General features: G+C 37.9%; 3 protein-coding genes across 4 annotated transcripts; 1 reads left to right on the top strand and 2 right to left on the bottom strand.

The window, feature by feature from the left end:
- Positions 1–13,808: 13,808 nt before the first annotated feature.
- CDC42SE2 (CDC42 small effector 2) lies at positions 13,809–82,077 on the bottom strand. Its single transcript, XM_032213955.1, has 5 exons — positions 81,422–82,077; positions 36,429–36,742; positions 19,519–19,620; positions 17,767–17,881; positions 13,809–15,924 (listed from the first exon to the last, which is right to left on the bottom strand). The coding sequence occupies exons 2-4, from the start codon at positions 36,480–36,482 to the stop codon at positions 17,783–17,785; spliced, it is 255 nt and encodes an 84-aa protein (XP_032069846.1). The 5' UTR covers positions 36,483–36,742; positions 81,422–82,077; the 3' UTR covers positions 13,809–15,924; positions 17,767–17,782.
- Positions 82,078–112,439: 30,362 nt separating this feature from the next.
- Positions 112,440–126,748, bottom strand: LYRM7 (LYR motif containing 7). Of its 2 annotated transcripts, none has more exons than XM_032214361.1 (5): positions 126,650–126,748; positions 121,973–122,045; positions 119,148–119,218; positions 114,191–114,272; positions 112,440–112,673 (listed from the first exon to the last, which is right to left on the bottom strand). In XM_032214361.1, exons 1-5 carry the CDS (start codon positions 126,662–126,664, stop codon positions 112,603–112,605), a joined length of 312 nt encoding a protein of 103 aa, XP_032070252.1. In that variant the 5' UTR covers positions 126,665–126,748; the 3' UTR covers positions 112,440–112,602. The 2 variants fall into 2 exon arrangements, with proteins under 2 accessions (XP_032070252.1, XP_032070251.1); XM_032214360.1 differs by lacking the exon at positions 126,650–126,748 and adding an exon at positions 126,296–126,366.
- Positions 126,749–127,671: 923 nt separating this feature from the next.
- HINT1 (histidine triad nucleotide binding protein 1) lies at positions 127,672–131,797 on the top strand. The gene is made up of 3 exons (XM_032214677.1): positions 127,672–127,822; positions 129,056–129,160; positions 131,486–131,797. Exons 1-3 carry the CDS (start codon positions 127,712–127,714, stop codon positions 131,648–131,650), a joined length of 381 nt encoding a protein of 126 aa, XP_032070568.1. The 5' UTR covers positions 127,672–127,711; the 3' UTR covers positions 131,651–131,797.
- The last annotated feature ends 12,382 nt before the right edge of the window (positions 131,798–144,179 follow it).

Genomic DNA, 144,179 nt, shown 5'->3' on the forward strand with positions numbered 1-144,179 from the left:
GTATTTATTGCTACTATCACCTATTTTCCAAAGGGCTATTTCATCTGGTGTACTTCCTCTAATCCCAGGATGTGAAAGAGATAAGAATTATACAATCTATCTTGCTTTTTTGGCAAATTAAAAAGAAAAAATGAGAGAAAAAATTAAATGAAATTCTGTAGTATGACCATCGAAGTGCAGCTATGGGAGGATGATTTCTTCCTTTCTCCTTTTGAGAACTTCACAACAGATAAACAAAACAAAACTTTATTAAAAGTAAGTAGAAAGAAAGATCAGGTGTAAAAGCTGCATTTGTTTTTAAAAATCAAAATGCAGGTGCTTGTTCAAAAGAAAACTGCCTAATTCATGAAATGGCAGCAACTGATAAGCTTATTAAAAAGAATAAAGGAAAAGTAAAGTGCAGTGTAATGAACCACTTAAATCACTAGATAGTGCTATTCCACTATCATTTGCTTGTTTGACTGATCTTTGCATACTTTAGATTTATAGAGCTTCAGCTTATCAAGGAAAAAATGATGTCTTAACACCTGTATAGCCAAATTCATAAACACAATTGAAAATATGTAACTCTGGAAATTATGTGCTACTCAACAGTTTTATCCAGAGTCATGATATAACTAGCGTACAAACATATCAAAATATATTTTTAAAAAACCTTAATTGTAGATATTAGCTAAATGGTTCATCATTAGATATAAACACAGTTCTTGAAGTGGTATTTCCCTGCTTCCCCTTTCCTGAGAAATTCTAATCCATCAACTCTAAGGTTGTGAAGAAATGCTAAATCTAACATTTTGCCACCGTCAACCCAGTAGCTTCCTTCTTTGTTTGAAAGAAGTTCCAAAGCCATGTTTAGCAAAAAAAGGAAGCAGCTAAAAAATGACACAAAGCATGAAAAGGTTCGTTGAGGTGAGTAAATCAATACTGTTTGCGTTCTGCCTAGCATGAATTTAGCAGTTTGGAGTACAGTGAATACAGGTTGACTTCACAACAGGAAATAGTGGATGTTGCAGGTTTATGAACATATATAAACTTGCTATTTGGATCAGAGATCCATTAACTAATTCAATAACCTGTTTCCAAGATTGGTCATCATTAGGTTTCCTAGTTATTTAGCTTATCACTCCTCTGAATTTATTCAGTTATTCTCTATACATTTGCACAATCTCATTTTAAATCCATCTAAATGACAGATATTACTATTGGGAGAAGAATTGGTTTAATTTTTCCATTTTGAATTCCCCTGTAATGGTTTGCTGGGAAATCCCACATTTACTACATTTGCCATATAAAATATCTATCCATGTTTTACAATATTTATAGGTTTATAACACTCCTGGCTCATCTACTTTCTCATCAAAAATGCCCACAGCAAATGTATAACCCACAGGAAAAAGAATTCAACTCCTGTTCTCATTTTATTTAATTTTTTTCCTGTGAATCAACTATGCCAGATCCAGTTATGTACAGTATTTATATACAAATGTGCAATGTATTCCATCTGTAGCATTGTAGGTTACCAGCAGAGGGAGATCTAAAGACATTAAGACATTCTGAATGAGAATTTTCTTTTTAAACATTTTTACAAGATAAGTGCAAATAAGATTTTGATTGACACTAGTTAGTTTTGCTAAATGATAACCACTGTTAATTCAATGCAATGCATTCTCCTTTTCTCCAAAAGGAGTTTAATAGTTTTCACTTGGTTTGTTCATTGATGAGCTATGCCACAATAGTACAATTTCAAGAAAAGCCTTGCCCTGTTGTATGATACCGTGTTTTCCCCAAAATAAGACAGGTTTTATTTTATTTTGACCTCCAAAATAAGCACTTGGCCTTATTTTCAGGGAGATCTTATTATTTTTGAGGTGCAGGAAGTGGGGAGTGTGGTCACCTCCTGGCTGCTGCTGTGTTGCATTATTTTCTGGGAGGGCTTATTTTCAGGGGAGGCCTTATTTTAGTGCATGCTCTCAAAAGCCTGATTGGGCTTATTATCCAGGGAGGTCTTATTTTCAAGGAAGCAGGGTAGTAATGTGGCAGTGACCCATAAGTCCGTCAACTACGGTTACTTTGCTGCAAAAATAAGATTGACCACAAGATAATATGAATCAAATTAGCAAGTGTTTTCCACCACATGTGGGAATATAATGCCTATTACTGGTATTATCATTCTTAAAATTTACAAATCTGCATCAAATATAGTAATATTACTTTGGAGCTAGAAATCCCCCGGAGATTTAAACTCTATTTAAAACATGGATGTGTAAGGCCAGGCTTTTGATCTATTTATACATTGAAGAGAAGGTGAATATTTGTGACCCAAATGAGTAGCTTCACAAGATAACTCACAAGCTATTTCTAGAGAAAGATTTTGTTATCTGATCTACACTACCCTCTATCTGCAAGTGTTGGTCAGAAACTTAACAGATAATTTGTGACTGGCCAAACTTTACAGCACTGCTATCACACGGATTTGCATTTGGAAGCCAGAAGTATTCAGAGGTCAGAAAGTCAAAATGACTTATGGAAACATAACTGAATTGTTTCAGATCTTCTGTCACCAGATCACAGGAAGTGTTTTGCTTTTAGAAGTTTATTATCTCTCTGACTGTAAAAAACAAACAAACAAACAAAAAAACTAGGGTCCTGGGGGCTGAAAACAATTTCATTTGAAATTAGTAGCATCCTGATGTTTTGGTGTCTCCTCTTGTTTTCTCTCAACCCCTCTTTGGCATTTATAAGATTCTTTCTTTTAGAATTATGTTTCATTCTCTTTTTAAAATCATCCTAAATACATTCACTAGGCATCCAAGAGGTTCACGATAGGGCCTCAGAATAGATGTGAAACTGCAAGAGCTATAATATGTGCAAGATTTACATGGCTCGTCATCCAACAAGGTTAAGTCAACTACACCATAACAATAATAAAAAGGGAGATCTTTGTTTTGTGGGAACCTAGAAAAAGTTGGGCAGCTGAAGGGAAAAACATTTTTTAAAAAAAAAATCTATTTTATTGCATATTTATTAAATCTGCATTTACGCAGAGAGTCCAACCTATGTACAAGGGAACCCCCTTGCACTAAACATTAATAAAATTTAGATATTTTGAATATTTTCTGAATATTGATAGGCTTCCTAACAAAAACAACAGTTTAGCACCCTAGTTTTTTACAATGCAAAGAAATAGTTATGGGTTGAGTTTAATTATCATTGACTATATTGCCAGATAAAGGTATTGGATTCCTCACTGCCCACTACAGAAATTTTAACATCTCAGGGCTTGGATATGAAATAGTGCTGGATATCACTATCTCACTACATTACAGTATAACCAAATCTGTAATACTGTATTACATTATATGTAACATTCTGCACAGGTCTTGGTTTCAGTAGCTTTATTTTTGTATTTGAACATGTGGTATTTTGTTATTGTTACAGGGCTAGCTTGAGAGGGTTCCCTCTGATCAGATCAGATCTGATCTGATAGAAAGCTTCAGGCAGCACAAAACAGAGTTTTAAATGAATAAGGAGTCACTGGCTTCCCATTTCCTGTGCCAAATTCCATACTAACTTCTGCTCCTCAGGCTAACTTGCCTCTCAAAGCTTCTGCCAGAATTGTATGTGTCTTGCAGGTTAAAAGATAAGGGAGAGGAAGGAAGAAGTGTACTATATATGTGTGTGTACGTATATGTGAAGGTGCAAAGCGTTATAAACATCTCTTTTACTGATCTCAAGCACCTGATTTTCTGGAAAGAGTCCTGCCTTCCTCAAGTAGTTCTAGTTTTATTATGTAGTCAATATCACTATATCTATTAACAAAGCTTTATTTTGTATTTATTTTGAAAGTTAACAAAAGGAGGCAAACATATTTCCTTTGTTTCCTCTTCCAACACGGCAAAACTTTCCTACCCTTAAGCCATATATATCTGATTGCATTATATTATGGCTTTATCCACTGACAAGCTCTCTGGATGGATTTTAAAGCTATTTAAATTATAAAAATAGCGAGAATAAAATGTAACAATAAGAAGCAGAACAGAAAAGCCACATTTCAATATACATATAAAGCTGAGCTTTCAAGAAAATCAAACTACAAAGCTGGCTTGCTATAGAGTTGTGAAGTAAAAATTCAATAGTTCATTTATTATTTGATTAAAACCACTTTCACCAAATCTGATGTTCTCTAATGTCATTTGACTTCAGCTTCCAGAACCTTTTTTCAAAATCTTTCTGGATTAATTTGGGAATGCTGACTAAGTTTACTGGAGCCCAATTGGAAGAATACCAAGTTAAAGAAATTACGTTTGTGTGACTTGCTATTTATTGTATTGTTGGTTCTAGATTTGTTTGTAAAATCTAATACAAACATAACTGAATCATAATTGAAATTCACTGAAGTTTTTTTATATTACAAGCATAAATAATATTTTTGGAACAAATTTTATTCTTTGAACATGTATATCCTACATTCGTTAGGACATCACTATGCTGCCTCAGGGAAAAAAATGTACAGTGGTACCTCAGTACTTATCATTAATTGGTTCCAGGAGGTAAGATGAGTACCAAAAACAATGAGTTACCAACATTTTCCCATAAGGAACAATGTAGTAAGTCACAAAGTAGCCAAAACTGACACATTTTAGCTTGTGCATTGAGCACAAAACAAACAATGAATACTGGGATAAAATTCGACTTGTTTCAAATGTTGAGTACATTACATCTAATAAAAAGGTATGGAGGAGCTGTTTTCTTTCTATAGCAAAGTATGATACAAATCAAAATACAACCCAAAGGAACTAAAATTCCCAGAAATTGGTTTACCTCATATTTTATCATTTCCAGAAGAAATGAAGCTTCTTCACGCATATACACCGAATCATCCTTATCTTTTTAAGTGTGACTAGCAAACATTTGGCCTAAGAAAGTTTATATCTAAAGGGCCAGCTGCTGCTATTAAATGTAGTAGTAGAATTTATTTTAAATTTATTGAAAATTATTCAACTTCTGGTTTAATCTCCCCAAAAGATGTATGGGAACAAATAATTAATAAAAATCATATGTATTCAAAAGTCAAAGTAATATTTGCATGTAATATGATAGAATGTATTTTAATCATGTTTTGATGACAAAACAATGTTAGCCTTGCAAAAAAGATTGATCGTAGCTTGTTCAGCCACTTTCTGGTTAATTTTGCTTTAATTTCTTCTACCAGTACTCCAATGTAGAATATTCAAAATATTCTGTGATAGAACATTCCAGTATTGGAACAGCCTGTTCTGGAACTGGTACACTACCAGCCATGCTGGAGCTCTCAGGCCATTTAGAAATTTAAATGCTTTCAAAACTCCCAAACCAATTGAAATGTGTTAACCTTTTTGTGGATCAAGGAATGGGATGAGTGCCTGATACTTTCTGAATGTCTTACTGCATTTCTTATAAAAAGAATACCCCCCAAGCTGTGGAATAGTGCCAGAAAACCCTGACAAACAATCTTGGGAGAATTTAGCAAAAAGCAAGCTCTGCATAAGTTCATCAGTCTATATACCCGAGACAAAGAAAGCAAGAAACTAAATACCAATTAAGGCAAAGACTATGCAATTAACATTCTTTCTAATGCTATAATTGTAGGAAGCATGGTAAAAAGTGAAATAAAAAGGTAGGATGGAACAGATGTAAGGAATGAAAATCCTCCTCTGAAAAATAAAATATTTTGCTAGCAAAATTTGTCTCCTGAGGTCATCCCCCAGGAACACAAACATCCACAGGATCTTTGTTGCTTTTGCCAAATGCCAAAAGCAGAATCAACTGCAAGCTCTGCTGCTTTATTGCATGCAATGTCATAACACACATATAAAAATTGTCGCTTGTGTTGCAATACTGCTTTTGTAATTCTGTCCCTTTTCACCGCCACCCCTGCCCCCGCTGCAGATGCTACTGGGTTTGCCTTATGTGCCTTTTGTTTAGTAGGCAATTAATTGTGCACAATGGAACAGGCTGAACAATGGCAAAGGCATAACTGATAAGATCTTGCTACAAAAATAACCAAATGGTTGATGGAAATAATGGTTATGCATAGCTGTGAACTTTACGGTAGTGCAAGTGGGTATCTAATGAAACATTTCCTGTGATTTGGGTTTACTGACATCTGACTGGGTAATTGACATCCAGATCCCTCAATAATCCACTGCAGATGTGTGCTGACCAGTTCAACAATAAGTTGGTTATTATAAAACAGATTCAGATAGGGTTCAATACACCCTCTGGCCTTTTGAATAGGATCTGAATATAGACAATATCTGAAGCATTAAGGGGCAAGGCTAACTATGTGCTCTTTTGAACCTCTCTCCAATTAGAAATAGCCCAAAGGGCTGACCCAATTGTGTGGATGTATCAGTGTGTGAAGTGGCAATACCTTAGTATCTTAAAAGGAAGCCGGGCAAATTATCTGAAAGTAACATTTGAGAAAGATATCAGAAAGGATCACAGCAGAGATTCTTGGAGAAAAGGAATTAATTAATTAAGCCTATTTTAGAACAAACATGTCTTTGGAGCTGACTCAGCCTTGATTGTACTGATGGATGAGGTAGGCTGCTGCCTTTACAGGAGTTACAGAAGTCTGTTTAGTGACACTGTGTTATAACTTTAGGAATAGGACTGAATCTTTTTGTCCTTTTTTCATGAGATTTACAGATTATGCTGGCAGGAAATGTCGCAAGTGAAAAAACTAGTATACATAATTCTCAACTTCTGACCACAATTTAGCCCAAAATTTCGATTGGTAACACAGTTTTGACCCATTTTACGACCTTTCTTTCCACAGTTGTCAAATGAATCATTGCAGTTGTTAAGTTAGTAACATGGTTAAGTGAACGTGGCTTCCTCATTAACTTTGCTTGTCAGAAAAGGTAATCACATGACCCCATAACCCGGTAACAGTCATAAATACATGACGGTTGCCAGGCATCTGAATTTTGGTCACCTGACCACAGGGACGCTGCAATGGTCATAAGTGCGGAAAACGGTCACTTTTTTCAGTGCCATTGTAACTTCAGTCCCTAAACACATGGTTGTAAGTTGAAGACTATCTGTGCATGGCCTAAGTATTCTTTCAGTGAAGACCCTTGGATGTACATAAAATACTAAAAATAGTATTGTTCTATTATTCAGCCTGGGAGACAGATCCCGACATCACAGAACAGACCTAGTGCAATGTAATGATCATATTTGTAATAATTTTTGTGTGAAAGCTTCCCCAGATATGGGCTGCAACATGTATTATGTTCTTTGGATGTCTTCTTTCTATTGCATATAGCAGGGGTGTCAAACTCACAGCGTCACGTTTTCTACATGTGATGTATCACATTTTTTCCCCCTTCGTTAAAACGGGGGTGGGAATGGCCAGTGCTGTGAGTTTGACACCGCTGGCATAGTGATTTACCAACACTAACTGCCATCAGGAGTTTTCAAGTTTAGTCCAAATTGAGTATGGAGTGGAAAAAACTACTGTAGATCAAGTTTAATTTGTCTCTACTACTTATAAAGTGAAAATGAATAATAATTTGTCAAATAGCTTTAGCATGAAACAATTAATAGTGTAAATCACTCACTAAGTTTAAACAAGTAGATCACTATAGGACTAAACATATAAATTCAGTTACATTGTAATTCCACTGTCTTAATAAAATGAGATGTGATAAAAAAATAGGAATTAAAGGATAGTTGTCTGAGGTAAAATTTCTTGAGCTTTTATTGAATACTATGGTTTCCAAATCAGAACTGTTCTATTGTATATTATATTTAGTTATAATGTATTTCATTAAAGACCTGAATTCTGAAATGCATTTATTCAGGCACAAATTCAGTCGAACTATAAATTCAATACATTTAATTTAGCAAAACAGTACTAGAGTGAAGGATTGTTTTACCAGAAGTGCTTAAAATAAATCTCTCTCTCTCTCAACAAACTTGACTTGATAGAATGAATTAATGAAGAGCAAACCTGAGTCCTAACTGGAAAAAAATGTACATTTTTTACTGTTAGGCTTTACTTCTCCCACATTCTTTATAGCTAAGCTCATTTGCATTAAAAGGGATCCTGGTATTTTAAGTTCATTAGTTCCCACTGCTTATTCTGTATAATCCCTTGCGGATAGTATGCTGATGCCATTCAGCTTGAAAGGATTAGAGTAACCTCAGGTGGAAAATACATTGGCATTGAACTTTTGAGAAAAATCTCCCTCCCTGTTGCTTTTCAAGCTCAAAGCCTTCACAAGGGATTAAAATAAAAAGGAGGGAGTGGGGTTGTTAGAAACAGATAAAACAGCATGTCAGCAGAAATTAGTGTGATTTTTTTTTAAAAGAAATTTTCCCATTAAAACAAGAAAAAGGCAGTTGTGAAATGCAGATTCGCAGTAAAGAATCAATGCTTTCATAAAGCCTGTGCTTTATTGTGGCTCCTGTCAATCCTGGTTATATATATATATAAGATTTTTTTACAACCCCGGTAAGCCCCAATTATGGGAGGAAGCTAACTGCTTCCATCATCTGTCTATCGGCTCGTCACAAGAGTCCATCACGACAGAAACCCAATATTTTTACTGTTGCCTTTGTTATATGGGAGGAAGCTAACTGCTTCCATCATCTGTCTATCGGCTCGTCACAAGAGTCCATCACGACAGAAACCCAATATTTTTACTGTTGCCTTTGTTATATTTGTGTTTTTTTTTATTTGTGCTGATAAATAAATAAAGGGAGACTAGTATAGATCTATTTCAAGCTATTTAGCTCTCATCAGCTAGCCATACCCTTACTGAGATTTGAAAAAAAAACACAAATATAACAAAGGCAACAGTAAAAATATTGGGTTTCTGTCGTGATGGACTCTTGTGACGAGCCGATAGACAGATGATGGAAGCAGTTAGCTTCCTCCCATAATTGGGGCTTACCAGGGGTTGTAAAAAAAATCTAATAGATACCTTTCACCCTGGCTTCGCTGATAATGGATAAGAGCCTGTGGCCTAATGGCTAAGAAGTTTGCCTAGGATGTAATATAGCCCAGGTTCAAATCTCAGTAAGGGTATGGCTAGCTGATGAGAGCTAAATAGCTTGAAATAGATCTATACTAGTCTCCCTTTATTTATTTATCAGCACAAATAAAAAAAACATATATATATTTTAAGTTATATATATACAGGTTTCCTGTATTTTCTTCCTCATCTCCCTAGAACAGTGTTTCTCAACCTTAGCAACTTTCTGGCTGGGGAATTCTGGGAGTTGAAGTCCAGACATCTTCAAGTTGCCAAGGTTGAGAAACACTGCCCTAGAAATTTATTGTTCTGCTGGGAGCACTGCCTCTCCCAAGCACTGTTATTGGCTCAGAGTTAAAAATGTCAAGAGCTCCTCACAACTTTACTGCAAGTTGCTCACTCAGTATTTGAAACCTGTAAATCTTTATAAACAAATCCAGGTAAATACACTTTTGTTAAAAATATTGATGAGCGACTCATGTTGGAATGCTGATTTCTACCTCGTATCACTTCTAATTCTCCTGCTGATGTTTATCATCACTGCATGAAAATCCAGCTGGGTGGGACTTTGGCCCATTGGACTCTTTCAGTCCAATTCATCTCACAGGATTGTTTGGATGGAGAAAATAGCAGGATAATATATTGATATAGTTGCTGCTTTGAATAATATATGAAAAAAAAGCAGAGTAAAAATCTTTTTTTTCTTTTTTTAAAAAAGGACTCCTTACTTAAATAATTTCAGGACAAGCTTAGATAGTTGGCCTGTGATTTTTTTACCGCTGAGAGCATCTCAATTCAATTCCTTAAGTGCCCTACCAGAGGTATCCTTGCCCCGGGCCAGATAACGGCACTTCTGTTCTATCCTTAGGCAAAGCTTCCCGAACACGTTCATATTCCTCTTAATTAATTTGGATGAGTGATTCCTTAATTATCACTGCATATTCAAAAGCAACTTGAAGCTTGGCTATTTCCCAGAGACACCTGATTGCAGCAGCTTCTGAATGCCACGTCCATCTGGGAATTAAAAAAATAAAATGATCTGGCCAGGATTGCTCATTCATTTATTCATTCATTCCCAGAGAGGCCAGAGCAGCCTTGCGCTCCTTCAACAATTCCCTCCTCCCCACCACCTTTCCTCTTTTGCTGTCTGCACGCCTTCCCGCCATTCTTTGGTTCTCCCCCGGCTCCTTTCTGTCGCTAACCGTTTCCTTTTCCCCATCCCTGCTTTCCCCTTTTTTTACTTTCTAGGCTCCTCTGCTGGTGATTCCCTTCCTCCGCAGTCCGATTCTCTGCCTCTGCCCATTGCTCTCCCTCAATGCCAGCCCCCTTTGTTCCTCCCATCGATCAACCACCCTCAACTCATTCTGCTATACAAGTTTCTCTGGGGTGGATGGAAAGAGAGAGAATAAATGGTGTGAGCAAGTGAGTGAGTGGGTGTTAATATCCGCTCTCATAGAAAAGGTGGGATGTAAATGCAACTATGACTTATTAGCCCCCATTTATATAGCTTATATAGGAAGATGGAGAATACTGGCTTAGATCCTCGGGGACCAAAGCATTATCCTCACTTTCTAAGAGGTTAAAAGAATTGCCCAAGGCATCTCTGGACTACAAAAGTAAACTATGTTGTCTCTCTGGCGGTACTTTATAGGAGTTGTCACAAGTAGGTCAAAATTCATGAAAAGTAGGCCAGAAATATGCCTGTGTTTGCTATGAACTCAAGCAGAGGAGCTCCTAATGTTACACTGGAATGAAACAGCACAATTTTCTGTTTTGCACTAAACAGCTGTTATCAGCACATATAAAATTCTCCTAATCAGTACATCTTTAAAAAGAGACTGCCAAATATATGGTAGTAACATTTCTGTGTTATGTTTTGTGATAAGGTATCTTTTGGAACATCTGCTCTAATTATAAGTACTGGTGTATGTTATTTCTAATTCATAAGTCCTTGCAATATAATTTTCATTTCTCTATCATAGAAGCCACTGTGATATTATGCATTTTTCTTAGCTTGTACAGTATATTTCCCCCATTCTAAGGTTGCAGCTTTTATTCATTGACCTTAAAAGTACTTCCTACTATAGAGCGTTTTAAATTCTGAGTATAGGTATATAATATGTATACTCTACAAAACCAATGGTAAAATTAAACTTGATCAGTTACTTGATTAGCTCTTTTGAAGCATACTTAAAACTCAGTACTTCAAGATACCAACACAGTGAGAAGTCCCATGCTGGCATCAGTCTAGCAGGGTGTAATTGGAGGCTTTTGTTTCCAAAGTCCAAGATCTTGGGAAAACGTTTGTATGTCTAAGCTAGACTGAATGTATAGATGTGTCTTTATTGCAATTGTTTTTTTTTCTGAACATGGTGCTTTTGTGAAGTGAAACACAAGGACCACATCCAGGGGCTAGATTTTTTACTGAAATTTCCATTTTCACATTATGATTTTACACACAGACACCACAAAGTCACATTTTAAGGATGGTTGAGGAATAAGCCATAGATGCTAAACCACCGCAATAGTCTACCAGCCATCATGTTTGGATTCACATGCAACCTAATCCAAACTAAGCACATTGTGATTTATAGTGAGTTATGAATCTCATCACTGAGCTTAATAAGATCTGAGTACAGTTATTTATTGAACATCCAGTTTGTGACTTTTCATAGCATGTGGAAGACCAATGAGTAAAAAATAGCAGATTTTAGAGGCTGCCTTCATGGTTCCATTCATCTTTGTAAGTAATAGTTTTTATTCCCAGGATTGGTGATAATGCTAACAAATTCTTTATTTTAAAGAATCACAAACTCTAAATATTTTCCAAAAAATTAGTCACTGATTCTGAAAAAAAAGTAATCTAACAATTGGGGTGGGGGTGGGAAGGTTCACCTAGATATACTAAGGTTAAGAATCAGTTTTCTGATTTGTGTGTGTGTGTGTGTGTAACATACATAATCCAAGTCTGTTTAAAGATATGATTGAAAACAAGATATTCTATTGAACTGAAATCCTCCTGTGCTGACACTGACAGCTTTCAGTTGTTTTAATACTGGTAAAGCAGCATTATCAGCTCTTTGTGAACTAACCACCACTTTCCAAAAAGCAATTAGGCAAACCCTTGAATAGAAGGATTTTGCTTTTTCCCCTCATTATCGTTTGCTTTAGTTAACAGTGATTAAAAACCAACATTTGTTTTATTAGAAACTATTAGGGGATTTCAAGAATTAAGGTTTATTCAATTTCTATGCCGCCCTATTCCCGAGAGACTCAGGGCGGCTTGAGATAATTGAATTTTTTGTGAATAATACATAACAATAATAATATTTGTGGAGGAATAGATTTTGTGAAGTCAACCTATTCAAATAATTTAATGTATTTAATATAATATCTAATACTATATAGTTCATTTGTATCATAGCTATGCAACAAGTCTGCATTCCAATTTAAAGCAAGTCTTTACACAGTTGGAGAAAAGGCAGAGGAAACTGAATATAATGTAAGAAGCTTGCACAGTGTATTATTATTTTTTTTTTACAAATTTCTGGAAATCGATTGGAGTCATTTCCAAGTAATTAAAAGATTGCGATCTTGAAAAATATGGTATTTTATCATGTTTATAATAGATCGTCAACTTATTTTCTTTGGAAACAAAAATCCTTCAGATATTAACTGTAAGATCACTTCCAGTGATAGGCAAATTCTACTATTTCCTGCATAGTCTGAAAAGATATAGGGCTTTTAAGGAAACTTGGTCCTCAAACGTCTCTTATTTAATGAGGTAATTTTAATATGTTAATTTTGTTTCTATTTCTGTCAAACGCTTTGATATTTTTATAGAAAGAAGCAGCATATATAGGTAGTCCTCGACTTACGAACACAATTGAGCCCAAAATTGCTAAGTGAGAAATTTGTTAAGTGAGTCTTAACCCCATTTTACGACCTTTCTTGCCACATTTGTTAAGTGAATCACTGCAGTTGTTAAATTAGTCACACAGTTAAGTGAATCTGGTTGCCCCATTGACTTTGCTCGTCAGATCATCGTAAAAGATGATCACATGACCTCAGGACACTGCAATCGTCATAAATGTGAGTCAGTTTTCAAGCATCTGAATGTAAATAATATGACCATGGGAATGCTGCAATGGCATGTGTGAAAAATGGTTGTAAGTCATTTTTTCAGTGTTGTTGTATGGTCACTAAGCAAACTGTTGTAAGTCGAGGACTAACTGTAAATATTCACCGGATTTGATAGATATAGAAAAGGCAGACTGAGAATTTATGTACAAGAAACTGACTTACTGAACTTCCTTCCTTTTAAGGGTCACTTAAAATGTGTTCGGTGTGCGGATATGTGAAAAGAGAACAGCTAATACAGTTCTCTCACCTTTACCATACCATCAGTTGAGGAAAATCTGAAACAACGACATTGTTTTTCAGATCTCTTTGTCCAAGCAAATAGGTACTGATTATGGTAAAGAAATAGGAAAACCAGTAACTGAAAGAAAACATTTATTGAATCAAAGGTCAATATTTTCCTTTTAATATCTACAAGACAACATTGAACTTACATTATTTAAGAATGAACATAATGTACAAAAATGTATGTTTGTTATAAAAATATGTCTCTCTTTTCTGGCGACTGAGCTGAAGATGATAACTTTTTTTTTTGATCAAAAATTCTTCCCAGAATTCTTTTCTATCAGTTCAGAATAAAGTGAAATTTAGTCTGAAACCCCAGGACAGTCTTCCCCAACCTGATGCTCTCTTTTGAACTACAGTTCCCTTGACTGGTAGATAATGTTTCTGATTTCAGGGATAATGTGCAGTCCAATATATTTAGACAGCTATCATATGGAAAGATATCATAGAGTACTTTGAAGAGCACTTTTGACAATGTATGCATTTGACATCCTGATCTTGGCAACTACTAAGCTGCCTGTGTATTTGGCCCCAACAGTAAAAGGCATCTCCCTGGACTCCCTGAAATGAAAATTTCCCCAACAAAATTATAGTTTCATCCATATTATTTGGCTGCCTGTACCAGGAATGTCTTCTGGACCCAGCCCATAAATATGGATTTTTGTGCAGCAGCAGTTTTCATATATTTGTTCAACTACTGCTGTGACTAAGAGATATTTACATAGATTACTTCCTCAGTGGGTATGGGCTCAAAAGTGGTTCTAGATAAAGATATTCTTCCATTTCCATTGAACAATTGTTAATGATTTCAAAACTGTTAGGGATTTTTTTAAAAAAAATAAAGCTGTAAGTATGATATTCCCTCATTCTCTAGTCTCTCCTTACAAATTATAAATGGCAGTGGAGAAAGTAGCAATAAGCATTAACTACAAAGCAATGCTACTATATTCTCTTTTGTTTTGGGGGCAACTGCATGAAGTTCTTGCATGGCATTTTTCCCCCAAATATGCAGCAAATACTTGTAACATTAAGAATTTCTCCAATTAGGCTCAGTTACTCTATTTGCCAGTTAAGATATTAAAAAATGATGCATGAGGAAGATTCTAAATGTGTCTTAAAATTATGTTGTTAATACTCAATCAACTGTTTTAATTTAATACGACAAAGGAGGCATGAGTATGGGGAAGACAAAAATAGACCACTTAACAAAATATAAAATAACATAAAAAAACAGTGCAATATTAAAACACAGTTTTCACACTTTGTGAAAGAAACATGCTTTGGAACCTGAGCAAAAGGCTTCTTCACCAATATAGCAAAAAGCCACCCTGTATGTTGTTTTCACTGATATCCATTCCTGCTAGGTTACTATGTTGCTCTTAGCAACTTACATGGGCCCCTAAATATTTAGTATGTGGAAACTGCCAACTATTTAGAGAGTTCAACTAAATTCCAGCTATAATATTGCAGGCAGTTCATCATGCTGCTACTGGTAATGCTGGAACAGCCTAAAATTAAGCACTGGAAAAGAAGAAAGAAAAAGCAGCCAACATAACAATGCCTCTTAACTAGACAAAAGCGCCACCACAATATTTACTTTGTACGTTACCACACTGGTTTACAATCTTGAGGTCAGCTCTTCCAAAATAAATATATTGAACATTTACAACAAAATGTCTTCTGAATGCAGACTCTCTCTTTATTATTTCAAGATGAATTGGATTAAAAATCTAAGACATATTTCCAAAGCAGCTAAGAGTTACAAGTCCATTTTTCCCTAGAGAGATTGGCATAATCTGGTACCACTGCATTTTTTCCACCAACTTTAGCATCCTCCATCTCCAAGAACAAGCATTAAAAATAAAAATAATGTTTTTGGCATCCAATAGGCCACCATACCAAGCAAATTCACATAGCATGCGGTCATACACTCATATACTCCTGATTTCTGACTGTGTGAAATGTTTGTTGTGCTTGCAGGTCCCAGACCTTTAAAAAAAATAGATCTATATCAACAATGACAGACTCAAGATATTAACAGAAACTTGCTTGTTTCTAATTAAAAGAAAGAAGTAATAACAACAATGAAAGGATGAGAATGCTATAATAAAGGGTTTGCAGAGGAAGTACAAAACGAGGGTCAACCCAACACCAAACCTGTTTGTTCAGAATTTAGATTGCTCAAAACATTGTTTCAAAATACTGAGAGTAAAAGTTTTAGAAGCTCAAAAAAACAAGTCAACCAGTACAATGTCCACAGATGTTTTGGTAGTGAAATGTAAGCTTGCCACTTTAAAGGCACAACCAGTCTGATTAATGTCAGCCTCACAGCAGAACAGGAATGTCTGAATGGCATAATAATCATGAAGGGTGGATGATGGGCCATCAACTTCTCTTATCATGAGCACAGGAAGCAGTCACCAAGGCATAAAGGAGAGGGACACAGGAACAAAGTATAGAAACTTGCAGGTACCTGTGAAAAATAGAACAAGAAATGAATAAAACAATTTTAAGTAGGGCAGAACTATAATAGCTGTTTTGTCACTAAGTCATGCCCAATCCTTCATGACTCCATCGTCCACAACACAACAGGCTCCACTGTTCTCCACTGTCTCCTGGAGTCTGCCCAAACTCATGTTCATTGCACCAATGACATTATCTAACAGTCCGCAAGTTCATCAAGGATAGCTTGTGTTTTCCCCTCTTCGTACCATTTCTGACCTATCCCACTTTGCAACGATATTGCAATTTCTATTTCCCCACTCTAAGTAGGTAACTCAGCAATATATATTGAGGATGGGTTGGGCAGATGGTTTGCTAAAATGGTTATGATAGCATTCAGAGAGAGCATCAGCGGCCAAGTACTAGCAGCAGACGGAGCTCAAGTCCAATATCACTTTGGTTTTCTATGTTACAGACACAGTTCAAAAATATTGCTGGATATATATTTATATGTGCAGAAAATGGTAGTCCCTTTCTCCAAACAGAAATGTACATACAGGGATGTACATATAGAATCAATTAAAGACCGAGGAAGACAAGGTGAGGACCTGATCCTTCTTCTTTGTATGCATGTAGAAACAGTCCTTTTCTCTATTCACAGAGAAGAAATGCAACAGACTTTTCTGAAAAGGGGAGTTGGAGAAACCTGCATCTTGGCTTAATTGAACTCGATAGGAGTAATCTATAGACCACACATCTTCCATCCCCAATATAAAGGAAAAAGTGTATAGCATATTGTCATGGTACATGATCATGTGGCTCTATTATCTGAAAGTATAAATACCTTTGCATTCTCTTTATGCTACCAAGTAAGGGACAGCAGTGGATAGTACAGATAGTCCTCGACTTACAACCACAATTGAGCCCAAAATTTCTGTTGTTAAGTAAGAGATTTGTTAAGTGACTTGTGCCCCCTTTTACAACCTATCTTGCCACAGTTGATAAGTGAATCACAGCAGTTGTTAAGTTAGTAGCACTGTTGTTAAATGAATCTGGCTTCCCCATTGACTTTGCTTGTCAGAAGGTTGCAAAAAGGATCATATGACCCTGTGACTGTCATAAATAGGTGTCAGTCGCTAAGCGTCTTGAATGTTGATCACATGATCATGGGACTGCTGCAATGGTCGTAAATATGAAAAATGATCATATCACTTTTTTCAGTGATGTTGTAACTCCGAATGGTCACTAAATGAACTGTTGTAAGTCAAGGACTATCTGTATTGAGTGGTTAGGGACTACACTATCATCTCCTGATTTTCTGGAGACTGCACAAATCCATCTGGTAATAATATGTCATTACTGGAAACAGCAGCGGTGAATTTTTGAGTCTTCTTTGCTGCATTTGGAGAAGGGCGGGGGGAAATAAGGTAGAATGGGAAGAGGAGCAAGGAACTTCTAGGAAGCAACTGTTCCCATCCACAGCCTTAAGCACTTCACTGCAAGCCAACACCAAAACAAGTAACTGAAAGGTTGCTACTATGATGTGGAAAGTGATGGAGGTCTGCAACATGCTACTGTTTTACTGCAATGCCCTCCTCCAACTTCCTCCATTGTTAATTCTGATCGTGTGATTTTGGTATGAGAGAAATATTGAAGAAGAAATAATTAATTAGTGAAATGATAATTAAGAGGCTCCAATAGCTAAGGCCGGTTTTTGATCAATGTATGTGTGAAATCAGTATGAAATAACCAGAATGTACATTGCATATAGTTTTGAGGTAGCAATTATGAATGACTTTGCTGCCCTATACATTTATGTCTCTGGAAGTTGGAAGAGAAAGATGTTACAATGTGGAAAGTGTGTAATGCTTACTGGAAAGATGCCCTCGTTATCCTGCCTTTGTATCCACGAGCTGCATTTGAACATTTGCATTCATGCCTCCTCCATAGCCTCCTTTGGACTGCATTTGGTTTTGAATTGAGCTCACCTAAAGAAACAAAACCATGTTGGTCAACTAGAATGTGATATTTCTTGAATTCTTTCTTTTTTCTTTTTTTTTGAATTCTATATTAGAGGTGGTGACCCTTTGAGAGCAGAATGCAACAAAATTTCATTTTAATGTAGTGTACATTCAAAGTGACAATAAAGTTATTATTCTATTCTATTCTATTCTCAGTGCAAAATTTGGACAAAGTCGACCATATTACTCATTAATATATACAGCCAAACATGTAAGAAAAGGATACTGTAGAATTCTATGCTTTTCTTTTTCATGTAATATTCAACTTAATATTTTTGCTGTCCCAAAATTTAATTAGTTCCAAAGGAATCTCTTACTATTTCAATTTCTCTCCAACTTCACCAAACAGATGCATGTAGATTATTTTATGACTAAAGCTCATTTGCATGCTATTTGTATGATTGTTTTATTGAGAGTCAAGGGACAGACTGGTGGCTAAACATGCAAGATCATGTGGGTTTTCCTTGTTTCCTTTCTTAAATGTCTATATGTGTACTATAGTATGTGTGTACTATAGTATGTGTGTACTATATGTAAACAAACACACACACACACACACACACACACACTCACTCACTCACTATTATTGGATGTGACCTATCAACAAAACGAATAACATTCACTGATAATGAAACTGGATAAATAACAAATATAGCGCTGTAAAACAATTTCTCTGTTATATTAGACAGATAGCATTCTATAGATTTTAAGTATTTCTTGAATCCTAGAATGTTTAGTGCATTGTCCAAACACTAAACTATGATTAATGTAATGATATTTTGCTTAAATATGCTGGGCTCCCAACTACATGTCTTTTACTTTACTTTATAAATCCCAAATGACATTAATCATACTTTTAAAAAACAGCGCTAACAAAAAAATGAAACATTTTTAGGCAAGCAAGCAGGTAACTTTTCAATTTCCTCCTTGTGGCAATATTACATGAAAGAAGGTACTCACTTGCTGTGGCTTGTTTTCAACATGCTTATAAGGCCATTAAAATGATGATTGAAATTTAGATTTTTAAGACTGCTGTATGTGAAAGCTACACTATATAGTACCCTAATTTTGACATACATATTTATTATCAGATCTTTTTACAACAATTTTAATACACTACACACAGATGCAGGATTCCTTGGGGTAAGCTACACTGAACTCAACGATGTCTATAGAGTAAACAAAAGGGAAAAACTGAAATGTAATTACATCATGGATATATTTTTAGTTGCCTCTAGAGAAGCATTTCTTGATTAGAAACATATTATCCCTTAGTAAATGGATTCCTATGATGTGCTGAAAATTTCTCTCTCCTTTTCTTTACTAATAATTCCTGTCCCATTTGCAAATGACTTCATTTTTTCTTTTAGATATAGTTATAAATCTAAAAGGTATAGTACTCTAAAACATCCTTTTCCATCATGAAACCATCTGGATGTAGGAATTTAATATTGATGATTTCCAAAAGTATGACCAAAGCTATCTGAAAATTACAGAGATTGAAATCCAACATATCTGCATGACAGCAGGACAGAAATATTTCAAAATATAATGTTCAAGAATAAGGTCTCCAACCCTGTTGGAGTCCTGGCAAATGCACTTACCGAATTCATTCCACTAAAGAGATCTCCTGAACCAACATGAGCAGTATGAACGAAGTTTGTTGGCTCACCAATCATACTCCGATCGATCCGCCGCCGCCTTTTCTGAAGAGGGAGCAAAACACAACTCATTGTGTGCCAGTCAGAAGGAAACAACATTTAAACTTATGTAGGGATGTTTCCATTAGAGGTTTTGGGTTTGTTATATGTAATTTTTATTAAAAGAACATTTTAGATAAGATTGAAAAAACTACAGACAAACAAAAAGTATGTCTGTAGACCAATATTAAAGACCAATATTAAAAAATAAAAGAAAAAGTGAAAGACAACAAAAGGAAAGGAAAAAGAAAGAAGCAAACTCTGATCTTCTTTTGCAGCAGTTATAAACATTTCCACCCTCCCAAATTACATATCATGGTTCTTTTCTTCCCATAAACAACCTTTTTAAATTAACGAATCCCAAAAGCATAAATTCATTTCAATCCATTTTCGGCAAAAAGTCTGCAAATGGTTTCCAGTCTTCTATATCTTAATTGTTGTTCCTTCTTTAATCAAACATGCCATTGCACCATTTCTGCAAGCTCTAATATTTGTATGATCCATTCTTCCATTATGGGTATCTGTGTACTTCTAGCTTTCTGAATATCATAGCCTCATTGCAGTTGCCATATATGAAATCTATCATCCACCAGTCTTTTTAAATTGACTATCCATAAGTTTTAGAAAAAAAAAATCAGGTTTCAAGGCTTTGGGGTTTTTTGTTTTTTTTTGCAGCATTACTATATTCTTTGTTTCTCTACCGATGTAATTCTTAAGCAGTCAAGCTATTCTCCCCCCCCCCCCCCCCAGTTTGGTTCTCATATATAGGAAGGGAATCCAGTTGGGAATGTCAGCTAGGGAGATTTCAAAAGGATATACTATTTCATTTTTCTAAGATAAAGCTGATACTAATCCCACAAGATCAACTTCCTTGAACAGAAACCAGCTTTCTGATTTAAAAGATAGAAGAGAACTAGACTTTTTTTTTTTAAAAAAAGATTCTCTTCTTCATAATTTTGCTCCCCCAAGAAGTAATTGGTCCCCTAAGAATTTTTCCTAATATCTAATAAAAGTTTTTCCCTGACCTGTCAATGAAGCAGAAATTGTAGTCGTAAATAACAGAATGGTGTTTTAAAAAGTGATTACTAAAAGGACTTTAAATGTTATTCCATTACTCTGAAAAGGGTTCTTGACCCCATCAGTACTATCCCTATAAGCATTTTCTCCATCACATATTTTAAGGAATCAGCATCCTCCTACATATGGTATGCGAGAAGATGGTAAGACCACCTAGAGTTTTGGGTGGAAGTTTACTCATCTCATCAGCAGGATTTCTGCTGTCCAAACACTGCCCTAGTTGAGTCACTGCAAATCAAAGCTACAGCTGAGAATACATCATGGTCTATAGCCCATAAAAGCAAGATCTGTTTAGAATGATCTCAAGCCCACAACAGACATGCCCAGGCTATAGACTCCCCACTTTCTCTGAATAACAAACACACCAGGACAGTTGAACCTTTTTCACAAATAGTAAGCATCTTAAAAAATATGCCAAATCTGCAGAAGAAAGTGCTTACCACAAAATTCTAAACAAATGTATGTGCATTCCATTGATTCCAACAAAATGCAATTCTTACATACTTAAAGGTACCTAGCCAATACTGTGAACCATTTTGGACTTTGTAATAAAATGTTATCAAGAAATTGCTGTTATCTATGAATGATCAACTCTGGTTCCCTACCAATCAAGTGTGTATATATTAGACCCTTAAACCCAATGTACTGAGTTTAATTGAAAAAGACAAACATAAATAAGCTGACTGATGAGATTTTTCAGACATCTTTGCTTGCTTCAAATATGTATCTATCAACATCATAATATCAGATGTTGAAAATAAATACAAAAGCTATATTATGCAAAATGATCATGTATTTTGTATGAACTGCCTGATTGGGGTTTATAAATGATAATTATGGTTTAGTATCATGTGTGTTCCAGACTCGCCTGCAACCACAACTGAGCCTCAATCTTGTTAAGTGAGTTTTGCCACATTTTCTTGCCAATTGTTTAGTTAATCACTGCAATTGTTAAGTTAATAACATTGGTTTTGCTTATCAGAAGGTTACAAGATTCTGGGTTACTGCAGCTGTCATAAATACATGTCAGTTGCCAAGCATCTGAATTTTAATTGCATGACCACCAAGATGCTGCAATGATTGTGTGAAAAATGATCATGTCACTTTTTTCAGTGCCATTGTAACTTAGCACTAGACCTTACCAAGAAGTAAACAATACCTTAATCAAGTAGCTACGACAGGCATTTTCTCAAAGCTCCCATTTATTAGAGTAGGTATATAGGCACATCTAGGAAAACCCCTAACCTGAGATTTCCGGGCTTCCCCTCAGTTAAGTCAAAGGTCCAAAGCCATCCCCTGCACCCATCAGTCCATCACCTCATCCAATCTCAACCCTTCTCAACTCTGAGACATCACTCCAAACACTCCTCCAGGTGCAGGAATACCATGACCTTGACCGAAAAGAAGAATGCTATTATGTTTAACTACATTCCCTCTACTAAATTCCCCCCTCCTATTTTCCCAAGCACAAGGCAGCATGGAAGCTTCCGGTATTAATATGGTTTTCAAAGCTGACACAAAACTTGCTCCTTGTCTCTCAGTTTTCTGCATTGAATATTAAAATTTTAAAGTATTTTCAACTTTTGTTTGTTTGAAAATAAATGGAAATGTCTATTCAATGGGGGTATAGTGGTATTTTCTGATGTGAAGGTCTTCTTGCCTGATTTTTATATTTCTTCCTTCCTTTCTCAGGCTTACTAGTAGTAGCCAATGCCAGCAGTCTTCCAATCCTCAGAGAAGATGCGAGAACAGAGAGTTAGATTCATCCAGCAGTCTTCGCTATTGTACTTCATTGAATCTGGCAATTATGACTAATATATTCCAATTAAAAAAAAAGAAAGATACAGTATTTTTTATCATATTTCCGGTGCAAAATTTTAATGTGTTTAAAACATAAATAGTCTGAACATGTTTACTACAAACTAGACTAAATTTCTTTTCAGTTTCTTGCTTTGGCAATGTTGGTTCATAATTTCAGTCACAGTACATCTGATAGGGAACAATTGAAAAATGTTGCCATATTCAATAACCATTTTGGTTTCATTTTTTGTGAACAAACTGGAAACTTATTTAGGAAGATTCTGGTGATAACTTTGAAAAATGCCTTTGGTCCACCTGGAACAATTTTGTAGAGACACCAGCCAGTTTTGGTTTCCTTTTAACTCTTGCCCTCCGAAGGCACCTGGAGGATTAATTAGGTGAATTATATGGGACAAAAAATGAAAAATAACTAAGTCTTTCACTTTGATTTTTAAAAAATTCTCCATGTTTACAATTTCCCTTAAACAGTAAAATAAATTGAACCTTTGAAACTGGGTGCTCTAGTTTCTATGACAACAGAAAAATTAGCAGAAGTTTCAACACTGCTAAGTACAAAACTTTACACCCACACAGAGCATTGCCAGAATATGTACAGGCCCCTCATTCAGTTTGATGTTTCCAAGTATTTGTATCCTCTTCTGCTCCCACACATTTCCCCTTCTTTTCCATGTCACATAAAGATTTTTCAATCCTTTAAAAATTATTTGTTCCTATTTTATAATTTCTCTAAAATCTATGTCCATATTCCTAAATAAGGTTAGATTATTTTTCCTCTACAACAGTTCACTTATGATGTTCAATATCACAACTGCGCTGAAGTGATTTATGACCATTTCCCACACTTACGACCTTTGTAGCAGCCCCATGATCATGCGATCAAAATTCAGATACTTGACAACTGATTCATACTTATAACCGTTGCTGTATCTCAAGGTCATGTGATCACCTTTTGCAACCTTTCTGACAAGCAAAGTCAATGGGAAAGCCCATATTCACTTAAGACCAGAGTTACTAGCTTATCAACTGCAGTGATTCACTTAACAACTGTGTCAAGAAAAGTTTTAAATGGGGAAAAACTCACTTCACAAATGTCTCACTTAACAACAGAAATGTTGGCCTCAGTTGTGGTTATAAGTCGGGGACTACCTGTATAGATGTTTTCACATGACCTTATCACCACTTTTTCCACCTTAGATCTGTGAATCCATTCTCTATTTTTCAATTAAACCTTCAACTTTCTTCAGTGACCTTTCGTAGTATTCTGTCATTACTTTTCCAGTACAAAAGCAGGATACAGCATTAACTCCATCCACAAGAATTGCTTACCAATGACACACCCTCACTGGAATATTTACATTTGGTGGAAATGTGTCGCACAGAAATCCTCTTTTCTGCCTTAGGTGTACGATGTATCTCAAGGAGACTTTCCCTTTTTTTTTGTCCTGAAACACTCAGTGATAGTAAATATAGGAAGAATATTCATTACAAATCTATTTTGAGTTACATCACACTGACCTTGGTAAGTGATTCTGAACCGGACCTCAGAAATGGATATTGTTTATCTAAACCACACAATTTCTTTCTTTTCAGCTAGCTCAGCAGACCATCATCTTAGCACTCTTTTAAAGTAAATAATGCAATCTGTAAACTATGTTTCTAATGTACCATTACATGGTACGATATGATATGACATATATGTCATTTTACTCATCACATAATACTGCCAACAATTTCAAGCCAAAATATGGTAGAGTTTTTGATTACTGTAAAATCTATGCTATGAGGCACCAGTAGGTAGCCTGGTGGTTTACAGATATTTTGGACTGTAATTCATGTAAACTGTGACAACTATCCATGTTGGTTGGTGTTCTTGGAAGCGTAATTTAAATCTGAAGTACACTATCCATGCTATAGCAAACCTTCCCACCAGTGGTGGGATTCAAATTTTTTTTTACTGCTGGTTCTTTGGGCGTGGCTTGGTGGACGTGGCAGGGGAAGGATACTGTGAAATCTCCATTTCCATTCCACTCCAGAGGAATGTTACTGCAAAATCCCATTCCCTCCCTATCAGCTGGAACTCGGGAGGCAGAGAATAGATAGGGCGGGGCCAGTCAAGGTGGTATTTACTGGTTTTCCAAACTACTCAAAATTTCTGCTATCAGTTCTCCAGAACTGGTCAGAACCTGCTGAATACCACCTCTGTTTCCCACCCAAATTGATGTTTGTAAAACAGGGGTCCCCAACCCCTGGGCCGTGGCCCATTACTGGGCCTTGAGCCATTTAGAACCGGGCTGCAAAAGAAGTGAGTGAGTGTGAACTCAAATCCCCAGAGCAGCGACTTAGCGTGTGTGCATGTGCTCCATTTGTGCAATTAGCAGGTATGGATGCCTGCAACTCATGCAAATGGAACTGTGCACACACAGAATCATCCCCCCCCCCCCCGCTGGTCCACAAAGTCGGAAAGCTTGGGGGATTCTGTTGTAAAAGATACAGATTGGGAACTGCTTAGCCTGGAATTATAGTCATTTCTCAGCCATCTAGGCTGCTTGTTACAAAATACTTAAGTGTTTGCATGTGTTATTCTTCAAAATGATATAAAAAAAATAGAACTGAGGCGACCCAATGTTTAAGGATAGAATTTTAAACACTGCAACTCAAGTTGTTTGAGAGCAGTCTCTGGGACCAAATGAGAAATGCTCTAATGTTAGAAAAACAGTCTTAAGTGTCTAAAATGATTAGAAATATTACCTTTAAGTAAAATATGGTAATTTATAAGTAATTTCAGCTGTTGTTCAATGGCTGCTGTCTCTAAACATGATATAGGTACAGGAGAGATAGCAAGCCCTGTTTTTCACTTGCTGTCTTTCTTGGAAGTAACACAGGAAATATTTGGAGAGAGGTCAACTAACATGATGAAATGTTACAACTTCATGACAGGATATGTGTCGGTACTTACAATGTGAAGCCTTTCCTATTCAGCTAAATAAATGTCACTTCCAATTACGAAGAGGAAAAAGAAGCAAAGAGCTGGCCTTGCATTCACAGGAAACGTATGGCTAAAATTTAATCTAACCCAGAAACTGCCTCTCCATGCTTCTTCTCCATGTATGCAATAAGCTTTTAAAGGGAATCACTTAGCTGATTGTAAAAGTACTTCTACATGCACAAATAGAGCTGTGGAATGTTACTCCTTGCCCACCTTGTATTGCCCACAAACAATCTTGCTGAGACACGTTATTTATGATCTACACAATTCAAACAGATATAGCATATCAGGAACTTCTATCAGTGTTCACATTTAGGATTTGAAAGCATAATGTGGCTACGTTCACAAAATGGATATTATACTGGATATATCCCAAGGTAACCTGGGATACTATCAGCCAATATTTGACCAGTTTGCCTTCAAATGTTTAGAGATGCATTAGAGTATCAGATTCAGAAAGCCTCACTTAATTCCCTTTGCTTTGAACTTCTTTAAATAACGGATCAGTGTAATCTTCTCACTTGATAACATAATAGTACTGTGTTTCCCCGAAAATAAGACAGGGTCTTATTTTCTTTTGACCCCCGAAATGAGCACTTGGCCTTATTTTCGGGGAGGTCTTATTAATTTTGAGGTACAGGAGGTGGTGAGTGTGGTCACCTAATGGCTGCTGCTGTGTTGCAATATTTTTAGGAAGGCCTTATTTTCAGGGGAGGGCTTATTTTAGCACATGAGTTCAAAAGCCTGATTGGGCTTATTATCCGGGGAGGTCTTATTTTCAGGGAAACAGGGTAGTATTGCACAGTAGTCACGTTTAACAGGTAAAACACCAAGTAACATTTATTAGAGAATACCCAGATGCCTAATAGGCTTAAATAATACCTATAAAACTCGGATGTTCTCAATGATGAGGAGAGGGAGGTGCTACCAGTAGGCTAACATCAATCCTTATTGGTCCATAGACTGAGAGAAAATTGTTGCAGCCACGCCTCTACTCCTTCTGCCCAGTTTCCTCTCAGTCTATGGTCAAAATAGACTGGTAGTTTCTTAGCTGTTGCTAGTTAGTCATCAAAACTAAATTGAAAGTTCATTTTGGCTAATCCGGTCTTCTTCTAAATTCATTTAAATTTGGCTGTGAGTATTGCTGTCAGCAAAGGGGGCATCGGGGTTCGTTGCTGTCTCGCGGGGACCGCTGGATAGTGATCGGCCTGATCCAGAGGGCCTACAGTCGAAGTCTCCACTGAAGACATTGAGGTGAGGGTGACTGCCTTGTTAATCATCGCTGGGCTTGCGTACGGCTGTGACCCCAGGGTACGGGAAAAGTCACGGCTCGTTTAAAATTGATTCTCCTGACAGCCCTCTCCTTCCCTTACAGCGAGCCGGCAGTCACCTTCAAATCACCTTCTCGGGACATGGAAGATCGCGGCAGCGCAGATCTTCCTAGGGAGCTCCCGGCAATAACTTGGGCAGCCCCAGCGCTCAAGCGCTAACATTCTCGGCCACGCCGTCCACCATTCTAACGAGGCAGATGTCTGTTTTTATAGCCGGTGGCCATTTTGGAGCCTTTTCAAAGTCTGGTGGCCATTTTAGAGCGACCACGAGGCGGTTGCATTTCTTTGACATTGCCAAGGCATTATACGACCGTTATTGTAACTGGGCAGAAGGAGTAGAGGCGTGGCTGCAACAATTTTCTCTCAGTCTATGGACCAATAAGGATTGATGATAGCCCACCGGTAGCACCTCCCTCTCTCATCATTAGAATCGACGTTCAGATAAGTACCAATGATCGTTCTCTACAATCATCAAAATACATTATTTTCAGACAGGCAATCATAATCCTGTCAATTTTGATTGCAAACTAAGATTTTACAAATTACTAAGACCAGAATAAGAAACTCTCTAGAGTTATTTCATTTGACAAAAGCAATGAGAGGAAAAAAACACTTCATTGTGCTGAAGGTTGAAAATTAGCTTTCTGTATGCGATGCTAGTCACACTAGAACTAATTACAAACTGCTATAAGGACTATATACAGGTAGTCTTTGTTTAGTGACTGTCTTGGACAGTGACCATTTGCAATTATGACGATGATAAAAAAAAGTAAGCTTGTGATCAATGGTCACATTCATGACTTTTGCATCTTTCTCTCAGTCACATATTCACCATTATAATCAGTAAGTATACACTGCTCTGTGCTATCAGATTCCCATCCTCTCGCCCTCCCCCACCACCAGTGGAGACATTACTTTAATTACAGGCTCTCTTTCTGAACTGCTTTTCACTGCAGTTCAAAGCCTAAAAAGTGCTAAAAATGTCTGTTGAATGAACAACAGACAAGTGAAGCTGGGCAAAGCAAAGTCTTCAGGTGGCCAGCTATCACAGCCAGACCCATGAACCCATTAGCAATAGGATGGGTCACTGAAATTTGGCAATGGTTTTTTTTTTGTATTTAAAATATTTATTCTTCAGGAACAATGCTTTGAAATGGTGGTGTTAAGTTGTAATATAGTTAAAAGTGTTTTTGTTTCTTATATGTTAATGTTTTGTTTTTACATAAGGCTTTTTCATTTACTTAGATGTCAACCAATAAAGGTAGACCTCATGTAATGTCTATTTATTCGGCGAATGTTCAAAGTTGTGATGGTGCTGAATGAGGAGTACTTATGATGGATCCTTGTATCTGCAGTTGTCGCAATGTTCCCACAGTCACCATTGTGATTTGGATGCTCATTGACTACTCACAATTACGTCACAGCATCCTGGGGTCACATGATCACATTTGTGATCTTCACTGCTGGCTTTGACAAGCAAAGTCAACGGGGAAGACAACAGGCGGTCACAAATACTGATCATATAACTGTGGGCTGCAGCTATGGGATTTGCCAGCAACAGCAAGGTGGATGACAGAACTGCAAGTTGATAGGGTCATGTGGGATGCTACACTTTGCGACTGTGTTGCTTAGCGCTGGAGTTCCCAGTCCCAATTACATTGATACTAGACTACCTGCATCTGGTAATACTGTATACATATGCTTCATTAAGGAACTATTTCCATAAAAGTTATGCATAGAAGGTGGTAATTTTGAGCCTCAGCATATGTTAAGATCCTTTCTGAATATTATTTCAGTTGCCTACTTTTATATAAGGAAAAAAATTTTTTAAATGGTTTCAAATGAAACTTGAATAAAAATGCATTTAATTTTCAACAGTTCTCTAAAAGATTTTAAATTAAGATGTTTTCTTCTATATAAAGAAAAAAAGAAAAAGTCATGGACTTCTGAAGGAAGGATCATAAATGTGTGCCAAGTAGCCATCTTATTATTGCAATTAAGTATATTTATGACTATCAAATAACATGGACATTTACTTGCCATTTATGAGTAAATACTGTTTTGCTTCATAAATGTCATCCTTGAACTAGTAAAGTTCTGGGCACTGACCCACAGCCTAGTACACTAATTCTCTATTTGACTGTGGCTCATCTTCACATATATGTTCCTCATGTGTACAAAGAGCCAAACAGAAATCCATTAATTGCATAGGTTAACCTTCTCCCATTTTTGAGTAGATATAATTATACAGTACAAAATAAGCATAATGGCTACTGCATTGGCAGATGTTTTAGGTTATGGTTTTTAGATAGTACAAATATTATATTTAGCTGCAAAACAAAATTTTCAATGTTAGAGCAGCAGACTCGCTAGGAAAACACAAAGCTTTATGTAATTATTTAAAATAAAATTGTCTATGTGATTTAATTACTTATTACAATTTTCCAATCTTAATCTCAGTCAGATTGTAGATGCAAAACTGTTAAAAGTTATAGACAGGATAAAGGGAAATTAGGAGCCCCAGATCTGGACTGCACAGTCCAGATTACCATAAAATAGCAGCAAAGGCATATGGGGCACTCACCGTCTTTGCAACGATTTTGTGGTAATCCAGTTTTTTGCAGCCATAGAGTAAATTATGACAGAGATAGCAGCGTCTCTTTCATTTTTATCAGCCTGACTTTTCCATGTATAGTCCTCTGAATTTCAGATTCTGTTTGTAAGAGTTTCCTACATATAATAGACCACAGGTCTTCTCTCCTTATGCTCAATTTGTCCAAGTAAGAAATCTTAACAGAGCCCGCACTGTTTCCATAAATGGTTAAACATTTGATTTCTTTAACTCCTGTTCTAATAGAAGATAACTAATATCTAACATTTCATGAATCTGAAATGCTTTTCCTATAAGGGTCAGCAATTATAGGAACTGGAAACTGTAGTTAATCTATTTTTTAGCCCTTAAATCTTCAGATGCAGTTGCTTTTTCAGATTTTCAGCTCATAGAAAAATAAATTTCAGTCTAGTGGAAAAAAATTAAGTTTGGGACAAAATGTGTCTATTGCTTGAGTAATAACACTTGCTGAAACACTTTTCCCTCTCTGCTGATAAATTTACCATACAAACTGTTGTGGTTTGGTTAGCATGTTTCTCACACAACTTCCTAAGGTTCCTAGCACAATATTGCTACTCTGCCAAACTGATCTATAATTCAATTATAAACAGAACTTTATTCTTTATTCTTACTTTATTTCAGATGAAGTTCCCCAACAATTCAATTCAGCCAAGCACAAAAGAGATGAACTAATACAATATATCAATAATTACTGATATATAATGAATATTTAATACTTATTCTGTCCCATAATTGGTTTCAAAAGATGAATACAACTCAAGAACTGCATCATATCTAGACCATTTTCAAACATTCTTTGCTCTGGAGGGAATTAATGTTTCAATTATCCGCTTGACAGAGAAGGAATTCAATTGGTTTAATTCATCAACTAGAAAAGAAGTGCAACAGAGTAAGATATGCTCAAAGTGATTAGATAGATGGTATAGATATATAATTTTAACAGGACAGCAGGGAGATAAAGAAGGAGTTGTTATCTGTCTAAAAATCACCCCATCCACCTACACTGGCTATGGAACATCTGTAATGTAATCTGGACAGTTCAGTTTCCTAAGAAATAAGTATAATACCTACACAATAACTGCATCTGCTCAGACATATTATTTTTGGCCCCTGTGCTAATGATATTAGTTTGTTTGGATTTTCATTTTGAACTCGTAGGACAAAACTCATGTAGATGATGAACTGCATAGATTGTACCACAATAGGGAAGTCCTTTGACCTTTTTAGTCATTTGACGAAAGCTGAGATATGACTGGGATTAATAAGAAAAATATGTCACGTACCAAATAATGGGAAATGCCCATACATTTTTACAGCGATTCTTCTGGAGAGAGAGTTAAGCCGAGAGTTAATTGGCTCAACTTCTACAAATCAACAAAAGTCCTATGACAACATGAAGATATAAGGAGGCAATACCGATAGATTGCCTTAGTTTCTAGCCTGCAACATGTTGTTTGCTGTTGTGTTTTTTTAAAAACTTCTTCATGATGTCATGACCGAGCTACAATACTCAGTGGATTCTAATTAACACAAAGGAAAATAATAATGATAATAAAAGAATAAAAAAGAATATAAACATTGTTACCAAAAATGCTTATCAAGAACAATTGTAAATTTACTACCTAGGAAGATGTGGTATTTTCCACAAACTCTTCCAGAAGCTTTTTAAATAAAACACCAGGAGAAAGTTGGTTTTTTTTCTAACCCATTGCAATTATGCTTTCTATAGAATATAAAAGAAGCAAAATATCACATTTCTAGGCTTTTCTATGCTGGGTAATATTTGCCCTCTCCTGTTATCCAGGTTATTTTCCTAAGATTTCTCGAAGATAATGAAAAGATATTAGTCAAATCTATCATCATGTTCTCTCAGTACCCTAAAATGCAACTGGAGCTGCCATTAGAGACTTATTCACTCATTCAAAATACATTAGTATTTCTTAACCATGTATCCATCAGTCTCAAGTTTCAATTTGGCCTCTTTTTTATGTTTCTCACAATTGCATGATGAAAGGTATAGACTCAAGAGTAATTCTGTCTTTGTTCCCTTTTAGAATTTGGAATCTTCACTTAGCAGATAACCATACTATTTTCCTTTCAATTTTTACGTAGTTGAAAAATACTGTACCTTAAAATCTTGTCTTTATTGCCCTTGCATTCTTCATCAAACTCAGTTCATTTTGAGGTTTAATCTTATTATAATCTCAACAACTCCAGACTGTCCTTTTGTATTCTTCCATAGTGATTTTCTCTCTCTCTTACTTCCTTTATTTTCAGATCTTCACTAAACATGCAGTAAACACATTGGTTTCTCCTGCTGTTTTTTCTTTTTTTTCTTTATTGCAATTATTTGCAACTATGCTATTATTTCTTTTTTCAAGAACTCACCTATCTTGAGCTTCTTCTCTTATTACCATCTCCTTGCATGGACTTAGTTGTTTTCAGTTTATTCTATCTAGGTTTTTCAAGCTCCAATATAAGTGTACAATGAGGTTTTTCCTTGTCCAGTTGTATCTGACAACTGGGGAAGTGCTTCATCTTTATTCTTAGTGGAGAGAGCCAGTGTTGTTTGAAGACCCTTCCCTGATTCTGTAGATAGCCTGACTACACGCCAAGGCACAAAGAATGCTGTACTTTCACATCAAAGTAGGTTCTTATTTATCTACTCAATAGGAAATAGAAGTGGCTAAAATATTGAAAGAAATTGACTATTTAATTAACATTTCTTGATTTAGGGGGAAATGAGTTTTAATTTTTCCTAAAATCAAGAAATAATAATTACATGGTCAAGTTCTCTCAATATTTCAGTTCTATTTCTTTCCCTCAGTTAACAATTGCTCTTGTTACAGCTAGCCTCAGTTAACAATTACTCTTTGATGAATTGTTCAAAGTTATGAAAGTGCTTAATAAGTGTACTTACAACAACAGTCCTCGAAGTTACAGCTGTGCATTATAGATGGTCCGTTGAGTTATAACCAAATAGAGCATGCTTATTATGGTTGTAAATTGTAACATTCATAAGATGAATCAGTTAAAAAGAGATGTGACTGCATACACAAGTTCTAATCCCTTGATTATAACTTTCCTCTGATCTGAAGAAAATTGTTAAATAAACAACCCACATCCTTCTTTTACAGTGTAATTTTAGCATGCATATTTACAAGGACTTTGTGAAATGAGCCAGGCTCAAATGTTTTAAATATAATGAGAATAAAACAAACGAAAACAAAATCTAAGAGGTTTGGAAATTAAAAAAAATATGTTTGCAGTTTGCATGCATTGCTTGAATTGATGCTAAAAAAAATTAGCATTACCAATGGAAGCTTTTCTCCAATGCTCTCACTGAGGCCATAGAGAAAAATATTATTCAATGTTGTGTCATTTTTAAAAAAAATCTGCAACAATCAATTTCTTTTACTCCTGGGAATATTATGTAAAAACTTGTAAACTTTAGGGGAAAACACTAGGATCATAGAATTGTCCTTTCTATTTATGTGAATTGGAAAAATATTTCATTTGAGGATTCTACATAATTTAGTGGTTTATCAGGATACAAGAATAATCACAGGGTTATATTTTTTTTAAAAAAACTAGCATCTAATGTAATGTATATTTATCTAAAGATTACTTAGAATACTAAACAATAAAACATTGTACAAATATGTGACTTTACTAGCCTTATTAAATATATACATATCATCATTTAATTAAGTTATGTTTTTCCAAAATGCTATATTTAAAGTTAGGGAGAAAAAAACAGTCTTAGTTCATTCTCTCTAATCTAATATGTATTGTATGCATTAAATGTTATACAAGTGCTAAATTATAAACCAAAAGAATTTTTAATGAACACTTCCAAAATTTAATTTTTTTAATCTTAAAATCTCATATGTGTCTGAGGCATGGAAAGAGACAGTTTAAAATGTAGTTTTATGAGTTTCTTGCTATCCCAAAATTACTTCTAGTTATTTATTATCATTCTCTATTATTACATTTGGGTTACAAACTTTTGCCTCATATGCTCAACCTTTACATTCTAACTTGTTTGGATAGATCTTGATAAGTCTGCATGAATTACATAGAATTTGGAAACCTTTTGGGCTTTTGCTAGCTAATGGTGTAAAATAAACTTTTTGCTAATTTCTTGTTGGTGTTCATATTACAGTTTAGTATTATGGTTTTGTCTCAGAGTTAACTAGGCTGTTTAGACGCATTTGGACATTTTTATTATTTTAAAGTACACATTGCTTAATTTGCTTTGAAGAACTTGTGGCACAAAACATGTCTTCATGACCAAATGACTTTTAATTTTATAATTTAACACATTTGTAAACTTTGTAATTTTACAAATTGACCATTTGTTAAGAATTCTTTACGCACACTCCTTTAAATAATTGAACATGCTGAACTACAAAACCTGAACTTTAGAAGAATTTACACACAACACACGAGGACACTCAACTTAACACTTGTCTGCTACTTTCAAACTAAAAAGTGAATGTGGGACATTTCCAGTGGATTTTATTTAATATTGCAAAAGTTATGTTGTGCATGTCTCTATCTAATTCTCAACCTGCAATATGAAGCAACACAGTTCTAAGAAGATTGCACATATTTTTTTTTGTATATAGATCAGCCTAACATTTTCAAAACTTTCACTTGACTTTTTTAAGAGGGCATTTACTCCCTAGTCAGGCATCCAAAATATGAAATCCTCCCAAAGTTTGCTTATTAAAGTGAGCATCTGGTCATATTTTCAGTTTAAAGTGGAGGAGTAGCGGGTCCGGTAATTAATAAAAAGTATTCACATTTTTAGAATTACGTTGGCATCCCTAAACTTATTTTCTTTGCCAATCACAGCAGTGCATCTAAACTTTAATTTCCACAAATATTTGATAAATTATTAATGCAAAGCTATTTTTCATAGATATTTACTGTATGATTATTTATCTTCTAGATCAATTAGCTTACCAGATTTCATTTCATCTTCACCAGATCCATCCCACCTTCAGCAGTAGAAATATGCTATTCAAACTTTCAGTGAACCTATTTAATATATCCTCCAATAATCTGTTTTCATCTGACATAAGCCAAATACTCTGACCCAGCTCAGGTTTTCTTTAGATCAGAGGTTATGTAGGTTGGGAAATGCTTTTGCAGAGGTTGCCATTAACTATTTCCTGCTTCTATCTGACACCATGCAAGTGCCTTTTTATGGAAATAGATGAATGTTTACTGCTTCAGATATTTTTGCTTTCATTCTATCATATTCAACAACAAAATATCACTAACTTTTACTACCCATGGAATTGCCAACTGTGTTGGCTTGACTGAACAGATAACATCATCACTATCACCTACTTTTACTAATACAAATATTTACTGAGATTTTCAAAATAAAATTATTACTTCCTTCTTGGGAATGGTGGATTTAATCTTATATATATTGCAGTTTATAATTAAGTATTATTTCAACTTTGATTACAAGTTCAAGCAGTCACAGGATTTAGTTCCTCTCTCTATTCAGCTTGAAAGTTGAATATCTTTCAAACTTTCAAAGCTTGAATTTTGTGGAAATTTTCATAGAATATGGGAGCATCTGTTTTACTATCCTTACAAAAATGGGTTTGTAACTGGGTGACAGGCATTATTTTGACATTTTCACTCATGAAATGAGAAAAGCTTAATTTCAAAATGCTTGGGGGGGGGTCCTTATAATACTCTGACCTTAAAAGTAGCTTTACAGTTTATGTGTAACTCAAAACTTAGTCTGATTACTTCAGACTTTTTTGCCTGTTTATTCAACTTAAGTGCTTCTCATCTTTGCTCTTGATAAAGTTCAATCCTTTCAATCACATTAAAAAGATTATTTCAAGGATTATTATCAGGAGACAATAATCGCTTGATTATTTAATCTGAACCTTCCAGAATGAATAACAGAATACAGAATTGGAGGGGACCTTGGAGATCTTCTAATCCACCCCCCCTGCTCCAGCAGGAAACCCTACACCATTTCAGACAAATGGTTGTCCAATCTCTTCTTTAAAATTTCTAGTGTTGGGTCACCTACAACTTCTGGAGGCAAGTCCTGCCACTGACTAATTGTTCTAACTGTTAGGAAATTTCTTCTTAGTTCTAAGCTGTTCTCTCCTTGATCGTTTTCCATCAGTGCTTTTTGTTCTGCCTTTAGGTGCTTTGGAGAATAGGTCAACCCCTCTTCTTTGTGACAGTCCCTTAGATACTGGAACACTGCTAGTCCTTCTTTTCATTAAACTAGGCATACCAATCTCTTGCAACCATTCATATTTTTGGCCTCCAGTCCTCTAATCTAGTGAAAGACAGCATTCACCAGTGTTTCACTAGATTTGAGATCTGTTCTTCAAATGTGCTGAGAGATTTCCCTTCAAACACCATCATTCTCATAATTGTTCTCCCAGTGGGGTAAGGCGAGGGCTTGGGCCCTCCAAGTATAGTGGAAGCCCCATGTACTCTGTCTCACCATGCCCAAGAGGCCTGAGCTCTCTCCCGGGTGTTCCGCTCAGGAAATTGTTTAATGACTGTGATTGGGTGAGCCAGGATTGTGATTATTGAATGAGGTGGTCACATAGCATCTTGCTTAATGGCTGCTTCATTCAATGACCAATATTCCAGGCTTAATTGTGATTCTAAGAGAACACCTCTAACCACATTTACTACTTTTTCCAATTTTTTAAAAAAAAACCATAGATAGAAAATGATCTTATGAGGTGAAGTGTCAATTGCTGTTCCCTTCATAAGATTTAGCAGAATTTAGAAATGGTCAATCAAAGGCATATACCACAAATTGGCTTCAAACTAATTGCTCTTATAACTCAATAGGAATATTTTGATCATTAATATGATTAAATACAAAGAAAAGAAATAAAATTAAATAAATTGTAAGGAACATTGTTCAACCATGAAAAAATAATCTAAAATCCATACTTACAGGCTGAGGCTGTTCTGCAATACAGCAGTTGAAACACAACCAGAACTCACTCATTTTTTTTTAACAGTTCAAAGTGCAAATCTTAGAAGTTAGGAGCAAGACACGACACTTCAAATCTGAAAGGTATCTTGCCCTAATAATCAGTGTGCATGAGGTCCCACAGTAGCTAAATAAAATTCGTCCTTTTGAGCTTTTTTGTCTACAAAATGAACCAAGTTGGCATTCACGTAGCTTTCTTCTTTATCTCTCAAGGTATTGATTGCAGCATCACCAAACCAATAGTTTCCTTCATTTATTAGCGTTTTAGTAAAATCCTGGAAGAAAAACAGAAAAGAGAAAATTAAAGAAATGTGATATATTGCTTGTTACACCATGAGGTTTTAATTGCCAAACATTCCATAGTCTACAAAGTTATATGCTATACGGAACTGAATATAAAATTGCTTTTTCTACAATAAGATCTATAAGGAATAAATCTCAAATATGTAGAGATTCAGAGCATGTACTTCCATACTTCTCAAAGAACACCAAAAAAGGCCACATTAAATATTCCATGCATTTTCTGCATGTAATGAAATGACACAGTAATAGTCCTCCTGATTCTTTAACAGCAACCTTATTTATTATTGCAATTACGGTAAGTTTCTGTTAGATTATCCTCTGTCTCTGCAGTATTTGTTTATGTCACCAGCCTGCTAAATAATCTCAGTTCATTTAAATGTGTTTAAGCAACCTGGTTGTGTTCTTGCTGACATGCTATCAGACGAACATAAATTGTCTACTGCTACCCGACTGCTGAAAGAAAGGGAGTTTTCAAAATATAGACTATTTTTGAACTGCTACCTTAAAAGGTGATAAGCTCCTATAGTGGAAAAATTGAAACACACAAGATTCCATCCGTACTTTTGTGAGACTGAAGGGGTAGTTAATCTCTGACCTAGGTTTCTTTTTGAAAAGTTAATGAGGCATTCTACTACTTTTATTTAGTTGTTTGACATATTCTCCCATATTCTTTTTACTATGGCAAAAATATATTATCAAAGCTACGTGGTATCAGAATGTATGATTAAAAGCCCTTAAACTGTTGTGCATGGCCAATTTACAATCTCTTGAGCAGTGGTGGGTTCCATATCCCGTCACAACTGGTACGCTGTGATTGAGCCAGACATCCACGTTGAGCACGGGCACTGTGTACACATGCACACACGACTGCCCTGTGATGCCCCAGCTGCCCGGTGAGGTCGCACAGGCCATATGCTGTGCGAGCATGTGCAATTGGCTCATTTCCCTCAAAAGACGTAAGGAATGCGGGCAGGCGGGTCCACTGAAACACCATCCCAGGATGGTGGCCGCTGCTCCCAGTTGCCACTGCTACGCTCGTACCAGGCCGTACCGTCCGGAACCCACCACTGCTCTTGAGATTTAAATTAGGACAGTTTACACGCATCGTAATGATATGCAGGAACCTAGAAAAGACCTAGTTATTCTTTTGGGGAAAGTGAAGAGTGATAGCCTTTTGGATGAAGGCTTTGGGCTGGGTTGTGTATACAGTATGTGGGTTGCTTACACTGTGTGCTGTTTCAGGGCATTCGTTATTTCTTTTTGTCATTTCCATTTTTTTCAATATTTAAGCTGCCCAAAGTTGTTTAAGGTTAGGTAGCCTAAAATTGTAGAAATGAAAATAATAATTAAACCCCCACTACTGTTTTCTAGAAAAGATATGGATTATGCAATTAAAACAAATCTTTCTATATACATTCTGAATGTTAGTGTGGTTTTTGTTTAAAAAAAGACATCCTATATTTACTGATAATTCCCTTTTCTTTCATTTTGAAAAAATATCTCTTCATTTTCATAGCCCTTCCTTTCCCCTAATATATTTTGAGTGAAGGTGGCTAAGAATCTGGAATATTAATACCATATATTAAGAATGGGAAGTTGTCTGTCTGTCTGTAATAAATACAGAATCCTCTGGAATTTTCAAACCTAAAGGATATATTTTTAAAGTTATCTTCTTCCTTCTCTTACCTCCAAGCTAGTGATACAGAAGCCATACAGGTAAACTTGAAAATTAGAATATCGTGCAAAAGTTCATTTATTTCAGTAATGCAACTTAAAAGGTGAAACTAACATATGAGATAAGGCTCATTACATGCAAAGCAAGATAGTTCAAGCCTGGAGAGAGATGTATTCAGCAGGTTCTGACCAGTTCTGGAGAACCGGTAGTGGAAATTTTGAGTAGTTCCGAGAACCGATAAATACCACCTCTGACTGGTCCTGCCCCCATTTATTCTCTGTCTCCCGAGTCCAGTTGATCAGGAGGAAATGGGGATTTTGGAGTAACTTTCCCCTGGAGTGGGGAGGCAATTGAGATTTACAGTATCCTTCCCCTGCCACACCTATCAAGCCACACCCACAGATCTGATAGTAAAACTTTTTGAATCCCACCACTGCATCTGGAAGTAGCCACCCCCACAGCCCCACTGCACTTGTTCCTTAAGGGCCACCTACACACTCTCCCCCAACCAGGAGCAGCTACTCTTAATGCTAATGTGCCTGCTGGCCATCTGTACACCCTTCCCGGCCTAGTAGCAGCCTCTTAACTGCCTGCCAGCCTGCTTCCAAGCCATCCAGGTCTCACATAACAAACTGCAATCCACACTAACCACAACGAAGGGAGTGCTAGGATTGCATTGCTGAGCAATGCAGTCATGTGACATTGCACTATATAAGTAAGGTGACCAGATTTTCAGATTGGTAAAGAGGGACACCTTTTACTGGGGGGGGGGGGTGATTAAAATTTTTATGCGGAGCAACAAAAATTTTCATACAACACAAAAATAATATTGTAATATTTTTTTTAATTTCAACATAACTACAATTTACAAATATAAATTGTAACTGTTGCCAAACATCACGTGACCATGAGGATGCTGCAATGGTCGCTAAGTGTGAAAATGGTCGCTAAGTGTGAAAAATGGTCATCAGTCACTTTTTTCAATGCCATTGTAACTTTGGTCACTATACCACCTTTCTTGCCACAGTTCTTAAGTGAATAACTGCAGCTGATAAGTTAGTAACATAAGTGAATCTGGTTTCCCCATTTGACTTTGTCAAAAGGTGATTATATGACCCCAGGACACTGAAACCATCATAAATACGAATCTGTTGCCAAACATCAAAATTTTGATCATGTGACCATGAGGATGCTGCAACAGTCGCTAAGTGTGAAAATGGTCGCTAAGTGTGAAAAATGGTCATCAGTCACTTTTTTCAATGCCATTGTAACTTTGGTCACTATACCACCTTTCTGGCCACATTTCTTAAGTGAATAACTGCAGCTGGTATTTTGTATTTTGGATAGAATCTTTTTTTAAATAGCCTAAGACAATTTAAAAAAAGAATCCACACAGAATAAATTGAAGTAAAACATTTCAAACTATTCTTTCTATGCACAATATATTCAAAGTATTGTGCAAAAATTTTTAAAGGGCATTTCTCTCTTATGTACACTTCAATTTATTTTGTATAGAATCTTTTTTTAAATAGTCTAAGACAATTTAAAAAAAGAATCCACACAGAATTTTAAAAAATCCTATGCACAATAAATAAATATTATTTTAAAATACATTAAAAAAATAAAAGAAAAAAACCCAGCTCACTTACCAGCAGGCACAAGTGAGCATTCCAAGTCAACCCAGAATGATGTAGATGTTAATACAAAGAACTGAGCAAACTGAAATGGTGAAATTAATCAGGGAAATATTTTTCAAAGAAACTTTCTACACGAGCAGACCTCCAACCTCCATGCCCCTCCACCCTGGAAAATCCAGGAAGTAACACTTGCGACCTCTCTAGCCAAGTGTTTCCTGCAGCTCTATGGTACTTGGTCATTTTTTCTTATAAAATGAGGTAAAAGGGGCGCGGGGGGTTCCATTTTGTTGCTTTAACATTTTAATATCTTCAATGAAAGTACTGAGACAGAGAGAGAGAAGTTAGACAGGGTGTCTTTTGTCTTGCCCGGTTAGGATTTCTTAAGCAAATCCACTGGGCTTTCAACATGAAGCCAGAAAATCGGGACTTTTAAAAAACGGCCCGGGACACGGGACAAATTGTTATAAAGCGTGATTGTCCCGCTGAAATCGGGACGTCTGATCACCTTATATATAACCACACTGCTTAAGAGACAGAAATTCCAATCTCAATTACCAAGGAATACCTATAAGAGCAACCATTGAGCGACCATAATTAAGACAAAAAACTTGGTTAAGTTAAGCAATCACTAAGTGAAACCTTGACTAGGTTTATGAGCTAACTTCATCTTTCCTTTGCTTCACAGACCTGAGACAGTCATAAATGTGAGAATTGGTCAAAAAGGTACTGTTTCATCACTGTCGTAAATGTGAATGATTGTTAAATGAAGTAGTCGCTGAATGAGGGCTAAGGGTAACTGGAAACATCTTATTATTTAACAAAACTAAAATTGGCAACTTAACAGTTTTGAAATGATATTTTTAACATTATCAGCAACTGTAGGCTTGAGGATGGTAGAGACTGTAGCTCAAAGAAGCTAGGGAATTCCTGAGTTAAGGAAGTCTGTCTGATGTTTAAATCATTTGAAATCTTTAATTCAGATGATCCATTTGGTGCACATATTTCTCTTTCACTAATTAAATTTGTAAACTGGTTGAGGGTTTTTTTCCACAGAAAATATGGCATGCAGGTTCTTGGAGGGGTATTCTTATACAAGGATTTAATGGTGCCTTGAGATGATATCATTATCTATACTTCCAATGCTATCAACAGATGTTGCACTGCTAAAAATTTTTGAAGCACTCAACTCTTCCCTAAGAAGTTTTGATTGGGCTTGAAAATCTCTTTGTGACTAACATTCTAACTTACTATAATTTTGCTGTTTCCTGTCCTATTTAGGTATTTGCTTTAATACATTTTATAATAAAATTAATTACATGTAAATGCACACATACAATATTGTCTTGGGTTATCATGCGCGAGAGCTTGAAAACTCTCTATCCTGTAGTCCATATTTTCAAAAGATAAAGTGGGAAACTGAGTATGTGAATATGAACATGTGTTTTAACTTCTTGTATTTCTTATTTAAAAAGTATATAGGATCTGAAAATGATCAATGTTTTAAGAAATTTTACCATCCTAATGTCTTGATCATGTTATGTATGTTATGAGTTTTTACCATAAACATTCAATATTGATAATTTCTTATATGTTCTATATAGGAAATCTACTTTCTGATTGATATATAACAACTGCATTGAAGTCATGTAAAACCAGCATTATCTGAGGACGGTACTGCTTTAGCGGCAAGAGGCTAGTAAGAACAGATAGTAGATAACTTAGTTTATTTGTTCTGTTGAGGTTCTGGCACATAACAAAAATTAGGATTTCCCATTGTAATATCAAGCAGTATTTTTCCCCTGGAGTCACATGGAACTAGTGTTAATGGGTCATATAAATTATTTTAACTTTCATAGATGAATTGCCCCTATGTAAACCTTTCCCTCTTTCCACTCCTGCTCTCTATTGGGATCACATAACCTAATTTGATATTCATTAAATACTTGGCATAACCGATGCATCAGACAGCAAGTTTTTGCTCTATGGATAAACATGCTGCTAAATAAACCACTACAAAATGCGGCATTCTTGAGCTGCTGTATCACATAAAACTAGCTATAATAGATCTATGTCCCACTACAGTATAAGATAAGGTTGACTCTGTGATTTTCATTATTACTAGATAAGGCTCCTCCTTATGCATAATAAATGCAATTCTTCCCATTAAAATCATTTAGCAGTTAATACATTTTAAAGTTACAAATTAAAGATCTCTCTCCTTCAGAAAACACATCACGCTCAGTTACTCCCACGCAATTTCCTTTACAGCTAACAAACCTATGACTATTAAGGCCTTGTAAGGCATGTGGTTATTTTTGGATTTCTGCTGCTTTGTGAACATTTTCAGCTTTCAGACTGACTATAAAGAGATTTTGATATGCACAAAATAAAAAGATGGGTTTCCCCTCTCTTTATCTCTGTTTTAGAGTGATGCAAACTGTTTGGGCCCGAATAGTTTATGATACCGATCCAGTAATTAAATAAAAATGTTTAACAGATAAACATTCCAAATTAGATCAATGCTTATAAGATCAAAGGATTTATTTCGGAGTTGGATTTTAACCCCCAACTATTATACCATATTAAAATATTTCCCCTTACTTCTTATTGTACATAATTTATTTATTTGGATTGGAAAAAATATGAAACATAGGGGTGTTACCAATAATGCATGAAAAAGCAGGGGTCGGAAATCTATGATCCTCAGATGTTATTACCAAACTAAAAGACCCAATATCCTTCACTATTCACATCTGAACTGGGACTTGCAGTTCAGTACCTCCAGGTTCCAGATCTTAGAAGATAGTACACTCACTAGTCAGACATTGAAAGTAAGATTATGTTCATCGTATGAAAAACATTGGAGACACTTCAAATACAGTTTACCTTGTGCATTTTACATGCACTTCTGTATTTTATTTGAACATCTCTATGCGTAAGTGTTCTTTATAGTTCTACTGTCCCACACAGAATACCCCTTCTAATTTAGCAAATATTTCCACAAGTGATCTACAAAATATCTGCGTACATGAAATTAACATTGGGATAAGAAGAGAATATATTCAATTAAAGGGACAAAGTTATAATAAAACTAAAATGAACAGCAGGAGAAAATATTACTTCCAATTTAATTTATTGAGATACACTTAACTTCAAGTGTAGGTAGTCTTCGACTTACAACAGTTCATTCAGTGACCGTTAAAAGTGACTTATGACCATTTTTCACAATTACAACCTTTGCACCATGATCATATCGAGATCAAAATTCCCATTATCATTTCAAGATTAAATTCAGCATCTTCATATATGTCTTAAGGTCATATGGTCCCCTTTTGCAACCTTCTGACAAACAGATTTGCTTTACAACCAGGTTATTAACTTAACAACTATGGTGATTCACTTAACAACTATGGCAAGAAAGGTTGTAAAATAAGGCAAAACTCACTTAACAAATGTCTCACTTAACAACAGAAATTTTGGGCTCAATTGTGGTTTTAAGTCAAGGACTACCTGTACAGATATTGTCTTTTTACTGCTAATTTAGCACAAGGGAGAAGTTCACTCTCCATTGCATATTAAGTATTACTTTAATCAAAATAAAACAGTCTATACACAGTCCAGTTGCCACCTGAAAAAGCACCTTTGGCACAACCATGACCTACTGAGAATCTGTACTGACACAGGGATACAGTCTATACACAGGGAAAACTCAATTTTTGCTGCTGGAGGTATCCATTGCTCTTTTATTGTGTTACAGCAATGAAAAAAAATCCAAAAATATTGGTTCCTGATTATCTTGGAAAACAAGGGTTTTAAAAAATATTTTTTTATTTTCTATCAGTGCAAATGCGGTTCATTTTATCCCATTTGCTTCCATGCTTATTCCTATTTCTGGGCTACGTAAAGGAAATGCAAATGGACTGGCCATACAAACTCTCCCACACTTCCCCATAGGTAGAGATAGTTTCCTACAGCTCAGTAATGGATGCAGCTTCATCAGCAAGGGATTATGCTGTTATGCTGACCAAGTCTGTTTTTAGTCATTTCTGTGTTTAAATACTGTATGGTTTTAAATAATGATAGGCACAGTGCTAGTGAAGTATAGTGCAGACTTTCTGTAGGATGGCTAATTGTAGGTAGCTTTACAGTATTATAAGAGAAACAACACAATAATTAAAAGTAGCCTTATTATGAGAGAAAGAAGCAGCCGACAAAAGCATTTTACTGACTTACAGGAATCTGTCATTTAAACTCTGTAATTACAAGCATGTTTGACTTCATGAAGTGCTTGGACCAAGAGACTGAGAAGAAACTGGGAGCCAATAGGGAAGGAAGGATACTTTAAGAAAATTCCCTCAGTCTCTGGACCAATCAGGCTGTGACTAAACCCAGCTGTAGCCCCTCCCGCTGTAGCTACAGGAAAACAAACTAGTTTTGTCTAAAATTACAGACCTCACTGCCACCAGTAATTGTAATTGCCTCAGTTTTTTTCCTTTGTATCACAACTAATTCTAAACTTCTGTGTCTGTCAAGAACTAATATATTATAGAATCATCCATAATGCTACTCACCAGTTCCTGAAAATGATACAAATTTTACTGTTTACTGTTTGACCTCACTGTCCGGCCCCGACTAGAATGAATTTATGAGGGATGTCTGTTGTTTTAAATTGTATTGTTTTTATGTTTTTTATATTTTCTTTGTAAGCCGCCTGGAGTCCTTTGGGATTGGACGACATATAAAAGTTTTAAATAAATAAATAAATAAATTTACAGTGTTATTTAGAATACATTAACTATGAATCTATAGCCCATTTTAATGGAAATTATTCCAATTTTAGGCTGAAGTACACAAATGTACAAAAGAAGCTGCCATATTTGGTAAAAAGTATGTATCATAAATCTTATTAATGATTTTACTAAAAAGATACTGGCAGCTAAACAATCTAATCCAATATGCTCTGAATTCCCAAATTTTAGAACCTGATCTAAGGCCATAGCTAAGACTAATGTTCTAACTACATTTGGCAGGGATGTATGTGCCCGCCTCATTAAAATGAAATGTTTTAATAATAGTCAAATAAGATTAAGGCAGTGTACAATTTACAGTAATGATTTATACAAGCTCTGTGCTTGCCAATGAACATGAACCACACAAGCCAAATGTTCACATGGCACTCAATACCCCCAAAATTATAGAAACGCCTCTCAATTTTTCTAGTTCCAAAGGTCTTGGAAAAGGCTCCTATTGCTGCCTTTTGTGCCAATATTCACAGCATTAAGCATAAGAAATTTTTACCATCAAGAGGAAGAATGTGAATATTAATGGCAGTTGTTGATCAATACTGTGTTGTTTTGGGTAGATCCTGTGAAAAATAACCCAAGAATAATGATCATTTATCTAAGATCCAAAGAACTATTTCACAAAGTTTAGGTTTATATTTAGATGATAGTGTACAGCCAATGATCCCAGGCTTGTACACAATTTTCAGCTTAATTTAAAAAATCCTCTGGCAAAGATAATTGGTTCTAGGAATAGAAAGAATGGTGATTCCATCCTCCATTTTCCTCAGGCCTATCCACTATTAGGATGTGACTAGAATCTTCCACAGATGCTTTATGTGGTCTTTGATGGAGTTTGGTTATCTATTATAATCACAATTTCCTGCCTGTTAGAAGAAAGGACAGTATAAGGAATTATTTTTGGGACATATCACATACTACTTCATATAGATTACTCCCTTCCCACCAATCATCCAAAAATCTACCTGTGTCAAAAAATTACACAAATTACTAAATATGTAACTCTGGCTAAGGAAAAAACCTGTGTTCTTATTCACTCTCCTCTCCCCTCCCCCCGCAAGACTATGGTGGAACTAGTTGAATCACTCCAAACAGCTGGGTGATTAATGGTCTATTGTATTCACATCAGCACCATTATTCTGATAAATCAGAGCTTATGCAAACAGCAAATCACATGGGTGAGGACACATCTTATTCCCACTGAAATATTTGTAGTCAATTTCTTCAAATGACTATGGTTCTAAATGCTGCTGAAAACTTAAAAGCAAAAAGCAAAACAAAATGCCTGAAATCAACCAAGGGTTTTCCAACTTTATAGGAGTATAAATTCAATTGCTGCTGTTGCAAACTCCCCAGGCTCCGTTTCAGTCTTACAAGTTGATAAATATTTTTAAAGGCACTAGTAGTAGCTGTCATCAGAAATGGTTTCATTTGTCTAAAACAGATTTTGTAAAATCCCAATATCTAGCCTCTTCAGAAGATGGTGGTCTTGCTTATCTATAAAGCTTAACATCTCAAATTGTGACCACATTGTCTGCCTAGCACTTTGGAAGACTGCTCTGATTCTTTTCTGCTAGGCCTGGTTGCTAAGGTGCCAGCTGCTCAGCCAATTCCAGCTGAAACACAGATCTTTCAAGGGGGTACAAAGGGCTTCATTATCTTTTCTCAGAGCACTCACATGGAGAGAATGAAGCTCTTGCTGGCCCCCTCTCTTGAATAATTCCAACCTCTCAATCATGCCCATTTACATATGAAGCGCAATGGAAGGGAAAGAATCCAACCTGTGAAAGTTTCAAAAGTTATACCGTGTGTCTCTGCTAGAAATTGTTCTCAGAAACTGAAGCACTCTTCAGGTCCATGCATTCAGAACCAATAACTTTAACATTCTCAACCTTGACATATAATTAAATAATTTCTAAAAAATATGCCATTGTCAATACTCCTACAGCCAGACACATAAAATGGCACTTATATACTTTGCAGAAATATTGAAAACAATTTACCTGGCAAACCCACACATTAATTTTTTAAAAAAATCTGAAGAATAATAGAGAAATTAGTGACAAAAATAAACTTTTACAGAATGTTAATTGGTTTCAAAGAGGACTATAGAAAAAAGTGTGTTAAAAAATAAAAAAATAAAGTAACAGAGATAACAGTATCAGAGATATTAACCACTTACAATACCAGCTAATTTTCAATTGTACAGTGGTAAGGACCATTTTTCAAGAGAGAAAGAATAGAAAGTTTGTAATTTTGTGAAAAACTAATAAAAATTAGGACCACTGAAATAGAAATTATACACTGACATAGCTGATTGTAAACTGAAATCTTAACAACTTAGAATTATCATCAATAATACTGTAATTTGTTTCAATAATTGGTTCAAAGCAAATTTTAGTATGAGGCAGATTTAAAATGTATTTTTAAAACACTAGTTCAGTTATCTTAATCATAATTTAGGAAGACTACCTGAGATCCTTTTAAACTATTAAAATATTTGGGTTGTTTTGTCTATGGATATTCTCAGTCATTCAGGTAATGGTTGTCTCAAAGATACTTTTTTTTCTTTTCAAAAGACAACTTTCCTTGAAGAAGTTTTTGAGAAGCAAAATGTCTTCAAGGAAAAAACAAGTTGCCTTTTGAGAAAAAAAGTTTCTATGGGACCACGGGTGTATTATTCTGACATTAATACTAAAATTCTGAAATCATAAAAAATGATGTTAAACAGAAACATTAGTTTCTATTACAACGTATGTATTTTTCATTTTCGCAAGGGTTTTTCATTTCTTATTTGTCACCATTTTAAAAACAGTAAAATAATAAATTAAAACACACACACCACAAATTAATGCCTATCAGATTAGCAAATGTCTAAATTAATATTAAGTTAAATGCCATGAAAGTCCTGATTTGGACAGCACAGGACAACTACGGAGAATCTTCTTAGTTATTTGCCTTTGATCAGGAATTTAGAAAGTCTTATCTCAGCCTTTCCAAAATCCACATGGGTTGTAAAACTCTTGAAGCCTGGTTTTTCCTTATCTCTATTCAGTAATATCAAAATTAACAAATATTATTAGGTTCCAGGGGTATTTAAACCACTAACAAAACTAAACTTTAGTTGAAACAATTGCTTAAGAGGCTATTGAAAAATATATGGCACTCCATCAAGCTCTGAATATATCTGAGAAATTGTTTATTATGTAATTCACAAATGGACAAGCTTGATTGGATCCCACCTCATGACAGGAATTATACTTTTTATAATTTAAGTGAAGTTTCAAAGGTTTCTATTAATGGTAGCAGAATATGTTTTCATCTGAATTTGGGAGTCTTTCTTCCCACACTAAAATTCATCCAGGGAAAGAAATATAAGTGAGTTTGCTTCTACTAAAAACCACTATCATGTGTCTAAATCTCTATCTGATCCAATTTCTAATCACAGATCTGCAGTTTGTAATAATTCACCAAATTATGTGTTAAAATCTAATCACTTTTACAGCCAATGATTTTATCATTCATATTTTTAATTTTAACATTTAATGATGTACATATCTGTAGGTAATATATTGGATTTATAAATAACTAATAGTTGATTGATAGATGCAACAGTCGTGTTAAAACACAAGTGCAGATTGGTGTGAACATCCCTGCAGATTATGTTGTTACAGATGGTTGTATCTTATTAGCACTCTAATGGACCTCTAACAACAACAACAAAAATCTATTAAGCAGACTTTAAATAAATGACCATTTTATTCTCCACAATATATTTGCATTTATTGCATCTCTAATTAATTATTTTCCTTAAACATTTTCTCTCAAGAGTTTTTAATTTTGCTATCACCTTGAGAATTATATCGCATGAATTGTTTTGTGATAAAATCGAACAGATGTTTGAATTCAGAGCTTCTTTAAATTCATCCTATGTCCATTGCACATTACATCCAAGCTGTAACCAAGAATAATTTAAATGGTTATAGTTCTGGGCTACATATTGTGATTACTGCATATATACTTTCCTATTAAACAAATGTACAGACATCTAGGAATTTGGACTAAGCTCCTTTTCTGGACATAGAAAATCTTAAAGATTTGTACACAATGAATTTTATTTCATTATTTTGGAGGTAGCCCTATCTGCATTCTATGTATGATGGTTTCTTAGTAAAATAAGGCCAATTAGTGTAAAACAGAACTTAAGCGTCTCTTCACAATCAATGGCCAATATCATCTCATCAAAGGACACTATCACTGATAAGTAGAGATGCCCTCCCCATATGATCACTTGTGGTTTCCTCCTCAGAGCAGCAAATGTGATTAAATTCCAGCTCTGCTAAAGTACAAAAAATCGCTACAAATATAAATTTGCAATTGAACATTGCAAGTAGCAGGTTCCTATTGAAAAGAAATTCTGTTTCATTTCATCAGTTACCTCCTGATTTCTTATGGGTTTTTTAATTAGTTGCTAAGACACTGTTTTCTCTTTGTGCCTTCTTTTAACACTGAGCAGCTAAAGGGTTTGTACCTCAGCCTTAAGAACTAGTTTTTTTTTTAAAAAAAAAATAATTTTGCCAAAATTAAATTAAATTTTAAATTGGCCAAGAAGAAAAGTGACACAAATTAAGGATGAGGATCTGAAACTGTTGGGATGCTCAGATTTTTGGGAGGGAACATATAACGCCTCCTCTTTAATTGTGTAACTAGTGAAAAGGCTGGCCTGCTCATCCAGTATTCTCGGTGTTTCCTTAATAGGGGCAATGAGGACAACTGTTAGTCATTTCAAAAGTTATTATGAGAGTAGGGGAAGTAAAAAGAAAAATGGAAGTTCATCAGTGTAATTGGAAGATGTGCCACAGTTTGCAAATGTACAGATGCTTTAGATGTAAAATGAGAATATGATAGATGACTGAATTTTTGCAAAAAAAATTCATTTCTTTTAGAATATTATTTATGCTCACAGTGACATTGTGACAACAAAAATTCATTTCTTTTACAATATTATTTATGCTCACAGAACATTGTGATGCACATAGTGCATATTTATTTCTATACATTTGAAATATAATTTGCAAATATTAGAGGTTTTTTAGCACCAGAATTTTATGAAAAAACAATATTGAATAAATAATCATAGATAAAGAAAAAGCTGTTATTCTTTATAGTTAGCATTTAGGCTAAAGTTATACATCAGGAAAAGTGTGCATTGTTAATCGATCTGCCTATTCATAACTGAAACGCAAGATTGTCCATGAAGTACGTTCAAATAACCGATTCTAAAGTCAACTTGCAAACACATCAGAGCAAGATGCCAGAATAATTTCGAGGATGGTTTGGAAGCCTCATTTCAGTTATGACTGCCAGTTCTGATCTCATGATTTCCTAGTTTTCTCCAACTCTGTCAAATTAACAGAGTATTACTGGTTTTGTCTAAGACAGTCATTTATGTACTGATTAGGACAATGACTTCATTTAGTAGCTGCATATTAAGGCAGGAGACCTACTTTTATTCAATATTTTGACAAAATAGTTCTTTTCTCTCTTATTTTCTAAATTATGAAGGCAGAAATAAGGAAAAAAAAAAAACTTAGATGTGAGGCCAATTTTATAAAAAATAAAGTTATTAATTATCAGGTCAAAATAACATTTTATATTAAATGTAATAATTCTTTAGTCTCTTCCTTATTTCTGATATTAATTACATTTGTTGCAACATAAAATAAGTTATTCACGGAAGAGTTCCTCTTTAAAGAAATTTGAGATATGTGATGAGCTGCAGTCTTCTATAGACAATTGAATTGCCTCTCATTTCAAAAAACAGCACACAACCTAAAATTATATGTTTCTACATTTTAGGGCATGATACTATAAATAATGCTAGTGGGGAAACAGAAGAATTAATTACTGTCAAAGTAATTCATTGAATTAACTGAAGGTCATGAAGTACCTAACCTTCTGTCAATTTGGTTGTATTTATATGAATATTAATGAAGATGTTCTTATTGTAGAAACAGAAGATATTTGCATATCATAATTCCACATACTGCTTTGAGAGGTTCATTACCTAAGGGATATTTGAAGCACTATTTAGAAATTCATGAAAGAATGTCATGGAACCAAATCCATCTAGTTAAAGTTAAATTCCTGGCATTGCCTTGATGAGCACAGTACCATGATAAATGTATTTTCCCATCTGTTCTTGCTATTTAATTTAATAATTTGCAGCATTAAAAGCAAATAGTTCTTCCTCAATCAACCAATGCATACAGCAAAGTTAGTAATAATCAGACCCTTTTCCCTTTGATTAAAAAGTCTACACTGAGGAAAACACTGCAGGAAAAAAATTGTATTAACATCAATGTACAAAGTACTGCTTTGAAAAGCTACAAAAATGTGTGAATTGTATTGTGTGAAAAAAATGGAAGAAAAGCTAGAGAAAAAAATAATCCCATTTGCGTGAAGTCTATCAAGTTTCAGGCAATAACATCACTTAGATAGATGATGAAGTTTGTCTGGGAACATGAATTCAAGATTTAAATGATTTCAATCCTACATATTCATATTCCACCAGTTAATCCTTGCAAATCAAAGGTGCAAGTGAACTTAATTAGACCCAAGCAGCTTTCTAGGAAATGCTTCAATATTTTATGAGAAACAACATTATAATATTTTACAGACAAAAGAAACTTCAAAACAAAGGATTTTCCAGCTAATTTTAAAGTGGAGCATTACCATAAAAGCTATTACTATTACATTCAAAGGGTATACAGTGATTATGTATTATTTATAATATATTCTACACAAGTTATCAAGGTCTCTCATATAAAAGGTGGATTCTGAGATGGGCTGTCATACAGTCTTTTAAAATAATAAAATATGCCCCCCCCCCCCATTCCACCACCACCAACCATCATCACCACCCCACCAATAATATAATAATCTACTTTCTCTTCAGGTACTTTAAGCTCAATTGATTCCTGCTTAGGTACATGTCACATTGTCTTCTGAACAGATCTTTATAATTTAGTCTCTCCAGATTAAAAACTACATAGCCTAGATTCTCCATTTTTTATTCATTTATCAAACTAAAATGCTCATGTTATTTATAATATAGTAAAATAGATTTATATTCTAAAATGTTTTATTTAAAATTATGTTTTAAAATCTACACATATATTTGTGAACAAATACTGATTATATTTAAATATCATGAAAATGGGAAAGTGAAAAAGAATGGATTAGCCAAATATACATAAAAGAATAAAGCACTTAAAGTAGCTGTAAAGTACATTCACTGTGGGAAAGAAGCAAGCTGTATTTAAGTAACATGATGTATAAGCTCTGTTACCTTCCCAGCTGTTGGCATAATCACATTGCTCTTTATAGGTAGAAGACCAAACGGTTTGTTCTCTTTAAATCTCTTTCTCCTCAATCTCTCTGCTCTGTTGGTGGGGGAAAAGGTTAGGCAAAGGAGAGATGCCTACAGAAATTGCTTGCTTTCCCCCCACCCCCCAGAGGGGAGAGATTGAAGAGAATAAGATTTCAAGAGAATACTGTTAGCTGTTTGTGTAGCATGCCTGTGGTTCTCAATCCCTGGCTGCCCCAGGTTGTCAACATGATCTCACTTCTTTCAAGAATAGCAAATAGTTTACTATCTTGCAATTCCTCTCTTCAATATCTTTACTCTGCAAGAAGGAAAAAAAATATCACAGGTCAGGCACAGGAGGTGTACTGACTATAATGACAATCACATGACTGAGGAATGCTGCAAATATTGTTAATTGATTATAAAAGGGCCATAATGTTATTTTTAAGCATTGTAATAACTTTGAAGGGTTGCTAATGAATGGTCAGTAAGTGAAGACTGCCTGCCATAACTTCAGAACAAGCAACATTGAACATGCCTCTTAGAAAGGACAGGAATTGGACTTCCTGGGAGGAGCCTGCTGGTGGTGGCAGCAAAAAAATCAGCTGCCTCCGAATTCCTGGCTACGTACCTGTTTAGAGGATCTTCCATCTGACGTCTTATCAGGTTTCTTATCCTTCAGGCAAGAAGGAAGAAAGAAATTGTTTTGCTGGCAAATGCTCTTCGATTTTTGCAGCTTTTGTGCTTGCAGGGAAGGGGGGCTAGCCCAGGCAGAACAGCTGTCCGTGCTGGGAATTTCAAACTGCCTTGTGCAGGACAAAGTAGGTCTCCCCCACTCAGTTCAAAGTTTTGTTTGATTTAATCTTATCACGAGCTGAATCCATTTCCGTGCACAATAATTGTTTATCAACATTTTAGCTTCTTTTCTTTTTCTCCTCCGAAAAATTATTTACTTAGAGGCTTTTAAAATGGCGCCGAGCAGGCTGGTTTCTCCGGTAATAATGAACACTTTTTATTAATCCTCACAAGAATTCACAAGAATTCAAAACAAAAGAGATTGCTTATCATATGTTTTGGTTTCACAATAGGTCAGCAGAAGCTTTTTAATTAGTTTTATTCCTACAAGAATTTTACTCCTTCATTAACTTTGCTTATCTGGAAGTTAAATGGTGAGGAATCTGCTGACGGTCTTGTTACAATGTTTACTCACTGAAAGTTTTGCCAAGCCTTAACTTCAAAATAAAAGGGAACTCAGCCTCTTTACTTAAAGCTGCATATTCAGGCAATAGAGTTTTATTAACTGCAGGCAGATAAATTTTGAAATGGCTTCAAAACCAAATATTAACTTGAGTTGGTAAATTTTTTCTTATTACTATTCAAAATACCAGCTTCAATTTTGTAAAAGGCTTTCTTATCCAGCTGCGTTACAAGATGGCGATTTTATAGCTTCTGCGTTTGATATATGATACACTCAATCAGCTCTATTCTCCTGAAGACTTCTCCTTATTAACTGTTAAAAGTCTATAAATAGTATCCCATTTAAAACCGAGGGGAGCAGAGACTTTGTTTGTTTGTGCATTTTTTATAATGGCTCCCAAATCGAAGCAGTCTAAGCGTTTCCTTAATAATACATCTCAAGAAATTGTTACACATCGCTGCCCTTGCCTCCCACGCCCTCTACTGGAGATCTCTTAATGCAAGAATTTCTTTTTGAAACCCTTAAAGAGTTCAGACAGGAAATTAAACAACTTTTATCGGACTTATATGATAAACTGGACGCTAAGATTGCTCAAACAAGGGAAGATACGATCAGAGTTATGACTGTTATGACAATGTTCTGAAATGGAGGACAAATTGGAACTTTTGGAAAAAACTAATTCTAATTTGACATCTAAAATTCAAACGTTACAACAGGAAGTTGAAAATGCTCAAAACAACTCGTTATGATAATTACAATAAGACTGCGTTTGCAATAAGAGTCAGAGGATTGCGTGAAAAGGAACAGGAGAATTTGAAACAGACCTTTTTGAAGCTTTCAGACGTTCGGTGGGAAGTCCGGATTTACTTGATTGGCAGATTCAAAAAATTTATCGCCAGAACTCGTGTGTAGCAAAACAACGACAGCTTCCGAGGGACATAATTATATATTTCACCCACAAGAGAATCCAGAAATGCGATAATACAGAAGTTCTACAATAACAGGCTGCGAATCGATGGACAGGACTTGATTGTTTTAAAGAAATACCATCTCAAATATTAAGAGCAAGGAGAGACTACACTTTCTTAACTGAAAACTCAGAGATTCTCAGATACAATATAAATGGGAAGTGCCATCTGGTATCACAGTCACATTTGAGAACCAAAAATATCGTCTCAATTCTGTTTGCGAAGCCCGAGATTTTTACTACAAAACTCTGAAGGCGGGACTTCCTGATTCACCCCGGACTTGGAGAAAGACAAGGAGAAGGAGAAGATAAGCAGCGGGACACGTGGCTACAAGGCGGAGGGTGTTGCTTTCCCTTTCCGGAAGGGCAGAAGAGTAAAGAATAAGATCCAGCTATGCCTTTAAAATACTTCTTAAATTTTTAATTTGAATAAAATTCAGGACTCCTGTCTGGTATAAAATGACAAAGCTGTATACCGATGAAGAGATATTGAGACTGAAAGAAGCGGTGCTGAATTTGGACATATATTGTATGGGACTTATATAAGACTTGTTTGAATTTTAATTTAAACTGCGCATGATCTATTCTTTGGGGCGAGGAGAGCGGAGATCATAGTTTTCTTGGATTGTGGTTTGGGATGAATGGAGTCGGGTGCGTGGGGTAGATGGAAGGGTAGTGAAAGTTCAATTAGATTACCTTGATCCAGAATGTAAGCTGATTTTTGTATAAATTGTTATTTGAATACAAGGTTAAGAAAGATTATCTGGAGAGTCTACACGAGGGTGGAGTAAATATGAGAGGAGCAATGGATGAGGATAAAATATATATGCGGACACGGGTAAAGGCAGGATGGGAGGTATAGAATTTATATGCGGAAGCAGGTAAAGACATTGTTTAAGATTTTAAAAATAATGAGAAGCTGAGTTTAATGTTCGAGAGTATATTGACTTTCTTTCTTGGGGGGGGTTTCCCCCCCCTTTTTTCTTTTTTCTTTTTATTATTCTTTTCTTTTTTGTTCTTTATTTTTTATTATTTTTTATTATTTTGTAACTTCTAATCTATGTGGTTTCAATATACTCCAGACTTTGCTTGATAAAGAACGATGCCGGGAATGGGACCTGGGAAGTCGGAAGGGGGTCAGGGAGGGGGGTTCAGGGTGGTGGGTGGGGGGAGGGTGGAAATATAGACTCAATTTTCAGAACAATGAATGCACTTGGATACTGTTGCTTTTTTTTTTCTTTTTTCTTTTCTTCTTTCTTTTCCTTTTATTTTTCTTTTGTTTTAGTACAAACAAATAGACCAATGAATACTAGAAATACACCGAAGCGAGGTGTAGAGGGAAAGAAGAGGGGGAATTAAGAGGGAGTGAGAAGGGAATGTAAGGAGGGTGAGATGGTGGGAAGGGGAGAAAGGAATGGTTGAGGGGGAGGGGAAGTAGAAGAGGGGATTGTTGGAAGGGAGAAATGAAAGTTGGAGGGGTAGAAGGAAGGGTGTATGTAGGATAGAAGTGTTATGAGTTGTTTATTGCTTCTTTTTTTTTTAACTGCACAGTATTTAAGTGATTGTATAAAGGAAAATGAAAATGTAATAAAAGAATCTTTGATCAGAAAGGACAGGAATATAAAACACTTAGTAATATCGAAAGAAGCACCTCAGGAAGCTACTAAGGGACGTTGAGAGTGACAGATTTGCCTAATAAGTTAGATTCGGGATCAAACAGGAAAATATCAAGCACAGATGGCAAACTGCTATCCTCCTTAGAACTGCCGAAGAGGCAATTAATGTGCTAATGGTTGTACATCAACAAAGATGCAGCAAGACTGTGATTGGAGAATATGGATGAATAAATATGCATTAAAAAGAGAATGTGAAAATACTTAACCTAATGCCTTACCTAAAGTTATGTTTAATATGCTACTAAGAAGAATGAGACCATATTTGGGGAGACAAATGCCAAATGTACAGACAGATGTCAAAATACCGGTAGTCAAGGAAAACTTGAAATAATGTCAACTAGCATGTTTAGTGAATTTATATGGAAAACAAAAAACTGAAGGAAGGTTATAATTTTATCTTCTTAGATTCAAACAGGTAATGAGAATAATTAGATGTTTTGTTAAAAGATGACTAACATCACAACAAGCCACTGAATAAATACCTAGTTTGTATCACTCATTTTCAATGAAGGAATGCAATATGCAAAGTTTTTATATATAGGAGACGACTGACTCCTTTATTCATAGAAGATCCACAGTGGGAGAGTGGTACAGCTATCATTTGGTGGCCAATCGTTGCCCTTATTAGCATCTTGAAAATAAAATTGAGTGAATAATCCACAATCTACAGAACAAACTGCATTCATGCTTTCTTTCTAATGGCCCTGTTTAAGGCTTCAATGTCTTGTTCCATTCCAGGATGCCCTTCTACTCATAATGAATTTCAATACACGTAGTCCTCAACTTACAACTAGTCACTTAATCATCGCTTGAAGATATGATGAGCTTATGAGCCCCTCCTCAAATTTATTATTGATGTCCCACTTTCCAAGTCATGTAAATGGCATTTTGGGTGATTACATTTATGACCAGTTGCAGAATTCTGCAATCATGTGTCCACGATTTGCATTTTTTTTCCTGTTTTCCAGCAGAATGCCAAAAAATTGCCCATTGGATTTGCTTAATGACCACAATCACCTACTTTACAATCATTGTAAAGATGAGCATAAAATCAAACTCAGTCACATTGATGTCATGACCGCAACAACTTACAATCAAGATTCTGTTATCCATTGTGGTGATAATTTGAGGACTATCTGTACTAGAATTAATACTCTCTCAGGTAGCATCTTGCAAGCGTAACTGAAGCTGTTTATTAGCTGCTGAATCAGACTCAGGTGGCTGCAGTGGATTTTTCCTATTTCTTATCCACTTCTTGGTCATTGTAACCATCCTAAATAAAATGTAATTACTCACCCATTTCATTTTACTTTTATTACACACAGACATTCAAAACCACAAAATATGCTCTTTCTCAATAGAGCAAATTACAGAACAGAGTAAAAGCCTAAAATTATTATAAACAATAAGACTAAATCTGAAAAACTGAAAATTTAAGAAGTGATACAAACTAACTCTGGGGCATACTTCTGTGAACCTGTGAAACTGAACAAAAACATTTATCAGCTCTAAAAATTACACTTTTCTTGATATTGGCTATTCCAATTTTTGGATTCTAATCCAAATATTTCATGGAGAATTGATTAAGACCAATTATCTAATTACACTGCATGATAGAAATTGCAAAATAATCCTACATGATTTAGTATTTTTGCTGCTTCGCAAATCACTTCAGATCAAGTATCTTTCAATCCGATAATGGAGATCAAAGTGCAAAAAAGTGGGATTTTCCGTGTTTTCTCTGTGCTTGCTTATTCACTTTATGAAATGAAATTAATACAGTTATGATATAAGACTGATAGTTTACTAGTTTACTTGGAAAGAAAGTTCAGCAGCTATTCCACCAGACTGCACCAGAGTAAGAGAAAAATCAAGTTACTATAAATCCTGCTGATGAAATAGGCCTATTTCTTAAGGATTTCAGTAGATTATTCAATAGCCATATTATTAATCTGTAGTATGACAGGAGGTGAAGGGAAGAAAAGTGAGCCATATCATCTGAGACAGTGATGTTGTTCTGCTCTACTCCATGAGTTGCTTTGCTCTCACTGGCCATGAAAAGAGACCCAGAGTAGCCAACAGTATCATAGCATTTCAGTTGTATTATATCAATCACAATGAGAACCGTATAATAGCAATAAATCAGGCCTGACTCTTGCTTTCCTTTTCATTCCCAACCTCATTTTTCACTATGTCTTGCCTTTTTAGATTTTAAATATGAGGGTCGTATAGGTCCATAGCCCTTAACTTATGGCCACAATTGAGCCCAAAGTTTCTGTTTGCCCCGTTTTACAACCTTTCTTGCCATAGTTGTTAAGTGAATCACTGCAGTTTATAAGTTAGTAACATGATTGTAAAGTGAATCTGGCTTCCCCATTGACATTGCTTGTCAGAAGGTCGCAAAAGGGGATCTTGTGACATCCCCCCCCCCCGGAACACTGCAGCCGACATAAATATGAGTCAGTTGCCAATTTTGATCACTTGACCATGGGATGCTGCATTGGTCATAAGTGTGAAAAACGATCATAAGTCATTTTTTTCAGTGTCATTGTAACTTTGAACAGTCACTAAATGAACTGTTGTAAGCTGAGGACTACCTGTACTTATCGGTTTAGCCTTTCCAGATGAAACACAGGATAGAAATACTGGAAATAAATGGATAAAATCAAATCATTAAGCAAACACGGCACCTTGCAGTATTTACATCGGACGTATTAGTCAGTAATATTTAAGTAAATTAAATGGTTTATTTTTAGCACTAATAGAACCACTGGGACATAGCAGTGAATTATCTGGCCTTATACTAAAGCAACATCATGCTCAGTCATTAATGTAATTATATAATTAATATTAATCATGTTATACTTACTGTTAACTGTTATTAACTAGAGTAATTATTAATGATTTATGTTCTGTCATGAGCTTTTATCACAATTTGAATCACAGTGATATTAATATTTAAATATGAAGGAAAAGAGATTACAGTTTGTGTTATGAGCAGCTTCCCTTTCAGGATTTTGTCTGCAGCAGATAGGGAATATTAAGAAACTGGGTTTGTGAGAAAAAGACTGTATCGGTCTTCATATATGACTGAGGCCTCCTTTGGCAACTATTTAAACACACATATGCCCTCCCACTCCAGAGGAAGGTTACTGCAAATCCCCATTTCCTCCAGATCAGCTGGGACTAGGGAGGCAGAGAATAGATGGGGTGGGGCCAGTCAGAGGTGGTATTTACCGGGTCTCCGAACTACTCAAAATTTCTGCTACCGGGTCTCCGAACTACCTAAAATTTCTGCTACCGGTTCTCCAGAACTGATCAGAACCTGTTGAATACCACCTCTGATCCGAAAATTGCATAGCATGACTTGCTACACAACTGGTGGGGCCAAATGTGCAAAAAAAAATTGCTTACATGCTTACACTTGCAAAGCCTTACAATGATACGAACTAGAACTGAAATCTCAAAATATGTTTTCATATATGACATGCGATTTTATTCAAGCATTCCCTGTAATATACTATGAGAGACTGCTGTACACTTCAGGCAGAACATATAGCAAAAAAATCTTTGGCCTTGGACATAAGCACCAAATCATTATATAGTGATTATCAGGAAAGACCATAACCAATAAAAGAATGGTCTGACACTATTCATGTGAAACACCATGCTTGAATAAATTAAATACTGCCTGGCCAAAATAATCTCTTTCGTGCAGACTGTATCACAGATTCTGTACATGTTCAGACTGGAAGACTAGCTGGGGTGAACATTTTATGGATACTCAGTAAAAACTGGGAGCTCTCCTAGAGAAGCTGACACCATAAAAGCTTCTAACTTTTAAATGTCAGTTTGAAAAAGTTTTGGCAAACACTGCAAATGTTAGCTGAGCAGTCTCATCACTCAGCAAGGGGATTGTGTGGTATTTAATAAATCAAGCACTTACACATGCTTTCATTGCCCAAACAGAGCACTTACCTCTAGAACCTATAATCTGCAAAGCATAGATAAGACTTCCCATAGTGACTTGTACACATTAATTCTCAGGGGAGGGAAAGAACAGGAGCTCAGACAATGGGTTATATGCTTTTGGAATGGGGATTTATTAAAGGAGACATGCTGCAGACAAGAACCAACAGATGTTTTTGACACAGGTACATAATTAGGAGAGCTTTTCAAATAGAGATCCAAATAACTCTGAAAATGACAGTGTTAAAAAAATGGATTACAAAATATTTTTTATCTGCCTATTTCAGAAAATGAAAGTCAGGTGCTTGATTATGATCAGAAAGGCATAGGGCCAATTTCATGCTAAATCACAGAAACTCATCAAATGGTAATTTGGGCCATCCTCTTTCTCAATCTCAACTAACTCATAGTCAATAGGTTATCTTAAATGTCTGGGTGTAGGGGAGGCATGAGTTTAACAAGTAAGTACAAATAAAAAGGACCTGGAAATAAGTAAGATCTTCTTTGAGATTCTAAAATAACTATATATATATATACATACACACACACACACACACACACACACACACACACACATATATATATACCAGGGGTGGGTTTCAAAAATTGTTCGAACCTACTCTGTGGGCGTGGCCTCCTTTGTGGGAGTGGCTTGCTGCCCATGTGACCGGATGGGAGTGGCCTGCCACTCATGTGACCTGGTGGGAGTAGCCAAGACGATGTTATTACTAGATATTACTAATTACTAGATATTATTAATATTACTAGATCATTATTAAAGCATAGATAACTGTGGGACATTACACACCCACCCACACCCACAAACTATGACAGTGCTAGGAAAACACCAAAAAATACCCCCCCCCCCAAAAAAAAGACTGCCAATGAAACCAGTTTTTTTTTCCTAAGCCTAAGAACAGGAAAGACAAAGTCACTGGAATAAAAACCATCAAGGCAATGTGGAAAATTATAAAGGACAGGCACTCACAGAACCATCAACCACCTCAGAATTAGCTAAACAAGTAAGGTGACCAGATTTTCAGATTGGTAAAGAGGGACACCATTGACCGGGGGGGGGGAGCTAGGCCGCGGCGGTTACTGCCAGCCTGCGGCCTCGCTAGGGACGTCTGGTCACCTTAATTATATACATCCTCTCTCTCTCTATCCATCCATCCGTCTGTCTGTCTATCTACCTGCCTATCCAGTTATGGTATCCCTCTCCCTCTTTCCCCCTCTCTTTCTCCATCCATCTATCTGCTTGCCTACCTATCTGTCTCTCTTTCTCTCTATCCATCCGTCTATCTGCCTGCCTATCTGTCTATCTAGTTATGGTCTCTCTCTCCCTCTCCCTCCCTCATCTCATTATCATCTATCTCAGTGTTTCTCCACCTTTTTATAAAAATTATTTTTTTAATTTTTTTTGTTACACAGATGACACATACCCACAACAATAAAAACAAAACAAAACAAAAAGAAAAAAACCCATCATCACATATAGCATGTCGTTTGTTACAAGTGTTTTAACATTTATCATTCTTATACATTTATTATTTCATTTAATAGGTTATAATATACAGTTTGGGTTGCTTTGTTTACCATCCCTTCCTCCTGTTATAACACCACCTTATTTTCCCTTTCTTTTCTCCCTTCCTCCCTTCTCTACTTTCTTCCTTCCTGCTCTCCTTTCCCTTCCTTCTTCCCTTACCTTTCTCCTACTCCTGCTCTTCCTCTTCCCCTTTCTACCCTCTCTCCCCCTCTTTCTCTCCTTTCCATCCTCCTCTCCTTACCTCTTTTTTCTTTCCCCCATCTTCCTTTCATTCCCTCCTCCTTTCTCCCTTTCTCCCAACTCCCTTTCTGGGAGTTGAAGTCCACACACTTTCAAGTCTCCAAGGTGGAGAAAGACTGATCTATCTAATTAATATAATTATTTCTCCCTCTCTTTTTCACTCTCTCTCCAGCGCACACACGCAAATGCATAGGGCAGCTCACCTCACACACAGGTAACTCCGGGCGGCTTACGGGAAGAGGACAGCCGACCACTCACCCACGCGGGGGGGGCAGGATTTCGCCAAGAAAAGTTAACTTTCCTGCGAAAGGGGCCGGCAGCCTCTCAGCTCTTCCCGGCCGGGGAGACCTCCCCCCACTTCCACTCCTGCGACCCTCCTCCCGTCTCCTCGGAGCTTCAAGCAAGCTAACTGGGAAGGCCGGGGAAGAAGAAGCGGCGGCGCGAGGTCAGCAGTCCTTGGGGGCGCGGCGGAAGCCCTGCCAAAGCGCCCCTTTCCCGGCTCGGCGGCCGTTGCTGCTGCTGAGGGCGGAAGGGGAGGAGGAGGAAGATGAAGCGGTGGGGTGGTCCTGCAGCCGCCGAGGCGGGAAAGGTGCGCTTTGACAGGGCTTCCACAGTGCTGTGGAAGCCCTGCCAAAGCGCACCTTTCCCGCCTCGGCTGCCGTTGCTGCTGCTGAGGGCGGAAGGGGAGGAGGAGGAGGAGGAAGATAAAGTGGTGGTGTGGTCCCTGCAGCCGCCGAGGCGGGAAAGGTGCGCTTTGACAGGGCTTCCACAGCCCTGCCAAAGCGCCCCTTTCCCGGCTTGGCTGCCGCTGGTGCTGCTCAGGGCGGAAGGAGAGGAGGAGGAAGAGGAAGATAAAGCGGCGGGGTGGTCCCTGCAGCCGCCGAGGCGGGAAAGGTCTTCTTGGGAGGGGGAATGGGCTGCGCTCCTGGTTCTGGGGATTCCCCCCCCCAAAAGACCAGCTGCCCATCTCTCCAAACCCTTTTCAGGATTTTCTTTTTAAAAAACGCCTCTCTGCAGAGGCATTTTTAAAAAGAAAACGGTCTTCTTGGGAGCGGGAATGGGCTGCACTCAGAGGAGCTGGCGGATTGCGCTTCTGGTTCTGGGGATTCCCCCCCCCCATCTCTCTAAATCCTTTTCAGGATTTTCTTTTTAAAAAACGCCTCTCCAGATGATCTTGAAAACCTGCAAGGTTGCTTTGGAAGAGGTTGCTTTGGGAGGGGGAAGATAGGCATTTGCCCACCCCATCTCTGGTTGCCTGCAGCCTCGGAAGCTTCTGCAACTTCACAGTAAAAGCAATTAAGAACTTCCATTCTCTGTCTTCGGCTTGTCACAAGAGACCATCCAGACAGAAACCCAATATTTTTTACTGTTGCCTTTTTGTTACATTTGTGCTGATAAATAAATAAAGGGAGACTAGTATAGATCTATTTCAAGACAATAGTAAAAAAATATTGGGTTTCTGTCTGGATGAAATATTGGGTTTCTGTCTGTCTGGATGGTCTCTTGTGATGAGCCGAAGAAAGAGAATGGAAGTGTGATCTTCCTCCCATATTTGGGCATACCAGGGGTTGTGACTTTAAATATATACCTTTCACCCTGGCCTGGCTGATAAGGAGTCGAGCTCTGTAGCTCAATGGTTAACACATCTGCCTAAGAGGCAATAGAGCACAGGTTCGATTCCCAGCAAGGGTATGGCTAGCTGATGAGAGCTAAATAGCTTGAAATAGATCTATACTAGTCTCCCTTTATTTATTTATCAGCACAAATATAACATATATATATATGTTTCAAAGTTAACATGTAACAAGGTAGAAATGTGCAAAAATAGGACTCAATTTTCTTTTATTGTTTTTCCAGGGCGCTGCTCAGGAGAGTCCAAGCAAAGGTTAAATATAGCCAAACTGCCCAGAACTGAATTAAAACTTTAAGCCACGCCTCTGGTGCTGATTATCCTCAGATTTTTTTCAATTCAGCTAGCCCAGTGGATGCACTTAGAGTTTCTCTTCGTTCTGGAAGTTTTTGCTTGGACTCTCTTGAGCTAATTGTGAGTAGTTTTAGTTCAATTGTGAGCAGGCTTGGTGAGATTTGACTATTTTAAGTGCTTTAATTTCTGGATCTCACTCTTTCTTTCCCCAGCGTCCTGCTTCACACAGAGGCAGCTATTGGAGGGGCGCGTGGGTCGAATAGCTGGTGCCAGCACTGCCGCGATCCCTGCTGAGAGGGGGAATCGCCGCTGAGGCTTCGTTGCCGTCGTCCGTGCCTCCTGGTGGCCGGCGTGTGGTGCGGCTCCTCAGGGCTCCTATTTAAACTTGGCAGCAAGCTTTTAAAGTGCCAGGAAGCTCCGGATGCCATATTCGAGCCACTTGCGGTTTCGATTTCAGTTTAACATACCGCGTGCCGCAGCTGCCTGCAACCTGACTCAGCAGGAGCCGCATGTTGCCTTTCTTGTCCGGCCTGGCTGGCAATTTGGCTTGACTTTCTCTCAAAGCGGCAAGGATTGGGGCCTACTGGTCACAGACCTTCTATTCCTGCTGGCGCTGGGAGCATTTAACACTCGCGCTTATTACCAATTGCCTGACTTAGGTGCTTCGACCTCCTGCGTCTCTCGAGCGCTTCAAGGGTCTACGGAGGGCTTTGCAAGGTGGTGAGTGGAGGCACTCCCTTTCATAATCCACAGTATTCTACATGGCTGATCAGGTGCCAGAGGACCCTAGCCAAGTAGGGGGGTCATCCAGAGCTTTCTCCAGGCAGGCCGGCATGGCTGCCCGGGAGACCATCAGGGGATCAAAGCCATACTCTAGGACGGGGCCTAAGCAGGGAGCGGGCCCAGACAAGGACGCATTGCGTCGCCAGAAGGCCCTTGAAAAACAATTTTTCAAGGCCCAGCACCAGGCACAGGCCTTCCATTTAGTGTCTCCTGAGGAGCCCTCCATGGAGGTTCCACCAGCTCAGTCAAGGCCTATTTCGGATAGTGAAGAGGATAAACCGGAGTTTTCACCCACGGCCTCCATGGTAATGGCAGTTTCTCCGGGGCCTTCAATGGTGAACAGGCTAACCTTTTTGCTTGCCCTTCGGATCTGGAGGAGGCTCCGGCCCCGGGGCTCTTGGCTCCTCAACATCCAGCTTCCAGACCCGACCCCAGGGTTCGCCTCAGGGAAGATCTAGGGCCTGACTTGTTGGTTGAGATGCAGGAGGTTATTAATAGAGTCATTTCCCAGGGCATTGAAGCGGGCATGATGCATACAGGCAAACGTTCACCTACGCAGGTCAACACTACCAATACTGAGCCCTGCCGTTCGGCCTGTCATCGGCCCCCAGGACATTCACGAAGATCCTCGCGGCAGTGGTGGCTTTCCTCAGATCCCATCAGGTGCGGCTGCACTGTTACCTGGATGATATCCTCCTTCAGTCGTCATCCCACCAGCAGGTGGTCCGAGACCTGCAATATACGATGCAGGTACTTCAAGACCACAGTTTCTCCATCAACTTGGAAAAGAGCCACCTTCATCCGACGACCAGGCTGCAACACCTAGGGGCCGTCAACGACACCATCGCCTGCCTGGTCTTCCTGTCACCGGAGAGGGTGGCGAGCCTCAGGGAGAAGGTCACACAGGTTCAGCGATCCTCCCAGGCCAAGGTCGTTCAGCTGTCACAGCTCCTAGGCAAGATGATCTCATGCCTGTCCATCGTCCCATGGGCACGACTTCATTCTCGGGACAACCTTTCCACCAAGGTGATTTTTACCATCCAGGTGTTCCGTTGTCCTTCTACAACTCATATCTATGACGCTACCTGGAGGGCCTTTGTTAGTTGGTGTGCTTCTTGTGGGACCTCAGCTCCCTTTGCGTCGATTCCTATCATTCTGAACTTTCTACACGACGGACTTGACAAAGGTTTGGCGCCCAACACGTTCCGCTGTCAGGTGGCGGCACTTTCCACCATCCTGGCACCTGATAGTCAGTCGTCCCTTGGTTGTCATCCCACCAGGGTGGCTAACCTGAGCCCTCCTACAGTTCACAAGTATCCGACTTGGGACCTTAATGTGGTCTTACGTGCCCTTGTCGAATCTCCTTTCAAGCCCCTGAGGATGGCCAGCATGAAGCATTTGACGTTTAAGACCATGTTCCTCATCGCCATCACTTCAGCTCGGTGTATTTCTGAACTCGCTGCCTTCTTGGTTCGTGAGGACTTGTGCCTGATTCAACAAGACAGAGTCATCCTTAAACTGGATCCATCTTTCATCCCCAAGATTAATTCTTGGTTTCATCGGGCTCAGGATGTCATCCTTCTTGACTTCTGCCCTCATCCCAGGCATCCCCGTGAGAAGCGTTGGCACAAGTTGGATGTCTGCAGGACGCTTCACAGATACATCAAGCACATGGCCAGCTTCCAGCGTTCTGAATCACTGTTTGTCTCCTTCCAGCCATCTTCTCAGGGCTGGAAGGTGTCCTCGTCTACCATTGGCGGATGGCTTAGGGCCTGTATTGCCCTCACTCATGTTCTGCAGTCTAAACCGGTGCCCCATTGTATCACAGCACATTCTACTAGGAGTGCTGCCACCACGGCAGCCTGGGCGGCTCGGGTTCTGATTGAGAAAATTTGCAGAGAGGCCATCTGGACTTCCTTGTCTCCGTTTGTGCGGAATTATAAGTTGGACAAGTTTGCTTCAGCGGAAGGGACCTTTGGGAGGCATGTGCTACAGGGTATTCATTCCAGCGGAGAGACCCTAACTGCTTCTGCTTCCCGCCCTAGTGACATTTAGCTTGGGTATGTCCTTTGCTTGGACTCTCCTGAGCAGCGCCTTGGAAAAGGACCATTGGACTTACCTGAAGGGTCATTTTCAGGGCGCTGCAAAGAAGAGTCCACCCCGCCCGGGGGTCTGGCTCCGCTGTTCTCATGTTCGGTTTGAAGTTCCAGTTGGACTTGTTTGTTGTGTGATCGTTGGATTACTTGTTGGACTTCTCAGCGCGCAACGGTTCCACATCTTCATTGCAAAAATCTGAGGATAATCAGCACCAGAGGCGTGGCTTAAAGTTTCAATTCAGTTCTGGGCAATTTGGCTGTATTTAACCCTTGCTTGGACTCTCCTTCGCAGCGCCCTGAAAACAACCCTTCAGGTAAGTCCAATGGTCCTCTCTCTTCCCAAGAAAGATGAGAAAGCACAAGCACGTTTTTTTGTGGAAGTTACACACTTTCACATTTAGCAATTCAAACTCAGCCATGAAAACATTATAAAATCTACTAATGACAAAACACTACAAAATTATATTACTTGTCCATTAAGTACACTTAAGATATAGTTACTTCAGTCTTAATTGGCTCAATCTCCTCAAACAGAAAGGTATGGGTTCAATTAAGCCATTATGAAGGCCAGAAAGACATTTCTTTTGGTATATTTTTTAAATAGAAAAAGTGGTAAATTTAGATTATAAATTTGATTCTTTAAAATTAAATAATGTTAATATTTGGGGGTAGTTCTTAGTGAACTTTTAGATGATTAGATCTGAATGATGTGTTTTTTGCAATTTGACTATTGCTAAGGAATGAGATATGGGAAGAAGCAATTTTTAAATTGAAGTTTTAGTGAAATGTTACAAATGTTATTTGTATTCACTGTTTTATCTTTGCTTTTATAAGCTTTAATAAAATTACTGTTAAAAAGCCAATATGAAGACCAGAATAAAAGGAAGTCTTGAAATTTAACATTGACAAAAATATGATAAATATCTATAAATAAATATCTGTTCCTTTGGACAAATTTAAATATCTGGTTCTAGATGAACTGCACCCTAATGAATTTGATGATGGCCTGAGTAGTCTTATATTCATCATTTTTTTTAAATCTGGAGACCTGGTGAATTATCAAATGAACAGGAAACAAATGTCCATAATTTTCAATCATAGGAAGAAAAGGATCTCAAAAAATTCAGATGAGCCATTTTGATATTGATATCTAGGAAGATTGTAAAGCAGATTATATTGTAAAGAGATTAAATAAATTGGGAACAATTATCAGAAACCAGCAGGCATTTTTCAATCTTGCCAGACTTATCTCATACTTCTTTAATAAATTATGGGAATGCAATAAATATGTGTTGATTTAAGCAAAGCATTTGGCAAAGTAGCCCATAAAGTTCTGGGTCTTAAGAAATTTAATTATGGGGTGGATGAAATGACAACTTGGTAGGTACTTAGTAGAGTTGTACAGCATTTCATTTTCAAAGAAATCAAAGTACACATGGATATGAAACTGGCACATGCCTGCACCTCTAACTAAATGCATTTTCTCCAAATCGTGTAGAAGCTGGAGATAGTCTACTTACGGATATCTTACAAATTATATTCAACAAGAGTTTATCTATGATTTCTCATCAAACAGAAGTGGGGTAACAGTGGGAATAACATAAGGTTCAGGTTCAGTCCTGGAGTTCTACTCATCAACATTTTTATCAATTATTTATAAATGAGGTAGAGTCAATGCTTAGGAAATCTGAAGATGATAACGATTGGGTGAGACATCTAACACTCTGCCAGACATAAAATAAAAATAATCTTGATAGATTAGCGAAACATCCTGAAAACAACAGAATAGAATTTAACACTTAGGATATAGAAATCAAATTAGGGGATAAGACTAATATTCTGATAAATAGTACTGACTTATTATCTGTAGAGATTGAAGGCTTATGGATCAAATGCTTTCTTCTTTGTCACAAATACAGATAGTTCTTGAGTTACAAGTTTCTTTAGTGATGGTACAAAGCAACATAACTTTTGGGCTCATTTGTGGTTGTAACTCGAGGACTATCTATACAACAGAATGTTCTACAATAAATTGATGTTCTAGTTGTTGGTGTAGCACCATGAACAAAGTAGCTTTTATCGGAGTAAATATTAAGGACAGATGTGCAGAATATCTGATGGATTATCCTGTGAAGAGCTCCTGTTCAAAGTCACGAGGCAACAATGACCTCCAGAAAGCTAAATGTTGCTGCTTAAGGAGCCTTCTTGGGTCCTTTGTAGATGGTTCTTTTATTGGGACTGCCAATGAAGCAAAGAGCCTATGGATGCACATGGGTAGCATTTTGAAACACATGACTGCAGTGTGGGTTTCAATTTATTTTACTACTGGTTTGCTCTTGTTCGTGCGCTTGCATGACGCTTCTGCACATGCGCAAAAGCGTCCAGGCAGGTGGGCGGAGTCTCCTGCCACCGCCACTACCGGTTTGCCCAATCTGGCGCAAACCAGAAGAAACCCACCTCTGCATGTCTGCCTTAAAACTCTCAGGAGGGGCTCTAGACTCCTCTGAAAGCTTGGTACAACTCTACTAAATAGTTCCAAGCACTGGCTCAAACTTTAAAAACCCAATGGCCCCATGACAACATTTCTCTAATACAACAGTATCTAAAATATCAATGAACATCTGGGAATATGTTTTATTATCTCATTTAATATATACCTAAATCACAATATACACACATTAAAATGGATGCATTGGAATGTTAATTTATGTTGCATATATATCACCGCCTACTTTCTTTCTGAAGATTTTAGCTTTACGGATTTGGTATGCTACAGAAACTGAATCTGGGGGTAGCATGAGAGAAAATAAATTTATCCTCCAAGAAAAAATATTTTAAATGGTAAACATAAAATGCTTTAGTATGTTTAGAATCCATGTGTGACCTTCAGCTATTTGACAAACAAATGACTTGCTGTTTTTGGATCCTGTCTTAAACAAGTAAGTTATTGTTCTGCTGTAAAATAGCTGCAGAGAATTAAATATTTTGCCCCTACTTGTGCCTTAAAGTACTATTGCAGTTACTCTATTGTGAAGATACATACCATAACATTCAGTACAAGTACTAAATAGTAATTCTGAGGGAGGTATCCCTCCAGAAAAATAACATTAGTTCATGGAAGCCAGTGGTCAACAACAGAGCTATAAATATCAGTGTACCATAGAGGCTACTCAGTTACGGCTCACAAAATTTTTGTAGGACAAGAGCTTGTTTCATTAGATGCACAGAGATAGAAAAAGTAGTAAATAAACATGGGTAGATTGAATCAAATCAGCAGAGAAGAATCCAAAAATGACTTATTTGATAAAACACTAAATGAAAAATGTATACAGAACTTGTACAAATAAAAAAACAGCCAATGTGCTCAAAATTAATGAGCAAAGCCATCTCATATCAATTCACTTTTAATATATAATTGTTCTGTTTTATATATCACCACTGTTCTCACATTTGAAACATGGAACATCTATATAGTAATTGTTCTTCTGAAACTTCTGTAGTTAAGTTATGACCTTCTCTATCTGATATCAATCCATACTACAGGTTATTATGGCTGTTGTACCTGAAGGCAAAAAAAGTGTTTTTGGGGTAGAAGCAAGCGTATTAGTTGACCTCGTTTTGACAAACAGTGGAAAAAGACTCAAAGACTATCCCATAGTTATTCAGCAGAATAATAGTGGATTTCTGGATCCCATAAACTGTGGCTGTGTGGATGGAAATTGATCACGGTGAGATTTAACCTAGAAATGAGAAATTTTCTGACAGTGAGAACAATCAACCAACGGAGTACCTTGCCTTCAGAAGTTGTGGGTGCTTCATCACTGGAAGCTTTCAAGAAGAGACTGGACAGCCATCTGTCAGAAATGATATAGGGTCTCCTGCTTGAGCAGGGGGGTGGACTAGATGACCTATAAGGTCCCTTCCAACTGTGTTATTCTAAACAAAGGAATGAGTTTAAATCCTGAAAAAAATTGGCCAGGTCTTAAACTGCAAGCTAAATACCCTCCTCTCTAATGCTAGTATATTAGGCTTGTAAGTTTGCTTATGTCTATCACCTGTAGGGAAAAGGGGGGACTGTCTGATCACCAACACATTAATTCACTATACGAAGAGCTTATGGATCCACAAATTGCCAAAGTGTTCTATTCCTCAAATGAAGAAAACTGAAAGAAAAATTAGCAAAAGATCATAACCCACAAGTGGATATAACTGTCCTTTGAATCTAAAAAATGTCCAGTCACAAACATTATTCCATCATACAGAAGTCCTACAGTGCACATATAGATAGTCCTCAATTTATGACCATAATTGAGCCACAAATTCCTGCTGCTAAGAGAGACAGTTAAGTGAATTGTGCCCCACTTTACGAGATTTCTTACCACAGTTGTTAAGTGAATTAATTGTTAAGTTAGTATAGATGGTTGTTAAGTGAATCTGGCTTTACCATTGATTTGCTTGTCACGGTCGTAATAGGGGATCACATAACCCTGGGACACAGGAACCATCATAAATATGAACCAGTTGCCAAGCATCTGAATTTTGGTCGCATGACCATGGGGATGGTGCAACGGTCATAAGTGTGGAAAATGGTCATAAGCCATTTTTTTCAGTTTCTTTGAACCTTCACTAAATTAACTGTTGAAAGTCAAGGATTATCTGTACTCCTAACAGGAAGGAATACAGAGGGGTGCCTTGAATGATGTCTAGCTCATGAGTGTCAAATTTGCCGTGTCATGTGGCTGTCAAGTGATGTTTCCAGACGTTTTCCCCCTTCACGGAGCTGAGGTGTTAATAAGCTAGATCAGGGGTGTCAAAATGGCCTGTACGTGATGCATCCGGCCCATGGACAGCCAGTTTGACACCCCTGGTCTAGCTTATTAACAAGTTGAAGCAGAATCATATGACAGCCTGGAAAAATTAATTCAAGGTCCCAGAAAATGGATCATACATTACTACAAAAAGCAATAAGAAACCCTGCACACTTTCTAACAAAAGTGCTAAATTTCACTCGGTGCACTATTCAGTGCAACCATCCTTTCAAGAGATTAATTGCTAGATTCAACTTGAGCTCTGATCAGTGGAAAAGAAACAGGCCTCTGGAGAAATTATCTAGAATATAACTAATGTTGAAAGACATTTTGGTGTAATGGTTAACAGGGCCAGGCTAGAAACCAGGGTCATGAGATTTGAGATTTTTTGAGATTTTATTAATATTTGTAGGCCGCCCTTTTCCCTGAGGGGACTCAGGGCGGCTCACATAAAATCGGGGAAGGGGAAATACAGACATTAAGATAAGACATATAATAAAATAATAAACAACATACATTCATCATTCGGGAGGGGAACTATCCTTGTCCCCAGGCCTGACGGGCGAGCCAGTTCTTCAAGGCTGTGCGGAAGGCCTGGACGGTGGCGAGGGTGCGAATCTCTACGGGGAGCTCGTTCCAAAGGGTCGGGGCTACTACTGAGAAGGCCCTCCTCCTTGTAGTTGCCAGCCGACACTGGCTGGCCGATGGTATACGGAGGAGGCCTAATCTATGTGATCTTATTGGTCGCAGGGATGTAATTGGCAGAAGGCGGTCTCTCAAGTATCCAGATCCACTGCCATGTAGGGCTTTATGGGTGACTAATAGCACCTTGAAGCGCATCCGGAGATCGACAGGTAGCCAGCGCAGCTCGCGGAGGATAGGTGTTATGCGGGTGAACCGAGGTGCACCCACAATCACTCGCGCGGCCGCATTCTGTACTAGCTGAAGTCGCCGGATGCTCTTCAAGGGCAGCCCCATGTAGAGCACGTTGCAGTATTCCAGCCTAGAGGTCACAAGGGCCCGGGTGACTGTTGTGAGAGCCTCCCGATTCAGGTAGGGTCGCAACTGGCGCACCAGGCGAACCTGGGCGAATGCCCCCCTGGTCACAGCCATTAAATGGTGGTCAAACGATAGCTGTGAGTCCAGGAGGACTCCCAAGTTGCGAACCCTCTCTGAGGGGTGTAGAATTTGACCCCCCAGCCTGAGTGATGGAATATTGGTCGAATCTCTGGGAGGGAAACACAACAGCCACTCGGTCTTTTCTGGGTTGAGCACGAGCTTGTTAACCCTCATCCAGTCCATAACAGCTTCGAGGCCGCGGTTCATCACGTCTGCCGCTTCATTGAGTTGGCACGGGGCGGACAGATACAGTTGAGTATCGTCCGCATATTGATGGTATCTAATCCCGTGCCTGCGAATGATCTCACCCAGCGGTTTCATGTAGATGTTGAATAGTAGGGGGGATAAGACCGAGCCCTGAGGCACCCCATAAGTTAGGGGCCTAGGGGACGATCTCTGCCCCCCCACTAACACCGACTGCGACTTGTCCGAGAGGTAGGAGGAGAACCACCGCAACACGGCGCCTCCCACTCCCACCTCCCGCAGTCGTCGCAGAAGGATACCATGGTCGATGGTATCGAAAGCCGCTGAGAGGTCGAGGAGAACCAGGATGGAGGAATATCCTCCATCTCTGGCCCTCCAGAGATCATCGGTCAATGCGACCAAAGCGGTTTCTGTGCTGTAACCGGGTCTGAAGCCTGACTGGAAGGGGTCTAGATGAGTTCTTACCTTAGAAACAAAGCCAGGTTGGGTCCCAATAACCTTGGTCAATCATCCCTTCTCAGATAGTAATCCATTATTGAAAATGCCCCAAAATTGCATGGACCTGTCAAGGCAGCTGCCAGGAGTTAAAACTGATTTGAAGGAATTCATACACACACACACACACACACACACACAAGTTGATGTTACTATGCTAAATCCAGATCATCTGAGTTATTCACTTAATAAGACTGGGTTGCGGGTGCAAAGACAGCTGTCTGACATATAATGGAGGAGATAAACAGATAATACTCTATATCAAAAAGCAACAGGCAGACACCATACTTCTCCTTAAGGGAAGGCCAAAGCAGTGGTGGTTTATGGGTGGTATCCCCCGGTACGGGTGTACTGATGCCTGTTGGGAGCACCAGGTACCGTTCTGGTATGGTGCTCCAGAGGGCCCACCTGCCCTCCTTACGGGCATTTGACCCAACCGGGCCATTTGCACCCGCGCCTGCCTCCTGTGTGACGCTCCGCCAAGCAGCTGGAGTGTCGCAGGTGGTGGGTGTGCATGTGCGCACAGCGCTCATGTATGTGGTAAATGCCGGCCCCGTCGCAGTGTACTGGTTGCGACGGGATCCAGAACCTACCACTGGGCCAAAGATGTAGGATGTTCTCCTTATAGAGGGCAGAACTTAGCAGCTTTCTCCATCGGCAGTTGCCTTTTAAAGAAAAATATTAACTCTTTATGTTTCCTTCATTGGTTAGTGGTAAGATAAAGAGTTGTAGGTGGATGAAACCATAATCTTTAACAAACTAAGTGGCAGCTGGAGATAGAGCAAGCTTTCCAATCACATGCAGGTCACGCGAATATGGTATAGTTCTCTTTCAAAATGAATTTTACAACTTTCTGTTTTCGTGATCATAGTTTCTGCACTGTACTGAATTTTCACCCTCCACTGTAGTCATTTAACATGCAAGTTAAATAACCTGTTAAGCTATAAAACTAGTTTTGTTACATTTTTCCTCAATTTTTATCTTTGACCTCGGACAGGAGAAGGCATTTGAAGACTGGAAATTCATAACTGTCCTATTTTAATATTAACAGCATTCTAAGCCCAATTTTCAAGATAAACAATCTTAAATAACAACAAAGTCCTTTTGACATTTAAAATCTTGAATAATACTACTACAGGTATTCCTCTCGACTTACAACACTTAATTAAGTGACCATTCAAAGTTACAATGGCACTGAAAAAGTGACTTATGACATCTTTTCACACTTATGACTACTGCAGCCTCCCCATGGTCATGTGGTTTATATTTGGATGCTTGACAACTGGTTCATATTTATGACGTCACAGTGTCCCGGGGTCATGTGATTCCATTTTGCAACTTTCTGACAAGCAAAGTCAATGGGAAGCCAGATTCACTTAACAAATGTGGCAAGAAAAATTGTAAAATGGGGCAAAACTCACTTAACAAATTTCTCACTTAGCAACATAAATGTTTGGGCTCAATTGTGGTCATATGTCAAAGACTACCCGTGAATGAATTTATCAGCATTTGTTTTTTGTTTTAATGAAAACTGAAACCTGGAAGCCTCCACTTCTTTCTCAATCAGAGCATTATATTTATACTTTGACCTATAAATACAAATGGATCACACTCAGCCTTTCAAACTCCTTCCACTCCTGCGATTATAAGACACTGCACCAACAAATGCTGTTTCATCATGTTGGAAGCACAGTAGATTATCAAGAACTTACACAGCAGCAACTGCCTTAAAAAGGATAATTACCCTGCCATGCCTTGAAGACAAAAGGAGTCTCCTTCTAGGTACACCCTAGTTACAGTTCATTTGAACATATCAGCCATTTGTAAATGACATCAAATATCCCAGCAAAAATCCCAGACAAGCTAACTCTTGGGGGGAAACTAAGTAAGTTGTACCTGTGTAAATACTTGGATGAGACACCACTGGAAAATCCAAGAGCAGTAATTTTGAAAGCTGGGGATGAAAAAACCCTAGAAGATGCCAATGAAAAACATGGGCACCAGGAATAATGCTCAGTTTGAAGACTTTATATTGGCAAAAGTAGCTATTAAGAGAAAGACTAGTTGCACTTCTACAAACAAAAGCAACACGTCCATTCATTTTTCACAGAGGCTATATCCGAACCAAAAGCCATCTGAGGAAGAGAAGCAGCAGACAATGAAATGTTATTATCTTGCTTACTGCAGGTGTTTTGTTTGGCTCAGCATCTTTGTCTCTTCACAATCAACTACTGTGTGATGAAAAAGGAGCACTGTCTGCTCCTGGCGATGACAGTATCTCCAAACTCTTCCTGTACAACGACATTTCCATCATACCTTTCTAGTAAAGACCATGAAGTATTAAGGATGAGATCCTTTTTTATTCTTCTTGCTTTGGTTGTCCCTTCCCCTTCTTTCGATGCCCCTTATCTACAGGTAGTCCTTGATTTACAACAATTCATTTAGTGACCATTCAAAGTTATCGCAGCATTGAAAAAGTAACTTATGACCATTTTTCACACTTACGACCATTGCAGCATCCCCACCCCATGTTCAACATTCGGAGGCTTGGCAACTGGTTCATATTTATGATGGTTGCAGTGTCCCTGAGGTTATGTGAACAGCTTTTGCGACCTTCCGACAAAGTCACTGGGAAACCAGATTCACTTAATAACCCATGTTACTAACTTAACAACTGCAATGATTCACTTAACAACTGTAGCTAGAAATAACATAAAATAGGGCAAAAGTCACTTAACAAATGTCTCACTTAACAACATAAATTTTAGGCTCAATTGTGGTCATAAGTCGAGGGCTACCTGTATTATTTTTTTTAGATTACAAGTCCTGTAGGAAGCGACCATCTGGTTTTATTCTTCTTGTAGATGCTTATGCTAAAGAGCAATGGTGCTAGATATCAATTAGCATGCACCTATCTTTCAATATACATCCATTCTGGATTATTTCACAAGTTGTCAAATAGAATTTAGAAGTTTTTAAAGGTTTTGTTATACAGCATGAATGTACCTTTGTAATAATCCTGAAAACTGACTGACATAGTAGATCAAACCAGAAAGTAATTTGCTTTATTGTCACATGATGAGTTGAAACAAATTCAGAATAAGTACTATTTCATGGAAAGAAAACAAAAAGTAAAAAAGATCAGCTGCCAAAAATAATTACTGAGAATACTTATACAGAAGTGAAACATTATTTCTTTCTTAATGACCTCTCAACTTCATACCTCATTTCTAATCATAAATCCTTTTATTAAAAAGCAGGCCATAATTACTTGAAATGTTATTACAGATCTTGTTTAAAATTCTAATATAAATAAATGAAGATGTCATATTACTGATCTAGTTTCCAAATGATTGGGGATGCATTTTAATAACAAATCAAGAAGGAAATAATGAAAAGGAGGACGGTGCAAAACTCACATCTTTAAAAATGATGCAAAGAATACAGTAATTGGTAATCTCTATCACAACCAGACTTTCATGTACAAGACAGAGATTAATTGACTGATCTGCACAATCCATTTTCAATTACAGAATTTCTAGACTTAACAGGGCATTTATTTTTAAAAATGTTAAATAGCTGTAACACATACACTGTGTTCACAGCCGTTATCAAATAATTTAGCTATAAAACTAGCAGCTAAAAGGCATAACAATTTGCAGACACACACATACACACACACAAATAATTTTGAATCTACTTCCTGTTTTTCTATTGATTGCTGAGTCCACTTTTCTCTGTCTACTGAGGTCAAACAGCTATTCTTCTCCTGTTACCAGGTAAAAATATCACGACAAAATGCTGAAAATTCTCTTTTGCTGCTCTTCTGTCATGAGAAGACACTCTCTTTGCTTACGTATGTCCTAATGAAGCAGTCTATGAGCTACTTTTCAGAATTTCATATCCAGCCACAGGTTTGATAAATCCTTTTGCACTTTAGGGTTACAGGGTTTCAGACTGAAAATGAAAATCTGGAAATCCCAGGATTTTTTCATTAGTTACAGTAGTACATGTGGAAAATATAATATAGGAATCAACAATTGTTCTTTAAGATCCACACAGTAATTTTGATTTCATACCTGGCAAGAGAAAATGGTTTTTTTTTTGGGGGGGGGGGCATTTGAGTAATTCTGATCCTTATTCTGCTTGTAGTCCTTGTAAAGAACAACTACACATGGCAAATTTACTTCTGAATAAAACTGAAAGATTTGTAATGATATTTTTAAAACATAAAAATGTTTTGCGTGTATCTATGGGTGTATGTGTATCTGTATATGCATATGCACACCACTTTAAAACTAAGAAATTAATATGCTTAAACAGGTGTGTATATTGTATGAACCCAGTCTTGTAATGATTTATTGAAATGTTTTTAAAGAATAAAATATTTCTATTAAACTGACTACTAATCGAACAATTCAAATGCAAGTATTTCATAACTTGAGATTTATAACACTTCAACTTTGCAAGTTCTAGCAAAGAGGAAGTGGCGATGTAAGTTTTTTTAAAAGGAAGACATAGACTAAAGGGGGAAAAAAGTAGAAGAAATACTGCAAGTTCTGAAAAATATCAACCCTATTAATAATGTTCAAACCTGGTAAATCATGGAAATTAAACTGAAGCTAGCAAAAATGTCTTAGTTTACAATTACAAAAAAGTAAAAAAACCAAACATTTGTAGAGGCATTTATAAAGAAATGGCCATTAACATATAAATCGCTGTTTCATAGATGAGAACTATATTAGTAAATCAAATCTGTGATGAAAGTCTAGTTTGGTTATTAATATATAGTACCATTATGATACTTTGCAGAGAAACAATGGTCCAAAGTCAGTTAAAATAAAAAATCTGCTAGAAGAGAGGAAGTAAAAACAGAAATGACCTTTATTGTGTAGTAGCTAGCATAAGTAAAAACTTTATGGTGGTAATACTAGACGTAGGCAGTTCAGTTAGAGATTAAATATTATTGAAATGGATAGTTTCAATGGAACAGATCAGAATAAAGGTGAGAGGGCTCAAAAGTGAAAGCGTAGGGGTAGTACATCATGTCCTTTGAGTTGAAATTAAACCAAGATTAAGTTTAAGGTTAATGTTTGCATTTCTAATATACTAGCTGAGCTACCCGGAGGATTATGCTAACAAAGCTACTAAGCTGGGAATAAATGTTCATGTGGGATCTTGTGCTCGGCTTAGAGATAAACCAGAACATGGCATCCCTGAAAAATAGCATGAGTTACTTTTACATTGCCATCAATAGATACCTCAAGGAATTTTATGCCTGACATAGGGCCAAAAGGTAAAACGAGGGCACAATGAAAAATGAATCAACAGAAAAAGCTGAGGATGTCCCTACCTCCATTTATCAACAAATGTATAATGCATTATTAACATTTAAAGGCAACTTTGTTGGAGTGCAATTAACAGAGAAGACTTTTATATCTCCAGTGTTCTTCCTCAGGACTTAGGCCATATTAAGAATTTATTTAGCATTCTCTAGCATTCTATCCCTCCTGGAAAAATATTAATTTGAAGAATCATCATTTATTATTATTACAGAAAGATTAGGTCCTGTTACCATATAAAAACAGTAAAGTCACAAGCTCAACTCATGGTTATTTTACAGAAATATTCATGTTTTGGGGTGAAGGGAGCAGTATGAAAATGGCACTGCCTTCTTCCATTATGTTTTATTCCAACATAAAACTAGAGTAATCCACTCAAAATCCTGGTTCCATATCAAAGAATCATTTTTCTTGCCTGACTGTATACAGTATGCATATTTCATATATAAATGCAATATATTTCTCATTCAATTTCTAAGCAAACACTTGGGAACAAAATATCCCAATCAATATAATGGACAGAAAAATAAGCATGCACCATGCTGTGATATAGTCAACATTTATTCCTAACTAAGTGCTCATAACTATTTAATCAATATATAATCAATACTCAATGAATCCTGAAATCAATCATCCACATTTTTCCATAATTAAAAAACCCCTTCATTAAAATATGCATTCCCCGTTTAGAAAATAATTTTGAGTTTAAAATACCACAGCTGCTATTCGCTTTAACTAGAGCAATGAGTGCATCTTATTAACTATCTCTAATACAAATAAATTTATTTATTTATTGGATTTATAATCCAGTTTACTTCAGAAACTCAAGGCAATTCTTCCAATTTTTCCATACAACCACCTTTGAAAAGTAGGTTGAACTGAGAAAGAGAAAGTAGCCCACAGTCACTCAGCATGCTTCAATGGCCAAGGGTGGACTTGCAGCAGAGTCGCTCTATCATGACATAAATATGCTTATTTTTAAATGAGAACACTGATTTCAAATCTCAAAACCTTCTAGCAAAGGGGCCACTGTCAAATTAAAATCAACTATATCACAATGAAATCAACAGTATTAGGCAAAACCTATCATAGAAAGGCAGCATATTGTAAAACTAAAGTTTATTAGTTTTAATAAATTTTAACACTGATAAAGGTACTTAAGTACTAGACTATTACAAATAAGGATGGCTGAAGAGGATAAAACTTGACCAGAAAAACAATTATATTTGAACATTAAAAAAACATATTGCACATTACAGCCTAATTCAACATTGAATTTTATTCAGAGATTTGTAAAAAAAAATTCTTAGGAGATTTAAAGTATTATGCCCAAAGCAACATTTCTCTGTTCTTCTGATAATACTCTGAAAGAGGGAAGAAATATTATTCCGTACATGCATAGAAGCCCTGGTTGCTATCTGCTGCTAGCAGTGCGGCATTACAGAGCAGGTACCGCACCCTCTTATAACAGAAAAAAAAGTAAAGCTACCATTGGTCCTTGAGGCCAAAAATTACTACTGTAGTGCTGAACAACCTGTTAAAAGCACCATCTAGCTCGCTTTTCCTCTCTGCTATTACACTCCGGCAGAAGAAACAAATTTTAAAATATCCTCCTAAAAGTATCAAGAAGGGTGGATGTACCTTCCCACCAAATATAAATATCACAGTATCCAAAGATTCTCACTTTCTTCCAATTTACCAGACTGAAATTCTTATTAAGGGCATCAATGCCATTACATATGGCATTGATGTATATATACACATACATACATACATACATATACATACACACACATACATACACACACACACACACACACACACATATATGGAAGAATTATATGTCCTGTGCTCTCACTTGCTTTAAATCGATAAGAAAATGTCAAAATATTAATGTAGTTCCTGTACCAATGATATAACACTATCTGTGTAGGAGAGCCACGAGAAAAGCTCTGAGTCCTTGAAGTCATCGTTAGAAAACCATCCAGGCCACTGTTCATCCTTAGCTAAACGTCCAAAGATTCACATTTTTAACCACCTATTCGTGAGGCTTTGCTTTCTGCAAAAATGGCAGAGAGGGGAATATTTCCTCTTCTTTGCCACTGCGAGACACCCCACCCCCCTCCTCTTGCTTCCATCCCTATGGCTGGCCGGTTGAGCAGTAGTGCATCCCCACCACCCCACCCCCATCAACCAAACCCTTTTTTATTAGTATTATTTCTAGCGTTTTCTCTGCTGTGGTTGGTTCGATGCTTTTTCGCGACCTCACGCCAGGCTACCGTATTTCTCATTCAGTGCCGCTCCTTTCCTTTGAAAAGGAGAGCAGCGCCACGGGCAAAAAGAAAAAAACCCACCACCACTAATATTAAATTAATTGAAACACACGGGAAAACATAAATCGCCCCCACCGTGGATCCTAGAACACTGGTGCAGTTACATACAGACATGCAGGAAGGCCTCCGCACTTTATCATGAGGCGATCAGCCAGGGCTGGTTTTCTTCCTCCTCCGAACAGCACTTTCTGTTTTCACGTGCCGAGCCTTAAAACCACGCCGCCGCCACCCCCTTCGTTAACCACCCGGCGCTGTCCCCGATCGCCTTTAGCTGGAAGGACCGCGAGTGCGCCCGTCCATCGGTGGCTTCTTACGGCTGCAAAAGCTGAGGCGGGAGGCTCGAGCACGGGATGTCGGGGAGAGAAGAACGCGTTTACCTGGCCTCACCGCCGCCCACCCCCCGGGAGCAGTGAAGCCCGAGCCGCAGAGAAAGCTAAGCTTCCAGCCCGCTCTCCGCCTGCCACTCACCTCCTCGCTCTCGCCCCCTTTTGTCTCGCTTCCTCTTTCGCTGCTGCTTTCGGCACCGGCGGCGCCGCCTGGGCAGTTTCTCGCCTTCTGCAGCTTGGAAAGAGCGAGTCTTCCTCCTGCTCGGTGGACGGCGAAGAGGCGGCTGCTACGAGGAGACTCTACGCTGGGCTTGGAAGGCAGGCGCGGGGAGTAAGGGGAGGCGACTCCACGGCCGTACCGCCCTCCGCTTCTTCCTGTCGCTTGGTGGTGCAGCGCCGTTTCCCGCTCCGCTGCTCTTCAACCGGTTCGGCTCGGGCTGCTCGAGCGAAGCCGGCGAATCCCGGACAAAGAACGGCGAACGGACGGATGCACTGGCGCTGGCTGGCTGGCTTTTCGGAGAAACCTCCTTAGTCCGACCGGTGCCACAGAGCGAGTGGCCCGGGATGCCGGAGGAGAGGGCGGCTTCAGAGTTGTGCAAATAAAGGGTTAACTTTAGCTTTCCTTATGAGGAAGGCGGGGCAAAAAGCGAAGAGAAGAAACAAAGTGGTTGCGAGGAGAAAGCCAGTTAATAAACGGAGAGCGAGAGAGATACACGCACACAACTATTTCAGACGAGGTGGGAATTTAACAGATTAACAGAGATGGAAGGGACCTTATAGGTCATCTAGTCCAACACCCCCCCCCCCCGAAGCAGGAGACCCTACACCATTTCTGACAAATGGCAGTCCAATCTGCAGCTTGCTTGACAAGCCAAGCCAGTAAGCAAGATCTGAAAGATTGAAAAGAAACATTCGTATATATGTTAATACAAAGGTGGTTTGGGTGCTTAAAGAGAAACTAGGTATAACTGTATCGTCAATACAAGGTTTAAAAGTTTTAATCTTTTTAAACGACTGGTCCTTTCGGCAAATGAGAGCTTTACCGTCATAAACCCATTTTCCCACGCTCCGTCTGCTAGGCTTCAATGCAAGAGATTCGGAGCGGAGTGATAATTTCAATGCAAGAAGCTAAACCCATCGCGTTCATTTGACGGCAGTGAAGTTGTAAAGACTTCCTTCCACCCGCTTCCAAGAAACGCGGGCGACACTTGCGACTAAATGAAGCCGGTTTTGCTACAGTTGCTGTATTACAAAGCAAGAACATTTTTGGCGCGAACGATCAACCGTAGACATCGCAGGAGACACGCGGGGAAAATCAGCCGGAGTGCTGTTAAATGACAGCGAGCTTAGAGGAAGTTAGATGACGTCTGCCTGACAAACTTCAATGGGTTTATAGTTGTCATAGCTTTCCCTCTGTCAAAAGAATTCTGGGAATTGTAGTTTGAAGAGGGAATCCTGGCAAGGAATGCTAATCAAAGCTTACAAAGGCAGACCTTGTAAAGGACAGTTTTGCTCTGGAAAGTAGCAACTCTTTAATTATGATTAAATATATAGTTTTCCAATGGTGCAAATCAAACATTGGTCCCTTCTCTGAAATTGCTACAAAACACCTGGTTGATAATTTCAAGCATTGTCAATTAGTCTAATCCTGTTCTGGATTAGTGATGGGGGGAGGGGTTCAGGTAGATCCTAGTGCTTATAAAAGTATAAAAGATAACAATATATTGAGTGTAGTCTGAGAATGTGCAACTATCTTCAGACTCCAATGTCTTCTCTACTTTTAGGCTGGCTCTTTTTTACTTTCCCTTCCTGAGCTCTCTTCCTAGTACATAGTCAACCCACCCTGAATCTCTGTAGAAGAGCTTGAGGAGGGGGCAAATTATGTAGCATGCATGATCTCATGCAGATAGCAATAAATACACATTTATAATACCGAATGTGTAGTCTGACCTTAACAACAATTAGTGAAGCAGGTTTTGTAACTAGAACTGAGGGATTATTTATTTACAGAAAATATGAGACTGGAATAGGTAAAGCCTAACCGCTAGCTACCGTAATTACATCTTGCCAGAGGAATCAGCATGTAGTTTCGATGTGTTTCTGTTTGGAAGAAAAAGTGACAGCTGAGCAATCTCTTAGACAAGGAGTGGATGGATTGCTAGAAGAGAGGACAGTAGAACATAGGATCACAGCACTGGAAGGAGCCTCGGTCTTCTAGTCCATCCCTGTACTTAAGGCAGGAGACCATATACCATCCCAGTCAAATGGTTGCTCAGTTTATTTTTGAAAACCAGTGATGGAGCACCCACAATTATGACAGCATGTTATTAAATTAATTGTTCCAACTCTCAGGAAATTTCTTCATACGTCTAGCTTATATCTCTCATTAACAAGCTTTCACATTACTTCTTGTCTTGTTCCCTGATGCTTTGGAGAATAAGACAATCCCCTCTTCTCTGTGACAGTTCCTCAAGTACTGAAAGACAGTTATCATGTCCCATCCCCCCAATCCTTTTCTTCAATAGGCTAGACATACTTAGCTCCCTCAATCGTTCATCATACAATATAGCCTCTAGACCCCTTATCTTTGTTGTTCTTCACTACACACTTTTTAGCGTCTCAGCATCTTTCTTGTATCAGTGACCAGAACTGCACATAATGCTCCAAGTGTGGACTCATTATGCCGTATAAAGTGGTATTACCACTTTTGTGTTCTTGATGTTATCCCTCTGTTGATTGGGCTGGCTTTTTTGTCAACTGTAGCACAGTACTGACTCATACTTAAGTGGTGGTCCAACATGATACTTAGATCTCTCATAGTTATTACTATTGAGGCAGGTATCTCCTATTCCAGGGGTGTTAAACTCACGTCGTTACAGCATCGTCATGTGACATCACAACTTTTTTTCCTCTTTGCTAAACCGGGCATGGCCAGCAAGTGATGCATCCAGCCTGCGTGTATGACACCACTGACTTTTCTGTACCTATGTTTCCTTCACTCTAGAGTTGTGCCATTGGATCCAGATCTTCATGAATGTCTGCAGACACTGTTGCCAAACTATTCCTGTTGCAAACCTTTACACAAACCAATCAGACAAATTTCTCTCTTCATACACAAATGAGTGCAAACTCCTCTTGAGCAACTGAACTCTACTGCAGTATGAGGCAATCATGATGAGAGGAATTCCAAAGGCTACAGAAAGGATGTTTTTGTGGGCATGGAACTGCACAATTTGATTATAAATAATAGTTTACAGCTTAGAATGTTGTATTCTAGCTAATTGATATATATGCAAAAAAACATTGAGATACAACAGTCAGAATGAAGTTATTTCTTTTTTATACCTAAACATGACATCACTCTTTTCCAAGAGAAAAGGAGCAGAAGTTTGAAGAAGTGGGCCTCACAGAAGGCAATGTTTATATTAAAAGAGATTAAAATAGCTTATACACATTTTGGACCCAAATGAGGGAATGATAAGTTTTGTTTTCCTTGCCCTATTTCACTAAAATATTTCTACCAACCATCCCAAATGTAAGTCTTTTAGCATTACAACCCCATAACTCCAAATACCTATGTTTTCAGTGTCAATTTGACACTCTTTAGGAGGAAAATAAAAATTGCTGAATCATCACTTGTGAAAAATATAACATTTGTGGACAAACACTTTCTTTCAAACACACATGAAGCATTTTTGATCCAAACTCGTTTGAACAAATACGCGCAGAGCACACACATTTAAAATAGGCGGGTTCATGTTTCGATCGCCAATCTGAATTCTCCACGTCCGCCTGCAGTGTAATTCATTTGAAGTTCCGATATGGCCGAATGCCGTCGGCTACGCTTCCTACCCGGCCCGCTGAAATTTCAAACCGCCTCAATGATTTCGAGTGTGCACTGCTGCGCCGAGGATAATGAAGCGCCGCTTAGCGCCCATATGGAGACAATACCGGCGGTAGCGGTCCGGTCTCGACCTTTTAATACGACCCATAGGGGCCTTCTCATAGCGGATTGATGCAAATATCTACTCCTAGGTCCGTCCGTCCGCCCGTCCGTCGCGCGAATAGAACCTCAGCCTTTTGTTCCTAAGCTGAAATCAAACAACTCAATAGAGATAAGTGTTAGAAGCAGGAGAAATAGCCAGGTACTTTATATTTCTAAAATAAATTTTGAATTGTTGAATTGCTAAAAACAAACCGCTGAATGAATAGTTTCTTTAACAATTAGGTTGGGGCTCAAAAAGTCAAGATGGTGATTGCAAAACGAAAACACATTAAAAAAAGGGAGGGCTTTGATCTGAGGAAGAAGGTGGTTTACCATAAAACACTCAATTGCCAGAATGCAATATAAAGTCATACGTTCAGCACTACCTAATATCTCAACATTTGTGCCCTTTTTTTCTGCACAGATGGGACACTTTTGTTTCTCTGGGACCCCCAGGCATTCTTGCAAATTAAAATGAATGCTTTTAATTTAATGTTTTATTAAAAATCTAATATAAAAATCATCAAGTAGGATATGGAACTTTACAAATGTCAAGTCTATTAGTACCCATAGGTGCTATGCTGGAAGCTACACTAATTATATAAAATATTTTATTTATGTTTATTTTTCAATTTTTATCCCGCCTTTATTATTTTATAGTTAAATTAAGGTGGCATAAATACTCCTACTCCTTTTATTTTCTCCACAACAACCCTGTGAAGTTGGTTGGACTGAGAGAGAGTAGCCCAAGGTCACCCAGCCAATTTTCATGCCTAAAGCAGGATTAAAACTCATCGTTTTCTGATTTCTAGGGCAGCACCTTAACCACTAGACTTCTAGAGAAAAAGTTATGGTTTTCTATGACAGACCTACTAATCTTTTGTACAATTTCATGAATGAACACTTTTCTTTTAACATTTCTTCTTTTGTCTAGTTAGGTAAAACGGTCGCAGTGTAAAAAAACTATGTTCGTCTATGATGGCAAAAAGCAGAAATCTGGTAGCATCTTTTTTGAATAACTTTTATTAAAAGGTATAAGCATTTGTGAGCTGCAGATTATGCCTTTTAATAAAAATTGAAATAGTAAATCCTATATATGGACCATGTTTTCTCTGATACACTGTGCTTCACAACACTCATATCTGATATTCTTAGAAGAATAACAAAAAAACCACAACTGATCAAGTGTGATCAACTGATCAAGTGTGAGGAGATAAATGCCCAATCTTTTCATGTGTTCCCTAATATATATATTTAAATGTCTTAGGAAAAAGATCATACCCTTGACAGTTTCTCAACTGTGAAATAGCCAGCAGCAGTTCCTCAGGTTTGCCTAAACTAGTGTATTAAATTAATTTGAAACAGAAACTTAACATCAAGAACTAGTCCTTTAGTTGGTTTTCCTTCTCCATCAGAAAATTTTGTGTGTGTGTGAATTAGTGCATTATCCTGAAGTCAGGAATTAAGGTATATTTGTAAGTTACATTGATTAAAGAATGGGATCTAAATATTCTGAAGATAAATACATGGATCTATGACAGCCCATCCCCAGGGATTATCTATCATCACTGTTTGAGTTAATTTTATTTTTATTGTTTAATTACATTTATTATACTCACCCAATCCAGTAGATTCTGGGTGCATTACAAAATACTAAAAAGCTAAAAATGTAAACAAAAGTCGACATTAAAAAATATTGCTTAAACAAAGCACCAGAACCCTTTCCCAACCTCCCAACACATTAACCTCAGGCCTGGGATCAAAGGCAGGTTATAAGGGATTTTGGAACTGCAAGAGAGAGACCACTCTGTGTGTGTGTCTGTGTGTGTGTGTGTGTGTGTGTGTGTGTGTAGGAGAGAGATGCACTGACATTATTATGGTAGCACTCAATGCACTCCTGATGCATTCCGCATATACAAAAATATAGAATATCTGTGAACTTCTACACAATTCCAAGCTGTGATGACTACCATTTGTCCTGGCAGAGGTGAGTCCCAAGAGAACTTGCTTGCAAAGGACTATGAAGAAAGGATGTTCATTTTCCTCAAACCCATGATTATAATGCAAGACTCTGCAAGGGGGAAGAGGAACAGGATGCAAATCAAATGGCTTGAAATACCATCATAACAGAAGTGCTGCATACTTGCAGTTGTCTGTCACTAGGATGCCAGGTGGAAAACAACACATTTGGATTGTTTTAATCTTTAAGGACTTAATGCTCCAAGGAGCATTGTGCCGATCCAAGGTTGTACACAGCCTCTACACCCCTTTTAGGGTCTCCCAAAACCCGTTATAACTCCAATTCCCAAAAAAGTCAGCCTGGTTTTTGTCATTTTGACGGTGGCACATCCAAAATGGAAATTCTAAAGTCACAGCCACAGGGATGCTTGTGTAAACACCAGCCAATCAAGGCTGCCCACATTTCTTTTTTACTCCTACAGATGTACTTTAATCTGGTTAATTTATCAAAGTTGCATTTAGTTGATGGATGTATAGTGCTAGAAGCTGACTGGCAAATAAATATTGGCCCTAATGTTATTCAAGTCTTTAATGATTTGGTTGCCACTTGCTTTTTTGATTACTCAGGTCCAAAACACTGCTGTCATATTTGATCTATGGATAGTACTTTAATTTGGTAATTTCCTCTTAGCAAAATGCATGGTTTTCTTTCTGTGCAAGCAAATTGACAAGCAATGCACAAAACCCTGGAGTGCCATATACAGAGTGGCAATTTGGGGACTGCAGATGAGAAATATCTCTGATTTTGAAACATTGAGATGAGAGAGGTAATAGTTGGATTAGTAATTTCCTGTTTTCTTTAGAATGTGGAGAGTTTGCTCTTTTCTTTATTCATCATGATCTTCTGAGCTAGTGCAGGGTAGGAACAATTTGCCTCAACTGAAACTACAGTATTTACCTCTCTGAGTCACGCAAAGCACTTTTTCCACGATCTCTCTTAGCCAGAAAGAGTCTTTGCAGAAACTCTGCTATTTAAAAGGGAAAGAGGGGAAAGGCCTTGTAATTTTTGCATCAGTCCCATAAACCCCAATTATTCTTCTCTGTTTTTTTCAACTCCATCTTTAAATAACCCATATAACAAAGGAGAAATTATGAAAAGCAAATAGCTGAAGCCTTATTTTTACACCCATACAGTAGTTTCAAGGCTCGCTGCACCAACATGACACAAATGGGTCCCTCAGATACTTTATCTACATTCTTCATTTCCATTACTGAATCCCTCACAATGTAGCTCAAAGCTGACTTGCCTTTGTTTCTGCAGACTTCACAATTCTGAGAACACACAGAGGATGCTAAAAGCAAATCAGTGGTCACTGCCAGTTGACTATTAGGAAAGTTTTGAAGAATTCATCCAATCATTGTACTACTCTGTGAGCTTCAAAACAACTTGGTGCAACAAAAACATTCTCAACTGTAACATCACACAACAGGAAAAAAATATTGATTGCTAGTGTTTCTCACTGTCATTTTGGGTTCATTTGATCTGTAGTTTGTTAAGAATTCTGAGCAGTTAGTATGACAAAAAGATTTTCACCTGAATCTAAAGTTCTCTTGCAAGCTGTAGAGATGAAAGTATAACATATTTGCATTTTACAACAGACATTTTCTAACGCTTCTAACTAGAGGTGTGCAAAATGTATTGTTTGTATCATTCTGAAGAAAAAAATGGACAATTTTCAGAAATATGTTTTCCAAATCAGAAAGAGTTCAAGGTTTTCTAGGATTTGTCTGTTCCCAAGCGGATCTGTTTTATCTTGTCCAGACATCTTGAACCTCTTCTGGTTTAGGCGACTTATTTTTTAACTGCTAACCAATCTCTCCAAAAAACATAATCATAACCATAAAAAGAACACTGTGGAATTCTCTGGAATTATTTCTACAAAGCTAGTAAAATATATTTAATTGTTGTATCTGTTCAGAGTCACTTCTATGAGGTGGGTAGCCATTAAAAGTTCATTAATCAATCAATATATTAATCAGTAAATAAAATTTTGCACATATGTACTTTAATCATGATTGCAGGGTGATATAATGGCTAAAAACAGGGAAGAATTGGTTGACGGAGTCTATGTGAAATCCATTACAGGTAGATTTATAAATCTATAGATTTATAAAGCCTTCGTAAGGTCACATCTAGAATACTGCATCCAGTTTTAGTCAGCACATTACAAAAAAGATGTTGAGACTTTGGAAAAACTGCAAAGAAGACCAACTAAGCTGATTAAAGGCCTGGAGACTAAAATATATGAAGAACAGTTGCAGGATTTGGGTTTGGCTAGTCTAGAGAAAAGAAGGACTAGATGGGGCATGATAGCAGTATTCCAATATCTGAGAGATTGCCACCAAGAAGAGGAGGGTCAACTTATTTTCCAAAGCACCAGAGGGCAGGACAAGAAACAATGGATGGAAACTAATCGAGGAGAGAAGCAACCTGGAACTGAGGAGAAACTTCATAAGAGTGAAGACAATTAACCAGTGGAACAAACTGTCGTCATAAGTTGTGGGTGCTTCATCCCTGGAGATTTTAAATAAGAGACTGGACAGTTATTTGTCTGAAACTATATTTGACTAGAAGACCTCAAAGCCCCCTTCCAGGTTTATTCTGATTGAAAAAATAGTCATCAACTTACAGCAATTCATTTAATGACCATTGGAAGTTACAACAGCACTGAAAAAAGTGACTTAGCATCTCCATTGTCATGTAATCAAAGTTTGGACACTTGGCAACTGGTGTGATAACCTTTTGTGATCTGACAAGCAAAGAGGAAGTCAGATCACTTAACAATCATATTATTAACTTAACTGCAGTGATTCACTTAGCAACTGAGGCAAGAAAAGTCATAACTTTTCTTTGGAGTGAGTTTTGGGGCAAAACTCACTTAACAACTCTCTTTACTTAGCAACATAAATTTTGGGCTCAAGTGTGGTTGCAATATATGTTATAATATAAATGTGGTTTTCTTACAGTATACCAATGTATCAGTGGTGGGATTCAAATTTTTTACTACCGGTTCTGTGGGCATGGCTTGGTGGGCATGGCATTGCTTGGTGGACGTGGCAGGGGAAGGATACTGTAAAATCTCCATTCCCATCCCACTCCAGGAGAAGATTACTGCAAAATCCTCATTTCCTCCCGATCAGCTAGGACTTGGGAAGCAGAGAATAGATGATATAAATTTGATTTACTGCCAGTTTTGTTATCAGGAAATAAATAAATGGGAAGATACTGATTCTTTTCTTTTTGAAGACTACATGTTGCTAATGATTTGAAGTTGTATATTTCTTTATCCAAGAATCATTAATTGCAAATGTTTTTGTGTATGGTTGCTGGTTAGGTCTGTCTGTCTGTCTGTCTGTCTGTCTGTCTGTCTGTCTGTCTGTCTGTCTGTCTGTCTGTCTGTCTGTCTGTCTATCTATCACCCTACCCTGCCCTACCCTACCTATCTTTTTGCTGTCTTTAATATATTTGCTATATACTGTATATGTTATAGTGTTTCTCAATTTTGGCAACTTTAAGTATACCTTATACTTTATATTGCTATATGTTGTATACTTCATATTTCTTTCTAAATTCACAAGTAGTTGGCAGTTGGGTGCAACAGGGAGAGATTTGCAAATAAATGGCTTCTAACCGTTTTTACAACCATATAAACTATTCTTTCTAACATGCAGTGCTCCCATAGAACATAGTATCTAAACATTTGTGTGTACCTAAAGAAAAAAGGGCTATTCTTTGCTATGCCATTTAAAGATTAGAGCTTAAATGTATTGCATAAGTTTGGTTGCATTTTTCCAACTTGCTCATGTTTCATACAACTTTATAATATTATTTTTTATACTCATTCTGCTGAATCTTCCTCCTTCTGTTCTTCCATGATGATGAAAATAAAGCTATAGAACTTTTTCTTGGCATGACAAAAGCTAATTGTGCACATTCCTGTAGTTTGTTAATTGAGCATTTAGAATTGAAGAAGGGACTTCAGCCAAGATTCAAATAATCACATAAAGTTTTGCACTTCAACTGTACACATTGTAGTAAAGTTGGGTTGCACTTTGTTCATTCAGTTAATAAATGCAGATAGAACCAGTCCTATTATTAGACACAGGAAGGTACCTACTTCATCTACTATGTGCTAGTGAAGCATTAATCTTTTTGGCTGTTCCTCTTGAATCCCTAGCTATTCCCTTTCATTGGAAAACAATGCTGTAAATGTCAATGTAATGTTTGCAGTTACAGTTGTTCTTAAGTTTCTGGGGTCAATGTAAGATTCAATTGCCAGTGTAGTTAATCTTTGTAAGCAGATAGAAAGAAATATAAAGTCATCACTGTGGAGTCATAGACTTCGAGCAGGCAAAAATTGGAGATTGGGAGTTGTAATATATCAGCCATCTAAACTGCAAAACCAAGAGAAACTCATTTAAGCAGAAAAATATTCCTCTTTCCTCTTGTACTTGTGATAACTTGTCACTTTAGAGTGGAGCTCAGGTTTCCTCCTCTAGCAGTATTTCAGTTCTCTGTTCTCCTGATGTCTTCTGATACTTTGATGAACATTCTTTTGGATTCATTCCATATACCTCCTGCTTAACTCACACTTGGCTGTCAAGTGATGTAAAGAGTATCTCTCTCCTCTTGAAATTAAAGACTATCATACCTAAAATTTGAGATAGTTATCATCTTCATTTTGCAAAACATTTAGACCCATAATTAATGTTAAGATGCTGTATTTTCACTGAAGACTTATGCAGGCATTGATTGTGTTCTAAGGAGAGAAAGAGATTGTTTTTCACTATTTCTGAAGTGCAATAACACCAGGAAGTCAATGTTCCATCATTCTTGCCCAATGACCCTTGAGTTTTCCCACTTTCCTCGACGCAATATTGCAAAATGGGGGGGAGGGTGTCCGCTAAGGAACTGAAGTATAATCTTGGAATAAGTGTGGATTTCTTTTAGTTATCATGTGTAACTCATCAAAATGTTGAAATAGATTTTTTTTTCTTCACTGCAACGAAAACAATTGAATGAAATGGAACTGGCAGATAGTTTTCTTTGCATGAAATTTTTCCAGATGAATTTAATTCCACAAAATATAGAAAGCTCTTATACTGAATTTGCAAAAAAAAAAAAAAAGAAAGAAAGCAGCAACAAACAACATTGATTTGCTAAAATAACACAGTAATTAAGTACACATGACCTAGATTGCATAAATGTACTCATACTTGTGTTTTCCTCCATGATCTAAACAGCAACATAATAGGCCTAGGGGAAGTGATTTAAATTGAAAAATGTGTGGAGCAAAGATGTGTGGAGCAATTCCCTCTCCACTTTACTCCGTGATTCTACTCAAATTAAAGACTACTGCACTTACTATACTTATATACTATTTTTTAAAAATCTATTGGAACAACAGCAGCAGCCTTTGATGTCTCTTTTACCCATTTAGGCTGTCTTTTACCAAAATTGTCAGTGCAAATTCTGCTGTTTGATAGCTTTCAGTCATGTGCAGGAAGGGCTAAAATTGGTTTCTGTGGCAGTCTATCATTTTCATTTATCCAACAAAAAAGCACTGATTATATTCCACCAGTTTTGATCTCTTTAATTTCTCTCTTCTTGGCTCTAGATATTCAATATAATCAGTTGGAATAGACAACTCTTTGCCTAACTGTATTAATATATAAGAAACCAAAGAAAGTACCATAGGTAAGATTTATTCAAATAATGCTTTCCAACATATTATACTACTTTTATAAAATTAGGATGCTTGATAAGATGCTGGTCTGGAATTGCCAAAATATCAGCATGCAAAAGTAATTTATACTCACATTCTGCCAATGTAATACTCTTAATGTCTATCCTACCACTGTGGCCAAGGTTCAAGGATGAAATTATATAGCCAGGGTGAAAGTGGGCAGCCCTGCCGAGTGCCACATTGTAATCCAAGAGTCAGAAATCACACCATTTGTTATAGTTCTGGCACAGAGTTGCAAGTAATAAATCTCAATCGAAAGCCATATCTAATAATCACTTGCTCTAGGAATTTGATCCAAATCAAATCAAAACGGTTTCTTCATTTAAAGATTCTTGTACTGCAGAATCCATTCTATACTTGGCTATATTGAATATATTAGTTAATAACTGTAAATTGTTCGATGCTTAATGATTTTTAACAGACCCCAGTTGGGAAGAATAAATTATGTTTGTTAAGACCTCCTGCAACTATCTAGCCAGTAAAGTGGTTAAGATCCTACTATCCACATTAATTGATGCGGTGGGTCCTTAATTAGCAAAACAGTTTGGATCTTTATCTGGTTTTAAAATTGGTCTAATATGTGCCTCATGAAATGATGGAAATTTATCACTCTTAAAAGATTCATTATATGCCTCCAAAAGTATAAAACCCAACAAACCTGCAAATGTCTCATACTGTTCTACTGAAAAACCATCTGGGCCATGAGCATTACCATTTCGCAACAATTGTGTAGAGTCTAATATTTCCTGAAAAGACAGGGAGTTTTTAGTAAGCCAATGTAATCCTTTTGCACTCCTAAAATAATAAAGGGCACTTCCTCATGGGGTCTTTGTATCATTTCAAAAGGAATTCTACATTTGCATGATTTCACACAGTCTTTGTTTGGCAGTTGATTCAATTTATTTTTGGCTTATCAGCTGAGTACCTTAAATTGTAGAAAAGGCAACCTGTTTATTTGTGACGCTGAAGCTCTTCAGAATTTATGGATAGACATTTTTCCATTTGTGGTAATCATCACCTCATTTCTCCTAGCCCATCCATATCTTTCTTTCTTCTGTTAAAAGTCGGGTATCCTGCCTGCAGGCTCTCTAAACAGTTTATCTTTTTTTCCCAACGCCATAGCAATATGCAACTAAGATTTAGAAGTACAAGAAAAATGCCTTTTGCAAAATGATAAAGCAAACACGTTCACCTGTACACTGAAACCATACTGCGGTATTAGGAATTTATTTTATTATCTTGTAATTTGAAGAAGGAGTGATAGCTCTTACTATGCAGGGATCCATGTTAATCAGCAAGACATTTCTGAAATTTCTTATAAGCTAGCTGAAAATAAGCCTGATTAATTCAATGATATTGTCAGCATGTTTTTAGTGTTCCAAGGACAGCAAGAATAAAAATGATGATAGCCCATATTTAACAAGAGGACCTGGGGACTGGACTTTAAGAAATTTCCCATTTGACTTCCAAGCATATGTGTTTATATATTAAGAAATTAAAGAAGTAGGATTCTCATAAAGAAAGTGATACACAGAAAGCTGCCAGGAATATTACATTATCACAGTTATTAATGTTGAAAGGATCTAACCAATACAAAATATCATTTCTGGTATCTCAATTTGATTTTAATCATCATAAAATTCAACCAATTTTAATTTTTTTATCACACACTTTAATTTCTCTATTTTACAAGAGACAAAGTGAGACTGTTTGCTCACCCAAGTCAAAAGCAGTAAATGAGATCTATCAAGATGCTAGATTGAAAGAGCTATTCAAGGCAGCCCTTGGATCTAAGCTACTAAGTGCTACAATGGGTACAAGATGAATCTGGCTAGGGATGGCTGTGATTCAAATATATCTAGGGAGACAGTATGTAATGTCAGAATTTCAACAAAGACATCATAGTCATTTTACTTTAGGCTATACTACCTGATCTGAATCCTGGGTCACTCACAGTCAGAACCTTTGGATTGCGTTCTTATCTCTTTCTGACTGGAAAAACCCAGCACAGATATGCCAGTACTTATTTCAACAGTTTTCTTACATATCTGTACAATCAAGTCTTTTAAAAGAGAGATTAAGTCTGATCACACAAAGCATACTGACTCAAGGACTGTGACTTGTTGCTTCTATTTGCAAACAGCAAAATTATTCAGTTGTTCAAAAATCTTAAAAAAGGAAGCTTCCTTCACATGTCTCTATTTTTGAAGTGGTACACCCTCACAGCTTTGACCTTATTCTTCCTTTTTTGGTTGAAAAAACTCCCTAATTTTTACCATGTGCTCTTTCTGCCATAGAGAGTGGAAAAATGGTTTGGGATTACACTCAATATTACTATTAGATTTTTTTTATCCCACCTTTTTATATATCTCAAGGCAGCAAACATACTTCATACTCATGCCTCCTATCTCCCCACAGCAATAGCCATGTAAGATGGGTTGGGCTGAGAGAGAGTAGCTATCCCAAAGTTCACCCAGCTGACAATCATGGCTAGGGGAGGCCTAGAACTCATAGATTCTTCCTTCCTATCTCAGCATGTCCACTATAGTACATCAAACTGGATCTCTAGTTAGACAGACCAGATGGTTAGCTCCAGTTTATAAACACAACAAGTTCTGTCTGGTAGGGCTCAGTATTTTACTCCAAGCTATATTTGGAAATCATGGAAACACAAGGAAAAAGCATTTAGAGGGAAAATCATATTCAATAGACAGATCTCACCATCGCCTCCCTTTCAATTAATGTTTACCCCCCTCTGTTTTCAAAGTCCACATGGAGACATGTAAGAAGTAATCAGTGAACCGAAAGACTTATAGACCCTCACCAACACAGATGACCTTAAATTCATGTCAGCAAAATGTATCTTTCCCTCATCATGTTTAGTTTGAGCATAAAGATGAAAAGAAAAAACGTTTCAGAGTGCAGATCCTGGGTCAAACAATGTTTCTCCAGAAAGTACTTTCCAGATATGTTAGGAGTAATGACTGGGATTTCTTTGAGTAATACCCAACACATCAGGATGGTGCCAACCTTAGGAGGGCCAAACTATAGGAACTTTGAAGAGGATAGCCTTATATTATGCCTTATCCTCCAGTACAATTTGTCATTATGTAAAAATACTTTCTCTACCACATATAACCTCTTTAACAGCATGCTCATATGTTTTAGTCATATGCATGCATTCAGAATTACTTTAGGAAAAATAAATCCACATGTAGGAACATAGAGGTTAAATCATGTCTGCCAATTGCTGACCAAGCATTGTTGGTTTCCAGGAATCAAAACTAATCAGCTAATTGGATATGTGTCTGAAGCTTTCCAGCTTTTGTCTCTTAGTACTGAAGTACATATTTTCCTTACCATTATAATAAAGGGTATAGATTAATTGTGGCCCTCTTCCAGCAATATCCTTTGCTGTTCAGAAAAAATATATTTGATGTCTAGCTTCAATATAAATTGGCCCTTCCATTATGCTACATAGTCCAGTACTTAATCTGGGAGCAGGCAATCTGTAATCTTCTCAATATTTTTGGATTTCCATTCCCATTCTACTGAATGATGTTGGCTATTTTTGATTAGTTGGATTTGGAATACAGCAGGATTTAAAAAGACACACCAATTTTATTCCACTGATACTGTATTTTAAGAAAGATAAAGGACTAGAGATATCTTGTTGGGTCTTTGAAAATAGGCGGCTATGATAGTTTTGGACCAAAAATTTATAACATTTTAGTCAGTGGCTAAAGCACATAAATCAGTATTGCTGACTTAGATCCTCAATCCCTGATTGAAAAAAGACTACTGATCAACTCATATAGTATAATACTATATCACTTTTTGACACACTTATTGACAGACTTGAACATTGGGCACTATCCAGGGGTGGGTTGCTCCCGGTTTTACTACCAGTTTGCTTCGCACATGCTTCATGCATGTGCAGAATAATTTACAGTGAACTGTGCATGCACATGCACTACTAAACAACATGCCGGGAAGGGCAACGATGACTGGGGAACCGGTTCGTGGGTGTGGCCAGCCTGGGTCGCTGCAGGTTCTGCCACCCAGTCCTAAATTCCACTACCGGTTTGGCTGAACTGGGAGCAATCCACCTCAGGTGCTATCTAACAAAATGAAATTCAGTGGTGAAAAAAGTATTTAGGCAAGAAAAACAAAATACACAGGTATAGTATATATGGTATCTCACAGTGGTGATTGTGAAAGGGATCTTGCAGTCCTAGTGGAAAACCATTTAAATATGAGCCAGCAGTGTGCAGCAGCTGCCAAAAAAGCCAACACAGTTCTAGGCTGCATAAACAGAGGGATAGAATCAAGATCACGTGAAGTGTTAATACCACTTTATAATGCCTTGGTAAGGCCACACTTGGAATACTGTATCCAGTTTTGGTCGCTACAATGTAAAAAAGATGTGGAGACTCTAGAAAGAGTGCAGAGAAGAGCAACAAAGATGATTAGGGGACTGGAGGCTAAAACATATGAAGAACAATTGCAGGAACTGGGTATGTCTAGTTTAATGCAAAGAAAGACTAGGGACAGTGATGGGCTGCTCCTGGTTTAACTACCGGTTCGCTGATTGCGCGACCCCCCCAATATATATTTTAAAGGTGGTGATTAAATTGTTCAGTTTTTGTTTCATCAGTACAAAGTGCTGTTCCAAAATGAGTTTGTGGGTTTCTTGGGTTTTCTTTTGCATATTTTAAGCCATGATTTTTGTGATGAGATTAAAGTAATATTTTTTGACAAATTTCTCTCGGAGATTGTTGTTTTGTAAACTACATTGTACTATCGAATTGTGGACAGTCACTCCAGTGTGAGTTTATTACATTTATCACTTGGTCATTTGTAATGATTTGTTATTTCTATACTGCAGATAATTTTCTTCGTCCTTGAGATATTGCCTTAACAGTTCTATTTCTTAATAGTGTTTTTCACAGTTAAAGCTTCTAGTTAGAAGTGTTTAAGATTTTTTAAAGTCATCCTGTATTTTATAAGTGTGAATTATCTTCACTTATGAATGCTCAGGCAGTTGGTGGGAGGAAGAGCACATGATTGTTGAGTGTAGAGAGAAGAAGGATCACAATCAGAGATGTTAGAAAGGTCAGCAAATATGTTCACTTGTGGAAAAGTCTTCCTCTTTCTGGTTGTAGGCCAAACTTTTGGGGTCTAAATAATAATAAAATAGTAAAATAATAACAAATGGACATGAAGAATATCCAAATTTCTGCATCATCCATACTCACACTTTTAATATTTTACTATACATGAATAATAAGTACGAACTGAAATTTGCACAAATAATTCTTGTTTAACTTTGTACTACATAGAACAGTCAGTCAGTCTCTCTGTATTGCTTGAAATACACGGCTTGACTAATTTTTGTATAGCTTATTTTATAATTACTCTCTTTAATTCAGGGTCAAAATGACATTACATTAAAAAACCTATTTTTTGATATTATATTTTTTATACATTTCTATTCTTCTGTCTTCTTCCTTCCTTCCTATATTCCGTTTCTATTATTACCTCACAACCTTAAATTCTGAACATAGTAACATAGCTGGATATAATGGTTGCCTGCGGATCAGATACTATAATCTTTAATTTTTCCCTTCATTTCTTACATAGTTTATGGTTACAGTAATAATAGAAATGAGATGTATACTTAGATACATGGGAATTAAAGCAGGGATGAAATCAATTTACTTTTGTTACTGGCTCGTTCACATGCGCCACCTCCATGCATGTGCAGGACCGTCCAGGTATGTGCAGAGCATAAAAATGGGATGTGATGACATCTGGGTGGGTGGGTGGAACCTGCTAATAAGTGCACCTGCAAAGTTAAGTAGAACAGCAAGGGGGGAAATCTGCTGCGCCATGTGATTTAGATTAGCTAGAAAGCAGGAAATCTGCCGATTCTAGATAATATAAATCACACGTCACAGCTGAAATACCAGTTCGCCAGAACCAGTAGCATTCTTTTTACTACAGGTTTGGGCGAACCGGTAGCATTTTTACTACTAGTTCGGGTGAACCGGTCCGAACTGGTAACATTTTACCCCTGAATTAAAGCAATGGTCAAGTAAAATTTGCTTCAAAAAACCTTTGCCACTTTTAAACAAAAACAACACTAAGCTTTTTAAATTTCTAGTAATATTCCCAGTTTGAATAAAGGAAGTAGTTCCAATCCTACTGATTCATCTGACTCATTTTATAACAAATTTGGGCATTTTACCTTGCTTTCAACCAGCTCTCAGAATTTCTGAAAATTTAATAATTGGCTTTCTCAGAAACTGGTATGAACTGCTGTAGCACACCACTGTCCAATATGGAATTTGTATCAGGCAGACCAGATGTAGTAATTAAATTAATTACTTTTTTAATGATTCCTTAGGGATATATATGTCCATATGCATGTCTAATTTTATTGAAAACAGAAGAATAAGACTAATAAATACAAAAAAAAATAAAAAAGGAAAGATGAAAGAAAAAAACTAAACATGCTAGAAGGAAAAGAATAGCAGTAAAATACAAAAGAAAGGAAAAAGGTATTAAAAAGTGACTTCCAATACAAGTATAAATTGACCTCTCTCTTCAAAGTTATATTATATCTCTCTTCTTTCTATTATCTATCCTATCTAATAATCAAAACGATGAATCATAAGGTTATTTTTATTCAATTTTATGCAGAATTTATACTGAAGTTTCAATCATCAATAAACATAAGTTTTGTCTTTTCTCTAATCAAACAAGTCAATGGACGTTTCAGTAACTTTATGGTAGAGAGCTATGGAGAAGTTTATTAGGTATTACGTACATATCAAACATTAAATTGAAGAAACTGATCTTTTAGGAACTATTATTTCCCAGAAGCTTGCTTTTTTCTTCTCAGTTTCATCCATTTTAAAAATGGATTGTCTAAAAGCAAGCCAACTATTCTTCCAAACCCGATTCCCTGAGAATCAAAAGGTGGATGCATTTCTCTAGATACAGGGAGCAATGATAACCTCTCCCATTTCCTTTAGTTGTTTTTCTCTGTTAGCTGGTTTTTCATCAGTCTAAATATCAGCCAACTTGGCTGGAATTCAGCTTCACCTCATACAAACCTTGGGAAAAGTGAAGAAAGGTCAGATGGTATGACAGATTATACAAACCTGGGTTATGTAGTTTACATCCTGAAGGCATGACAGAAAGCTCTCTGTCAAAAAAAAAAGTATGTCTTATTTACAAAAGGAAAAAAAAATGGTGTTGCTCAATATGCAGGAAGTAAATACTTAAACATATTTATCTCTCTGAATGCGCTTGGTATTCTGTCATACTAGACATTGGCTAGTTTTGTATTAGAACAGCAGACTTGTTCCCTGAACTTATGGATTCTTAAGTATCATACAGCTCACGTACAAGAAGATTGCATGAATGGGCTTGAGAGGGTCTTCAGCATTTGTTCAAAACCTTGTTTATGTGCGTGTGTGTATTCTCCAGTGATGGGCTCCTGTCGGTTTGCACTGCTTCAGGAGAACTGTATGTTAATTTTCTGAGCAGTTTGAGAACCTGTTGAAAGAAATATTTTCTCACTTTACAGGACTAATCCTGCAAGGAAGGGAGAAAGGAAAGATTCTAGTGTGCCTATATTTCTAGCCTAATCCTTATCTTAATTGCTGTCTCTGCTGCTTTAAGTGTTTTTAGAAACTGCCTATAACAGTCTTAATGGTTCTTGGCAGTAGCCCAGACTTTCTGTCTGTAGCTGAGCTTCTCGGGGTCCGCCCCCTCCCCGATTTATTTTGTGGTACCAGGAATTGGGGCTTGAACAGCTATTTACAGAAAGGTTGGCATAGCCATAGAAGAAATGGCTTAGAGCAGGGGTGTGATCTTACCGGTTTAAAAACCAATTTTATTCACCAATGAAGGCAATTGATGTTATTCTTTTATTGATGCAGCCTAGGACTGGTGGTTTTTTTTGCAGCACATTGCAGGCTCATACTGGAAAGTTCATCCTAATTATATATTTTGATAATGGTCAGACATCTTTAATCTGATCATACATTGTCAACCAAATTATACCATAAGGTTGTTGTTCTACGAAATTTGGAGAAGGAAGTATTACGTTTGCCACCTGGAAGTGTGCAAAAGAAAGGCAGGACATAAATAAAAAATCAGTCACAGTCCACCGTAGCAAAGGAAATATAATGGTTTTTACATAATCTTACATTATGTAGCCTTGAAGTCCTTTCAATATTTTTTTGGAATGGATGGAAGCAGTTTTGTCATAAGTATTGGAATGAACAAAACTTAAAATAGTGCCATGATATACATGAAGCATTGCAGACCTGTGGCAAATTCCGATATATCTGTACCTCAACCAGCTTTGGGGCAACCTCACTGGTACCTGCTCTCGATGAAAGGAGTACTATATGGTTGTGTGAATTTAGCCGAGAAATGGGATGGGGAGAGCAGTCCTATGTGTGGTAAAGGAAAGGGAGTAAACGAAAAGAGAATGTGGAGCTGGAAAAGCAACTGAGAAATAAGAACGTGGTGGACAAAAGAGAGTCAGAAATATGGGGACACAGAGAACATCTTGCCCAGAATATCTTAAAATGTTTCAGTAAAAAAGAAGTATGTTAAGAAAAAATGTTCTGAGAATTATGAGTGATACTTCATTTCTAGTGAAACCTCTTGCTAAGTCTGCTGTTGAGGAATAGACAACTGAAGAACACAAGAAACTATCTTCCACTTACAAATTTCAAGTGAGAGGAAGTTTACACCAAATTACACATTTTCTACAGTGTAGGAGGAAAGGGCAGGAGAGGGGCAACCATTCTTTTGAGAGAGAAAAAGGGGAACATGATGACCAAGCTTTATTTCGTATCCGTTGTTTTGGTCTTGCTTTCCTGTTCTCTTGAGTGTTAGTGTTCTCATTCATGTCATTTGTTTTGCTTTCATGCCAGAACACTGTTTTATTTGGTTAACAGCCTGTTTTGAAGCAACATCTCCAGAACATACGTACTGTTGCAGACTGGATTAGAGATCATTGGTTGCAGAGGTAAACCTGCCTTTACATTTCCAACATCAGCATGGAAATCTTGAGAGTTTGACAGACTCACGTTCATGCCTGTCCATGTAGCTCTCTGTGTGAGTTAGGGGCAATCACAATTCCCAGTGCAGACTACTTCATAGGATTGTTACAAGGATAAAAATGGGGCAGGAACATATATTATCACACCGACTGCCCTGCCTAGTACATAATTGCAAATTAAATATATTTTGATTGGCCAATTGTTAGGACAATAAAAGAAAAACCCTTATAGCAGGGGTCTCTGACCTCAATTTGTGCCAACAGTGCTCAACCGGTGCTTGCGTAGAACCATGCCCTCTCCTGCCACCACGGTCCACAAAGCCAGGTTGGCGACCTCTGTCTTATAAGGTCCTTCCTAGAAGTATAATCCCCATTATTTCTTTTCAAATAGTCTCAGTTCAGACATTATTTTTTCCTCCTGCTTTTAATTGTATGGGACCTAATCAACTGGATCTGTTTTAGCAAACAGCCAACATGGGACAAGTCAGAGACTGACAGCAGTTACTTGCCCCGGGCAATCTCTGGCAAGTGAAGGACATAATTCCTTTTATCTCTTTCCTCACATTTGATGTACCACATCTGAATCTTCTGAATTGACCTGAGGCTACATATAGGCCAGTGAGGAAAAAAAAGTGCTGTCTTATTAAATCTGCTCTATGTGCTAAAATATATATTGAATTGTAGAATGATTTCTTGATTACTTTATTATATTTAGCATTTCTATCTGGAGCCACTGCAGGTGATTATGCCTTCCAGTGTAGGCTTTGTAGGAGGAGATAAAATAAAGCTACCATTAAGTTACTGCAGTAAAGCTATCTTGAAAAGTATCAGACCTGGATGAAGTATCATGATGTGTGAACACAGTTTCTGACAGAAAACAGTTCTACAGATAATACTGAATCAGGTAGAAAGTCTGAACAGTAAAACCTCATAAGAATATATCATATTTTTTTGCAATATAAGACACACTAGACCATAAGAGGTGCATTAGCTTTAGAGGAGGAAAACAAGAAAAAAAAATCTCCCTCTATCTCCCAGCATCCATCTGGTATTCATCTGGCTAATGTCCTTGCAGCTAACAGCAAACAGCGTGGTCAGCTTCAGCACGTTATGGCAGCCCCAACATGTGTCTCTTCAGGGCTCTGCTCTGTTGCGTCCACCACTGGTCAACTGAGCTAGCTGCTGCAGCCACTGGGAAATGCTGGAGCCTTTGCTGCCCTGCAGCTGATTGGCAGTTGGATTGGCCTCCTGGAATACCACCAATCAACTGTTACAATCCTCGCCATCTATCGCTGCCAGCATTTGGTGGTGGCAATTGGTGATCGGTGATGGCGGCAATCTTCACCACCTAGAACAGCTTGTGGTATTCTGGAATGCCAATCCAATCACCGATCATCTGCTCAGCAGTAAAGGCTCCAGCATTCCCTGGTGATGGTGAATGGCGGAGTGGTGACAGGAGGTCGCATAATCCCCCCTCTCCCCCGGCCAGGCCAATCACCGTATATACTCGAGTATAGGCCGACCCGAATATAAGCCGAGGCACCTAATTTTACCACCAAAAAAAACTGGAAAAGTTATTGACTCGAGTATAAGCCTAGGGTGGGAAATGCAGCAGCTACCGGTAAATTTTAAAAATAAAAATAGATACCAATAATGTTTTTGAATATTTATTTCAAAGAAAAACAGTAAACTAGCGGTGTATTCAATGAAATACTTCACTCACCTCATGATGCTGATGTCCCGCTGTGATGATGATGTCCCGTGCAGCCGCGGGAGCGATGTCCCGCCTCCTATGACACACGGCACAGTGATTCCTATCATTGGATCACTGTACCAGAGGAGGTGGGACATCGCTATGTGGCTGCTTGCCATAACAAGGAGGAGGTGGGACATCGTTGCAGAGCGGCAGGAGGGGGAGGAAGGGGAATCGTAAGACAGCCCTGCATTACATTAGAACGTGAGGAGGGGGGATGGTGCGGTGCGCGCTGCGCGGCAAACTGACACAGAGGGAGGGGAAACTCACAGGGGCACTGGGCCATTCACGAGTGTCACCCAGCGGCATGGCCCCGCCCCTTTTTCTCCTCCATTTCGGGCAAATTTTTCACTGACTCGAGTATAAGCCGAGGCGGCTTTTTTCAGCCCAAAAAGTGGGCTGAAAAACTAGGCTTATACTTGAGTATATACAGTAAGCATGATTCTTGCTTTGCAGAGATCTAAACTGACTACTTCTTCCTAGTAGGAACCAACATGAAGATACTTTTAAGAATTTTGGGCTTTAGCTTTTCTTTATATTTATCAAGTTCCCAGATTGCCTTAGTTTAAATTGATGTTTAAAGTTTATTTTTTCAAAGTACAGTCAAGGATGATATAATACCATCTGTATAAGATAAATCATCTTGAAAAGGCAGGAACTAGAATAGTCCTTCCCAATTTCACATCTTTCAAATTCAAAAATGAATGAATGCTTTCTATCTGAAACATATACATCCAATACTTTAAATACAACATGCTACATTATACCATAACATTTTGTTAGTCTGAAACTTTCCGTAACAGGGTAGAAAACATAACATCGGAGAGTATACTATATATCTAAATTGTATCCCAGTGGTTAGTTATACTGAACACTTCCTACAAGAAACAAGGTTTGTAAAGAAAAGCATTTTAACACATATAGTATGTACAATTCAAGTTTATAATAGGGATTTATTGTAGTCATAACTGATAGAAAATTCTGCATTTAATTGCATTCATGATTATGCATTTCTCATTCATTGTAATAGAGCTGTTTCCAAGCTAAACCTTAGAAAATATTTGGAAAAAGCTGTCTCATGGAAGGAAAGTCTGTTTGCCTGTGAAAGTTAGTTGGCCTTATTTTTAGTTTTCCAGTGTTAATATTTTTCCATTTTTGCAAAGGAAGTGTAAAGAACTGCCAGTACTAGAAATTAAATTCCTTATGTACAGACCTAATATGATACACAGCCAATAATTACAGTTACATCATTAAACCTAACACCAATCTGGCCTTTTCAGGAGCAATAACACAAAGGCAATGAATCCCTGTAGAAGTCATATTTTAAAAGGTACTGAAAAATTAGGATGCAAAATCTAATTAAGGTTATAATTTAGCTAAGGTTATAAATACTGTATACTTGCTTGGATATTTCCTTCAATTTAATCAGACTTACATCTAAGAAGGTTTAACTATTATGGCTATAAGCTATTATTGTTAATTGAATCATAACTTACGATTTACTTTTATTCTAAACAGTATTTTATTTCATACGCATGTATATAACCTCAGGCTTGTTTAAACAAACTGTTGAAAACCAACCTTTTTGTTTTTATATTTCTTTGTAAAACAAAGAGGTTTACTTATTTAATTTACTTTCAATAATTTGATCAATTATTGACCAATTAATTATACAATTTGCCTTTTAAATACTGCTTACCTCTCAATATAAAATGTACACAGGGCATGATTCTGAACTCTCTCCCAAGCTTGTTTCCTAACAGATATGCAAGAGCACCATCTGCTGAATACATCACTATGATTTTGACTAAATATTTTCTAACCTTTTTTAGAAGTGGTTATAAAAATAAAATCAAAAGAACAAATGGAGTAGTGCTAAGTTACTAGTAAGCTTCTAAACATTAATTATAAATGATATTGATCTATAGGTCAATGTGCCTGCTGTCATTCCCTCTGGGTGGCATCGGCTTCGGGGGTGCACTCCGTGGGCAAACCCTGGGGATTGGAGGGGCCTCAACTAACCCAGGGCAGACAGACGCCATTCTACTTCCTGGTCGGCAGTGACCATTAGTGGGTCTCCTGCCGATCCACAGGGCAAGTCATGGCAGTGGGTCTCTCTTTGCTAGGCCTGGATCTTTCCCACTAGTACCAGATCGCCGGCCACCGGCTGCGCGCATCTCAGCCAGGTGCCCTTCGCTGCTGATCCGGTCCACCGCCCGGATCCTTGAGGTCTTGCTGTTCAATTCAACAGTTTCCATAACTATCGCCTGGCTCTGTCTTCCCTGAGTCTTCACGCTGCCTGGCTTTGGGTTGGCATTGGGGCTCAGGACCCCTAACAGCACCCTGTGATCTGGAAAATCACTTTTTGTGGAGATTCGGGTTAATGCCAGGGTTCCAAATAGCATCCAAAATAAAATAAGAATCTGAGGCAAGAAGTTCCTCAAAATTCCAATTTATTAAAGAACCATGTTGCCACATCTGGGAAAACCCAAATCTGAAAGCTTCCAGGTTTTCCCACCCAGTTGAAAGTTCAAGACACTGCCTCCAACACCCACAAGTCTATCACATGGTCCAATACTTCATTGCCACGAAGAAAGATTCCTCCCATCCACATCCATCCAGCTGCAGGGACAAAAACGAACTTGACTTTCGGAGAAAAAATGTTATTATGACTACACATCATCCATACCCTGTATAATTCCCCCCTCCCATTCTCCCACAGTAGAAAGTGTGGCAGGCCTGAAATACAAAAGGCAAAAGATAGCTTCCAGGCCTGACATCTGCCCACATAGGTATTAAAATGTGTGCTACATCTTTATCATAGAGAAATGGCATTTATTTGAAGCTATCCCCACTAGTAATTTCATTTGACAAGATTGGACCAAAATAACAGTAATGACTACTTATATCACTTTGCAGTAGTAACAGCTGGATAATTCTATGAGAATCTTTAAATCAGTGTTGAAGAGATGGGGCGTTGGTACTACCTGATACACCCATTCTCATAGGGGAGGATCAGCCAGAATTGGGTGTTGCTCTCTTCTTCTGCCTGGAAACTGAGCCTGTCATCTTTTTTGGTGATGCCCGTTACTGGCTTTTTCCAAGTTTCAGGGAAGGCGCAGCGATGACGAAGCCTGTGACCTGTGGACTATATAAGCCCCTCCCAGGCAGGACCAGATGATCTCTAGGGTGAGGCTAGCTGATCCTCCCCTCCTATGAGAATGGGCATATCAGGTAGGACCAATGCCGCTTCTCCATAGTGTAGGGGAGGATCAGCCAGGATTGGGACTTACCAAAGCCGGTCAGTCTTGCAGTTGGGAAGCAGTCTGGTCCTGAGTCGCCTGTTCCTGTGGACCCTCTGGAGGACTCACCTGCCAAAGGCCATCTTAGCGGACTGAAAGTGTCCAGTTTGTAATGACGGATGAATGGGGTTGGAGACGGCCAAGTCACTGCTCGTCAGACCTCCTCTATAGAGGGCTGTGTGGCCCACAGAGCTATTGTGGCTGTTCTTCTGGTGGAATGGGCCGTGATGCAGAAGGGCCTGTAGTTCATAGGCCTTGGCAATACATGCCCAAATCCACCATCCCATATTTGATGAAGATGCTCTGGTGCCTAGAGTAGAAGGCTGAAAGGAGACAAAGCCTCCATCCTCCAGTAGGAGGAGATCCCCTTTATGTAAATTTTGAGAACCCTCCTAACATCTAAGGTGGGCCACCTGTTCTCCAGGACATGTGAGGGGCCTGGACAGAACTTTGGCAGGATCAATTCCTGGGCCCTATGGAGCCAGGAATTCCAGCTCTGAGATCCTTCTGGCTGACGTAATGGCAACCAGGAAGACTACCTTGCAGGTAAGGAAACGTAATGTAGCCGACCTCAGTGGTTCGAAGGGACTCTCCATGAGAGCATTAAAAACCTTTGATAAGTCCCAGGTAGGGTTCCTGTGTACCACTGGTGGCTTCACGTTTGTTGTGTCCCTGATAAACCTGTGCACGGTGGGGTGCTGTGAAAGAGCTCCCAGGGACCCATATGATAAGACTGATGACAATGTGGCCACTTGTCTACGGATGGTGTTGTCAGTCCCTTGTCCAGTCCATCCTGGAGAAACTCCAGAATCTGACTGACTGACACCAGATAAGGGTCAATGTCCTTGCTGGAACACCAGCTACAAAAGGCTGTCCAGGTTGCATTGTATATCCTGTCAGTGGAAGCCCTCTTAGAAGCCTTGATCACCCTGAAGGAGAAATTGAGGACTGCACACCAAAATGCCAGACGGTCATCTGAAGCCACAGAGGGTCCAGGTGGACAAGGGCCCCCTGGATGAGGGAGATTTTGTCCTGAGAGATCCTCCAGGGTCGCTCCACCAACAGACTCACCAGGCAGGCAAACTATGGTCTTCTGGGCCAATATGGTGCAAGAAGCAGCAGCTGTGCCCTCTTCTTGAGTACCTTCCTGATTACCTCCAGAATCAGGGGAAGTAGGGAAAAGGTATACAGGAGTCCTTGGGGCCATGGACTGCGAAGGGCGTCAATCCCTTCTGCCCCCGGTGCTGGAAACCTGGTGAAGAACATGGGCAGTTGTGCATTGCCTGGGGTGACAAACAGGTCTAGAACTGGAGAGCTGAAGCATTCCATCAGTTCCTGGAATAAGGCTGGGTGCAGGCGCCATTCTGAATGATCCACTGTGGCCCTGCTGAGCCAGTCTGCTGTCACATTGCTGACCCCTGAAATATGTTCTGCTCTCAGGGACAGAAGGTGTCTCTCTGCCCAGAGGACCAGTGACTCTGCCTTGCATGAGAGGTCTTGACTGGGTCCCGCATTGGTGCTTTATATGACCCTTGGTAGCCACGTTGTCTGTCAGGATCAAAACATACTGTCCTGATACAGAGTTCTGGAATTTCTTGAGTGCCAGGTGCACAGCCCTCAATTCTAGCCAGTTGATATTGTGGCTCAGGTTTGTCTGAGTCCATTGACCTTGGGCTATCAAAGATTGTAAGCGTGCTCCCCAGCCAAACAGGCATCCATCATGATAGTTAGATGGGTGGGAGTCTTTAATAGGCATCCCCTGCTGATGCCTGGGTATGTCCACCATTCTAGGCACTACAGCACTTTTGGTGGCACTTGAACTCTGAATGGTGAGAAGCTCCTACTTGTCTGTTGGTATGGCAGGAGGAACCACTCGAGAGCGAGCCCATGGAACGATAGATATGCAAGACACCATCTTGCCCATGAGCTGTGATAGGAGTGCCAGGGAAGCTGGCTGCTCCTGCAAAATGTGATATGTCAGTGTCTTAAGACTGAGTTGTCTGTCTGGGGAAAGGGATACCTTGCACTTTACCACGTCTATGACTACTCTCAGGTGCAGCAGGCAGTTGGTTGGCAACAGATGGCTCTTTTCGATGTTGATCAGGAATCCATGCTCCTGGAGTACTCGGGTTGTGATGTTGAGGTCCACCTTCTCTTGAGGCTCCATGGGAGACTGGATGAGGATGTCTTCCAAGTATCACTGGGTTCTTACCGGAAGTGCTTGGACGTGAGCCGCCAAAGCTTCTAAGAGCTTTGTAAAGGCCCTGAGTGCCGATGACTGGCCAAATGGCATGGCCTTGTATTGGCACTGCTGACCTGCATAATGAAATCTGAGAAACTTCTGGTGAGCAGGCAAGATTGGTATATGGAGGTATGCCTGTCAAGTCTATTGATGTTAGGAACTCAACCTTCCTGATGCACTCTAGTATTGACTGGAGGAAGTGTATCTTGAACTGCTTGTTTGTAACATACGGGTTGAGCCTCTTGGGCTCTAGAATAGCTCTCCATCCTCCCAAGTTTTTCGGAACTACAAACAGGTTGGAATAAAACCCCTGCCCCTGTTGGTCCTGGGGGGGACCAGATGAATGGCCTGAATGTCCAGCAGGTGCTGGATGGCTGATTCCATCAGGCCTCTTTTAGTTGGGTCCCATGAAATGGGGCAGGTCAGAAAGCAACTCAGAATAATAAAGTGAAACTCTAGAGCGAGGCCCAGCCATACCGTATTTAAGACCCAGTGGTCTGCTGTGGGCTTCCCACTGGTGAGCGAAAGAGCTGAGGTGACCACCAATGGGAAGGTCGCACTTGCAATCACTGGGAACAGTGGTAAGGGAAGCTTCCTGAGCCTCAAAAGGGCCGCTTGCCCTGAGGTGCTGGTTGATTCCTGAAGCCAGGTCTATCAGTCTGTCTGTCCTGTCTGCTGGAAAAAGGCCTTTAGGGCTGCTGGTAATCAAGCCCCACCTCTGAGGACCGAAAGGACTGCCCTCTAAAATAGGGTGATGGGTGACAGTCCACTCTCCGGTACAGAGTGGGCCTGCCCTTTCCCTTTGTTTCAACCAGGAAGGGGGTCCAGGGCCTCTCCAAATAACTTATTGCCCTTGAAAGGAGCAGAAGCCAACTTCCATTTATTTCTGTTATCTGTCTGCCAGTGCTTAAGCCATAGCATGCGTCTGGCAGTGACTGAGGACGCGATAGACCTGGATGCGAACTTGGTCGCATTCAGGGTGGCATCTGCTGAGTATTCAGCTGCAGCCACCAACTTGCTGATGTTCTGGTGGAACCTGATGTTATCGGGTGGTGCCCTGGCGTGCATTTGGCAGAGCCAGATCAGGGATGTGTGGTTAAAAAACGACACTGCTGTGGCAGCTTTCACAGCCTAGGCCAAAGCCAGATGGGTTTTGCGGAGGGCTTGTTCAACTCTCTTGTCCTCAAGTTTCAGGCTCTCCATCGCATTAATGGCCAAGGGAGTGGCTGATGTTAAGGCCACCACTGGCCCATCCACTAAAGGTAGTTGTAGCACTTCAGACATTTCTGGAGCTACATTGTAAAGCCTCCTTTCTGTCCCAATCGGGTGAGGCCCTGTCCCTGGGTTACCCCACTGTCACTCGACGACGTCCAGGAATAGTGGGGGGGGGGGATGGGATGACTTCTGCCTCTATGGTCGGTTCAGAAAAGACCAAGTAACCAATTTCCCTCAGCTCTGGGGTTGATTTTGGCACTGACTCTGTCCCCAAGTTTGTAGTTGCCTTGGCCTTGTGTCATAAAGTCTTGAAGAGATCAGGCCAGAAAGGGCCATTGAAGGGAGATGGTTCTGGAACCATCCCTTTGTCTTCAGAGGACAAGGCCCTGATTCTCTTACTCACTCTGTATAGATTGGGCCTGGGAGGGTACCTGTGAAGGGACCATCCAGGAGCCTTGAGTCATAAGGGACAACCTCTGAGCTTGATAAAATGGCGCGGCTTGTGCCGGCTGACTGCTTTGCTGCAAGACTGCAGCGATGCCTTGAGTGATTACTTGTGAAATGATCCTAGTGAGATGGTCAGATATTTCTGGCCCATGATCTTCCCCTGGGCGGAGTCCCGCTGCAGTGGGGGTAAAAGTTGCCTTGGGTCCGGGTCTTAGTCCCAAGTGAGAGCCCTGAGTCTCCATCTCTGAGACAGAGAAACTGGGAAAAACTGCACCAAAAGCTTCAGAGCTGTCTTTGCCTTGAAGAAATCAGCTCACTAGCTCCCTCTGGCGAACAGGAGAGGGAGCTGGCTGGTTGCAAGAGACTTGCAGGATTGCAAGCCTCCAACTGTCTGCCTTCAAAAGGGTGGGAACAAACGGTTCCTGTCATGGGGGGACAACTCACGTGCCTTTGGAGTCTAGCTGCCTTCTCCACTTTGGCCATCTTCTTTTCCAATGCCTTTTGCCTTCGTTTGGCATCTTTTCCCGCTGCCTAATGGAGAGTCCCTAATGTCCCCGCACGGTTCTGGAGGCTGTTGGCTAGCTGAAAATCACGTCATCAAGCAGACTGGTCCACAATGGACTGCTGCTGCCACGGCTTGGGTCTAATAGTCTATGCCGATCACGCGAACCGCCTTCAGTGTCTGGGCAAAGCTGGGCAGTGATTGAGTCCCCCTACTATAAAGCAGCTACGCCAGGGGCCTCGGCTTGGTAACAAGGAGCGGGCTCTGAATTTCAGCCCCCCTCCACTGCTTCGCAGGAATGGCGGAGACCTCGGCAATGGAATAGCCAGAGAAACATCTAACCAGTGGACCGGTTAGCCGACCTGATCGCCTTTGAAATGTAAAACGATTTTTTTCCGGCCTCACAGAATGAAGATCCAGGAATCCCTGCTGAGAAACCATTTGCCTTTTAAAATTAAACATGTCTTGACCGCCGAAGACTGAGCCAAAACTGGGAGGAAACCAGTAACAGGGATGTCACCAAAAAAGATGACAGACTCAGTTTCCAGGCAGAAGAAGAGAGCAACCTGGTTGATCCTGGTTGATCTATCCCTAAATTTAAAAAGTTTATAATTTACATTAATTGTGTAAAACTCTGTACCCTGTTTTCTGGAACCATTAGATTTGAAAACATTTTCTTTTTAATTCTAAAATAGATTATTACATATTTTGGGGATTGATAGAAAAATATAAACTTACAGTACATAAGAAGAATGAATCGTATCTATTGGAGAGATTAAAAGTTATGAAAGTCTTACACTAATTTGATAAGGCAAGTGAAAGCATTATTTTAAACCAGAAAATAAATTTAAATACATTTCTTGAAATAACAAAAGTATTTTATTTTTTTTTGTTTTTCATCTGACTACAAATAGTTGACATTTTTCATGTTGAACATTTTATTTAGGCCATTATTATAGGAAAGCAATTTTATTTTAAAAGAAATTAAATAACATTGTTAATTAATCAAAAAAAATATTCTATTCATGTGTTTTGCTTCGGTGTGTCACAGTATGGGGCATTGTCTCGCAGTACCTCCTTTCTTGGTAAAAGCTCTGGGGAAAAAAGACATTATTATTAGATTTTAAACAAGGGCAACACTGTCTTTCTAGTACTCTAATAATAATGGAGACTGTAGAATTAACAGCAGTATTTTCAATAAATGGGGATTTGTAAAATTATAATCTAATTACAAATACATATAGTATATTTAAATATTCTGCCTTTGCAAAGACCATTCAATATTCTTTACCTTTTTGCCATAGTCAAGTCATCGTAAAAGACTCTGTACTAAGGTGAAACATTCATTCACCCAGCCAAGTATTATTTATTTCAATTGGTGGTGGGTTTCCTGAGTTTGAGGCAGGAATTGTTCCAGTTAAATAAGAAGTTAAAAAAGTAAATCAGTCCAAGAAGAAAAAAATGGCAGACCATTTCTACACTATTGTATAATGTTATGTGATAATCAAGAACTGAGCTCTAAGAGGATACTTATCCCCTTTAAATGTGCAGAGACTGAACCTGTGACTTCCTGCCACAAAGAAAAGCTTTATTACTGAGTCACAAACCCCTGTGAGTACTGTAGCTAACAAAGATTTGATGAATGTAATGCTCAATTATTTCTTATTCTTCAGTCAAACCCCCCACCCCCACCCCAATGAATGTTCAGTATAATGGAACAAATGTGGCATGGTGGTTAAGGTATCAAATTAAAACTATGGAAATCTCTGTTTGTATCCAGTCTCAGCCATGGAAACCTAAGGGATGACTGAGGTGTTGACATGTTGCCCTTGGTGTCAATAATGAAGTGGATAAATAAAAAAGATGTTCATGCAATGCATAGCAGCTTTCAAAAAGGCAAATTTCCATGCTACTGATTATTAAGAAAGAGATAAAAATGCCAACAGAAAATTATGGTACCTTCATATCTGAAATTCTAGTTAAGGTTTTGATGCAAACTGAATCTATACATATTTGGGATTAAAAGTGGTTTAACCCATTTGAATTAATCATAACATTTTATATTTTAAGTTGCAGTTCCCACATTCCACAGGATAGAAAAATAGCGAAAACATACGCATTTTAATGGATGGGAGCTTTTCAGGTATGCATTATCTAATCAACTCTTAGATACAGTATTACAAAAATATATTAATGGAAACATTAACATTTGTTAAAATATTTAATTACTCAAGGTATAAGGTTTCTATTAAAACAGATTCAGTTGGAATTAGGCAAACAGATAATTTGATAGTTAACTATAAGGCTTTCATAACTTACTGATATTTTGTCAATATTCCACTATTAATTAAAGAACTAATTGAAATATCAACCTGCCGTAAACAGAATATATAGAAATCTATAGAATGTCTATTTAATTAATATATTAATTAAATCTAATTAAATTCTGATATTGTATAATTATCACATGTACCTCATCATCCATCCATGCATCCATCATATATTTATAGTTAACAAATAAAATACACTGTGCCAAGCTTTAGCTTCGTGTATCTTGTACTCACTATTAAACAGATTAATAAAAGTTGCAAGAATGAGAATCTATACTTACTTATTTTGTTGGCATCCACATAAACACCTTGTAGGACACACGTTTTAAGTATAACTTCCACATCTGAAGCTAATTTTATAAGCTGGGTGGAGTTGGGAACATAATTAATAATTATTCACCAATATATTTTGCTTTCTGATCATCCATGAAATGTTACTACAAGTTCATTGTACATTTCATAACTGAGTGTTTCAAAGGACGCTTATCTTTGATACTGATATTACTATATATTACAAATGATTTAATAGAATATGGATCCCCCCCCGAACTAGCAAGGCATATTCATGGGATGAAGATTTAATCATAAAAAACATGCATTTCCTTGCAAAACAGAGCAAAAGTGAATTTTTCAATATATTTTCTTTATAAATAACTAAAGAATGCCTGAAACTATTAGTTTGTTTAATATTTTTTCTTCTTTGAAACATTTTTATTCTTCCAATATTAATATTAAATTTTCATGTTTGACATCTTTCATTTATTTATATTGCACCTACTACTAGAAATCCTTACAATGCTATCACCCGACTTCAAAGAAGTAGTCAGAGATCTATCAACTGGATAGCACTAAAAAGGTTTCACACTTTATTAAAACATAAAGCAGAAATATACTACTTGATACACATATAGTAAATACAGTTTATTTTGGTTTCAGATCAGTATAATTTTAACATTTCATCAGGTTCATGAATAATTTGACAGTCTATTTCTCCAAATCTAAATAATTATCTGCATGAATCAGCTTGTAAAAATATCTGAGTTACTGATTAAAAGAATAATAATCCATGAAGTATGCAGTGGAGTACCCCAAGGCTCTGTTTTAGGCCCAGTACTCTTCAACATCTTCATCAATGATTTGGATGAGGGAATAAATGGGGAACTCATCAAATTTGCAGATGACACCAAGCTGGCAGGAACAGCCAACACTCCAGAAGACAGGCTTAAGATACAGAAGGATCTTGACAAACTTGAACATTGGGCACTATCTAATAAATGAAATTCAATGGTGAAAAGAGTAAGATTCTACATTTAGGCAAGAAAAACAAAATGCACAGGTACAGTATAGATGGTACCTTGCTCAATAGTAGTAGCTGTGACAGGGATATTGGAGTCCTAGTGGACAACCATTTAAATATGAGCCAGCAGTGTGCAGCAGCTGCCAAAAAAACCAACACAGTTCTAAGCCACATAAACAGAGGGATAGAATCAAGATCATGTGAAGTGTTAATACCACTTTGTAATGCCTTAGTAAGGCCACACTTGGAATACTGCATTTAGTTTTGGTCGCCACGATGTAGAAAAGATGTGGAGACTCTAGAAAGAGTGCAGAGAAGAGCAACAAAGATGATTAGGGAACTGGAGACTAAAACATATGAAAAACGGTTGCAGGAACTGGGTATGTCTAGTTTAATGAAAAGGACTAGGGAAGACATGATAGCAGTGTTCCAATATCTCAGGGTTGCCACAAAGAAGAGGGAGTCATACTATTCTCCAAGGCACCTGAGGATAGAAGAAGCAATGGGTGGAAACTAATCAAGGAGAGAAGCAATTTAGAACTTCCCCGACAGAACAATTAATCAGTGGTTGTGAATGCCCCAACACTGGAAGTCTTTAAGAAGATGTTGGATAGCCATTTGTCTGCAACGGTATAGGGTTTCCTGCCTAGGCAGGGGGTTGGACTAGAAGATCTCCAAGGTCCCTTCCAACTCTGCTATTGTATTGTATTGTATGAAAAAAATATGCATGTATTTATTTTAGCTATCCATTTTCAATCTGCTAAGATTTTGTGAAAGCTTCAGAAATTCATTTTTTACAGCTGAGAGTTTAATATTGTTGAACACATGAACACTTCCTAAATTTGAGAATATTTTTTTTCTTCAGGCAAAAGAAATTATTGTGTTTTCCCGAAAATAAGACAGGGCCATTTTCTTTTGAACCCCCCCCCCCCAAATAAGCACTTGACCTTATTTTCAGCTGGGTCTTATTATTTTTGAGGTGCAGGAAGCGGTGAGCATGGTCACCTCATGGCAGCTGCTGTGTTGCAATATTTTTAGGGAGGGCCTATTTTCAGGGAAGGGCTTATTTTAGCGCATGCACTCAAAAGCCCGATTGGGCTTATTATCCCGGGAGGTCTTATTTTCAGGGAAACAGGGTAAATATCTATAATTCAAGGAATTAGAGTTGTTCCAATTTTAAGAGAGATAAAATTACAGAATAATGGAATCTATTATGCCAATTTCTGCAAGACTCTACGTCAAAGATTGATTCATTTAAAGTTGTCCATACACATATGTTGCATGCACATAAAAGAACTTGTTCCTGTTTTACAGGCAAATTATTATTCTTTTAAGCAGAATCTCCCTCTTTTTCATCTGTCAGGTAACTAGCATTTATTTATAAATGGTGGCATTTTTAGGAAAAGAATTCAATGAATGGGGGAATGTTTCTGAAATGGAACAACAAAAAGAGCTTATTCACTAGTTTGGCACAGGTGACAAAATATAATATTTATTAGCCCATAATGACGTTTAAAATAAGAGCTATATCAGATGGGGGAGATAGTAATATATTCTGCTAAATACAAAAGGGATGAAATTGTAGGCAATTTAACTCTCTGCTTCAGGATCTTTACTGATTAATCAAAAAAATGTATAGATTTATTTAGCCATGCTTTAATAAGAAATAAGAAACCGGTATCATTAGAAACTAGCTAGCACCTACAAAATTCCAAAACATAGCTCTCCCTACATGCTTCCTCCAAGTGACAGCAGGAACTTCTCATGGTCCCCTCCAAGTGGCATTCTTTAAATATATAAGTGATGGGGATACTCATTCAATTCTCTTTTGGAATTATATTTACTCTAAAGATAGAAATTTTTGCAAATGAGTATGTAAACTGAAAAGTTTTGGGACAGGCAAGAAATGGTAGCAGGGATCTTCTAATCAATTGCCTTTTAGTAAATTGTGTGACCACACTACCAGAGCAGTCGTGTTGAGGGAATGTTCATAGCATATATTCAAAATTCAAAAGTACTTACAAGTAGTCTTCACTTTCCAATTGCCTTGTCAGCATCCCTCAGTCATGTGATCACCATTATGATCAGTAAGCCTTATCCTGTGCCTGACCAGTGGTCCCTGTAGCTTGTACAGCAGTGAGATTGGAGAGGAAGGGTTTATAAGAGACCAAGCATGCACATAAGGGGGAATAAACCATGTTATTTGTATATGGTGCTCATGGCTCCCAGCTCATATATGATTGGAGCTGCCAGTGCCACCACTTTCCTTTCAATGTATATTCCCCATTGTGTGTCTGCGTAGTCTCTTATAATCCTTCCTCTCCAATGAATGTAAATACAAATATTAATCTCCTTCTTGTTAATTATCACAGCACTGGAGTGAGCATTCCAAGGGCAGTGAAATGGAAGCACAATTTCAGTAATTTGATTTCCTATTTAATGACCAACTTGCTTAACAACAGTTGCCAGTCCTGTGTGGTTGCTATATAAGGACTACCTGTATTATTAAAGGTTAGGAGTCTCCAGACTATTCTCTCTATTTCAAGTTACAATAAAAATGTTGTAAAGGATAGAATTCTAAGAAAAATAGAATAACTGTTATCTCTGCTCAACAATTGCTTGTTCCTAATTCATCTTTGATTATTGCTTTGCACTATCTTTCCCTTTGAATATGAAGCAGAAAAACTGTCACCATAAAAAAGAGTGTTAGCCATTGACTTTCAAACTGTGGTTTCAGATATAAATATATAGATTACATTTGTATTTTGTCAGTTTCACTGTATAGTTTCTCTTTTATAATGGTAATTGGGCAGAATGGTAATTGGGCAGAAATGATCTTGTAGATCAGTGTTTTTCAACCACTGTGCCGCGGCACACTAGTGTGCCGTGACATAGTGTAAGGTGTGCCGTGGGAAAATTACTTTATATATAGTCAATATAGGCACAGAGTTAAATTTTTTTAACATTTTCTAATGGTGGTGTGCCTCGTGATTTTTTTCATGAAAGAAGTGTGCCTTTGCACAAAAAAGGTTGAAAAACACTGTTGTAGATGATCCTCACTCTGTCAAGGATCTAGGAGTACTTATCTCAAACGATCTAAGCTCCAGAGCTTACTATAATGGCATTGCCAAAAAGGCATTAAGAGTTGTTAATTTTGTAAACCTAATTTTGTGAAGCTTTTTCTCCAGTAACACTGTATTGCTAACTAGGGCATATAAAATATTTGCAAGACCAATTCTTGAATACAGCTTGTCCTTCTGGAACCCACACTGTATATCGGACATTAACATGATTGAGTGAGTTCAGAGATATTTCACAAGAAGAGTACTCCACTCCTCTACTCACAATAGAATTCCCTATGACACCAGCCTTGAAATTTTGGGCTTGGTCAATCTGGAACTGCACCACCTGCAGTTCGATCTAAGCATAGTACACAAAATTGTCTGCTATAACGTCTTGCCTGTCAACAACTTCTTCAGCATATGACTTCAGCAACAGAGTGGTCAACGCCTGCAATGCTCTACCCGACTCCGTTGTTACAGCCTCAAACTCTCTCAGCTTCAATCTCAAACACTTTACTGTGGGCCTCACCCCATTCTTAAGCAGTCCATAAAGGCGGCATGCATAAGTACACCAGCATGCCTAACGCCCCTGTCCTACTGTCCCCATTTATCTGTATTTACTTTCTTTGTTCATGTTTATGTTCATCCCTATGCTTGTTATCTTGTACATATTTGACAAACAAACAAACAAATAAATAAAATAAATTGTACAGAGACATGCACAATTGTTTGCTTTTAATCGCTATCCTTGTTCTGTTCCTAATCTGCTCCATATAGTTAATACATAGTTAGAATTAGTATATTTTGTAATAGTTAAGCTAACTTAAACTGCAACACAGGATTGTATTCAATAACAGAAACCAATTTCTATGCAAATACCTCAGCTATTTTTTCAGGAGAAGTCTCATTTTTATTACTTTTGAATTCTTCATTTATCTTAAGTCTTGCAGCTAGATAAAAAAAGAGAACAGGCATTTAAAAATGTATTTATTCAGTTTTGTTACATATAAATTAGATACTTCTATAAAAATTATTTCCACAGTATGTTACCACAATCTTATGTACTAATCTGAAGATATTTTAAAAGGATCTAGTCTGTTTCCACAACAGTTAAGTTGCAAGATACGATATTACAAACGGTCACTAAAGTTCCAAGTGCATGTTATATTTAAAAACCAACTATTCCTTTGCAACACTTTGAGTAAGTTGAACATAAAACATTTAACAGTATTTAAAGAAAGCTTACTTGATATATCAAAAAGCAGCATAATTATCTTGGATAAAATAAGACGCACGGAGATATTTAAATGTACATAACCTCCTATTCTTCAAATGTGGCATAACACGAATAGAATAAGAAGGTCTCTGGTGCCCTCTAAGCTTGGTTGTTTTCTTGAAAATGTTTCATTGCCCAAACTAGATAACATGATCATGCTACAGAGAGTGAAGTTTGCTCTCATTTTATATTCTAGTGGCTTGCCCTGTCAATGGTGATGGGAGTGGTCTTGGTGGTTCTTTGGTTGGGTTTCATGTGGTTCTTTGTTGCTGTGTATTCGTGCTCTTCTAAACAGTCCACTTGTGGAGATAAATCTGTTTTAATATTACCCAGTTATACAAAATTCCATAGTTCTTTTTGAGACAGGATAAAACCTACTGGAAGCCAGGACATCCTGTGCTGCAGCTATACCAGCTGTGTTCTATTCCATTTCAGGATTACTTTCTTAGCTTAACGATCCATTTAGTTCCAAGTTTAAAATTATAAGCCATAAAATTAGCCAAATTGGCTCCTCTCCAGATTGCCTATTTTTAATGGGGCATATTTCAGCTTTGTATTTGTTAGCCAAGGGCTCTAGGATATAAGCTCATAGGACTTGAGTAGTAAAACTAAAGTAAATAAAAGAGTTCACCCGGTTATTGTATGACAAGGTTTTTAATAAAATTTCATTTTGGCAGATTCCAGAGAATACTTCTTGTACAAAGATTTTATCTTTGTAATAAGTCGAAAAGTAGAATTATATACTGTATGATCTGAGGCAAACCTTTATTTCTCCTTTGTTTTTTTCAACCAGGCTCTTCAAACCATGTAATTTTCTTTTATATAAATTTAGGCCTAATGTAGCCAAATTTTCAGCTGCCAGGATTAGGTGCATTAAAAAACTGTTTTATGAATATGTTTCCCATGTGTTGTTTTCTTTTTTATTAAGCTTGTTCTTAGGTCTTTTGATGTAATAAATTTTCATTCGTATTCATTTTTCTTTTCTTATTTGCATTCAACTAATTTATCTCAATGCACGAGTATGTGCCCTCCTTTATTTAGAAAGCAGAATAACTTAATATTGTATCTTGAATTGGGAGCAAAATAAAATATTGAACTCATGAAGCATAAAACCTTGATGAAAGGTCCAGAAAGCTTTATATTATTTTAAAATTTCTGGAAATTTTTTAATGTATTCATAGCAAGAATGAGAAATCAAGGTTTGGAGCATATAAATACGCTGAGTGATGAAACATGTTTTCATCTAGAGGTATACATATCATGGGTGAAATTCAATTTTTTTCCCTGACGGCTCTGTGGATGTGGCTTAGTGGTCATGGCTTGGTGGTCTTGTGACAGGGTGGGAGGGTGTGGCCAAATCGATATCACTTCTTTGCCCTAATGACCTACAAAAAGATATTTCATTTCATTTTTTCATTTTAATGACATTTATAGGCCGCCCTTTTCCCTGAGGGGACTCAGGGCGGCTTACAATAAATAGGAAGGGGGTGCAAGACAAACACAAGAAAAAAACGTGTGAATAAAAAAAAAATAAACCAGTAAAACACAACATTCATTCAGCATTCGGGTGGGGCGAAGTTAGGGTCTTATCCCCAGGCCAATATATACCAATTATTATACACAAAATAATAAAAGAGGTACACAAATATTTACATAAGAGCAATAAGACTTTCTTATGAAAGTATTTGTGTACCTCTTTTATTGTTTTGTGTATAATAATTGGTATATCTTCTTTTTGAATTTCACCCCTGATCTATCTACTTGGCGGCATATAAATAAAATAAAAATACAAATAAAACAAACATTTCCCCAACCTGGTGTTTTCCCGTTTGTTATTAAACTACATGTCCAAGCATCCTCGTAACCTCGAGGGGTTAATGCTAGTTTCTGTGTGACTAATAAAGTAGACAAGAGCTGATAGCTGGATGGAGTTTGTTTTTCTGTTTGATAAGATTCTTATCTGTGATTAATATGTATATGTATATACACTACACATTATATACATAGAAAAATTAGGGAACTGTGTCTCCAAGGGTAGGCTATAGCTGAGTCAGCTCAAAATTGTCACCAATATTTTGGGTCTTTCCTTTAAGTTAGGGGTCTCCAAACCTGGCAACTTAAGACTTGTCCCTTTGAGGTTGCAGGAAAGAAAAAGATTAAATTCTTGCTCCAGCAGCCCTGCTACAACTTTCTTTTAAGGTTTAGAAAGGCCCAGTGCTCAACCCCTTCTCCAACAATGTGCATATAGAGAATGTATACCTTAAAAAACAGCATGGAGGCTCAAATACAACTACATGCTAGAAGTAATAATCATACCTTAAAACTATGTTTTTAAACACTATGTTTTTAAATAGCCTTCTACTGGGGAAAGGATTAAGCATTTGTTCCTTTAGTAAAACTTGTTTTAATTAAAAAAAAACATTCTTACCATCTAAGCTTTTGGTGTCACCTTTGAACACATTTTGCCTTGTCCTATGTAAAATCTTGAACACTTTTAAGACCTGTAAATACAATAGAATGTTAAAAGTTTTAGATTCTTATGTTATGAAGAAAGCACCATTTGCTCAGTTAAATTTGAAGTAGATATATTGGGAAAATAAAATATAAAAATTCTCCAAGAAAAAGCATTTGGTTATAGGAGAATGAAATGAAAATGATTCCTAGAAATAGCAGCTACTGTAAATGCTGATGTAATAAGCAACCCACATTCCGGCCTCTAACATAGATAATGGTATGTGAAACTCCGCATAAAAGACCATAATATGATGGGTAGATAGGCAAGCCTCTAGAAAGAAAAGTTGTTAAAGAAGACATTTCACAGTTATTCCAGCTATATGTCTGACATAATAATACTTTAAAATTTAAGAATGCTAGTTTTTAGTTTTACAAGGCCAGATGAGCCTTGACCTTATTGGTCTTCTGGAATGGTCTGAAGATTTGGCTTTGCCATTGAACTTGGGATCTGGTAGTGGCATTGTGGAGCCTGGTAGATGGTTACATTGTTAGCATTTTGAACTACATGCTTGCAGATTACTGCTACGTCTTTTTATGGTTTTTCATAGTTTTTACCCTTTTAATGTATTTAAAGTGTTTTTGTTATTATTTTGGTTAATTTTTGTAATGTCTTTCTGTTTTAAGAGCTGCCACATATTTGAGTTGGGCAACATACAAATAAATAAACTTTGAGAGAGATGATGATGTCATCTAATCTTTTGATGCTAGAACTGTGAAAGTTATTATTTGGAGGTAAGCACTGAGCAATTAATAAATAAACAAATCAAACTAAGGGAAATTTGACTTAGTACTTCAAAAATGCTGAAATGTACTGCTTAAATTAAGCTAATAAGGTAACTGCTTAAATAAGCCAGTTACACTACTGGCTTAATTAAAATAGAGACATCAGTAATGGTACTGTTTTTAATATACAGAAATCAAATTATTAGCAGTAAGAATTCTTATAACACTTATTTTTGCAAACCCCAGTTTTTAGTTTATAGAGAAATAGATGGAAGAGGAATTTTTAGAAAAGTTACTGTTTCCTAATTTTTACAGACAGGAAAGAAATATATAAATGTTTTCAATCTCTTTAATTTGACAAGTGAGTGGGAAAAAATTCCCATAAAAATACTAAGTGTTTGGTAGAAAGACCAAAATACACTCATGTCACTCAAAATACTTAATTGGAATGAATACTGTTTTATAGGAAGAAATAAAAATATCCTTATGAACTTAGATATCAAAGAAAACAAAGTAAACCCCAGAGTAAAAATATATATTTATACCTTATTTTACAAAACATAATATTTTTAAAACATGTACCACTAACAGGAATTCTATAGATGTATCTTTCCAGTTTAAAACAGGTATCACCTACTGTATTTCTGCTTGTCCTATAACTATTCAGAATACATGAGTTTTGGAGATGAAACGAAGGTTCCACCACAAAACCGCGGAGTACAAAATCACGCTCGACGAAAGCACGCATTTGACGTCATCACAGCGCGACGAAAACATCGCGCTGTGATCGAAAAATGTAAAAATAAAGCGAAAACCTTACCCTAACCCCCCCAAACCTAACCCTAAACCTAACCCTAAACCTAACCCTTAACCTAACCCTAAATCTAACCCTAAACCTAACCGTTAACGTAACGCTAAACCTAACCCTAACCCTAACCCTAACCCTTAACCTAACCCTAACCCTTACCTTTATGTGAATCGGCTTGCTTTAATTTTAATTTTATTTCAATTTTTAATTTTTTCGTCGCGCTGTGATGACGTCACATGCGCGCTTTCGTCGATCGTGATTTTGTCCTCCGCGGTTTTGACGGGTCACGGAAACGAAAGTGGTGATAGCAGCTTTTATGGGAGTGAAGCAATAGACATTTCATCTCATTGAATGTATAAGCTATGTACCCATTTAAATGAGAACCAGTCTGGCACATTGGTTTAGCCATTAGGCTAGAAACCAGGAAACTGAGTTCTAGTTCAACTCAGGCATGAAACCAGTTGGTGACCTTGGGCCAGTCACTCTCTGTCAGCCTAAAATAGACAGTGACAAACAATTGGTGTAAATCTTGCCAAGAAAACTACAGGGATGCCAGGCAGTTTCCAGGAATCAACCTTGACCTGAAGACACACATGCCATTTAAAGAGGGAAAAAACAAAGTGGGTGGCTTATCAAAGATTGTAAGAAATGTAGGGCTAATACATTATACTGAACTGTAACATACTGTATTAGATTCTGGGTTAGTGTGTTGTGTGAACCCAGATGTAGAGTGGTATTACAATAGGGCTCTACAGCATTTTAGATGATAGGAAATTGTAGTCTAATTCAGTATATCCCAAGTAAATCATAAGAAAGCAAAAAGTAATTCTAAAGAAAAACAACAACTTGCTATCATTTGAACATCATGGTATAATCACTGGCTTTATCACAACCTCACTTTTAAGATCAGATTACCCAGCAGGTAAAAAAATTCAAGGAAGTTTTCAAGGATTCATATATTGTACACATATTTTGAAACTCAATCAGTCATAATACAATTACTGTTGCTAGCTTCTGGGCAAGATCTGTTTCACTTGTACATATTTTAATCTTGTATTTTATATTTTAAATTTTAGGCCTTATAGTATGCCTTATTTTAATTTTGATGCTTCGGACAAGGATAAGCAAACATACCCGTAGTAACAATGTGATCAGGCAGTGAAGTAAGAAAATCAAGAAAAAGGGGGAATACATTTCTTACATATTCATCTGTACCATATTTTCACACACTCCAACTAAATAATACATTTGTAGGAAGATAGCACCCACCCATCTCCTAGAAAATGAAATATTTTAGGAAATATTAAAATGGCAGAATATTTCCCCCTAAAAGGGAGGCAGAAACTCATTCCCCACCTTTGTCAATTAGGACCCAGAGAAATATGTTTTTAGGCAGGAAACAGACTCACTCTTAATAGCTCATCCCACCTTTGTCAATGGGCCATTAAAAGGACTGAGCCAGTCTATTCTACATATATCTCCTTCAGGCAGACCCATCTGCAACAGAAACTCACTACAAAGCTTGGGACTTAAAAGACACACAACCTACAAAGTTAGCTAAAACACTACCACCACCATCTGCAGAGTCTGACAACCAATCAGAATACATTTCTTACACAGGAACAGGAAACAGAGGTGGGGCCAAACAGAGTATAAAAACTAAGAATTCCCAGCAAGCCCTCCCCCCTTCTTTTCTTTTCACTCAACATCTTCAAAGTATGTGATCCCCTTTTTGCCTAGGACTGGGATGATGAACCTATGGCACGTGTGCCACAGATGGCACGTGGAGCCATTTGTCAGGGCACATGAGGTGTTGCCCTGTCGCACTGGCCAGCTGAGTTCAGCCTTTTTTAAAGCCATTTTTTGCCCTCCCCAGGCTCCAGAGGCTTTATAGGAGCCTGGAGAGGGCAAAAAGAGCCTCCCCTCCCCTGGAGGCCGTCTGGAACGTAAAAAACCGGCCCTATGGGCAAACTGGAAGTTTGGAAACGGACTTCCAGTTTGCTTGTAGTGTCGGTTTAAACTGTCCGGAGGCCTCAGGGAGCTTCAGGAAGCTTCCCTGACGCCTCCGGAGGACTAAAAACAACCCTACAAGCAAACCGGAAGTCTGTTCCCGAACCTCCGGTTTACCCATAGGACCATTTTTTTTGTGTTCCGGAGACTTCAGGGAAGCGCCAGGGGGAGCGGGGAGGCTCTTTTCGCCCTCCCCAGGCTCCTATAAAGCCTCTGGGGCCTGGGGAGGGCAAAAAATGGCTTTAAAAAAGGCTGAAAGCTGGCCAGCGCGACACGGCAACACCTCGCATGCCCTGACAAATGGCTCAGTGTGCCATAGGCTCACCATCCCGGTCCTAGGCAAAAAGGGGATCACATGCCTTGAAGATGTTGAGTGAAGAAAAAAGAAGGGGGGGAGGGCCTGCTGGGAGTTCTTGAGTTTTTATACTGTTTGGCCCCACCTTTCTGTTTCCTGTTCCTATGTAAGAAGTAACTTCTGGTTTGCTTCTAGGGCTGGTTTAAGCCCTCCGGAGGCTTCAGGGAAGCCTCCTGAAGGTCCCTGAAGCCTCCGGAGGGCCTCATGGGCAGCGGGAGAGGCTGCTTCTATAAAACCTCGGAGCCTGGGGAGGGCAAAAAAAGCATGCAAAAAGGGGGGGATGCGCACTGGGGGGGATCGTGCGTTGCATTATGGGTGCAACATGCCCGCGCACAACCCACCTGCACTTCTCTCCTTATGGCACGTGAGCAAAAAAGGTTCGCCATCACTGGCCTAGAACCTCAAGCCATGTGGTCCTGTCCACCATTAAAACCATCTTTCCAAGCAGCTTCCATGTTTCCAGTGTCTCTTTCCCCACTTGGAACTGATCCCAGATGGACATTTCTTCCAACACATTTCTATATGGCTCAAATAATGTTCTCACCCCAACAACAAAACCTTACACAAGGTTTCGTGTGCGTGTATTTTACATGTTTGTTAATAAAAAATTAAAAAAAAACCTTTACACAAACATCACCTTCTCTCGCCCAAAAACAGTATCTTGCCTGCGAAGATACAGCGAGCCATCAACTAACCTCTGCCCTTCGCATGGCTGGGACCGCTGCTCTTGGAGGAACCCCTATTATAGAGGTTTCCGGCAGGAACAAAGCCACGCCAATCCGTGCACGTTATTGGTTCTATGAGAACATTGCTTCCACGACAGCGACCAATCAGCGGGTGTCCTGCGTCTAAAATGGGAGGAGATAAAAGATGACTCGAGAGCTATACAAATAGAGCAGCACCGTGCACGTTATTGGTTCTATGAGAACATTGCTTCCACGACAGCGGCCAATCAGCGGGTGTCCTGCGTCTAAAATGGGAGGAGATAAAAGATGACTCGAGAGCTATACAAATAGAGCAGCACTATGAAAAGAGTAAAACGGGGATAAATTTGCAGGAAAGGAAACGGAATAAGAAGCATGGGCGTTCTGGCTAAGCTAATGTTGCTCCACTTCAGACACTTTTAAGATGTAGTGACTTCAAATCCCAGAATTCTCTAGCCAAACCGGCAGTTGGCTGCAGGGTGCTGGGGAGTTTTGGGAGTTGAAGTTCACACATTTTTAAATTGCTGGAAGATTCAGAACCACTCTGCCCGGCACAAAAATTGTGTTAACGGAGAAAATTGTTAATGTTTTCCTTTTGTTCAAATTCACGTCACGGAAATAGTAGCATTGTCTGAGGCGATGCTACTTAGAGAAACATTAAAATAATAAAATGGATTACTACAGAGGGTGAACAAATGCCTGAAAGGAAAAGGCCACATTTATAAAGCCTGTTAATTATTTATGAGAAACGCTGAACCCATGAGGTGCATTTTCCCAGCAGTTTTTTTTTTTTAAAAAAAACTTTATTGCCGCATCATGCGATTGCGCCTCTGCACTTTGCCGTTCCTCGGGAAAAGACGAGAAGGCGGAATAAAAATGACGGGCAGAGGAATCGACCGGTAAGACGGGTAGTTCTATCCGCATATTGCTTTGATAGGGCAGTCTTGCCGCTTGTTTGCTATCCTACGCTCGCTATTGGTCAGTTCGAGGGGTGTGTGGCCGCGCTATAGAAGGCCCGACGGAGAGGTGGGCGGGCGCTTCTCGTGCAGAGAGATGGCCGAAGAGGTTTGCAGGGCTCAGGCGGCTCAGCCTGGCGGGGACACCATATTCGGAAAAATCATCCGTAAAGAGATACCCGCCAAGATCATCTTCGAGGATGAGAAGGTGGGGAGACGGGGGAGACTTCGGAGCCTTCTCCTCCGCTCAAGGGGCGAGTCCGCACTTGCATGGCTGGGGCCATAAGTCTTATTTAGCCAGGTCCATTTGCCTTTTTCGGCTTCAGTGCCACGCTGGACCGGCATTCGCGTGACTTCGAGTCATGCTCTGTGGCCGCATTGCCTCGGGATTGCTATCTCGTGGCCTGTGGGTGGAGTGCCAAGCAAAGCGAGGTAGATTGTCTTTGCACCTGGAGGCTCTATTTTTCGTGCCTCTTTCCCCGCCCCCTCGTTCCACCCCGCCCCAAAAAGAACGAGCAAGGAGGAAATGTTACCTGCAACTAATGTCCACCACTGAATCTTAACGTTTTCTATCTTTAAGATTAAAATTCTTTTAGCATAATCCTAACCATTGCACTGGGTTCTCAATTACCTAGCGTACATTTCAATCATTGGGCCTTTGTCCCTGAATAGTGTTTGTATAAATTCACATACAACTATCCATTGCAGGAATATTTTTTCTCCTATGAGCTCATGATATTTTCGTTTCATCCCAAATGCATAATAACTAGAACTGGGAATGCTATGTACTACTTTGCACTTCAGGAGGAAAGGTGCAGTATAAATAAGCAAATAATTTGGCTGTTCTTCAAAGTAATGGCTGGTATAGATTTTGTGCACCTTTAGGGTATTCTTGGACTGGCTCTGACCAAGGGAGAAAACGTACTGTATATTTAAAGACTACGCAAAGTTTGCTGCGCTGAGAAAAAACATGGAGACACCATGGGGACATACTAGAAAAAAGATATGCCAGAGGATATTCTTGCCAGGGTTAGATGCAAATGAGGAACTATTTATTACAATCAAATCCAGTTTTTTCATACTTCCCTCTGAATCCAGGGATTAAATAAAATAAAACCTGATTTGCAGTTCCTAACCCTAACTACAAAAGAAAAGTATGAATATTTTTAAGGATCTGAATAGAGCTATATTTTAAAAAAAGATGTGATTATAATTGAACAAATGCATTTCACAGTCCATTTCTCATAGTCTTCATGTCCATAACTCCTAATCACGTTTTGCTTAAATTGTTAATTATATTTTAAAATATTATTGTGTTATGAAGAGAGCAGGACAGCATAGGGTAATATTTCATACAAAGTGTTCCAGTTAAAAACTTGTCACATGCTTACTGATTCATTTTATAATACCTATTACTAAAATGGTGCCTTTTTCTATTCAGTGCCTTGCGTTTCATGATATTTCTCCACAAGCTCCAACTCATTTCCTAGTGATCCCCAAGAAGCATATTGCTCAGATATCTCAAGTGGAAGATGCCGATGCAGGTGTAAGTATTGCAAAAAGACTTTCTATTAAATAGTGGCCAGCTTTTCAGTAATAAGAGGTTAACTTGGATCTAAATTTGAGAGATCTGAAGAAGGATGAGTAAAGTTTTGGTAGGTTTGCTAAACCAGCAAAAGCTCAGAGTTTTAGTTCAATGATTAGATTGTTTTTTTAGAATAATAACTTCATTGTTACTTTAAATGTACAGTAATCAGCATAGGTAAAAATGAGATTTCATTGCATATAGCTCCCATATGGGAGGTAAAAATTACCTCCCATATACACTACATAAACATGACAAACATTATGTATTACACAAACGATCCAGAGAAACAACACAGTCTAGTTCGGATATTTGTGTGTGTATGGGTATATGCATACTTTGTGTGTGTGTGTGTGTGTGTGTGTGTGCGCGCGCGCGCACTAAGATGACATGGGGAGAGACCAATTCAGATTGTTAGTTATCCGCACCCCCAGATACTTAATACTGTTGACCACGTCTACAACTGCAACTTTAATACAGAGTGGGGTAAATCTACAATGATCTCCTTTGATTAAGGTGATTGTATTATACATATGAGGGACACGGTGGTTCAGTGGCTAAGACCCTGAGCTTGTTGATCAGAAAAGTTGGCAGTTTGAATCCCTAGCGCCACGCAACACAGTGAGCTCCTATTATTTTTTCCCAGCTTCTGCCAACCTAGCAGTTCGAAAGCATGTAAAAATGCAAGTAGAAAAATAGGGATCACCTTTAATGTGAAGGTAACAGCGTTCTGTGTGCCTTCGGTGTTTAGTCATGCCAACCACATGACCACGGAAACCACATGATCACATGACCACGGATAGCTCTTTGGCTTTAAAACAGAGATGAGCACCGCCCCCTAGAGTCGGGAACAACACATATATGAGGGGAACCGTTACCTTTATCTTTATTATACATGTAACACTAAAGAGTGTTTCAGTTTTCAAGTTTTTTTTTCAAAGCTTTAACAAATGTTTAAAATTTATTTGAAAAGAATAAAAAACTGTCCAAGATTAGTTCCATGTTTGTCAACAAAAAGAGCTATTTTCTTAGCCTACAGGAGTGGTGTGGGGGCAATAATCTATTATTTATAGCATAAGGGGAAGTAAAATTTCAAGGCTAGATGATTTCCCCCCCAAAATCAGGCATTTGTTTTCATTTTTTAAATCTATCAGTTTCTGAGATAACTTTTAAATTGTCAGGAGAACCCAAATCTTGAATGGCAATTCTTGCTACAAGAAGATTAATCAATTTCAGCATAGTGTTCAAACTACTGGAATACAGTAATATTTGGACAGTTCTTATAGTTGTAGAAATTGTAGCTGGACGTCTTTCATTGCCTTGTATGGTAACTATCTGAAAACCGGTGCCATCACTGTTAAGTTTCTACAAAAGATTTATTTGGATTGGGTACTATATTCTAAACAAGGTTAATTTGCATTGCATGTTATATTTAGTTATAAATATTTAGAATCTATGTAAAAAATAGTTACAGTGCAATCACACTTATGTATTGTTACATTTTCAATTTATTCTTAGGATAAGCACTTCCTATACAGTAGCAGCAATGGTTAATAACAGATTTCTGCATAGCCTTTTACTTTCCCCAAGTTTCTCCTTGAGTGGTTTTTAAAAAGGTAGTTATACAACCTACAATAAAGTATCTGGGAATGCTCCCCTGAGAGCATAGGTTGCATCTTCCCTAAACATTTTTATGTCAGGTTAAAAGAAGGAAGAACTGGGTTTCACCCCTCCCCCCTTTTTTTGCTGTCATTTTTCTGAGCTAATCTTCAGTGTAACAATAAGTACATCTGCTGAAAGGAACATTTGAGAAATGGCTGAATATGCAATCTGCTTTCTCCCTTTTATATTGTATGTTCCCCACTTGTGGTGAGGTAAAGTTACTGATGCCAAAACTGTACTGTAGACCAGTGGTAGTCAACCTGGTCCCTACCGCCCACTAGTGGGCGTTCCAGCTTTCATGGTGGGCGGTAGGGGTTTTGTCCGATACTGAAGCACTTTCCTTTGTTTTAATTTAATTGACTTTAAAAAAAAATTCATAGCATTATTTAAAAACATTTTCATTAGGTTTTCATAAAATCACCATTACTGTGGAACTGATATGGGCAGTTAGAAAATTTTACTACTAACAGAGATACAAAAGTGGGCAGTACGTATAAAAAGGTTGACTACCCCCGCTGTAGACATATGCTTTTGATACTGAATTTGGTTTTGGTTTGGCAATTCTATGGACTTTGTTTTTTCCCTTTTTGTAGTAAAGTGATGTGCTTTTCTTTTCTTTTTCAGCTTCTTGGCCATTTAATCATTGTGGGCAAGAAATGTGCAGCTCAATTAGGCCTGACTAGAGGATACCGAATGGTTGTGAATGAAGGTCCAGATGGTGCTCAATCAGTCTATCATGTGCATCTCCATGTACTTGGGGGACGTCAGATGGGCTGGCCTCCAGGCTAAGACTCCGAATGAGAAGAGAAATGTTGTCCTTAGTCTGTTGAGTAGAGTCCACACTTGTTCTGTCTATAATACCAGTTAATTAATATTTCGTGTGGAAGACAATTATAAATTTTGTCCATAAATCAATAAAGTTTAAACTTAATTATTCTTTTTTCCCATTTTTCTATTACGTATGTAACATAAATTAGTACAGTCTGAGACTCAGGGCTATATTCGGCTGCTAAAAGCAATGGATGCAGCCACCGGAAACTTTCCAAAAGCTGTTTCTAAGTTGTAAGGTTACTATGTTAGAAAAGAAAGCGTGAAGTGTACTGGAAGTAATCAAATGTGTTTAAATTTTAATCTTTTTTCACGCTGTTTGTTAAAGCAGCAATGAACAGACATTACTTTGAAAATAGCATTTTATATGTCTGGATATTTTCCTTTTGCTTCTCAAAATGCTGTTTTGTTTGCAGAGACTGATGCAATACCCACAAACACGATCTGTGGGGAAAAAAACAGAATATATTCTAAAAAACATAACTGAACCAAAGAATCTTTACATATTGACTTAACATCAGTACAAAAGGGTTTTACTAGGAGGGAAGGGAGCAGCTTCTTTCATTCATCCTCTGTTAATGGGCATTTAGAGGCTTGCCAAACTTCTAGTGGTGACCACTCTCAGATTTTGAATGCCTCAACATGCTCAGAACTCATAATATCTACCTACCCACTAGGATTTAGCTATTATAGATGTGCAGGTAAATCAAAATACCATTCAGATTTCATATTAAAAGAAATATGTACTCATGTGCCAAAGACTTTATATTGGGTGTGTCAGGCCTGAATTGAAATTGGATGCTTTGATCTGCATCTAGAATAATTTGGGGGATGTCTTGTTCTGTATCAAAACGGTTGTTAGGGGCAGAAAGGATGAAAGGAAAAAAACCCAAAATGTTGATGGCAGCTGAGTATAGTCAGACCAAGATAGGTAGCCATAGAAATTGAACAGTTAATTAAAATAGGAAGGCAGAAGTGCTGAGAATAGGGGGAGGTGACGGCTAGTGGGAAAAGGGTTAGAGTGAGACCCTTGTAACAAGGAAAAAACAGATTAGCTAGTTCATTGACAGTGACTGAGGGAAAACAGCACTGGCAAAATTGGAAGGGCCAATCTGTTCCATCTGGTAGATGGAATCTGTTGAGAGAAGAATGAGAATTTGAAACAGCCTTGCCTTCCTCCATTAAATTACTCCGTCACTTTTTCTTTATTTAAAATGAAACAATCATTTTATTCCTGCCATGATCTGAAATGGTTGAGTTCCAGAACACTCTGGACTCTGTGTTCTGGGTTGAAAAAATCCAATATGGAGGTGGCCCAAAGAAGGTTATGCTAGATTTGAAACAATTCAAGATTTCACTCATACAAGATTCAGTCATAGAATATAGTATGGAACTTTAAAACATAGCTGCTTAATCTTTTTTGTTACAGTGGGATGAAAATCACATAAATGTTCCGCAGAGTTAGCTTTAGCAGTTTATTATGAATGGTTTATTAGATTGACGTCCTACTTTTCCTTCAGGAGCATTCCCTTCAGTTTTTTTCCCCTCAAAACAGCTAATTTAGTTCGGGCTGAAAAGCAAAACATCTTCAAAGAAAAAGTCCTGTTGCCTCTTGAAAAAGGACTTTTGTGTACAATTTTTAATGGGTGTTTTCTTCTAAGCAAGCTTCATTAGATATCAGACATGACCTGGCTTGGGTACTGGTTAAATCTGTCCAAATTTATCTAATTTAATTAAGGATACCAACGAATGAGATGCAAAGTATACATTGCTTGCTTGATCATAAATTATTGAAGTCATGGAAAATAGTTCATAAAAATACAAATATCTGAAAGTCACCAAAAAGGAAGCCTTAGAAAGCTGTCTTTCTGTGCATGCAAAGCACCACTGATTGGCAAATGAGACAATGGAATAGAGGTTTCCACAGAATCTTGGCAATTGCATTAAAATGATGAAACAAGGATCACAATGTCACATTGCAAATTTCTCCCCTGATACAGATAATTACAACGGCATCACTCACATGCAAAAGGAGCAGAGCTTATGTCAAAGCACTTATCATTGGCCTGTTCCCACAAATTCTTATGCTATGAGATGTTAGAAGAAAAGGAAAATTCTGTTCTTAAATATTTTGGCTTATTTAGTTAAGAGAAGTAGTTTGATGGTTAAAAGCATTGTCTAGAAACTAAGAATATTAACTCTTAGCCTAGTCTAGCCTAGTCATGAAGCCAGCTGATGAGTTTAGGTCAATGGCTCTCTCTCAGTCCTAAAATGAAGGCAATCACAAACTATTTCCAAAAATGTTGCCAAGAAAATTGAAGGTACTCCTCCACACAGTTTTCTTGAAGGTAGAAAAAAATAGTTGGCCAGGAAAAGATCAGTTGTGTCTATGTTTATTTGGAGGAGGAAGGAAACTTTGTTAATAGTGTAATAAGATATTAGACCAGTATGTGGAAAATGCATATAAAGTTCCCACATTCACTAGTTTTATCCATTACCACATGCTTAACCCAGCCATCTTAAGATTTAACAGATGCTAAATGTGGTTAACTATTTTTGGAGCTTCACTTTTCATGTGAAAGTTCTCCAAAGTTTTCATGTGAAAATGAAAACTTTGGAGAAAATCATGTAAACAGGTTGCCTGTAATTCTGAACAAAAATAAATTTTATAAATTTTATAATGGCATAATTATTCAAATTACTTTGAAGGGGAAAAGAAAATGTTTTAAAAAAATCTATATTAATAAATGACAACGACTAGATAAAACCAGTGCATTTCCCCCCAAAACAGATTAGTTAGGGATCAAGAAAATGAATAATTGGTAATTTTAGGTTTTCATTTTGGAAGACATAATATAAAGAAAAAATGTATTAAAATGACATTTAAATGTTAATCATGTGAGGGAACCATATTTCTGATCCACATTAAAACCGCTTTTTAAAACTAAGAAGATTTTTATTTGCTTGTTGTTTCCATACAGGAGTTGTGATAAAGCACTAGAATAGCTTTTTATATTTATCCAATTTTATATATTAAATGTACAGTATATACGTATTATATATTTATAAAATGACAATGCTAAATTTCCTTGTATTGGCAGAATTTATCAGCATGTCTGAGGCATCGTGATTTCAGGATTGACCACAGGGGGGCAGAATAAGATTAACTTTTGTGGTTTTCTAATGGAATTTCCTTGTAGTAGTTGCAGTTTGAGCAGAGACAAACTGGAATGAATAGTCTTGAAAATAGGAGGATAGCTGAAGAAACAGACTACACATTTCAACAAATCACACAGAATTTTCACTGGAGGGTGACTTCAAAAGACAATGAATAATCTATACTATGATACAATCTTATTATTAATGTCATTAGATACACAAAAATGTGGAATTGCAGCTGCTTTTTTACATTTTTAATTATTATTTTATCAATAAAGATAAAATACAAAACAAAAAAAAAGAAATTAAAAAAAACATATTAATAAACATCCAATACTAACAACAAAAGAAAAAAAAACCCATGTGTACAAAAGAAAAAGAAAAAAGCTACTGATACCCAGTCCGATTCCAAAAAACCTTGCCAAGAAAATTGCAGGGATTTGTCCAGGTAGTCTCAAAGAAATAGACACGATTGAACACAAAAGAAAAAACAAAAATAAAAGGTAAAATGGTTATTTTATTTTATTATAAAAAGGTTATTTTATTTGACATGATTGTTTCAAAATCCGACTGCATTGGTAAAAAGTAAAAGAACAAAATCATATAGCATAGGTAAAGGTAAAGGTTCCTCTCGCACATATGTGCTGGTCGTTCCCGACTCTAAGGGGCAGTGCTCATTTCCATTTCAAGCTGAAGAGCCAGTGTTGTCCGAAGACATCTCCATGGTCATGTGGCTGGCATGACTAAATGCCAAGGGGGCATGGAATGCTGTCACTTTCCCACCAAAGGTGGCTCCTATTTTTCTACTTGCATTTTTACATGCTTTAGAACTGCTAGGTTGGCAGAAGCTGGGACAAGTAACAAGAACTCACACTGTTATACGGCGCTAGGGATTTGAACCGCCGAACTGCCAACCTTTCTGATTGAAAAGCTCAGCATTTTAGCCACTGAGCCACCATGTCCCATGTCTCATGCTCAGCATTTTAGCCACTGAGCCACCATGTCCCATTTTAGCCACTGAGCCACCATGTCCCATACCCTATTCTGCAAATAGGGTTTCATTTATTTATAACATAATCTATTACAGCATTTAATAACTTGGTATTCACAAAGGTGGCATTTTGCTGTTTAATGATATCGACCAGACTCTGCTGCAATGGAAGATAAATGTATTAGCAATCACTTTCTATTTGAATTGAGATAGCCAAAAGTGTAACATGGTTGCAAAAAGGGCACATAAATAGATAGGTAGAATTCTTTATTGGCCAAGTGTGATTGGACACACAGGGGATTTGTTTTTGGTGCATATGCTCTCAGTGCACATAAAAAGAAAAAATAATAATTTTAGGTTGCATTAATATATGTTTTCAAAGAATGTACTGGAATGGGATTTATATGCTGAAAGCTAAACCAAGAAATGAATGTTTGTTTGAACTGAAAAAAGGCTTGTTGGGCTTCAGAATCTCATTGGAATTCTTTTCAATTGTGTGGTCAGAAAAGCAAAATTAGGGCAAATTCTATAATCAAAATGGTCAAACTCCTTCCAAATTTGCACATGACCGAAAATGTAGAATTCTTATAAACTACCTTAGATGCTGAGTTCTTATGAATTCCAAATAGTTCCACAGTGATCAACAACACAGTTTTATAAATTAGCCTAGAGCACAGGTGTCAAACTCACTGCCAGTTTGACGCCCTTGGCCTAGAGACTGTAGTCATGAGATATAGAGAGTAGAGAAGATGACCTTGATAGAGATATGCAGAAGCTTTTACTCAGGCAAAAGGAACTAAAGTATTTTTTTAAAGTCCAGAATAGCCAGATAACCTTCGGAAGAAGCTTAGGTAGACATCTCTACTTCACTGAACCAGCAGGAGGAAGAGGAGAAACAGCACAATCAGGTTTGCAGGTTTCTGTTATTACAGCCAATATCAATAAAGGTACTTTTAGCCTTCCTGAGAAGTTGATTTCATGGTCTGGTCTCCAGTGGGCCTGACAGGAAAGTATTGAAGAATTGTTTGAACTTGAGTGGCATGGAAGTCAGGAGCTTTAGAGAAAAGCAAAATGTTTAAATAGATAATCAAAGTATTGTCCAGAAAATAATGGAAAATGAAATTTGTGAATCTTTAGAAGTTACTTTTGCCAGCTGGAGGTCAAAAGATATAGATTTTTATTCTTTCTTCCAATATTTACAATCAAAATCATTTTATTGTACCACCACTCCAGGGGTGGGTTTCTCGCCCCGTTCCAACCGGATCGGTTGGAACGAGGCCGGCGGCGTCCTCACGCACGCACGCGGCGCGCGCGTGCACGCACGTGGCGTCCTCACGCACGCACGCGGCACGCACATGCACGCACGCACGCGGCACGCACATGCACGCACGCACGCGGCACGCACATGCACGCACGTGGCACGCGCATGCGTACTAGTGTCTGCGCGATGCTCCAGCTGCTCCTGGAGGATCGCGCAGGTGTTCTGTGCATGCGTGGAAAGCGCGAAATTCGAAAAAACCGGGTAAGGAGCGGGCGCGGGTGTGCGGGCGCGCGCGGGTGCAGGGGGGGGCTTCGCCGTTCCCGGAAGTTACTTACTTCCGGGTTCGGCGACCAACCGGATCGCAGGGGCCGGTGCGAACCGGTCGAAACCCACCCCTGCACCACTCCCTTCAAATTGTATGCCTCAATTTGGTAAAATGATTGTTTTCTTCAACTCTTCTAAGAGTTCAGAAATAATTGTCTGTAGGTAGTAATCCCTAATGGTTACAAAATTCAGGAGCTGATACTCATGGACTACATATAAGGGTATTCTTGAAAAATAGTAGAAATACTGTCATAAGGGAGTTCAAAGTTTTCTATAGATTCTTATCATTCAATGTCTTTGGACAAGCCAAATTGTATTTGACATTAGGTAGTGACATTTTGTGTGAATCAATAAGATTGATTTTTCAGTCATAAAACTGACAGGATAGTTCTGTGATTCTTCCTTTGCAAACACATCAAGGTAAAGGATTCCCTGTCAGTCATGTCTGACTCTAAGGGGCAGTTTCATCTACGTTTCTAGGCTGAAGGAGCCAGTGTTGTCCAAAGACTATTTCCATGGTCATGTGGCTATATATCAAAGGTGCACCGAACATTGTTACCTTCCCACTGAAGTGGTACCTATTTATCTATTTGCATGCTTTTGAACTACTAGGTGGGCAGCAGCTGGAGCAGGAATGGCACTTGGGTTTCAAACCTGGATGTCAGCTTCCCAGCTAACCAACTCAGTGTCTTTAACCACTGAGCCATTGTGCCCCTGCAAACCTATCAGAATTATCCATATACTCAACAGGCTAAGTTGGAGAGTGCACTTGCTGAAAGAAGAGAATGGAGTTTTTGCAATCTGTAAGCTTTGCATTCTGAGGAGTCAAAGATGATGTTATCATGGATCTAATGAATATGTGGATTGTGCATCTGTAGCTAATCCATTACGTGGACTTTTAAATACTTCTTCACTTGCTTGCTATCGGCTGCCATAGAAACGGGGAGGGTGGGGGCATGGTATTTGGGATGGGAATTATATGGTACTGAAGGAGACATGGAAAAGGGAGTTTTGTTCTCATGATCTTCTGCGCATGCTGGTGGCCGGTGTTTGAGTCTGGTCAAGGCCAACACCTCACATACCAACCTGATGATGCCTTTTGAAGATGCAATCCACATGACACTTTAGGGAGTTGCAGATTGGACACTGGGGTGGGGTCATTGGAGGGAGGGGGCTGGGTAATTATTTGATATGTACTTGTTTGTGCCTTTTTGGCTTAGATCTTGCTTTTCTTTCACTGCTATCTTTTTATAACTAGTAAAAGTATCTTAATTTCCACTAACAATGGAATTGAGAGTTTTCTTTGTTGGTTATTGATGGAGGCATGCCTGACATTAAGCAGGATCTGCCTTTCACACTTATCCCGGAGCTAACACCTTCCTAGGGGAATGCACACAAAGAAAAATAACAATGTCCAATCCAGGGAGTGACCAGGAGGACATGGGGGCTACCAGATCCACCTATCCCCTGGAAATGGAATGGATGGCTTAACTGGATTTGGAGGAAAGATCTGTCCATCCCAGATGGGAGTGGGACAGAGGAGTGATCCTGAGGAGATTCCTGCCAGAGTTACCATCAGCTGATGCCGGTGACCTGAGGCTGCTTGGCAGGAGGGTGAGCAAGAAGACTTCATGACGACTCATGCTTTGCAACTTCTTCAAGAGGCATGGGAGAAATGCCATTACTGTGAAAGCCGTGCTGAGAGGGAAGCTGAATTTGCTGAGCAAGAAGAGAGATGTGCGGAAAGTCTGGCTAACCCGGAGAGAGTCCTGGGGGCTGACAGCGGAGCTGATAGGGATGGAAGAGCCCCAGCAGCAGCAGCCGTCTGAGCCTCACCAAGGGGGGAATGGGCCCCTGCAGACCCTGGGGTCAGATCTTGCTTTTCTTTCGCTGCTATCTTTTCATAACTAGTAAAAGTATCTTAATTTTCACAAACAATGGAATTGAGAGTTTTCTTCCTTGTTACTGATGGAGGCACACCTGACATACAGTGTGAGTGTAATAAAATGGCAGGTTTCCTGATATTGGCTAATGGTGAATTGTAAAATGTCTGAACACTCTGCAATGGGTCTTGAGTATAAGTGCAAACCATCAAAATTTCCAATGGGCAAAGCCTATTTTTGTGGGTAATTTACTGAACTTATCTGTGATGCCAAAATCTATTGTGGCTTACAGTTGTATTCTATGCCACACTGGCTTACTAAGGTAATAGGGACAATTAAATATTGTCGTATAACTCACATGTCTGGGCCATACTGGTTATCTCAGTTTCTGAGCCTCAGGGACTGGGACTGTTTCATTACCTAACAATACATCTTCTACTCATGAGAAATTCTTTTTTGTTCACAATGACATTTTGTTATGCCTTGGTAGTGGTAATGCCTTTAGCAGGGCATTCATGTGTGAAGTCAGGTTTCCCACATGTGCATTGGTATAATTTTTCTCAGTCTCTGCTACTTTGTAACTGTGTAGGTTGTAAAGTCTATCTTGTATGGATAGGGAGATAAAGGAGAGAATGAAAGAATCGAGGTATGTTTGCTTTCTTCCCATACCCCGTTCTTCAAGTCTTCCATCAATACAGACAGTTGTTGATTAATGCTGTCATCTGTTTTTGGATGCCTTGATGGAGGAGCTCATCTTGCATTTCATCTGATAGTCTGTCTTTAAACTGGTCAGTTAAGCCTCTTTCATTCTTGCCCATAGCATTATTCTTCCCCCCAACACTAACCCTTTCATAAGTGATGGATTTCCTAGCTGGCAGTCACTTGCTTGATCAGATCCTCAAAGTTAGCTCTCCGGTGTGCCACAAAAATTCATGTAGTTATTTAAACCCAAGCTATTCTGAATCAGAAAGGGGTTAATCAAGCTGTCAGACTTTTTCAACAGGATTTGGCAATAAATTACAGTAAACTATACTTCACAGTTTTAGGTCAATTTTTCAGCCTGATGTGGCAGCAGGCTAATAGTCATGCTTCAGCTAGATTAAAATCTTTATTGCAGACAACAATTCAGTCATATACAACAGTTGATTGTCTACTTAGTGGAATTATATAAGGGATTCTTCAATATATTTTCAAGGATTTACAGCCAAGGATTCTTCCCCCCATCCTTTCATATATATCTGATATGACACTTGGTGGCCTTAAGCCCAATAGTGGTTGTTTATGAGGCTGATACCTTTAGCTGGAGAACTGTTTTTTCCCCCCTTTGTCTGCTTCAACTCTTACAACTTCAGTTCTGTGAAGAAATGGATATTACCTTTTGCTTAAGTGAATGAAGGACTATGCACTGAAAATGCTTCTCACTCTGACTCAGGTAAAGCTGAAAAAAAATCTAGGAAATTCTACAAGCTGACCACTGATTTGGCTCAATGTATTAATATTTATGATCATCCTACAACTCCAAGTAGCTGTGAAAAGACTATGAAACTGGACTTGAAGATACAATGTCGGACTGAATTTCTTTTTGTTTTTTTTATTTTTTAAATAATTATTACAAGAAGATTTTACAAAGATGTTTAAAATAACTACAGAAACAGAATAAACAGAAAAAGAAAAGAAAATGTTAAAAGAGTAAATGAAAAAGTGAAGAATGACTAAAAAGCAAAACATAGAAAAGTATCTAAAGAAGTGACTTCAGAACATCTTTCCAGCTGTCACAAATGTAACAATACTGTCTACATCTTACCACAATGTTGGCTGTGAGTGTGCGCGCATGCAAGGGAGCACTGGAAACTAGAAGAGCAGATCCTCAGTGCGCATGACATGCTGGGAAGCTGAACTGGTCTTCTGGTTTCCGGTGTGCATGCATACACAAAGACCAGCTGTCCAGCACTCCCGTGCACACGAAGACCAGCTGGCTGGTGTGCATGTGCGTGCCGGAACCTGGAAGAGCAACGGGTGACAGCTGGTGTGCCCGGAGAGATTGCCATTACAGTCCTACCATATTGTATTTCACACTTCTCATCTTCCATAAATAAAACATTTAAATAAACAAATCCCAAAATTAGCAGTTAATTCTTATCCATTTTCAGCAAAAAGATTGTAAAAGATTTCTAGTCTTTTATAATGGTCCCCTCCTTAATCAAATAAGTCAGTTTAGCCATTCGTGCAAATTCAGCCCACCTCACAATCCTTCTTCCATCTTTCTGTAGCTTTCCATCTTTGTGGATATAATAATCTCACTACAGTTAACATATATAAAATCAATGTCTACGGGCTTTTTTACTTGAGTGCCATAATAAGAAAAGGTTTGGTTTCTTTTGAATGTTAATTTTTAAAACTGTTTGTATCATGATATAGATTTGTATCATTATGTTTTTTGCTTTTTCACAAATCCACCAACCATGAAAAAAGGTCCTTTCATGTTTTTCATATCTAAGATGTCATTATGCATCTTAGACAATTTCTCTGGTGTCATGTACCAATGATATATCACTTTAAAATATCATATCTTTTGGAGTATATTGTTTAAACATACATTATTATACCGCCATTCAATTTCTAAACTTCCCTTTTGTTATTGATTTTATTTTATTTTTGTAAAAATGTATATACTAATATTCCCCCTTTCTTTTATTTTGTCTCTATTCTGATTTTCAATCATGTCACCCTTATATTAAAAGATATTTTCTTTCTCTCCAACATCTCTTGCCCATTTTGGTGCTTTGCTTCCTGCTCATTTTTAACTTACATCCCATATTTCACTTTTTGCATCTATTTGTATTAAGATACAATCCATTATTTCATTATTCAATTTTCAATGCACAGAGAAGAGAGCTGATGTCGCGACGGCACGACATGCGATCTTGGTGCTCTGAGATCACAGTTGATATTTCTGCTGCTGGATGGTTCATTCAGACCTAAACCATCCCGTAGAGATGGTGATTGAGAAGGGCACCTCCTGCTGATCTCAGGGACACTGCAAAGTCCCTGAAAGATCCAGGAATAGCCTTTTTTTCCAGTGACAGAAACACACCTAATGAAGCGGCTGAAGTTGGGACAGCTCTGGAATGGGAAGAAAGCGGAAAGAGAAAGTGTGTCGAATTGATGTGGAACTTTTATTATTAGAAAAAGAGACTACCCCCCCCAAATTAAGTTAAATTAAAATTGAAGACAGAAGATTGTAAGCAGTGAAATTAATCTACATTAAACAGTGTGTTATCCTGTTTCTATTTTTTTTTTCACGGATGGAATTTTTGCAGGCTCCCTATTTTTTAAACTGAATGGATCAATTCTTTATTCTTCTTTTTCACTTTTGCTTACACCTATGGATTAAAATTTTCCTTCTTTTTTTATAATGCTTGATTGGATTGTTTTTGATCTCCATTTAAGGTTTTTTTTCTTTCAAGCTTGGAATATAAAGAAGATAATAAGAAGGATTATAAAGAGGGTTGTAACAACAGGAGGAAAATCAGTTACACTGCCACTTAGAGGCTGGAGGATGGATACATTTTTTTCTTCTTTCTCTTTGAGCACTTGAGATTCTAGGTTCCTTCAGTTTGTTTACTGATAGTGATAGTAGGAAGAGCACAAGTTGTTTATACAGATGCTTTTTGCGAGTTCTATTACTAGCTATTGGAGGGAAGACAACATTTTGACCTGAAAGATAATAAATGAACCTGTTAGAAGTTTATTAAAATAGTCTTGAACCCCATAGTGGCAGTGCCTGCAAAATTGAAAGAATGGCTCAGCAGGAAAAAGAAACTGTAACATTGCAAATGATTATGTTTGAAATTCAAAATCTATTAATTGTGACAGAGAGAATTGAAAAGCGATTGGAGAATATGGAATACAAAACAGAAAAATTTGATGGAGAAACTGAGGATGTTTATCAAATGAAGAAAGTGGAGGACAGAGTTCAAAAAATGGGAAAAAAATGAGCAGAGAGATAAGAAAACTGTGGATATTGACAACAAAGTGAGCGTGGTTGGTAATGGCAAGAGCGGAATATGGAAAGGGGGGATAGATGGATTGGAACTCTACCCCAGACTTCAAAGCATAGAAGAAAAAAAGAGAGAAAAATTGACGGAGATAAGGAGAGAAATCTTGACAGAAGCACCAGCGATAACCAAATATAAGCTGATGGAAAGAACAGATGTTGGGTTTCAAGCCTTTATGAGATATGAAAGGAACAACATGTTGCAAAGAGAAGTTTATACAAGATTTATTAAGAAAGTAACTAGAACATTAATGCTACAAATGGCAAGAGATATAAAACCGCACTATTACTGGAAAGATACAGGTTGATGTAATGAAAATGTATAATAAAAACTAAGCTAAATTTAGTTTACTTGTAGTATGTATAAAATGAAATGACAATAGTTAAATAATGATTAATAATGATAACAATACATATAGATATATTAGTTTGATAATATGAAATTTTATATAAACAACACATAGAGATTATGAGAGGAGGTTTAAAAGTTTTATCTAGAATATGTTATAAAGATGTATTGAGATTGGATGATTTTAGAATGATTTAATAGAATGTTATCATATAATCCTAGATTTTGAATATTATATATAAAAGGATGTAAAAACAATTATAGTCAAATTAAGATTGAGATATAATAATTGTGATATACATGAATATAGGTGAATTTAAATTATGCGATTTAATATGAAAAGCAGGTGATGACTATGGAAGAGGTGCATGGAAATACTGTAACCAACTGACACACTTTCTACAATTTCTAATGAAAGATGTTTTTTTATTTTTATTTTTATATTTATTTGTCTTTGTCCAAAAAT

Source organism: Thamnophis elegans, chromosome 3 (genome assembly GCF_009769535.1).
Source record: "Thamnophis elegans isolate rThaEle1 chromosome 3, rThaEle1.pri, whole genome shotgun sequence".
In the NCBI taxonomy this organism is placed as follows: Eukaryota; Metazoa; Chordata; class Lepidosauria; order Squamata; family Colubridae; genus Thamnophis; species Thamnophis elegans.

What these genes read in the sequence shown, in the direction of transcription:
- CDC42SE2 (XM_032213955.1), bottom strand. Translation starts at nt 36,482, where the DNA reads ATGAGTGAGTTCTGGTTGTGTTTCAACTGCTGTATTGCAGAACAGCCT. An exon ending in TTGCAGAACAGCCTCAGCCT is followed by an intron (nt 19,621 to 36,428) that starts GTAAGTATGGAT and finishes CTCCCTCTTCAG; the next exon opens with AAAAGGCGGCGGCGGATCGA. An exon ending in TCTTTAGTGGAATGAATTCG is followed by an intron (nt 17,882 to 19,518) that starts GTAAGTGCATTT and finishes TTGTTTCTTTAG; the next exon opens with GTGAGCTCAATTCAAAACCA.
- LYRM7 (XM_032214360.1), bottom strand. Translation starts at nt 126,340, where the DNA reads ATGGCGAACCTTTTTTGCTCACGTGCCATAAGGAGAGAAGTGCAG. An exon ending in CCATAAGGAGAGAAGTGCAG is followed by an intron (nt 122,046 to 126,295) that starts GTGGGTTGTGCG and finishes TTGTATTTACAG; the next exon opens with GTCTTAAAAGTGTTCAAGAT. An exon ending in TGACACCAAAAGCTTAGATG is followed by an intron (nt 119,219 to 121,972) that starts GTAAGAATGTTT and finishes TTTTTTATCTAG; the next exon opens with CTGCAAGACTTAAGATAAAT.
- HINT1 (XM_032214677.1), top strand. Translation starts at nt 127,712, where the DNA reads ATGGCCGAAGAGGTTTGCAGGGCTCAGGCGGCTCAGCCTGGCGGGGAC. An exon ending in TCATCTTCGAGGATGAGAAG is followed by an intron (nt 127,823 to 129,055) that starts GTGGGGAGACGG and finishes TTTTCTATTCAG; the next exon opens with TGCCTTGCGTTTCATGATAT. An exon ending in TGGAAGATGCCGATGCAGGT is followed by an intron (nt 129,161 to 131,485) that starts GTAAGTATTGCA and finishes TTTCTTTTTCAG; the next exon opens with CTTCTTGGCCATTTAATCAT.